Source organism: Gopherus evgoodei, chromosome 24, assembly GCF_007399415.2.
Source record: "Gopherus evgoodei ecotype Sinaloan lineage chromosome 24, rGopEvg1_v1.p, whole genome shotgun sequence".
NCBI lineage: Eukaryota > Metazoa > Chordata > Testudines > Testudinidae > Gopherus > Gopherus evgoodei.
Genome location: NC_044345.1, coordinates 10631906 through 10775187, shown reverse-complemented (window position 1 = coordinate 10775187; position 143282 = coordinate 10631906). Strand labels below are relative to the sequence as shown.

The 143282-nt window shown below is 48.2% G+C and overlaps 3 protein-coding genes and 1 pseudogene across 11 annotated transcripts; 1 reads left to right on the top strand and 3 right to left on the bottom strand.

The window, feature by feature from the left end:
• Positions 1-21625: 21625 nt before the first annotated feature.
• Positions 21626-55655, bottom strand: LOC115639629 (annotated as a pseudogene).
• Positions 55656-64376: 8721 nt separating this feature from the next.
• Positions 64377-96881, bottom strand: LOC115639479 (NACHT, LRR and PYD domains-containing protein 3-like). Of its 5 annotated transcripts, XM_030542311.1 has the most exons (11): positions 83527-83839; positions 80639-80676; positions 78031-78097; positions 77495-77661; positions 76382-76559; positions 75065-75130; positions 72475-74212; positions 70444-70530; positions 69154-69324; positions 67348-67515; positions 64377-65260 (listed from the first exon to the last, which is right to left on the bottom strand). In XM_030542311.1, exons 3-11 carry the CDS (start codon positions 78062-78064, stop codon positions 65179-65181), a joined length of 2691 nt encoding a protein of 896 aa, XP_030398171.1. In that variant the 5' UTR covers positions 78065-78097; positions 80639-80676; positions 83527-83839; the 3' UTR covers positions 64377-65178. The 5 variants fall into 5 exon arrangements, with proteins under 5 accessions (XP_030398171.1, XP_030398173.1, XP_030398169.1 ...); XM_030542313.1 differs by lacking the exons at positions 80639-80676; positions 83527-83839 and adding an exon at positions 96795-96881; XM_030542309.1 differs by lacking the exons at positions 80639-80676; positions 83527-83839 and adding an exon at positions 83855-85710.
• On the top strand, positions 90971-97030 carry CFAP126 (cilia and flagella associated protein 126). Its single transcript, XM_030542614.1, has 5 exons — positions 90971-91251; positions 93175-93237; positions 93790-93870; positions 94768-94944; positions 96350-97030. Exons 1-5 carry the CDS (start codon positions 91225-91227, stop codon positions 97028-97030), a joined length of 1029 nt encoding a protein of 342 aa, XP_030398474.1. The 5' UTR covers positions 90971-91224.
• Positions 96980-123164, bottom strand: SDHC (succinate dehydrogenase complex subunit C). 5 transcript variants are annotated; one of them, XR_003997682.1, is made up of 7 exons: positions 123066-123164; positions 114280-114336; positions 112477-112578; positions 111427-111488; positions 106582-106745; positions 103099-103280; positions 96980-96998 (listed from the first exon to the last, which is right to left on the bottom strand). XR_003997682.1 is itself a non-coding variant. In XM_030542315.1 (6 exons), the coding sequence occupies exons 1-6, from the start codon at positions 123083-123085 to the stop codon at positions 103176-103178; spliced, it is 510 nt and encodes a 169-aa protein (XP_030398175.1). In that variant the 5' UTR covers positions 123086-123164; the 3' UTR covers positions 100333-103175. The 5 variants fall into 5 exon arrangements, 2 of the variants coding, with proteins under 2 accessions (XP_030398175.1, XP_030398177.1); XR_003997680.1 differs by lacking the exon at positions 96980-96998 and adding an exon at positions 97548-99684; XR_003997681.1 differs by lacking the exon at positions 96980-96998 and adding an exon at positions 99937-102950.
• Between the last annotated feature and the right edge of the window lie 20118 nt (positions 123165-143282).

Here is a 143282-nt window from a genome sequence, read left to right as displayed (position 1 = left end):
CAAAGTAAATATCTGCTGTAGACTATTTCTATCACACACACAAGGGATTTTTATTCCCTTTTACAAATGGTTTGTACAAAGGATGGCAGGGACCAGTTTGCTAATGTTAATTTCCTTGAGAAGATTTAATCTCAGCATGAAACCTACTTTTCTTCCGAATAACAGACTGGCAGTTTGGCTTCTAAAGGTTCTGAGCTAGCAATACTTGCTAATAAATGAATGGAAAACCATGCTCTTAAATGTCCCTAGACTGTTTGCCACATGCTGGAAATGGGTGACGGGATGGATCACTTCATGATTATCTGTTCTGCTCACCACCTTTGAAGCACCTGGCATTGCATACTGTTGGGAGACAGGACACTGGGCTAGGTGGACGATTGGTCTGACCCAGTAGGGCTGTTCTTATGTTCTAAAATACTGAGCAGGTAGATAAGGGCACAGTTCAACTGAGTTTATGGATCTAGGCTAACTTACCCTAGCTGAGTATCTGCATCTAACATTGTTACTAGAGCAGGTAGAAACATAACAATTTCCATACTGGATCAGAACAGAGCTCCTTCTAATTGATTGTTCTGTCTGAAATCTTGCCGAGTACCTACTGCTACAGAAATAAGAAGAACACAGAAGTGACCTGCTATGAGAAGAACTGGGGAAGATTCATCCTAACTCCCCTAATTTAGAAGCTGAATATGTAATTATTCTAAGCTACTGATGGAATTTGAACACCTAATTCTTAATGAAAGTAAATGTGAACTCCTGTCCCAAAGGCCTAGGCATCTCTGAAAATTGCAGCCTTTACTTCTAAACCATGAACGCATCAGCATTAACAACTACCGTGTTATTGGCGGAATATGAGACACCCTTTTCCTGAAGATCTTAGTTAGAAAACATATTACACTGTGCAAGTCACTCCTACAATTGATATAATTTATTTTCAGGATTATTACCATGTGTTTTCAACCTCACATGGTCTGACATGCACAAGACAGCCTATAAGTTTCCTTCCTCTGAAAACTTTTATGGAACACATTCATTTTTGGTATAATTCCAGTGACTCTGCAGGAGGTACAACGGGAATGAATGGAAAATATTGTCAGAGCTGTAACAGTTGCAAAATCTGCCATTAAATAGAGGACTCCACTTTCATCCTGGTAAGCCATTTTGGCAGGTGTTGGTGGCATTGCAAAGTTCTCCCTGTAATACGTAGGAGGGAGGGAGCATTTTGCAGAGGCTGAACACCTAAGTTTTTTGATCTTATGCCCATTGAAATTAATGGGGGTCATTACTCTGGGTGGGTTTTGTCTCAAGCCCTGTGACTTGAAATTTCATCCTGGAAAAAGGAGAGGTTAAGGCTTATGAGCCATTTAAGTCCCATTTAAGTTTTCAAAAGAGGTGTTAACAGGGACCTAAGAGCTGAATAGACCTTTGTGCTTGGAGCTCTGTTCAGGGGTGAATTTCCTCTTATGGTGATTAGAAATTCAGTTCTTAATCCACCTCCATTATGTTACCAACACTGTGAGATCAAGGTGATCGTCATGGCAGAAGTTCACGGTGCTGCCTCTGACGAGGTTGCTCTTTGGTTGAGGTGGGGGATGTTGATGGGTGAAAACAAGCCAGGCCATCATATACAAAGGCTTTGAGATAAACTCTGGAACATTGGTGGCATCGCAAACATGTCTCCATCCAACAACTGCCAAGAATGTTGTGGTTTAACAAGAAAATAAAACTGATAAAGCTCCAGATGAAATACAGGAAATATAGAGATTTGGCTTTCTTGGCCAAAGCTATGGGATAAACTCAGATAAATCGAAAATCTGACCAGATTTAAGGCATGCTGCAAGACCATTCGCTTGCAGAAATCTTCCATGATGAGAAAGATGTTGAAAATTTAACATCACTCCATTGAATGTTTCCTCTCACCAGGCAAAGGGGAAGAACCTGTTGTTGATTGAGAAACACTGAACATCTTTGAATTCTATAGAGATGTACTGACTTATGCTGGCTGATCTCCTGCTCTTTAACCTGAAAAAGGAATTTGAATAATAAAAAGAAATACAAAGCTGCTTTTAATGGAAAATTCTGAGCTACAAATCATGATCTGATTAAGGAAATTACACAGATCACCTTGACATGCATTTTTTTAATGTGAGTCTATGACTCAATAGAAGGGTGTCTTCCAGTATCAAACTATTAATATAATAACAATCTACTGCTTTGGATATGAAAAAGCTTAATGTGTATTTGTGACACGCTTTGATACCTGAAGCCCTGAGGAAGTAGAGCATTCTCCATATGTTACGATCCCTGTTTTTATGCAGTGAATCAAAGGGCACATTAACGTGAGGGTCAGAGGGGGGCAAATTCCAGAGTCCAAAATAAAACCCAGTTGTCTTGAGAACACTTGCTACATTTTTACCATTGATCCTGAACTCCCTTGGACCTTCACATTCTTGGCTTCCAAATAAGTCACTAAGAAGAGATGTTATTGTAGCCATATTGGTACCAGGACATTAGAGAGATAAGGCGGATGAGGCAATACATAGTTTATGGGACCAGATTCTCCTGGGGATAGAGACACAGTTTTGAGCTTACACAGAGCTCTTCTTCAAGTCTGGGAAATGTACTTGGAGTGTCAAAGCTAAATAGAAGGTGGAACAGATTGCTCAGCATAAATAGTTAGCATCTATTTCAAGGAACCATTCAAAATGAAGTGGCCAGTTAACAGCTCACCAGTCATATGGAGGAGAGGAGAAGGGGGAAAAACTAGAAGGAGGTGCCATTATTGGGTTATACGTTGTTGTAATAAGTCATAAATCCAGTGTCTCTAATCAGGCCATGATTAGACTCCTTGTGTGACCTTCAGCACAATGGAGCTCTGTTTATTTGCACAGAAAATAAGGAAACAATCTTGTCGGATATTAAATGGTACCTTAGAACTCAAGATACCAAAGCAGTTCATAAACAGCTATTAAAGTTCTATATATGCAAATGTCATATGATTACAATAGTAATAGCTTGTTCATAAAAGATGTCTATGTTTTGAGTAATAGGGTCACTTTAAATATGTATTTCAATTTCTCTCATTTCTAGCCCATAATTAGGTCATGATATGTAGCCTCAGAATTTGTCACTTTTTTATTTTTATTAAATAGCTGGTACGTGGTTCACTTTTGTATAAAATTCCACTGTATAGATTATGGGCCAGATCTTTAGCTGATATAAATTGTTCCAGCTTCATTGACTACAAGGACATCTGAAAATCAAAGAAATGCTCTTCCTTTTTCACGGTTGGAGGAAGCTCTGTTTGGAGTGGATGTAACACTTTTAGTATTGTAGCCAGAACACTTTCTGCAAGAGAAGGATTGGGAAACATGACCACCAGTGATATCACCACTTGTGATATTCTACCTTAACCTAAAACTTATTCCACAGAAGTCTCATGTTTGGTCAATGATGCCTTTTCTTCATCTCTCCTGTGCTTGACTTGGGCTCTCTCAGCCACATTTTCTCATAAACTCTCACTTCTCTTCACTGCTCATGGATGGAGATATGGTTGATGAGACATTATAAGTTCAAGTTTGTAACTCTAAGACTTTATAAAACACTGTGCCACTGACCCTTACCACAAACGGTGAGCAGCCGTGCAATAAATAACGCTGCGTGCTTCTGCCATGATGATCACCCTACTCTGACATCATGAAGGACATAAATAGAGCTCTACTGAGAGCTGTATTTCTAATCCCTATAAATTGAACTTCATCCCAGGGTAGAGGGCAAGTGCAAAAGTCTCTGGGAAGTGCTATTTTTGAAAACTTAAGTGGGTCTTCAGTGGTTTATAGGCCTTGTATTGCATCTGCCAGGAATGAATGCCAAATGGTAGGACCTCCTGAACTTCTCACTGAAGTTGATTTACAAACGACCATTCACTTCAGTGTGTATTGGATCAGATGCATTCTGGGTGGATGTGTAGAACATGCAGAATACAGGCCGCCTGAAACGTCCGTCACGAATGCCAGAATATCCCAAACCAAGACCAGCATGGATTTGAAGGACTAGGCTGGATTCTTGTACAAGCTACTGGTGCTCAGATCCAACTCAATTTCAATGAAGTCAGGAGCATGTTACCAGGAATGTAGCCTGCCCATGAAAATTTTCACATGAAAGGAACCTGCAGGGTGTAGTTTGCATGTGAGGTTAAGATTAGACTAATGAACTAAACACTGCGGAAACAATTACATCAATTGAAAGAGTCACAACAAAATTTGTTTTGTAATTCATGGATAAACGATGTCTCTGATCCTCCAGGCAGTTTCAGAAACTGTATAACAGCTTCTGCCACTCAGGGCTCTTCTAACCACTTCTCTTCACTTACTCTCCTTGGTGACCGGAGTGAGTCTGATTTGAATCCATCTCTTGATAACTATGGAAGTGTCACATTAGTAATGTTTCCAATTCAGGCCCGAATCTTGTATGTTGACTCTGTGATTCTCAGCAATTGTGAGGAGTATTTTCATAACCTTGTGTAGTTGTTAAGTAGTAGGTATTATCGGATATGTGTTTCCAATTCCGAGTTCCTACGACTCCTCATTGGAGATAGGAAATTGGAATCCCTTTGGTAGCTCTGAATAATCTCATAGTGCAGCTTTCATTGGGCCATTTGGGAAAGAAACTCCCCCACTTTCTTCCATAAAGGGCCATTTCAGTGCTGTACTTCATTTGGAAGTGGCTAGTACTCAGACATGAAAAAGGATTCAATAGATCACCGGTCTGATCTAGTCTGACAGTTTCTATGTTCTTATGTGTGCAGGTAGCAATTTTAGATGCAGATCTTAGGCTGGGGTAAATTATCATAGCTCCATTGATGTCAGTGTAACTGAGCCAGTTTAATCCAGTTCACAATCTGGTCCTTAGTATTTTGTACAGAAGAAAGAATATTTATTTGCAATTCATTCATTCCCAAATATTTCCGTCTCACAAGTTTGACAAACGAAAACACCACTATCTGTTTAAGGAGAGATGTGGTCAGACTGCTGAGACAACATCTGCACAAGAAAACTAACATTATGAACTTTCTCCCAGCCATACTTTGTATAAACATTTTGTAAAAGAGAATAAACATCTCATTCATGCAAGGTAGAGATGGTCTGTACTATATGTTTAATTTACGGATGGTATTCTTCAAAGAGAGATTGAGAGGGAATCAAAGGGCTTGATTGAAAGGGAGGTTAAGAAGAGGTGGAAGAAGAGGACTAGGAGGAGGAAATGGGAAGCAACATGTAGCCAGGAACTAAGGGTCTACATCATCATTTCCCTGCTCTCTCGCTCTTTCTCCATGGCCTCCAATACAATAGTAAATGAGCTTTGACCCATTTATTCCACCAACCCCCGGGCATTATACAGTAGAGTCTCAGAGTTGCAGGAATGGACTTTGTTCGTAACTCTGAAATGTTTGTCGTTCTGAACAAGCCATTATGGGATGCTCCTCAGGGCAGACTGCTCGGAGTGAGAGCTCACAGCCCTGCAGTAGTGGTCTGGTGAGTGCGGGTGGAGCAGGAAGCTGGTTCTAGCCGCCTGGAAAGGGTGATGAGTGAGGCACCCTGGGGCACCACAGTGTAGCATGCAGGCAGGAGTCTGGCTCTGACTCCAGCAGCTTTCACTCCAGGCCAAGTTTCAGTAGCCTCTCAGGAAGTTTCTTTCCCATGTTCTGAACTTGCAAGCTAGTTCCCCTCCCAGCCAGGGGCAGGGAGAGAGGAAAACAGCATTCATCATCTCCTACCTGTAAGTAGTTGCCCCACACCATGGCAAGTATGGGGTGGGGTGGGATAGGCAGCCCAGATGTGCCTAACTTTAAGATGCAAGACAGATACAGTATTTCCTTGTTTGTTTGTTTGTTTTTGTCTCCGTTGCTGCCTGATAATTTATGTCTGGTTCGCCATGGTGTCCGGTTAGTCTGTAACTCTGGTGTTCGTATCTTTAAGGTTCTACTATATTGACTCTTTTCTCTTCTGTGTGTTTCAGGTTTACCGCCGACACAGAAAGATGACTTTTGACGAAAACTTTAGTGATGAATTGTTTTATAAGCCCTACCATTATGGGGGCTGGGATGGTAGAGGTTACGGCTACCGTAGGCCATGGTGCTACCAAAGGCCATACAAGTGTTGGGGCTATCCCACACATTGTTGGTACCCTTATCCTTGCCATTGGGGTTCGGGGTACGGCTATGGAAAGGGTTGGCCATGTTTCGCCCAGGAGGAATAGACCCTTAAAATAGTTGCAAACAGGACTTGATTGTCAAACTCTACAGCTGTATTGAGGAACAAGAAACTTCTCCTCTGAAATGCATCACCTTGGAGCCAATGATTCATTGCAGACCTTCTTGAAACCCTTGAAATATATCCTCTCTATGTTGTGCTCTTTCTGTCTCTTGCAGTGCCTCTTCTTACTCACATTAAAGTCATTCTGCATCATAAAACTAGCCTCTTGCTTTTCCTTTCTGCGCCATCCCTTATTTACTGAGATGAAACAAATACCTTTCAATGGTTGCAAACAGGACTTGATTGTCAAACTCTACAGCTGTGATGAAGATAGAAAAAGGTATGAAATACATCACCTTTGAGCCATTGATTCATTGTAGACCTTCTTGAAACCCCTGAAATATATTATTTCTACTTTATATTCTTTCTGTCTCTTGTGGTGTACTCTTCTTTTTTACATTAAAATCATTCTGTATCATAATACCAACCATCTGGCTTTTTTTCTGGTCTATTCCTTATTTACCAACCACTGTGGCCCAGATTCACAGAGTTCCTTAAGCACCTAACTCCTGTTGAAGTCATTGTGAGCATGGCACCAAAATACCTCTGTGAATCTGGGCATGTGTGTAAGCCTACACTCCTGCACGGGGAGCCAGTGCTAGCTCACACATCTTCAAGTTCCCAGATCATGGAAATACCATGAGACGGTCACACCTTGGCTTCATGAATAGCACTACGGGGCAAAGAGAGCCTGTGGATACATCTGCATTGGAGCTGGAGTTGTAATCTGCAGCTCAGACTGAGCTAGCTCCCTAAAACTAGAAAATTGCGATTTTCAATCAAATCTCACAATTTTCAGATTTTCTCGTAATTTTTGAATAATTGGCTTGACTATATTGCAAAGAGTTCAGACTGTAACACAGTGTGCATTGATAGCGTGTCATTGAGTTCAATACTGTTATGTAGAGCTGTGCAGCATTTTTGTCAAATTTTTTAATAAAAATATTGATTTTTATCAAAATGTTTTGTAAAACACTTCAATATTTGATTCATTTAAACCTTTTAAATTAATTTTTACAATATAAATACAGAAAAAAGAAACATAACAAGCTCTACAGTTTGAAAACCTCTGTTAGACCCAGAGGTGATGCATGGCATGGTCACGTGTACCCCCAGAACCTTTAGATTGTGTCCCCCAACTCTCAACAGTTACATGTCGCCTCTGCTAGTTATCATTTCACCTGAAACTGTGAAATATAATTAGTTGGTTTAATTTTCATAGTTGGTGTCATGGTATAATTCCCCACTCTGAACCTTAGTGTCCAAAAGATGGGGTACCAGCATGAATTCCTCTAAGCTCAATTACCAGCTTAGAACCTGTAGCGCTGCCACCAACCAGGAATTCCAGTGCCTGGTACACTCTGGTCCCACCAAAACCTTGCCCGGGGACCCCCAAGACCCAGACCCTCTGGATCTGAACACGAGGAAAGTAAACCCTTTCCCTCATCATTGCCTCTCCCAGGCTTCCCCTCCCTGGGTTACCCTGGAAGATCACTGTGATTCAAATTCCTTGAATCTTAAAACAGAGAGGAAAATTCACCTTCCCCCTCCTTCTCTCTCCCCATCCCAGACTCTCCCTGAGAGAGAAAGTAATCCTAACACAGAGAGAAAATTAACCTTTCTCTCCCCCTTCCCTCCTTTCTCCCCACCAATTCCCTGCTGCATCCAGACCCAGTCCCCTGGGGTCTCACCAGAATAAAAAAACCATCAGGTTCTTAAACAAGAAAAGCTTTTAATTAAAGAAAGAAAAAATAGTAAAAATTATCTTTGTAAATTTAAGATGGAATATGTTACAGGGTCTTTCAGCTATAGACACTGGGAATACTCTCTCAGCCTAAGTGTACAAGTACCAAAGTAAAATCATTTCAGCAAAATACAAATTTGAACTCCTTCCAGTCAAATACACATTTACAAATAAAGAAAACAACCATAAGCCTAACTCGCCTTATCTACCTACTACTTACTATTCTGAGTACATAAGAGCCTGTATCAGAGAGATTGGAGAGAAACCTGGTTGCACGTCTGGTCACTCTCAGAACCCAGAGAGAACAACAACCAAAAAACTAACAGCACACACAAAAACTTCCCTCCCTCAAGATTTGAAAGTATCCGGTCCCCTGATTGGTCCTCTGGTCAGGTGACAGCCAGGCTCTCTGAACTTGTTAACCCTTTACAGGCAAAAGAGACATGAAATACTCCTGTTCTATTAACCCTTAACTATCTGTTTATGACAGTTGGTATGTTTGTTATTCATAAAACAACAGTCTACTTTGACAGTTCATGAAGCAGAAAACATCTCAAATAAGACAGAAGAGAAAGAAAGAAGTGAAATGGAACCCCCTTCAAATAAACAAAAACTGAGAGTACTTGGTTTTATGTGTCCATGTATGTATCAATGGAGAATCAAGACCCTAGTGTGTGATTTGTGGAGAAGATCTTTCTAAAGAAGTACTTGAGCTGGCAAAACTTACAAGACATTTGAGATCTTTGCATATGGAAAGCATTGACAAGCCAGTAGAATATTTTGAAAGAAAGGGAAATTTCCTACTAAAACAAAAAAGGGACTATATACACTGTGTGAATTGGACAAGAGAAGGCTCTCAAAGCATCCTACAATGTTGCAATTAGAATTGCTAAAAGCAGAAAGTCAAATGCAATTGCTAAAACTGTACTGATGTCAGCCGTAATTGATAAGTGCTGTGAAATGTTAGGGGATGAAGCTGCTAATAAATTGAAGAACGTGCTAATATCAAACGACAGCATTAAAAGGCAAATTACAAATGTGGCAGCTAATGCGAAATACCAGTTGTTACACAGGATTCAAGTAAGTGGGAAATAAAGCTTACAACTGGATGAATCTTGGGATGTGTCTGGTGAGGTTCAGCTGTTGGTTTATGTGCAATACATCTGTGATGGGAAAACAGAAGATCTGATGTTTTGCAGATCAGTACCAACAAAAATGACAAGTGATGAGGTTTTTAGGTATCCAGTGTGACGGGGCAAGGCCAGATGGCTGTAGGAAGGTAGTGGGAGACAGATATATTAGCCTCAGACTAAACAAATCCCTGTTTCCAGAGTAAGCAAATGGCAGTTGCTCCAGGTCGATTAAGACATCTGGGGCCAATTAAGATCCTTCCAGAAAGCAGGGAAGAGAGCTAGGTCGATTGGGACACCTGAGGCCAATCAGGAACTGGCTGAAACTAGTTAAAAGCCTCCCAGTTAGTCCAGGTGGTGGGTAGTGGGGGCCTGTGTCAGGAGCTATAGGAGGAAGCCGTGCTGCTGGAGAAACTGGGCAGTACAACCCCTATCAGGCACAAGGAAGGAGACCCTGAGGTAAGGATGAAGTAGATATTGAGGAAGTTGGGGGCTGCTGTGGGGAAGTGGCCCAGGGAATCGTACTTGTCCTGTTTCCACACAGTCAGCTACCAATAGCAGCTACTATTAGGGTCCTTGGGCTAGATTCTCAACCCTCACCAGAATTAAAAACAAACACCGTTCAAGAATAATGTTGACAATGACCTTTGCACTTTTGCCTAACTGAAATTACTCCTCAACTAGACAAGCTGTGTGCTGCCAAACAAGCCCAGGTAAGCTGTCAACCAGGTAAGCTGTCAATATTTTAATTTGCTGTGTTTTTTGTTGATCTATTCAAAGCATAATAATTTCTCTACAGGAATATTCATCGTAACTATTAAAGTAACAGAGAAGAAACAAATTATAAGCAACAAAATAATGAGGAAGGAGCTGCTGGTTTGCAGATTTGTCTATATAACTTTAGGGGACCCTGGGTAAAAAAAAGTTAAGAACCACTGAGTAAGACAGCACGATGTGCAAACTTTGTCAAAACCCCTCTCAGTGGAGACCAGACTGAAAATTTGTTTACACTTGTTTTAACAAAACTGTTCTGTTTGTGTGGCTATTAATTTTAATAATTTAAATTGTAGCTGTATGACAAGTGCTTTCTCCTACCATTACACTGCTCTACAGCCAAAATGCTTCTGAAATAAATGTAGTCCAACTTTACTAATTCTGGGTCACTGAGAACGAAAGTGATGCTTAAAATTGTTGATTGGCTCTAGTTTTCAAGATATGCTATTGGGTCAGTATATACGACCCTTGACTTGGGAATGGCGGAGGATAAGTGAGTTATAAAGGGAAGGGATCTCAATTTAAACCAGAAATAACTAAAATACATCTTTGACTGGATCTATGAATAAATCTATGACTGGATTTGGACAGTACTTGCTTTTTAGGCAAAACAATGAATGATGCAATCTGAAGGTGGCATTGCATCATACATGATATGAATTGCATCATGTTATTCCTAGAAGTCATGGATGATGCAATCATAACGAAGCTTACATCACTCTGCTGAACAAATTGCCCTATATCAGCTCTAGAAATCATACAGTGTCGTGCTCTCTTATTTGTCAGTGTTTGATTTTGCAAAGGGACACATTTCTGTTTAGCCAAAGTGAGCAGTGATGCCTCGTACTTGTGTGAACAGTGCAGATAACTTCTGCTATGTTTGTGGTGAAGTGACTTTTGCATCACAAAAGTGCAGTATAACCACTATGGTTAAGAAAGCCTATCACCTTTATTTTGGCTGCAAAATTGGAGATCAGGACAAGAGGTGGGCCCCACACATATGCTGCAACCCTTGTGCAACAAATCTTCGCCAGTGGTTGAACAGGAAAAGGAAATCTATGCCTTTTGCAGTGCCAATGATTTGGAGAGAGCCAACAGATCATACCAGCAATTGTTACTTCTGCATGGTGCCTCCAGTTGGGAAAGGTGTGTCAAAGAAGAAAAAGTGGACTGTGCATTATCCAAACATTCCATCAGCTATATGCCCAGTACCCCATGGAGAAGGACTCCCGGTTCCTGATGCACCAGAATCATCCTCACTTGAGTCAGACGAGGAAGAGGAAGAGGATGAAACTTCTGGTCCTGAACCATCAATGTCACAGGACCCACATTTTCTCCCATCCTCCTCCTCTGAACCACACCTCCTAACACAAGGTGAACTGAATGACCTTGTCAGGGATTTGGAACTACCCAAGAGTAAGGTAGAGCTCTTGGGCTCCAGACTACAACAGTGGAATCTCCTGGCAGGATATCAGGGCAAATGGAGCCCATCACTGCTTGCAGACTATTGCTGGACAGTGACAAGAGATGCTCCATTTAATGAATACAAGAGACAAAAAGCTAATGCGGTTTTAGGATGCATCAGGTGAGGTATTTCCAGCAAAGATAAGGAGGTGTTAGTATCGTTATACATGGCACTGGTGAGACCTCATCTGGAATACTGTGTGCAGTTCTGGTCTCCCATGTTTAAGAAGGATGAATTCAAACTGGAACAGGTTCAGAGACGGGCTACTAGGATGATCCAAGGAATGGAAAACCTGCCTTATGAAAGGAGACTCAAAGAGCTTGGCTTGTTTAGTCTAGCCAAAAGAAGGCTGAGGGGGGATATGCTTGCTCTTTATAAATATATCAGAGGGATTAATATTAGGGAGGGAGAGGAATTCTTTAAGCTTAGTACCAATGTAGACACAAGAACAAATGGGTATAAACTGGACACTAGGAAGTTTAGACTTGAAATTAGACGAAGGTTTCTAACCATTAGAGGAGTGAAGTTCTGGAACAGCCTTCCAAGAGGAGTAGTGGGGGCAAAAGACATATCTGGCTTTAAGACTAAGCTTGGTAAGTTTATGGAAGGGATGGTATGATAGGATAGCTTAATTTTGGCTATTGATCTTTGATTATCAGCAGATAAGTATGCCCAGTGGTCTGTGATGGGATGTTGGATGGGATGGGATCTGAGTTACTGCAGAGAATTCTTTCCTGAGTGCTGGCTGGTGAGTCTTGCCCACATGCCCAGGGTTTAGCTGATCACCATATTTGGGGTCGGGAAGGAATTTTCCTCTGGGGCAGATTGGCAGAAGCCCTGGAGGTTTTTTGCCTTCCTCTGCAGCGTGGGGCATGGGTCACTTGCTGGTGGATTCTCTGCAGCTTGAGGCCTTCAAACCACAATTTGAAGACTTCAATAACTCGGATATAGGTTAGGCATTTGTTATAGAAGTGGATGGGTAGGATTCTGTGGCCTGCTTTGTGCAGGAGGTCAGACTAGATGATCATATTGGTCCCTTCTGACCCTAAAGTCTATGAATCTATGAGACAAGCCAAGAAGCACCGAGTAAACACTGAATAGGACTAAACTATGTACATAATAGTTTTTGCCTTTTGTTTCATAATTTTATTTATATAACCCTTTTGCTGATTTTTAAAGTGTTACATAAACAGGACAGATGAAATATTATCATGTAAAGCAACCATAAACACATGAAAAGATCTAGGTTTACAATTTATGATTAAAACTCTACTATCTACACAATATACATAGACATAAAATGTAAAAACTTAAATATCTTAGAAACAGAAGCCAATCAGTTGTTTTAATTGTCATATTTGAATTCAGCACATCAAAATACATAATAAATATCACATTTTATCTCTGAAGCAGACGACTTCTCAAAAATTGTAGACCAGTGTTATTGGACAGATATTATGAATATAAAAAAGCATTTTCTTTTTGGCTATAAAGTCAAACATAACTAAGTCCTGGTCTACACTACAAGTTTAGGTCAAATTTAGCAGCGTTAGATCAATTTAACCCTGCACTTGTCCACACGACAAAGCCATTTTTGTCGACTTAAAGGGCTCTTAACATCCCTGAGGGAGTCAAAGTTTGCTTTTCTGAAGTCCAGGCTCTGTATTCTGCTGCTCTCCTTTCTTCCTTGTGTCAGGATCCTGAACTCAACCATCTCATGGTCACTGCCTCCCAGGTTCCCATCTACTTTTGCTTCCCCTACTAACTCTTCTCTGTTTGTGAGCAGCAGGTCAAGAAGAGCTCTGCCCCTAGTTGGTTCCTCCAGCACTTGCACCAGGAAATTGTCCCCTACACTTTCCAAAAACTTCCTGGATTGTCTGTGCACCACTGTATTGCTCTCCCAGCAGATATCAGGGTAATTAAAGTTTCCCATGAGAACCAGGGTCTGCAATCTAGTTATTTCTGCTAGTTGTCGGAAGAAAGCCTCGTCCACCTGATCCCCCTGGTCTGGTGGTCTATAGCAGACTCCCACCATGACATCATGATACTTGCCTCCTTGCCTCCTTCATAAATGCTTTGAGATCTATGGAATAAATATGCTAGATATGGAAGAAATATCCTAGGTGTTCTTCTTCTTATCATCCAGCCCTACCCACCTAGGTGTGCCTCTAAACAGCTCCTTCATTACATCTCACCCAAAACCTCTCCTATCAGGAGCTCATGCTGACCTGGGTCCCCTCCAGGTTCCCACCTAAAACAGTCCCTTGGGTGTCGTGCCTAAACCTCTCCAGCTCAGATCCTCACCTTAAACCACCTGCCTCAACGTGTTGCTCTAAACTTCTTCCCCTCTATCACTCACCCAAAGCCAATCTCATTTGGGTGCTCATCCTAAACCATTCTCCATGGTCATCACCCTAAATAGCTCTTCCCAGGGTGTCATCCTAAACCGCTCACCCAAAAGTACTGCCCATGGAGGTGCTGAAGGTTATTGTTTTAAAAATCTCTTAGACCATTTTGTTTGGGCTTTCATCACAGGGCCTTCATATGGTACTAATTAGTTAAAATCCAAAGCATGGATATTGGAGGTCTCTCTGATGAGTGTACGCTCAACAGCGAACCTTCAGTTCTTTACATTAAAGAACAGAAGGAAAAATACAATCTTTAAAATGAAATCTCACCACTTCCTTAATCCAGTAACCCTGGCATTGAGGAGAGCTCTTTCCACTCAGCTTGTCCCAGCATCAGTCGCACTTGTGGATTCTGCAACTTATCTGTGGGTTCAGTCAATTTTGCTTCATCCTGTGACCCTACCAGAGGGAGAGTTTTTCCTACACTGAGGGTCAGCAAAGCTCTGAGGTCCCCATGTGTCCACAGGTTATATTCCCCATTTCAGGGTCCACTGGAGGTGGCAATCTCTTATTTCCATTGGTACTTGGACATCAGCTCTTGGTTTTCCTGCTGCTTCCATTGGTATCCAGTAGATGGTCTCAGTGAATGGCAAATTTATTTGATGCTTCTGTTAGTCAGAAGGTTTAATTCATTCCATGGATTGTATTTCAGTATTAGCCTGAACTATGAACTGAGCTGTCACTTCTAAGTGCAGCAACTATTTAGAAAGGAAACAAATAACCTCTTATGGTCCTCTAAATCAGTGGACACGTGCCAGACATTCTTTGACTGTATCAAATACCTTTCACTTCCCATCTTCCAGGGCTTATCATAGGACATGAGACATTACAGTGGGGGAACAAGACAGATTATTCACACAGAGAGCTGTACATCTGATAAATCAGGCAAACAAAAGTACAGTTGGGGGTGAAGGCCAGATGGTTTGGATTTTGGGAGGTATCAGGCAGTTTGCTCCATTTGACCTTCAGTTGGTTTAGTCCTACAGTTTCCATCCTCCTCCCTGGCCCTTGGTTCACACATAGGAGACATAGGGCACTCTGCATGGGAAAAGGGGCAGTTATGCCTGTTGGTCACCCAGCAGGGGTTCTTCTTAGCTAGACTGAGAAAAACAGGAATCTTAGCCACAAGTGAATGATGGGAGTCTTTGGTTTCCTCCTGACTCTTGTCCTGGGACTTCCCCAGTCAGATGCTCTGTCCCTCCCAGGCTTAGAGGTGGTTCTCGGCTGCTCTACTACACGAGGATCTGCTACCTGTAGCCTTCTTGTCTGGAGCTACAGACACATACACACACACTCTGTCCTCTCCCTCTATCCATCCTCCTCCCCTGGAATAACCAGCACTTCCTCTGCCTCAGGATGAGATTTTAAAGGAGCCATGCTCTCTAAACCCCAAGGGAATACAGAAGGATCCAAGTTTCATCAAGCTTGCACCTTTTCTCAGCATAATAGATCCTTGGGTAGAGCCAAACCCTACTCCTTTTATTAATTCCATTGTTCTAGCATCGTGTCGGTATTGAATCCACGCACTTCCTCACCTGGAATTCCCTTAAGTCCTCCCTGTAGCTCCTGTAGCAGGAAACTGCCATACCATGAACAGGTTGATACATTAGGATGGTTCATGACTTTTCCTATTTCTTTTATTGCTCTTTTCACTTCCTTAAACAGGTGTCCTGTTATCCTAGCATCCTGAACATCCTTTTAATCCTCCCCTGCATCCTCATTCTGTTGATTAGTTAACTTTATTAATAGGTTTTGTAAGTGAACTCTCGTTTTCTGATTTATCTGCCACAATATTGTGAAAACCATGATTCCATGCTGATGCTTCAACTCTCCATCTCCTAGTACTGGTCCTGTGTCTCTTTTATCTCCCTTACTCTGACTCTTCCTCTTCTCGGGCCACCAAATTTCCTCCAATTCCACCCCCTCCATTGATTGTCTGAAATTTTGCACCATTTTTGCAATCATTTGCATATAGAAGCATACATATTTTGCATGCCATAGCTGCTCTGCTAATGAAAAATTGGCTAAATTCAATATTATGGGTATCATTTGGTACTGTATGTTATTATATATAATCTGATGTTTATAATTTATTTTTAGTCCATTGTCAGGTCCTGCTTCTGTTTCTGGGCCTGGCTCATCATCTTGCTTCAATTCTGGAGTAGGAGGCCTTGTTTCTCCTGTGTATTCAGGAGGGATAGTGCGTGGTGCTCTGCCAGTCCTTAATCACATTCAGAGAAAAGATCAAGGTCTCAGGCACTTTCTTGGCATGGTAGGCTGGATCACGGACAGCAATTCGATGATCTGCTAAAGTAAGTCATATTTCCTATGTGTGTTAACTGCGCATTATGCATGGTTAGGTTAACCATTACCATCCTATTTAAACACAGCACTCCTTCTAGGTCCCCCAGACCAAGACTCTGCAGGTTCCTTATGCTGCAGGTTCCCCCACCTTGGCTGCAGTCCAGTCTGCACCAGAACGCCATAGACTTTCCTGCATGAGTACCCAGAAACCATAAGGCCAGGGTGGCATTCTCCCCCCCCGCCCCCCGAGCACTGTCGCCACCTTGTTTCTCTGCTGTGTCCCCAACTCCATGAATCCTGATATAATTCATTTTATGCCTCTCGTGGTGACCAACACCTGAAAGAGAAAATAAATATTCTCACTTCCCTATTGTTCCACCAGTAGATTCACTTCTGTGCTTCCCTCTGCATGCTTTCAGCTGCAAAGGGTGCAACCATTGATTCACCACCCCTTCTTCATTCTTTACCTGAATCAGATATACTGATGGACTAGCTTATCCTTACATGGTAGGGAGCCTCCCAGCTGGCTGTTGAAAAAGGCTTTTTATCTGAGGCCTGGTCTACACTAGCAAATTAGGCTGGTATAACTACATCGCTCACAGGGGTGGAAAATAGAAAGTGGAAAGTGCTAGGTCAATAGAAGGAGTCTCCCATTAACCCTCCTAGCTACGGTTTTTCAGAGACATGGATTGCCTACACCAGTGGAAGAACCCCTCCTGTTGGTGTACGTAATGTATTCACTACTGCAGCATTTTACATGTAGACCAGCCCTGAGACATACTGCACAAGTCCCTTGGCTATCAAAATACCCTTTTCATTTTTCAGTGGGTCTCCCCTAAATTAAACAACACACGTTTCTAAACTGGCATTTCATTTTTGTATTTCAGCTTTGAATACATTTCTCACTGGTGAGAGAACCTTTATTTGTATTTATTTATTTTCTTGGCCAGGGCTCTGTGAACTGCTGCATTTTAGCAAAGTTCTGTTTTACAGCTGCTTTGATTTCTTTATTCTTTTCTGAGCTCTGCAGTGTTCTTAGACTCTGTGCAAATCTCCTTTTAACTTCACATTCACTCCAAGACGATGGCGGCTGAAAGATTTCCCAAGAACCACATGGCTCGTTGTTCACAAGGGAGCGTGTGTCTGTGGAGGAGCAGAGAAACTGCTGCCTGGCACAGCAGGGGTTAAAGAAAACCTGTGGGTTCAGCTAGCCTTGCCCCATTATACCTGCAGCCAATGCCAGGCCTGGAGAGGGAGAAAAGAAGGGTGCCTGGCTCAGTTAGGGGCTGACTGGTGAAAAGGCAGGAGCATCTGGTTTGCCTGCCTGAAGGCGCGGACCAGACTGGCAACCTGCCAGCCAATGAAGCCACTGGAGGCAAGTAACCGTTCCCCTGCCAACGAGAGCCTGCAGGTACACCCCAACTGTGAGGTAAGGGGACCAGTGAGGCCACACCCCAAACTAAAAGGACTTTCATAGGAAGCAGCCTGGGAAAACAGGTCCAGAACACACACCCTGGCCAGGAGAAAGATCCATCTCCCCTGTTTAGGGGGTTGAGTGACACAGGACTCCTAGGCCAGGACCTGGTGTAGGGGCAGGGGCAGGTCCCCCTCTTGCCCCCCAATCAATGATCCAGCCACTAGGCCACCCAGCCACTGAAGGCCTTATCACAATGTCCTTGTGGGGAAGCGGCAGTGGCTGTGCAGGGATCTGGTGCAGATGGGCCCCAATGAGAGACACTAATTGAGCCTCTTGGAAATCCACAAGCTCCTATTTGCTTAAATAGAGACTGGACCTCAGGCACTAGGGCTGAAAAGACCTGACCCTCAATAGGACTTCCCCAGGGACCCAAACAAGCAATGTTCTTGCTCCCTTTGAATTCTAACTGTAAGCCTCTGTCCCTAGGGGATTTGCAATCTTTCCCTTTCCTGCGAGCCCTAGTAAAATGCCCTTTCCCTCAGCCATGTGTCTGAGTGGTAACTGGGCCCCACTAGGGGTAGCACCTGCAGTGCTTGCTGCTGAATTGTGGTGCATCTCTTTAATCTCACACGTATTCACCTGTGGCTGGGAAAAAACAATTGACATCTGGAGGCATAAGGAGGCTGCAGGGCCATCATATGCCACCTGCTGATATTGAATTGGGAAGCAGCCCTTAAAACATTATAGCTCTGGGAGTTCCTGCTGAACTTTGTACTAGAACCACAAAATCCAGCAATGGGACTCTCTGCAGACGGTAAATGTGCTAGAGAAAGAACATAGTAAAAATGTTCTGAGTGAAAAGAGAGATTTCCTGTTGCAGTGAGGTTGCAAACTTATTTACAGCATTTGGTGTGGCAAACATTACAAATGACATTAGAATTTATGGATAGATAACACAATAGGCAAGGCTTAAAACATACAAATTGCCTGCAAGGCACAGCATGTTCTATACCAGATCATTAACCATGTGAGTGAAATAGATCCAGGAATCTCGTCATTTTAAATCTCAGAGGGTATGTCTATACTACCTGCCAGATCAGCGGGCAGTGATCGAGCCAGTGGGGGTCGATTTATCACGTCTAGCCTAGACCCAATAAATCGACCCCCCGAGCACTCTCCCGTCAACTCCTGTATTCCACCAGCGCAAGAGACGCAGACAGAGTCGACGGGGGAGCAGCAGCAGTCAACTCACCGCAGTGAAGACACCATGGTGAGTAGATCTAAGTACATCGACTTCAGCTACATTATTCACATCACTTTGATCGATTCCCCCCGCCCTCCAGTGTAGACCAGGCCTGAGAGATAACAAAGAAAGAGAGGAATGTGATGCCAGACAGCTGGTGGCCCAAATCCCTCCTGCACCAAGTCCAAGTAGCTGGAGCTGGTGCAGGGGATTCCATGAGCACTGAGGCTTGGGGTACCCCAAGCTGCAATGCTATTAGGAATTACTTTCATTATTAAACAATTTATAAGCCACCAATTTGAATCTAAATTATACAAACACAGACCAGGCATAGAATATAAACCACTTAACATCTAAATTAGACACTTGTATGAACTGAACAGGAAATAAGCATGTCATATCTCAAACCCTTTAAAGAAAACTGTTGGCAAATGTTGTTTCTTTAATGATTTACACTGCACTTGCCAATTCTGCTAACCGGGATCAACCCCAAACCCACCTGCCACGCATCTGTAGACATCCCCAAACACAACTTCCTAAATAATTTCCCCAGTGTCACCCTTCTTCACAGACAGAGTGACAGAAACACATGCAAACTGCTGGCCGCTCATCGTTAGGAAACAGCATCTCAGTACAGTGTCCTAGCCAGAGCTGTGTAGGAGCTGCGATATCCTCTCTGCAAAGCAGAGCCATCCCCTATGCAACCTTCTAAAGGACAGAATGGCACTCAGTGTGCCTGGGATGGACCACACTGAGAATGCTAGAGTCAGGGCAGACTGCAAAAAATAGGGCAGACAATCCCCAGAACTGATGGTTTATTCTATAATTAGATTCACCAAGCCAGTAGCAAAAGAGCCTATGCAGTACCACACTGGTTAACCAGAAGCCAAACACAGTCCCCTTCAGGCACTCCAGCCCTTGGCTCCCATCCAGATGCAGAGGTCTAATATAGTGAGGGGTGACTGAAAACCCAATTCACCGTAAGTGAGATTCTTACTAATCCCAAAGGATCAGACACTTTCCCTCAGATCAATATGTATCTCAGATCTGACCCAAATATCACACTGTCAGCCAATCCTACATGCATCCGACGAAGTGGGTATTCACCCACGAAAGCTCATGCTCCAATACGTCTGTTAGTCTATTAGATGCCACAGGACTCTTTGCTGCTTTTACAGATCCAGACTAACACGGCTACCCCGATACTTGACAGCCAATCCTTAGTAAACAAACTAAAAATTTATTAAGAAAAGATCAGAGTTAAAATAGTTCGTAGATCATATACATATAAGTGACTCCAAAGTCCTTAGATCAGGTTTGTAGCAGTGATGTTACAGACAGTTGGCTTGCAAAAGTCTCTCCGGTAACTTCCAAAAGATTGGACAGTGCTCAGTCCATAGTTCAAAATACTCCTTTTAGTTGTAAATCCACAGTCCAGAGAATTGGAGCAAGAAAGAGGCAAAATGGAGATGTCTCAGGTGCCTTTTATATCTTCTGCCAGGTGCTTGGAAAGTTACTGTCCCAGACAAAGCCCACAGCCCGTGTGTGGAAAGTTACTGGTCCAAGATGGAGTCCAGGGTCACAGGAGCATATCACATACCTATACATGTTTTGCTGAATCACAGGGGGCAGTCACTGGCTTCTTGCTGTCTGAGGCATCCACAGGAAAAACTATCTGGGTGGGATGAGTTTCTCCTATGGCCTGTCTTGAGATGATGTAAATCTATCTGGAGGGTGTCACCCAGAAATACAACCCATGTTTAAGATACAAGTACATAGTCAATATTCATAACTTCAGATACAAATATTATACAAGCATATAAACAGGATGTAATTCATAACTTTTCTATTGATACTCTACATGATATACTTTGTACAAGATTTATGGAAATGTGTAACACTGGTAACAACGGTGATATAAATGGCCACCTTTCTTTATACACAACATTACACTCAGTTTATGGCAATTCTTTTTGCTATAGTTGCCATTCACAGAACAATAAAAATCTGAAGTTTCTATCACAAGAGTGGGTTTGGAATGAATTCACAAGGAAATAAACTATGTTGGGAATGACAGCATATTTAGACCTGATTGAAGCCTGCTGTAAATTTTAGAGTCTTTTCTGATAATATTTAACAATGTAAACATCAGTGGAACGGTGCATGTGTAAGAAATTGCAGCATAATCATGTTTAGTTTGTATACATGTAAAAAACTGAAGAGTGCTCATATTTGTGAGAAAAAGAAAAGATAAAGTAACTAAAAAGCTTATCTTGAACTAACACTACCCTGTACTGACAGAGGAGAGTTCACATGGAAATGAGACACTAATATGTATGCATAAGAAAAACTAACCGAACATCATAAATAAGTCTGTGTAACCAAAGGAGGTTGAAGGTGTTTTGTCCAGCGCTGAAGATGACTGCAATGAGATCATCCAGATTAGCTTTCCATTTGTAAATAATTGATCACTGCTTGCTGAGTGTTTTCCCATGATAAAGATCGATTAGACCCATCTGCTGAGTAAGCGAATCTCAGTCCAACAAATGACAGCTCAGCTAATGGCAGTAAGAAATGAATTAGAAGAGCAGCCCATTGCACCAGTGCTGGGGATGAACATTTTGGCAGGGTTTCCAGGAAGCTATTTCCAGGCATTTTACATGTATCACAATGTGTAGCTGATCCCCCAATTTTGTTACTCCCACACTGAATCATCTCAGTGGTTGTTAAAGCAGGCAGTGCATTCAGTCAGGTGCAATTCCCAGAGTCAAGTGCTGATTTCACAGGATGGAAGAGCACAGCAGCACTGGCAGATTAAAGAGTTCTTTAAATATGAATCTTCAGGCCTTCTCTCTGCAGGCCCCTCAGATGCCCTTCCATGTCTGGAAAGAAGTCATTGAAACTCAATCTAGGAACAAAACGGAAAACACGCAGGGTTATTGTCTGGGAAACCACAACCCAAATGGGTACAACCCCGGTACTGTTACAAAGCAAATTTTGGCCAGTAGTCCTATAGGAATTGGGCGTGGTTACCAGAAACCTGGAATATCTGTCTTCCAGGATCAGTCTGTTTACAGGACTCTATGTCACACCTTACAGCTATCCTGTAAAAACAGCTCCATGACAGACACTAGGGTTTTACTGCAGGATTCATTCAATATTATTTTTATTTGTTAAGCACTGACACGGTGCTTGGAGCTGTACAAGAGATTAAAGAGACCAAGTCCCTATCCCAATGAGCTTTGCAATTTAAAAAAACAGCCAGCAATCAGACATAAAGAACTTGTAATATTTGTAATAAAAGGAGGCAGTGCTGGCTTGATATTGAAGTGGATTTATCCGTAGGCTTTGCGGAAGCAGTGGGATTAAAATGAAAAGAAAGATGAGTGTCTGGCACACTCCAAGAGATCATAGCGGATGGCATGGAAGCAGGCACAAACACAACAGTGGAAGAAAGTAACTGAAGAACAGTGGGGCTGAAACTGCTGGTGAAGTGAAAGGGGTGAGGTGGGATCTGATAAGGTACAAGATCAGGGATGTCGGCCAGAGTAGAGCCTTGAAGGTGAGGATCACAATCTGAAAGTGACTTGATACTGTAGGTCAGAGGAGTCAGTGGAGAGATCTGAATACAGGAGTGGTAGAATCCAACTGGTAAGCAAGGAAGGTGACTTTGGCTGCTGCATTGTGGGTGAATTGGAGGGAAGCAAGGTGGGGAAGATGCTAAAAAGAAACCACACCAGTTAGCATGGTATAAAAATCAGATACATTTGCTGGGGGGAAAAGGAGCCCTGAAAGGAAGAGACTAGAGTAGTCAAGCAGTCAGATCTTGTCCCTCTGATCAATCTTTGTGGATGCAGAAGAGGTCTCTTCAATGGGGTGCCAATGCGGCCCTGTTATATAGTTGAACACCAAGCCAAATTCTTCACTATGTTTGGCCATTGACGTCACTGGTCTCCCGCACTGAGCCACCAAGACAGCCTAAAAACTTTCTAAATCCCAACCACCAGACTCCTATTACCACTGCTCATCTCTTCCCTATATCCCCAGAGTTCCTATATTGACAATCAAATGAGTATGCACACAGGAATCCAATAGCACATCAGATGGGTTGGGCCAACCCTGAACATCTCCTTCCCAGACCGTTCTCTGATCAGGAAAGAATTCCACTGACAATCATTACTCTTTTTCATAAATCTACTGGGGAAGAGTATGGAGGGAACAGGAGTTATGACAGTACAAGGTACTGGATTGCCAGCCCTGAAGACTTAACCCTTTGATTAACCTCAGAACAGACACACCATAGGGAGCCCTCGCACACTCAGGCCCTGCCAGCATGCCCTATCCTTTGTCTGCAGAGATCCCGCCACCTCCAACAGTGAGTGGGGAGTCCCGGATCTATGGCCCATTTAGTCACTGGCTTTTCTGATGAGTTTACCAGCAAAGGGGAAGAATTGATGCCAGTTTGGGTGTTAATTTTTATGGTGTGATAGCTGTGCACCAGGGACTGAATCAAACCTGCCAAGTTATCTCACTCAGATCACCCACCGGCCTGGGATCAAGAGGTGATAGGCTTCATAACCTGGTTCTCATCTCAGGCATCCCCTCTTGCATAACCAGATAATTTAATCAACAGATCTGCATATACATGGGAGACATTAAAAAAAGAGCAAAAGCCACTATGAGTCTGAACTGTGGAAGGAGCCAGAAGGTGCCCTTTTACCTGATGTCGGTGAGACTGGGGCTGGTCAGGATAAGGTGATGCATGTCTTCTGCGCACCGATCAGTGTAAACATTCGCACTCAGGTTCAGATGCCGGAGGATGGAGTTTCTGGAGAGAGCAGAGCAGAGTCTCTCACAGGAGTCATCTGATAAACCATTTTCCTGGAGGCTACATCAGAGCATTGGACAAATCCATTAGAGAAAAGCCTCTGGGCTACATTGACAGTTCATATCTAATCGCCTATGCTCATCTGAGCATCTCCCCACCATCTTCCCTGAATTGTTATTGTTGTTGTTCGTATTATGATAACGCCTAGGAATGTTGATCAGGGATCAGGGTTTCATTGTGCTCGGCATACAGCCAGGGCTGGTCAAAACAGTTCTTCAGTAAAATTTTGAGTTTTATTTTTAAAAAATGGGAAAAAATTGCAAAAAAAGTGTACACTTTCCACAGAAATTAGTGGGAGGGATGGGGGGGAGGGGGACATTTTAACCAAAAAGCTGACGCTCTAGAAGACATTAGTGCCCTAAGGCAGAAGTGTCGCTGTCAGGTTAATACTTACACTAATTTCTGAATCTTGCATTGTGGGGCCTCAAGCACCTGTAACAAGGCATAGAGGCCATGGTTCCGCACTTTGTTTTTGGTCAGATCAAGACTGACGAGGGTCTGGTTCTCCTTGAGGGTGGAGGCCAGGTCGGTACAACATGCTTCTGTGAACATGTTCTTCTCTAGTCTAGAGAGCAGAAAGGAAAAGAGAGAAAAATGTTAAAGGGAGAGGGAGGAAAAGATAAAGAGGAGACGAGGAAAAAGACAATGACAAGGCAGTAAAAGGAATGAAAATAAAACAGTAGAAGAAACAGGAGGATAAAGCAAAAAGAAAAAGTACTCAGAATAATAGACAGTGGGGCAGGAGGGTGGGTGAAAGGAGTCATGGACAATGAGTGAATGAAAGAATAGGAAAGAGGCCCCAGGAATCACCCAGATGTGAAGGAGCAGGCAAATCAGAATGAACAGAAAACAAATGAGGATGGAATGCAAGAGCCACAATGCGGAAAAAGGATGGAAGACGTAGGAGCAGAATGAGGCAGAAACAGGAAAAGGTTATGTTAGCTTTTCACTTACTACATGTTTGACGCTCCAGCACTATACACAGTGTTTTTGAGAGCCAAGCTGGTTGCATGTTGGGATGTGATCATGTCTTTGGGACTCTAGCAGAGGGACCAATACAGTGCAATAACAGGCAGCCCCAAGAAGCCTAATGTTGAATTATGATCCAGTGTTAGACATGAGGCATCTGGTCCATGCCCAGGATGCTTGAGTACAATTGTTCCCCAAACGCCTTGGCCATACTGATTGCAAAGTCTTTCCTCCCTGCTAGGTTTCTCCTTCCAATCAGGTATATCTATTTTGAATGATTTATCTTTGGATGTGTCAGCTTTATTTGTACAAGTTGAACCTGAACTTCCTGTGTCCTGCCCACGGTTTTAATCTCTCTAGGTCCCTTTAGGCTTGACTACAAACAGATCTGCACTGAAATAACTAAACTGATTTTAATTCACATCTTTTGTTAATTTGGTACAAGTCTGTTTGAACACTGATATTTCCAAATAAAAGTATCCTATTTTGATTTAATTTAGATTGTTTTTAAAAGCGTTTGGCTAAACTGAAATAGGATATTTGTATTCTGAGATAAGAGTATCCACACATAGATGTGCTTTGAAATAATTTAATGTGAATTCATAGATTCATATAATTTAGAGCCTGAAGGGACAGCCTTACCCCTTCTGCTTAACAATCTGTCCCAACCTGTATTTAGCTCAGACACTCTGCTTCCTTCCCCAGACCTGAAGAAGAGCTCTGTGGAGCTCTAAAGCTTGTGCCTTCCACCAACAGAAGTTGATCTAATCAAAGATACTACCTCACCTACCATGTTTTCTGTGTAGTTACTTATAGACGGTGATCAGTAATCCCTTCACCTTCTCTTCGTTAAACTAGCAGATGGAGCTTCATGAATTTCTTTTCCAATCCTTTAAGCATTCTCATGACTCTTCTCTGCCCCATCAGCCATTCCAGTATTTTGCCCAGAAACCAAGTTACGCTGACAAACCTATAATTATTTGAGTCATCCCTCTTTTAAAAATTGGCACAACATTAGCTTTCTTCCTATCCTTTGGAACTTCCCTAGTGTTCCAGGATATATTGAAATTCAACCTTAACAGTCCAGCAATCTGCTCAGCCAGTCTTTTAAAACTCTCAGGGGCAAGTTATGGATGATTTAATAATGTCTGACTTTAGTAGCTATTAAAACTGATTCAGTTTTTCCAGTGAGAATTTGTGTAGACAAACTCTTTGTATCATTTCTGTTCTCAAAGCTGTTTGCAGGTTCTCCCAAAGTACAGTGATCTCTGAATGTAATTAACATGGCCTTTACTTCCTGTTCCAAGCAATTCATTAAAATATTAAATAAAATTCCAGTCCACAGAGTAAACCACAAAGTGCCTCCTCATAACTTTATAATTGGCCATTTATCATTACCCTTCCACCCACTTTCATGCTATATACTGTCATTTGCAATACACTGTATCAAATGCTTTACTAAAATCCTGGTTCATTATATCTACTGCATTCCTTTCATATTGATATTTGTTCAACTAATTTTGAGGGTATAGGGAAAATCCAGTATGTTATTGCAAATCTGTGAAAAATTATGCTTCTCAGCTTATGAGTGACATGCCCCTCAATGTTTTATAAGACAAGAGGAGTTTGTATCTTAACTATTCTGAATTTGGACATTCAGAATTAACAAATTGTAGAATTACTTACAGCAATCATTTATCTCAGTACTGAAATGCAATCACCTCTGCAGTGGAGTACAGAAGCTGTATAACAGCGCACAGCAACATCACATTACAGTTTAGAGCCATTAGTGAAGACTTTTCTAACAAACTAAAACAACAGAGTATCAGAGGGTAGCCGTGTTAGTCTGGATCTGTAAAAGCAGCAAAGAATCCTGTGGCACCTTATAGACTAACAGACGTTTTGGAGCATGAGCTTTCGTGGGTGAATACCCACTTCCTCAGATGCATGTAATGGAAATATCCAGGGGCAGGTATATATATGTGTGCTAGCAAGCAAGCTAGAGATAACGAAGTCAGTTCAATCAGGGAGGATGAGGCCCTGTTCTAGCAGTTGAGGTGTGAAAACCAAGAGAGGAGAGACTGGTTCTGTAATTGGCAAGCCATTCACAGTCTTTGTTCAATCCTGAGCTGATGGTGTCAAATTTGCAGATGAACTGAAGCTCAGCAGTTTCTCTTTGAAGTCTGGTCCTGAAGTTTTTTTGCTGCAGGATGGCCACCTTAAGGTCTGCTATAGTGTGGCCAGGGAGGTTGAAGTGCTCTCCTACAGGTTTTTGTATATTGCCATTCCTAATGTCTGATTTGTGTCCATTTATCCTTTTCCGTAGAGACTGTCCAGTTTGGCCGATGTACATAGCAGAGGGGCATTGCTGGCATATGATGGCGTATATTACATTGGTGGATGTGCAGGTGAATGAACCAGTGATGGTGTGGCTGATCTGGTTAGGTCCTGTGATGGTGTCGCTGGTGTAGATATGTGGGCAGAGTTGGCATCGAGGTTTGTTGCATGGATTGGTTCCTGAGCTAGAGTTATTATGGTGTGGTGTGCAGTTACTGGTGAGAATATGTTTCAGGTTGGCAGGTTGTCTGTGGGCAAGGATTGGCCTGCCACCCAAGGCCTGTGAAAGTGTGGGATCATTGTCCAGGATGGGTTGTAGATCCTTGATGATGCGTTGGAGGGGTTTTAGCTGGGGGCTGTATGTGATGGCCAGTGGAGTCCTGTTGGTTTCTCTCTTGGGTTTGTCTTGCAGTAGGAGGCTTCTGGGTACACGTCTGGCTCTGTTGATCTGTTTCCTTATTTCCTCATGCGGGTATTGTAGTTTTGAGAATGCTTGGTGGAGATTTTGTAGGTGTTGGTCTCTGTCTGAGGGGTTAGAGCAGATGCGGTTGTACCTCAGTGCTTGGCTGTAGACAATGGATCGTGTGATGTGCCCGGGATGGAAGCTGGAGGCATGAAGGTAGGCATAGCGGTCGGTGGGTTTTCGATATAGGGTGGTGGTAATGTGACCATCACTTATTTGCACCGTGGTGTCAAGAAAGTGGACCTCCCGTGTAGATTGGTCCAGGTTGAGGTTGATGGTGGGGTGGAAGCTGTTGAAATCATGGTGGAATTTTTCCAGAGTCTCCTTCCCATGGGTCCAGATGATGAAGATGTCATCAATGTAGCGTAGATAGAGAAGGGGTGTGAGTGGACGAGAGCTGAGGAAGCGTTGTTCCAGGTCGGCCATGAAGATATTGGCATATTGTGGGGCCATGCGGGTGCCCATAGCAGTGCCACTGATCTGGAGATATATATTGTCATCAAATTTGAAATAGTTGTGTGTAAGTATAAAGGCACAGAGCTCAGCAGCCAGTTGTGCTGTGGCATCATCATGGATAGTGTTCCTGACAGCTTGTATTCCATCTGTGTGTGGGATGTTTGTGTAGAGAGCCTCTACATCCATGGTGGCTAGGATGGTGTTTTCTGGGAGGTCACCAATGCATTGTAGTTTCCTCAGGAAATCAGTGGTGTCACGGAGATAGCTGGGAGTGTTGGTGGCATAGGGTCTGAGTAGAGAGTCCATATATCCAGACAGTCCTTCAGTGAGAGTGCCAATGCCCGAGATGATGGGGCGTCCAGGATTTCCGGGTTTGTGGATCTTGGGTAGTAGATAGAATAACCCTGGTCGGGGCTCTAGGGGTATGTTGATTTCTTCTGGTGTTAGTGTAGGGAGTGTCCTGAGTAGATGCTGTAGTTTCTTAGTGTATTCCTCAGTGGGATCTGAGGGAAGTGGCCTGTAGAATTTGGTATTGGAGAGTTGTCTGGCTGCCTCCTTTTGATAGTCAGACCTGTTCATGATGACAACGGCACCTCCTTTATCAGCCTCTTTGATGATAATGTCAGGGTGGTTTCTGAGGCTGTGGATGGCATTGCGTTCTGCACGACTTAGGTTGTGAGGCAAGCGATGTTGTTGTTCCACGATTTCTGCCTGTCGTGACTGTGAATGGCTTGCCAATTACAGAACCAGTTTCTCCTCTCTTGGTTTTCACACCTCAACTGCTAGAACAGGGCCTCATCCTCCCTGATTGAACTGACCTCGTTATCTCTAGCTTGCTTGCTAGCACACATATATATACCTGCCCCTGGGTATTTCCATTACATGCATCTGAGGAAGTGGGTATTCACCCACGAAAGCTCATGCTCCAAAACGTCTGTTAGTCTATAAGGTGCCACAGGATTCTTTGCTGCTAAAACAACAGAGGGAATTTATGGAAACAGAGTTCAATAAATCCAATTAGAATTTTGACCAGGTCATGAGATTTGATACTTCTAATCTTGTGAAGGTTGCCATGGGAACTTTAATGGTCACAAGCACTCAGGAGGGACCTGAGTTTTGTCTGTTAGTAGCATTGCCCTTGCTGGGATATTGGTTGAGCAGTGACTGAAAGGGAAGAGTGCCATGCCACACAGAACGTGATCATCCCTACTTCATGCAGCATGCCAGCTTTACCTGGGAAGTCACTCATCAGGTCCAACGCTACTTAGCTTTTTGAAGATAGGACAAGGCCCCAGAACAAGACAGTACAACTGCAGGCATATCTCTTATTTGGAAATTAAAGACACTGAATTACTATGAGGACGGACAGAAAACAAGCATGAAGTTACCTCAGGTCTTCTAGCCTACAGTTTGGATGCTTTAGTACAGAGCAAATATTCTTCATTGCCTCATCCTTCAAATCGTTGTCTGAAAGGCTTAGGGGGAAATGAACAGAGAGAATTACAAGCTTGGACACAGAGACACATTGTGTTAGCTTCAAAGCTGAAATCCTGGGCTGAGCTTTCTCTTCAGTCCCTTGGAGCTGTACTGTTTACTAAGACAGCATGGAGCTATGGATAAGGCACGAGACTGACAAGCAGGACTTCTGGGATCCACCCTAGCTCTGTTACAAATGAAAAAGTGCAATTCGCACATGCTTAGTAGGGACTGGTAGAGCTTAACAGCTAAAATCTCCCAAGCTCCCATCCTCACTGAGCATGCTCCAGCCTCTCACCGCTCCTAGTGCTGCCCAGACAGCTCATACACCATCCCCTCAGAGCAAAACGGAGCATGTTTTCAGCTGCTCCAGGCTGGAGTGGAGCAAAAACCCAGAACTCAGAGCAAGGAACCACCCCTCAATGTCCCCCTTGTCTCCTCTGCTGGGGCTCAGGCTGCACAGAGGAGGAGGGTGCCTGATTTGAATGCAGAAAAGACAAGAACCAGACCAGGGTGAAGGAAAGAAGCAGACGGGGACAAGGAGTATGGTGAGACTGGGACTGGAGTGGGGAGAGGAACTGGCACTGGGAGTTGTCGGGGAGACTGGCACTGGCTGAGCAAGGAGACTGGGAGCTGGTGGGGGATAGGATAGATTGGGACTGATTGCTGGGCAAAGAAACTAGACAAGGAGCTGGGGACATCTGGGGCAGGACAGTAACTGAGTTTGAATGAGGAGCCTATAGAGGGAAACTGGAACTGGAAACCAGTGTGGGCAGAGACAGCTCAGACAAGGAGCTGGGCATCGGGAACTGGGACTGGCTGGACAAGGAGACTGGGACTGGGAAGTAAAGCCTGAGTAGTGGCGCCTGGGACTGGGGAGGCAAGGAGAATGGAACTGGAACAAGAACCACGGATAGAGTAGAGACCTGACCTGACTCTGACAGGTTGGAGGAAAACGGCAAAAGAGTCTGTGCCCACTAGAGCACACTCCCCTCCAAAGTCTGGAATGGACCACAAGATTCCCGCGTCTAACCATTCCTCGGTTGTCAGCAAATAGCCGTAAAATCCAGTGGCAAGGTGTCTCATCCTCCTGAGAAGCCACACAGAGGGTGACAACCTACTACTGCTATCAGTTACTCAGTTAGGTCAAGTGGCAGAGGTCTGCGCAGTGGATCGAGATCTTGCTAATAGCCTATGTGGTCGTCAGTAAGAGGCCACACAATGGGATTTCGGGGGGGGGGGCAGTCTGTTTGCTTTTTCTAAAACCTAGGAAATTACACGCACACAAAACACAAACCTAAGTTAAAAGAACATTATTAAGGTTGCAAAGTCAAGCACTCAAAAGTTAGGAAATGCCAGAATTCAAGGTTGACTGTGTAATCATAATTAGCCCTGTATGCATATTCATTATGCTAGCCTGGGTTTGGTTGTATGTTACCTAATGGTGTAACCTCTGTATCAGTAACACTGTTGTCTACCTGACAGCCCTGCTGAGGCCACTGACACGTCAAGTCCCTGATATTTTAAACTCTACACATGACTTCTTTTCCTACCTCAGTTCTCTGACTTTGTGCAGCTCAGCTCTGAGTCGTTCCAGGCCCTCGTTCTGGATGAAGCAGGAATCTAGGGTTAGGCGCTGTATTTCTTCACAGCATCTCAGAACATAAGAAAGGACCGTGCAATCCACCGGCATGAGGTATAACTCTGAGAAGTCCAGGTGGGTATCTTTCCCCCCACATCACACACAAGTTGTTTGTTCCGGGATTCAAACAGCAAATTCAATACATTCATCAGTCTCCTCTTCCCTTCAGGATCGTCTCTGCTCTGCAGCTCCTCACAGTTCATCTCACCGAGCCACCCAATAACTCTGTGAGTTGCCTCGGCAGAGAACTTCCCCACGTATTCCTCTAGGGACCTCCTGGTTGCAGGATGGGAGAGCCCAGCCAGGAAGCGAGAGAAGATCTCATAGTCACCTTCCCTACAGGACCTGGATTTAGCCATTGTGTTTCTGAACTTGTCCTTGTAATCTAGGTAATGCACGAGGGCAGCAAAGAACTCCTGGATGGTGAGGTGAAGGAAGGAGTAGGTCACCTGGGAAGTGCCCTCAGCTTGAGGGTTCTCCACCAAGAAGCCAGTGAGGAATGGAGAAAACTCCACATTGGCAACCTGTAAGTGATGCGGCTGAAAGACAAGTGTGCAATCTGTGACGCCATATTCAGCCAACCATCCGACACTTATCAATGTATCTCGCATCCTCTGAGGCTCTGGCCACTCCTGCGTGTGATTGGCCATAATATGGGTGACGTAGCTGACAAAGAGCTGGGTCACTGTTTTGGGTGCAGGCTGTTGTCTCCCTGCCTTGGCAGTGAAGCAGGGTTTCAGGGCCGTGCATGTGATCCAGCAGTAAGACGGGTTGTAGCACAACGTGTACAGAACCTGACTGTCCCTCACATACGCAAAGGCCTCTCTGGAGACTCGCTCATCTCCAAAGAACATGGAAAAGTATTTTTCCCTTTCCTTGGAGAGGAAGCCCACGATACTGGCCACTCTATGGAAGACTCCAGCCTCAACTTGCTGGGGCGGCTGGTGAGCAGCACAGAACATCCCTTCAGCAGAGTCTGTTTCAGCAGGCTGGCGATAATCACAGTAATTGGCTTCACATCCCCTGGAGTCATACACAGCTCATGGGCTTCTCCGCTCCTTAATTTCAAATCTGTTTTGCTCTCATCCAAGCCATCAAAGATGAAAAGCAGCTTTTCAGGGTCTTCCAGGACTCTAGAAAGCTTGTCCCGGAGGTGTGGATATGTTTGACTGAGCAGAAATTCTAGACTCATCTTTTCCTCATTCACATCCCGGAACTTGAAGAAGAAAACAAAGGCAAATTTCTGGTAGTGCTTCCCCGTTGCCCAGTCAAAGATAAACTTCTGCACCAGGGTTGTCTTGCCCACGCCGGCTACTCCGCTCACTATCACAGACAGGGGGAGACGGTGGGATCGAAAGCACCAGCGGAAGAGTTGGTTAGGGGTGATGCACTCCAGCTCAGCCTTTATTCTCCTCTGGAGGCGATATTCATTCAGCTCCCCAGCTGCTGCTAGGGCCTCGTACTCCTGGTGTGTCTGCTTCTTGAACTGATGGGCTGAGATGACCTTGAGCTCCACATAGCGGTTAGTGATGGGGAAAGTCTGCCCTTCAGATTGCCCTGGGGTCTTGTTTTCCTTCATCCTCTCTGTGAGATCATGGAATTTGGCTTTGTGCTCTACCTGACAAGCTGAAAGGGAGAAATACAGTTATTTTCCCTCTTCCTCATCTCATCACTGTTTATTTTATGGGTTAGTAAATGGAGGTTTGATAGAAAAACTTCTCCTCTAATTGTACTCTGATCAGACAATATGGTGAGGGGATTAGGTGGATGGATGCTCTGGACTCACTTGTTTGTTTCATCTCCTCTCTCCTCTGCTGGGCCTGATCATGAATAGTTCTGCTGGAACTCACCCTGAGTATGACAGGGCACTGCTACACTACCTGGTCTGGCTCATGTAATCCAGTAGGGAACAGAAACTTACCAGGATCCTTGCACTTGAGCAGAGGGACAGAGGCAAAGCAGAGATTCCCCAGAGACAATTTGGATACCCAGAAAAGAGTTTAAATTCTCAATAATTCTCACTTCCTTTTCTTAGCTAATAAAGCTTTAGTTTACTACAGAACTGGCTATCACTGTTGTCTCTGGCCTAAGATCTAGGTATCAGTTGATCTGGGGTAAGTGACTGGTGTCTTGGAACTGGCAGTAACCTGATGTGGTGTGATTTCTGGTTTAAGTGACCTTTTATCACAAAGTTCAGCTTGTCTGGGTGGAGAGTCTAAGGGGACTGCCTGTGACTGTGGTAAGACTGGGATAGTGATCCAGGAGTTCACATTTGTCACTGACTTGGTGAAATCTAATAATAAAACACACCATCAGTGTGGGGTCTCTGCCCTGTTTTCTGACAGTCTGCCCTGAGGTGCACACTCACAGTTATGAGCCACTTCAGACAGCATGACAGGGTTTGCCCCGTCCTAGTGCTTCCTGGGACACAAAACCCAAGGGAGCAGGCAGGAGGTAGGGCTATGGTCTATACTGCACATCAGAGCTGGTTGGGCACACGGGTATACACTGCATCCCTTGGAGAGGAGAAGCAGAAGACATGCTCCTCCCGCAGGGTGTGGAACTCCAAGAGGAACTGTGCCTCACTGAAGCACAACACCTCTCAGAGCTCTCACTGGGGCCAGCAGTCTCCACACTGCCCCCAAAGCAGGCCTGTGCTGAAGCCCTTCTTGGCTTGACAAGAGACAGCGTTGGCAGAGTTAAGTGCTGTTCAGTTCCCTCACGGTACCTTTCAGTTCTGGGTCGAGGGTGTGTCCCGATTCATTCAGGAGAATTTCCTGTAACAGATTGTGACCTAAACAGAGAGACAGAGACAGACTGCGCTGTTAGCTGGCATGGAAGAGTGTACCCAATGCTTCGTATGTTAACAGCTTGAATAGATCCAGTCCATCTCTGAATTCCCCCTGTGGGGCTCCATGTTTTGAATATCAGGACCTGTAGGCTAATGAGGTCTCAGCAACATCACACCCAAAGAACCATTGTGTTGCCTTCCCCTACTACTGGCTGCTCTATCTGGTACCTCATATTCCCCTGTATTCCCCCATCCATCTCCTTCCTGCTCCCCACATTCCTCTGCCTCTGTGATGGAGTGCTGGGCAGCAGCAGATGGACCAGAATTTCAATCACTGGATCGCCAATCCAATCACCCCAGACTAAACCTGGGGGGCAAAGCTGTGCATAACTGATAGATTGGAGATGGGCTGGATTAGCCCAGAAGTAAAAAAGGCCCAGGAAGGGAGTGCTCGAGGGGCAAAGGGGGAAGAGGGTAACTAGCCTGTGGATAGAGGGGAAGCGGTGGATATGGTATATTTTGACTTTACTAAGGCTTTTAATATTGTCTTACATGACCTCAAAAACAAACTAAGGAAATACAACCTAGTTGGTGCTACTATAAAGTGGGTGCATAACTGGTTGGAAAACCATTCCCAGAGAGTAGTTATTGGTGGTTCACAGTCATGCAGGAAGGACATAGCAAGTGGGGTCCCACAGGGATCAGTTCTGGATCTGGTTCTGTTCAATATCTTCATCAATGATTTAGATAAAGGCATAGAGTACACATAAAGTTTGTGGATGATGCTAAGCTGGGAGGGGTTGCAAGTGCTTTGGAGGATAGAATTAAAATTCATACTGATCTGGACAAAGTGGAGAAATGGTCTGAAGTAAATAGGATTAAATTCAATAAGGACAAATGCAAAGTGCTCCACTTAGGAAGGAACAATCAGTTGCACAGATACAAAATGGGGAATGGCTGCCTAGGAAGGAGTAGGGCAGAAAGGATCAGGGGTCATAGTATATCACAAGCTTAATATGAGCCAAAAGAGTAACATTGTTGCAAAAAAAGTAAACATCGTTCTTGGATGTATTAGCAGGAGTGTTGTAAGTAAGACACAAGTAGTAATTCTTCCATTCTACTCTGCGCTGATTAAGCCTCAGCTGGAGTATTAGGAAAGATGTGGACACATTGGAGGAAGTCCAGAGAAGAGCAACAAAAATTATTAAAGGTCTAGAAAACATGACCTATGACGAAAGATTGAAAAAATTGAGTGTGTTTAGTCTGGAGAACTAAACAGGGGACATGATAACAGTTTTCAGGTACATAAAAGGTTGTTACAAGGTGGAGGGAAAAGAATTGTTCTTCTTAATCTCTGAGGATATGTCAAGAAGCAATGGGCTTAAATTACAGCAAGGGTGGTTTAGGTTGGACATTAGGAAAAACTTCCTGTCAAGGTGTATAAGCACTGGAATAAATTACCTTGGGAGGCTGTGGAATCTCCATCACTGGAGATTTTTATGAGCAGGTTAGAGAAATACCTTTCAGGGATGGTCTAGATTATACCTAGTCCTGCTTTGAGTGCAGGGGACTGGACTAGAAGATTTCTCGAGATCCCTTCCAGTTCTACGATTCTATGATTCTATTAATTGAGAGCTACTCTGAAAATATGTTCCTAAAGTCTATATCAAGGCAGAGTTGACAAACAGGTTTTCTGTCAGATCACAGATGTTTATTCACCTGTCCACATATAAATTAAACATTGTAAGCCAAGACAATAGAAGCTCCATTTACATATGAAGTCAACAGGGTGGCAGCTCACCAAAGAATAAATTATGGGGGTTGTCCTGACTCTAGGGACAAACAATAAACTTTGGGAGATATAAGAAGTCAAGCAAGTAATTGGGCAGTGTGATTGCTGTGATGTGTTATTCCATATTCTTTATGAAAATATGCTTATGATAGGAATATGACGATAACTGAGATATACTCTATGCTGTTCCTTGGGGACAGCAGACCTGGCATCACTGAGAGTGCTCAGTGGAGGACAGTCTGGACACTCCAGAAGGATGCTTCAAAGAGACTCAGGAACTGGGGTGCACCTAGTGTTAGCCTGCAAGGCAATGTAAGGGCTGGCATAGCCTAGAGGCGATTGCTAGGGTGGCAACAGGCTGGTGGTGTCAGGGAGCTGACACCCAGCTAAGCACAAGCAAGACTCCCTCACGCTGGAGGCAGGGGGGTGATTACAGTCCTGGGTACCTCAAGAGCCATCACATATGGATCTTGGCATACATGCCCAGATAGCTGTGTCACAGCCAGCTTTGGCACCAGTGCGGACACAGGGCATGACAGCATCGTAATGTGGTCACACTAACTGGGATTGTTTAGTCTGCAGAAGAGAAGAATGAGGGGGGGATTTGATAGCTGCTTTCAACTACCTAAAAGGGGGTTCCACACAGGATGGATCTAAACTGTTCTCAGTGGTACCTGATGACAGAACAAGGAGTAATGGTCTCAAGTTGCAGTGGGGGAGGTTTAGATTGGATATTAGGAAACACTATTTCACTAGGAGGGAAGTGAAGCACTGGAATGGGTTACCTAGGGAAGTGGTGGAATCTCCTTCCTTAGGGTTTTTTTTTAAGGTCAGGCTTGACAAAGCCCTGGCTGGGATGATTTAGTTGGGAATTGGTCCTGCTTTGAGCAGGGGGTTGGACTAGATGACCTTCTGAGGTCCCTTCCAACCCTGATATTCTGTGATTCTATGTCAGTGATTTTCAAACTTCTGTACTGGTGACCTCTTTCAAATAGCAAGCCTCTGAGTCTGACCCCTACTTATAAATTAAAAACAAACTTTTATACATTTAACACCATATTAAATGCTGGATACAAAGCAGGGTTTGGGGCGGAAGCTGACAGCTCGTGACCCCCCAACGTAATGGAGTCAGGACCATCTGAGGGGTCCCGACCCCCAATTTGAGAACCCCTGCAGGGTGAGTTGGGCTACCACAGGTTAAATTTCCCCATGCTTAGCGTGCAGTGAAGACATAGCTTAGGATTAATTCACTAACCCCACAGAACTCAGCCCTGATCTGAGGGCTTGACAAGGAAGAGCTTGTGAAGAACATAGATTCCCATGGATTTCCCCAGTTGACTTGTTCCCCACTCTGTGCAATGGGTACGTTACCATTCTGAATTATTTCATCCAGCATCCCATGGAGATTGGGGTGAGCCCACCTGCTCTGCAGAGCAAACAGACACTCCCAGAGACCCAGCCTCGTGGCAGAGCTCACAGTGAAAATATCACGCACTAGCTTCTCTGCGGCACTAGTTGAGTCATGGTTCTTCTCCCAGTCACTGTAATCCTAAAACACAGAGGGACACAAGGATGGAAAAATCAGGAACAGCCTGCAGTGGCAATGAGGATGGGGAAGCTTCTATAAAGTAATCAGAAGAGTGACATAGAATCAAGGTTATGGAGGACAGAAAGGGACTTAGATAGATCATCTAGTACAATCTTTGGCACTGACACAGGGATCAGTATTATCTAAACCATCCCTAAGAGGTGTTTGTCTAACCTGTTCTTAAACACCTCCAATGATGAAGATTCCACAACCTCCCTAGGTAATTTGTTCCAGTGCTTAACCACTCTGACAGTTAGGAAGTTTTTCCTAATGTCCAACCTAAACTGCCCTTGCTGCAGTTTAAGCCCCTGTTTCTTGTCCTATCCTCAGTGGTTAAGGAGAACAGTTTGTCACCTTCCTCTTTACAACAACCTTTTACATACTTGAAGACTGTTATCATGTTCCCCCGCAGTCTTCTCTTCTCCAGACTAAACAAACCCTTTTTAAAAAATCTTTCCGAGTAGGTCATACTTTCTAGACCTTTAATTATTTTTGTTGCTCTCCTCTTGACTGTCTCCAATTTGTCCACATCTTTCCCAACGAGTGGTAGCCAGAACTGGACCCAGTATTCCACTTGAGGCCTTATCAGGGGTCCATAACATCCTTTGGCCAAGGGCTACTTCCTTAAAGTGACCATCTGGACAGTTGGGCCATGATTATAAGAGCAACAAAAGGCTCTGTCATAGCAGAGCGACTTGGTGGTGGAGTAAAGGCTGCATGTGGCACTGATAGACCATCCCCAGCTCTCATTCCCCAAATCAACCGAGACTGGGGACACTGAAGCATTTCCATTGCTAGGAGAGGTGTGAGGCAGGGGTCCTACTCTTACAGAGCCCCCTAGTGGCCTCCTCAGGAATTATAATTAATGGAACAGAATTAATGGATTGTTTCTCTTTCAGAAAACACTCTTGCATGCAGAGACAGAGCCGACCCATTCCTGCTGTAGTTGAAAGGGAGCTTGAGACACAAGGCCTTGTATCAGAGCTCAGTATAAGGCCTGAGGCCTGAACTAAAGTTGTGGTCAAGCCTTCCTAATATAAAGCAAAGTTAGCAAGATACAGGCTGAGCGCAGAAGTTAGGCTCTGCCTGCGCACAGGCTCATGTTAGGATATACATATTCAGGCCTGTCTGCAAAGGCCTATACTTTAAGAATTTAGGTGTATTTTTATCACTTAGTTAGTTATAGAGGTATAAAAGAAAGAATCAAAATCACAGTCTGCCGGTGTAATGGCCTTTTCTCACTGTGACAATCTAAGGCCCTGTTCTTAGGCCTTTGGCTAAGCAGCAGAGGCAGCCATAAGCTGGGAAGTGAACGGTCACATCCTCACATTCCAAACTAGTCACATTGAAATCTGGGGCTGTTAGAAAGGTGATCTGATTTATCACCTCTAGAGAAAGGGAAGAGGCTAAAAGATTTAAGGCAAACTTAGTTTGACAGCATCCTGTCTGGCAAGAACTCACTTCTCAATAGCTGGGGTGTAAAATCCTCATTTCTGTATTGTTCTATCACTGTAGTCTCCACTTGCCTATTGTTTGTCTGTATAATTTCTGTCTGGTTCTGTGATTATTCCTGTCTGCTGTATAATTAATTTTGTTGGGCGTAAACCAATTAAGATGGTAGGATATAATTGGTTAAATAATCATGTTACAATATGTTAGTGTAAGCAGAGTCAGGATCAGCTCTACCCTGACATCTGGTGGTGAATTATGGGAACTGTGGAAAGAATTTCAGGAAGTGTGAAATCTCAGGTATTTGCATGGGCACACCCAGCATAGCCCAATGCAGCCTGGGATGGTTATTTTGACAGCTCTGGGATCCCCAATTTCTTTATTATTGGGGCAGGATAAATAAAGTGTTGCCACCTGATTATGTGAATGAGGAACTAGGAGACTGCTTTATGACAGAGATGTCTCAATATAAATTAAGTGACACTTGCTAGACAAGGGACATGGGTTCCAAAACCCAGTGAATTGAGAGAGGGTGGGGACTGGTGTGTGTGTGTGTGCGCCTGCCTGCCTGGGCCCCTTTTGAGGGCCTGGAACACCAATTGCACATCCTTCTCTCTCCACTGTAAAAGAGTAGCGCTAATTTTGATTCTATTAGGAGTCCATCTAGAGACTGCTGAGCTGAATTCATGTTCGGCCAGTGGTGCACCAGCACCAAGGCTCCCCTACTAATAGCTGAAATCGCTGAAAGAGCTGAGCTGAGATCACTGAGTGCTGTGTTAACTAGTGGGGGAGCCTGAAGACCTATTGTTAAGCGGCTGGCAGAGTGGAGCAGTTTGCAGTGTGTTGGAGCAGCCCATGGCATAATGAGTGGAGTGAAGCGGTTTGCAGGGACGGCTGGAGGAGCGGCACAGCTGATGTAGTGGAGCTGGTTGTGGTGAAGGCTGCAGCAGAACTCCATGGAGAGGCGGAGCAGTTGGCCCTGGCCCACGTAAGGTGCTCCTTAACACCTTGTGTGGACTCCCCCCCCCTCCATTTCCACCCAGGCTGGGGGAGAAAAACTCTGCAGATAAACTTTTGAATTCTGGGGTGGCACTGACCAGAGACTTTCGGGTTGTTGGACTTTGGGGTGATTGGACTTAAGACCCTAAGGGGGAAACGACATTGCCAAACATACTTGGAGGTGGGTTTTTGCTTATGGTTTGTGTTATAATCCTGTTTGTGGTATTTCTCCAATGGGATGCCACATTGTTTCCTTCCTTTATTAAAAGAATTTTGCTAAACTCAGACTCTGTGCTTGCGAGAGGGGAAGTATTGCCTCCTAGAGGCGCCCAGGAGGGTGTGGTATGTAAGTGTCCCAGGTCACTGGCTGGGGGCTCGAGCCGGTTATGCATTGTGTTATTGAAACGGAACCCCTGGATACTGAACCCGGCCCTTGTTGCTGCCAACTCAGAGGGGCAGAAGGGTTACATTAGGATTGGTTAATTAAATTTAAAAAATGATTGGTTAATATATAGCTAAGCAGAACTCAAGTTTTACTATATAGTCTGCAGTCAATCAGGGAGTAAGGGGGGGAATGGGAACAGGGAATGGGAACAGGGACACAGGCAAGGCTCTGTGGTGTCAGGGCTGGGAAGGGAGACTCTGAGGAAGGAAACTGGAATCATGCTTGCTGGAATTGTTTGCACCTTCGGACTTCGGGTATTGTTGCTCTCTGTTCATGCAAGAAGGACCAGGGAAGTGAGAGGGTAAAGGAATAAGCCCTCTAACAGCTCACAGAATCTGGCAAGAACAGGGCTGGTTTTCCTGAGCAGTGCTAGGCACAGGACACTCACGCAAACACAGTCCAGAAGGGTGGCACCAGAACACCCTGATACGAAGGATGATACAAATACTCCTCAAAGCTGATACAAGGAAACACTGAATCCCAGTGTGATGGACAGAAATGTTTTGATCAAACCAACAAGTACAAGGTAATGGGTGGTAATAAACCACCTTAGGGGGCAGTAACTAACTTTGTGAGAGGGATAATATGCAGCTTGTTTGTATCGGTGTGTAAAGAGGTATCTCAGAGGCAGGGGCGGCTCCAGGTACCAGCGCAGCCAGCACGTGCCTAGGACGGCAAGCCGCAGGGGGGCAGCCTACCAGTTGCTCTGAGGGCGCCAGTCAGGCAGTCAGGCAGACTTTCTGCGGGAGGTCCACCGGTCCCGCGATTTCGGCGGCAATTCAGCAGTGAGTAGGCCGAAGGCGCAGAACCAGCAGATTACCCGCAGAACTACCATTGAATCCGCGTGATCGGCGGACCTCCAGCAGAAACGCCACCGAAGGCTGTCTGACTGCCGTGCTTGGGGCGGCAAAAAATATAGAGCCGCCCCTGTTCAGAGGGAGTGTCTTTGGCTGGCCTGGGGGAGTGTCACAGGCACACATGTCGTAAGTATACCTGTAGCAAGTATAGGGCAGCAGTGCTATGCTTTGTCGGCAATAAACCTGGCCAGGTGCCTTCACTTCTAACGGGTCTGTGCTTATTGGGCCATTCAATTGGAGCCTGCTGTATGGTCTAGCTGGCCAGGGCCATTGCAGCACGCAGAGAGAGCACACACACAGCCAACATCTGACCACAGCTGCCAATAGTAGGGGGTGGGGGAAGGAGTAGAGTGAGGGCAGCTGGCTTCAGCAGTGTTACTGAGCATGCTTAGTCCGTATGAGCATGCTCAGAACAAGTCAAGCAGAAGTTCCTGAAGCCTGTTATTATCATAGAATATCAGGGTTGGAAGGGACCTCAGGAGGTCATCTAGTCCAACTCTCTGCTCAAAGCAGGACCAATCCCCAACTAAATCATCCCAGCCAGGGCTTTGTCAAACCTGACCTTAAAACCTTTAAGGAAGGAGCTTCTACCACCTTCTTAACCCATTCCGTAACCCATTCCAGTACTTCACCACTCTCCTAGGGAAAAAGTTTTTCCTAATATCCAACCTAAACCTCCCCCACTGCAATTTGAGACTGTACTCCTTGTTTTGTCATCTACTACCACTGAGGACAGCCAAGCTCCATCCTTTTTGGAACCCCACTGCAGGTAGTTGAAGGCTGCTATCAAATCCCCCCTTGTTCTTCTTTTCTGCAGACTAAATAATCCCAGTTCCCTCAGCCTCTTCTCATAAGTCATGTGCTCCAGCCTTCTAATCATTTCTGTTGCCCTCCGCTGGACTCTTCCCAATTTTTCCACATCCTTCTTGTAGAGTGGGGCCCAAAACTGGACACAGTACTCCAGATGGCACCTCAGCAATGCCGAATAGAGGGGAATGATCACGTCCCTCAATCTGCTGGCAATGCTCCTACTTATATAGCCCAAAATGCCTACTTAGCAATGAGGGCACACCATTGACTCATATCCAGCTTCTCGTCCACTGTAATCCCTAGGTCCTTTTCTGCAGAATGCATATATGGCTAGGGTGACCAGATGTCCCGATTTTATAGGGATAGTCCTGATTTTTGGGTCTTTTTCTTATATAGGCTCCTATTATCCCCCACCTCGTCCTGATTTTTCACATTTGCTATCTGGTCACCCTATATATGGCTAGCAGCAGCCCTAGACTCTCTCCTGTCCTGAAAAAGACGACTCTCTGTTTGCAAACCCTATCTTCCCTGATATCCAAGGACAAGGATTTTCTAGGGAAATGAGAATGTCAGCTTGGGCAGCTTTAGCAAGGGGTCCATTGTTATATGGAGGTCGCAGTACCTGGGCCTGCTGAGCAGTGATGATGCGTCTGCTGGTGAGTTCCTGCAGCACAATGGGAATGTTGTTCTCTATGACATAGACCATATCGGGTCGGAAGTGCTCACTCAGCTTCCTCAGCTGCCAAGGGCTATAGTGATCCATGTGTTTCCTGAAGGCTTTGACTTCACCTGTGGAGAAGACCAGCACTTAGACACCGTGGCGCATACTGACTGGCATGGACCCATGCCCATTCTATGATCTCTAATCCCAGAGCTCAGGTCCTCTGGCTGTGGGGGCTGAGCTCTACTGCTTGGTCCATAATGAGATGTCACAGTGGGTGATTCAGTAGGGGAGCTACACAGATACTCTCCTCCCAGCTTTTGCCCATATTAGACTATCTGATGTATAAAAAAGCTTAGAAGTGGCTCGTAGCTAAGGCTGTAGTTTGTACAGCACCTAGCACAATGGTCTGGGGATCCATGACTGGGGCTCCTAGGTGCTGCAGTAATACAGATAACGAATAAGGCTAATATTTTGTCACGGAGGTCACAGAAGTCATGGAATCTATGACTTCCAAAGACTTCTGTGACTTCAGCCCCAGAGCTGCAGGGTCCCGCTGCCTCCTGCCCTATGGTAGCGGCCGGGAGCTGAGAGGTACCCCCACCCCCTGAGGCAGCAGTGCCCCCAAGCCAGGGTTATCCTGCAGCTCACTGCCCGCTACGGCAGCAGGGGTCCCTGGAAGCTCCCGGCCGCTACCATAGGGCAGGAGGATGCCAGCAGCTCCCCTCCACCGCCGTGCTGCCATGGGGCAGGGGCATCCCAGAACCACCATAGGGCAAAGGCATCCCGGCAGCTCCCCACTGCCGCCGTGGGACAGGGGGGATTCCCACAGCTCCCCACCACTGGGGAAGGGACAGGGAGACCCTGAAGCTCCCTTCAACCACAGGGGAACCCTCGATCTCTGAGCCCCAGCAGGTGGTGGGAGCCTCAGAGTTCCCAGCCACCCCACAGCTGCTCAGTCCCTTCTCATTTTATCATGGATATTGTTAGTAAAAGTCATTGACAAGTCACAGGCTTTCGTGAATTCTTCTTTATTGCCTGTGACCTGTCCGTGACTTTTACCAATAATATCCATGACAAAATCTTAGCCTTAATAATAAATAATACTCATAGTTGCCCCAACCAGATATTCTGAAATCAACATGAGATCAGCTACTGAGCACCAAACTCCCTTCTGCCCCCTGGTTTTTCACAAAGGCATCCCTCCCCCATGCCCCACGTAAAAAGATGTGTCTTGCAGTGGAGGGCCCCTCACAGGGAGTGTTCAGCTGCCAGCCTCCTCTCTTTTAAACCAAGGGGGACCAGCTCAGGTGTCTCTGCCTATAACCGCTCTGCCAATCTGGTACAAGGAGAAAGGGGGTCCCTCAAGCAGCAAGGTCCCAATCCCACCTAGGAGTTCACACATCAGATCCAGCACCTTCCATTATTCAACCACAAACCAATCAGTAGCCAGAACAGATCAGACCACGAATAAAACATGCTGCCACCGAGGAGCATCACCTAAGAGATGGACTGCTGCATTCTGCACCCTTCGGCATAGTTCCTTAGGAGGAAGCGCTGTAAGGAATGGGGCAGGGCAGGGCTATGGCAGTAGGGCTGAGCTCTACTGCAGAAGCAGCACCACTTCGTTCATGATTCATAGATTCCAAGGCCAGACGGGACCACTGTGATGATCCAGTCTGCCCTCCGGTACGATGCAGGCCACAGAATTCCCCCAAGTAATTCTTAGGGCAGAAAAACATCCAGTCTTCATTTACAAACTGTCAGTGGTGGAGAATCCACCACAGCTCATGGTAAGTTGTTCCAGTGGGTAATTACTCTCACTGTTAAAATGCTCATCTTATTACCAGTCTGAATGTGTCCAGCTTCAACTTACAGCCATTGGATCCTGTTAGACCTTTCTGTGCTAGACTGAAGAGCCCATTATTAAATATCTGCTCCCCATGTAGATACTTATAGACTGTGATGAAGTCACCCCTTCACCTTCCTTTTGTTAAACTAAATACACCTCTACCCCAATATAACGCTGTCCTCGGGAGCCAAAAAATCTTATATTATAGATGAAACTGCGTTATATCGAACTTGCTTTGATCCGCCTGAGTGCGCAGCCCCGCCCCCCCGGAGCACTGTTTTACTGTGTTATATCTGAATTTGTGTTAAATCGGGTCACGTTATATCAGGGTAGAGGTGTAAATTAAGCTCCTTGAGTAAATCACTCTCAGACCTACAAATCAATTTTCCCTCTCTTGGGATTGACACCTCCTCAATTATTGGGAGTGGACCACATCTACCCTGACTGAATTGGCGTTCAACACTGGTTCTCCACTTGTAAGGTAACTCCCTTCTCTTCATGTGCCAATATATATTTATGCCTCTATCTGTAATTTTCACTGCATGCATCTGAAGAAGTGGGGTTTTTTACCCACGAAACTTATGCCCAAATAAATCTGTTAGTCTTTAAGGTGCCACCAGACTCCTCGTTGTTTTTGTGGATACAGACTAACAAGGCTACCCCTCTGATACTTTACTATCAGACCTGTTTTCTAATCCTGTAATCATTCTCATGACTCTTCTCTGAATCCTCTCAAATTTATCAACATCCTTCCTGAATTGTGGACAGCAGACCTGGACACAGGAATCCAGCACTGGTCATGCCAATACCATCTACAGAGATAAAATAACCTCTCTCCTCCTACTCGAGATTCTCCTGTTTATGCATCCCAGGATCGCATTAGCCCTTTGTGCCACACCATCACGCTGAGAGCTCGTGTTCAGCTGATTATCTGCCATAATCCTCCAAATCATTTTCAGAGTCACTGCTTCCCCGGGAATAGTCCCTCACCCTGTAAGTACAACCTACATTCTTTGTTCCTATATGTATTCATTTAGCCATGTTAAAAGGCATATTGTTTGCTTGCACCAAGCCTACCATGCTGTGTCCTCTTCATTATTTACCACTCCCCCAGGTTTTGTGTCATCTACAAACTTTATCAATGATAATTTTATATTTTCTTCCAGGTCATTGATAAAACTGTCAGCGTAGGGCCAAGAACTGATCCCTGAGGGACCCCACTAGAAACACAGCAGCTGGATGATTACCCACTTACAACCGCATGCTGAGACCTGTAAGTTAGCCAGCTTTTAAGCCATTAACTGTGTGCCATGTTAATTTTCTATCTTTCTAGTTTTTTAATCAAAATATCATGAGGTAGCAAGTCAAACCCTTACAGAAGTCTAATTATATTACATCACCACTATTACCTTTATCAACCAAACTTGTAATCTCATCAAAAAAGGTATCAATTTAGGTTGACAGGATCTCTTTCGCATAAACCCATGTTGATTGATATTAATTATATTACTTTCCTTTAATTCTTGATTAATAAAGAGATAGGCCCATCAGTTACACTCACCTTCAGTCACCCCAGGCCTTTGTTTGGAAGCCATTTTATTCCCTCTGCGCCGTTGTCTCTCTGGAAAGTTTACAGAGAGGAAAACGTATATCAGACAGAGGCAGGGAGATCATTTCGCTCTACAGCTGAGACAGTCTCACATATTGTTCTTAGTGTTTTACGTCTTTGGAGAAATCTATGAAGACAGTTGATGCCCTCCATAAAGGGCTCCTGTCTCTGAATAAATACCCCTAAGCATCTATCTCGGGATTCTCCTTCACAAACCTCAGAGAGCTCTATGAAGCTCTACAAATCACAGTATTGCTAACCCCAAATGTTCAAAACCTATAAGATTGGCTCAGACGTGATGGAATTAAAAAAAGATAACATCATGGGGTTTGGTCTGCCTGTGGGTTGCTGACCGTCTCCCACCATCCCCACCGGGTGTGACAGGCAACTCTCACACTTAGGCAGTTTCAGCCGCAGAGGTGATGGAGCTGGAATGTGCCAGAACAGCATTCTGGCACTTTTGCCGCATGGAGGCTGCCATTTTGCTTGCACAGTGGCATCCTCCGCACAACATGTCCTTGCACTCAACACACATGCAAGGTCACGCTGCATGGAGGGTGCCATTTTGTGGAGGAAAATAGCACCTTCCACACAGCGTGACCTCACACCTGCATGTGGGGTCACCCCGGTGGGGACATTCTGGTGCCATACAGTCCATTCGGGATACAGCACTAGCTTTCAGCTGCTGCTGCAGGAGCTCTCGTTAAAGGATCCACCCACAACTGAGACTCCATTGTGCTGGGCACTGCACAAACACATGGTACGAAACAGGGTACGTCTGCACTGCAGCAGGAGGTGTAATGTCCAGCTTAGATAGACCTACATGTGCTAGCCCTGAGCGAGCTAGTGCACTAAAACTAGAAGTGCAACCAGTGAGTGGTAACACAGGTTGGCCATCTGAGTACATCCTGTCTGAGCCCTGCGGTATGTTCCTGGGTAGCTCGCCTGTGCCCCTGCAGCTACACTGCTGTTTTTAGCATGCTAGCTCAATCAAAGCTAGTGGAGGTACTTCTCACAATCCAGTGCTAAGCACCGTGATGTGGGAGCCGGAATTTAGACCCACCAGACTCGTCTCCAGGCCCCCAGACAGCCATTAGATGGGAATAACTTTTAATCCTAGTTGTGCAGGGTAGGAATCAAACCGGAAACCTGCAGGTGAAAGGCTCCATAGTGTTTGACCAATGAGTCAACCAGTACCTGTTGGGGCCAATGTGTTTGCCACCTTCTGGCAAAATAACTTTGTTAAATCAATGTGGGTTCTGACTGCACTGGGGTTTGAGTGGAGAACTGTGGCCTACAGAATGCTTTACATTAAATGGTCCATCCTAAATAGAACGTTTCCATTCCCTGTCATTCCCTTTCATTTGCTCTAAATCAATGGTCAAATCTATCCAAGTGTCACCCCATGCACTTCCCTGGGCTCATGTAACCCAGTGATGAGTGTGTATCTCATGTTCCCACTGTGCTGATCTGCAAAGGATACGAGGTGTTACAGGCCCCAGCTGCAACACTTTGGACCTGTACTTGGTCATGCTTTTAGCTCTGGATGTCCCTGGTTCAGTCCTTGGTGTGTTGGCTAACATAGCGACCATCACGCTTACACCAGGGGAGGACGAAGTTCCTGGTACCTGTGATCATCTCTGTTGTGAACAAGTGAAAACTGGGCCTGGTTTCCCCTGCCACAGCTGTGTACACGTGTATAGTGTGTGCAAATACTTCCCAGGTGTATGTGTCATAAGACAACTCTGAGTTGATAGGATTTGCAGTCATTGTGCACGGGTGTTAGAGATATACACAGAAAAAGGCAAAGGAGAAATAGGTTTATTGTTGCCCTGCAGCCCAGGAGCAGGAAGCCCCAGCACAAGGGATGCTCCAGGGCAGGCTGGGGCAGAATGGCATGTGGGACGTATGTGGAGAAAAAAGCACACAGGGGCCATTGCAACCATGGTGCAACTTAAAGCAGCACCTCAGGGCTACCTTAACCTATCCTGGGGACCCAACCTGCTCTTGTTAGCCTGAAAACCACCTCCACTCTGTCCTGGTGCCAATGCTGGCAGCAGCCCTGGGCTAAATGCTCCTTGTTATCCTAAATTCCTTTCTAGCCCACATGGCTGGTGTCATCTCTCACCCTGGCTTTGCCCCAGTTTAACTCTGTTCTCTCCAGTGATGTTACCCCTGATTTACATCAGTGGGGAAGCAAGCCCAGTAGTTTGCTCTTTTCCCACCATTTCTCCTTTTCCTGCAGTTTCTCACTCTGCACTTGGACCTTCTGCTTCCCCTTTGCCATCTCCTCCTGCAGTGCATCTGCACAGTTCTAGGGGTGAATCTCTCTGTCTCTGAGAAAACGCCCAGAGCTCAGGACTTTGGGGGGAATCATGTTTTGTTTTCCAAATGGTAAAGAAAAACCCCGGGGGCTAGATCGTCCCAGTTTGTGCCATAGGGCATGGAAAGATGATTTGCATGGGGGGTTGCCCGTTGTAACCTGCTCTCCCCACACAGATTTTCTCTGCCCTTCAGGAGCCAGGCCCTGTGTGCATGTGAACTGGCTCAGCAGGTGACAGTCTGGGGGGCCAACTCAGAGCAACCAAAATGAAAAACACTCTCAGGGTTGTTCAGATCACTCTGCAGACTCTTCAGACTTCATGGGACACGGGCAAAGTGAGCCCTGGCATCAACAGGTGCAATTCACCTGGATTTCAGTGCAGCTCCACCTGTGTACATCAGGGCTGGGTATAGTCCTGGTCCCGTCCCCTTCAGAGAGCCCTCAGGGGGCTGACTCAGGCCTGTTTTCTGACCTCTTTTGCTGAGTTCATGTAAATATTTCAGACTTCTTGGCAGAGATTGGGAAAGCCCTGCTGCAGCCTCACAGACTGCACTGCCTCCTCCCACCCAGCCTCTCACATTCACTTTCAATCTGCCTCCCACCCGGAAAGCTGTGCTTCAGGGAGATTCTTCCCTCTCACCCACCCACCCCCCGCCAAATCTCAGCTCCCCAGCTCTCCTCTGTGGAGGAGGGAGATGGAAAGATCCCAGGGAAAGCCTGTCACTTACCTTGCAGGCTATGGGAAGAAGCACCATCTGCAGCCCCCTCCCAGACGTGTCCCCCGGTTCTGCATGTGTCAGGGCAGCTCAGTGCCGAAGTGAAGCCCTGCTTCTGATTTCTTATCTGCATGCCGCTCCCTGGGTCCAAGGGTCACTGTACTGTATTCATGGTTTTAAACATGGTTCAGGGTTCCAAGTACATAGACCTCAGCCTGCCTAGTCCCCTGGCAAACCCACCATTAAAAATCTTAATAACCTTTTATTAAGGATATAGAACAAGAAGGAAAACAATTAGCATTCGCAATGTAAAGTATTAAATCAGTTTTTCATTTTAACACTAACCCTTGATTCCTTATCTGGAGAAAGTCTTTAACAGGAACCCTCCCTTCCTTTCCCTTCCTACCCACCCCCCTATGTAGCTGGCTCTTAGATAGTATGAAAAATTGTATTTACTGTCCTTTGGGGGAAAATGCGGGGAAATTGGTTGAGATGGGCTGCAGCTGTCAGTGTTGCTGCTGTTGTTACAGTCTAATCCCATTCCTCAGAGTACAAGACAAACACACACAAGCACACACAGGCGATGGATCACTCGATGATCACCTATTCTGTGCATTCCTCTGGGGCACCTGGCATTGGTCACTGCCAGAAGACAGGGTACTGGGCGAGATGGACCTGTGGTCTGACCCAGTATGGCCGTTCTTATGTTCTAAAAGAAGAAAGAAGAGAACAGCAAAGCTAGAAAGGGCAGCGTCTGTTTCTGGAGTTGACTGTCACTTGCAGCCTCACTGTTGGAGAAACACAGGCCCAGCCCATGGTCCAATCAGCCACCCTGAGACCTGCCAAACTTGTGCCAGAATCAGGCTGTTTAGGGCAGTGCTTTTAGTTGCCTCTCTAGTCACGGACTTACACAATAGTTGCAAAATATAGTCTTGGACAGCTAAGCCAGCCGCTTATTAGATTGAAGGCAATAGGAGAGTACAGGTCTGTCTCATCTTACGTGCATTTAACATGCACGAATTCAGCTTTGTGCGGTCAGCAAAAACAAAACAAAAAAAAAGAGAAAAATAACAATTTAATACTGTACCTGTAGAGCGGGCGATTCCGCCCACCATTACACTCAATGAAATTTTGACAATACGCGATTTTCACTTTACGCGCTGACTGCGGAACGTAACCCCAACATAAGATGCGACAGACCTGCATGATGCAGTGTTTATCCCACACTGGCATAAAAGGGGTTAATAGAGCCCTAAGGAGGCTGTGTGGGAAGCAGCCAATAGAAGAGAGGCTGCGAGGAGCGGCCAATCAGGGCCCAGCAGGCTCACATAAAAAGGGCTGCAGGGCAAGAGGTAGTCAGTTGCTGCTGGGAGTGAAAACTGTGTCCCTGGAGGGCTGAGAGACCTGTAACTACCTTGGACAGTGCAGTTGCTAGCAGGGACCAGGAGAGTGGGAGGGAGCTCTTGGCCGGCTGCTGGGACCGAGCAGCTGAGGGATCTAAGGTAAGTGAAAAGAAGGTGCTGATGAAGTGGCTCAGGGAAATAGAGAAGTTAAAGAGGTGTAGCAGGAGGCTGCTATTTACAGGGTCCCTGAGCTGGGACTTGGTGTAGTGGTCCCCCGGTCCTCACCACTGGGGAAGTGGCTCGACAGTAGGGCTGTGATATGCACACCTCCCCTGGAAGGGGGGAACATGGAGGGCGAGCTAGCGAGAGGGCTGAGTTGAGAAGAGGGTGCTGTGATTCCAGAAGCCAAGAGAGAGGCCACAGGCAGAAGCAGAAACAGAGTGATGGTGTGCAGACCATGGAGGGCAGTATTGGCCTTGAGCTAATCCCCAGAGGGCCAGAAGAAGGCACCAGTCCAGCGGCGAGGGCTGCACCCCATGACAGAGAGTGGTAGAAAAAAATAAGGTGGGAAAGACACATGGAGAAGGATGGGCAGGTGTCTGAGTGTAAGAGACAAAAATCTCACCTCCCAAGGGGTATTTGGGATTTAGCCAAGCTGATGAAAGTGGCAATGTCATTTGGGTCCCTCTCTCTGGCTTGATCCAACCAGAACATCTCTCAGGGGCAGGATGACAAAGACCCAGTGGTGTCACAGTGGATCCGAAGAAGGGTTAGTGTGGCAGCCATAATGATGAAGCTCTCTCCTTCTAGTCTACCCATCTCCTGGTCAGCAATTGCAGTGAGAGAGCCTGCAGCCATTTTCCCCCCACACAGCCATGGTTTTGTCTTTTAAAGACCCCAGAAGAGAGCTTTGGGTGAAATAGCCCATCTCTTCATTATTTTATCCACCAATTAGACCTAATTTACAACACATCAATTTTGGTCCATTGATTTGCATTCCCCCTCATCTCTTGTTTGCCAAGCATGATCTCAACACAGGCCTTGAGTTATAACAGGAGGCCTTTTTGGTTTGGACTAATTCAGTCCTTCTGTCTCCTTTTTTACCTTTTTCCATCAATATTAATTGTTACAGATTTCTGTGACCATTTTATGAACTTTCACTCGCTTCTCACAACTTGGGTAAAGGTGTAGGCTCAGTCACTACAACACCACTCCCCCAATCTTTGTGTCACCAACAAATTTTATCAGCGATGGTTTTATATTTTCTTCCTGGTCATTGATAACATTGTTAAGTAGCTAGGGCCAGGAACCAACCCCTGGGAGAGCCGACTAGAAACACATCAACTTGATTATGATTCCCCATGTAAAATTAAATGTTGAGATCTGTCAGTTAGCCAGTTTTTAATCCATATAATGTGTGCCATATCAATTTTGTGTCATTCTAGTTTCTTAATCAAAATGTTGCATGATACCAAGTCAAATGCTATACAGAAGTCTAAGTATATTACTTCAATACTATTACTTTTATCAACCAAACTTGTAATATTATCAAAAAAGATATCAAGTTAGTTTGCAAGATCTATTTTGCATAGACCCATGTTGATTGACATTAATTATATTGACCTCCTTTAATTCTTTATTAATCAAGTCCTAGATCAGCTGCTTCCTTATCTTGCCCAGGCCTGTAAGTACCCACATTGTCCTGTTTACTCTTTTTAGACATTAACACAGTTAATCACATAACACCATGACAAACTAACAGTAGTAAAATTGATTAAAACAGTTCAAACCACAGCTGAATTACAGACCTTCAGGAAAAGGAGACATGATGGGGAGGAGCCAGACAAACTTTCATGTCCCAGGTTGTGTTTGGGATTTAGCCTGAGCCAGTGGAGGTGGTGATGTCATCTGGTTCCCTGTCTCTGGCCCGCTCTGGTGAGGACATCTCTCAGGATTTTGATGAAGGTTCAGGGTCCCAGGAGACAGTTGTGGCCACAGCCATGATGGTGAATCTCACTTCAGTAGCCAATTTTTCTCTTTAAAGACAAAGCTTTTGGACTCCAAAAGGGAATGATGGGTGGAATAGTCCAGCCTGTCATTATTTTGTCTACCATTTAGGCCTACTTTCCAACACATCCATTTTGGTTCATTGATTTTTTTTTGGTTCACAGTTAGGGTAAATGTGTAGGCCCAGTTATCACTACCTAATTGACACCCCTTTGAGAACAGTGTCATTAGGAGGGAATAAGGTCCCTGCTTGTCCCAGCCGGTAAACACCCAGTCTCCTCAGCACCCAGGCATCAGGCACCTTTTCTGGACATCCCAGGGGTGTTCGTGAACATGCCTCTGTGGTTGGCCAGAGCCTGCAGAGTGAGGATAGAGAACCCTTTGCAGTCAACATATTCACTTGCTTCTTCTTTGCGTCCCACTCAGCTTTCACAGCAGGGTTAAGCACCATTACATTGATTACAGTGGTCTTTAAAATGAACCTTCAGACCTTCTCTGTTTCAAGGTTTTTCAAATGTTTTTCCATCACTGGAGAAACATTGTTCTAAGCCAGGTTTACTCTCTGGTAACTGCTATCCCCCATGGACATGACTCTGCTATTAGTCTGGTGCTCCACCATATTACTAAAGGACCTTGACCACAGAGACAGGGACTATCTGTCTTCTACAAACAGTCTCTGCATACAGAACTATCAGATTTCTGTCAGATTCATTTCTGAGTCACCCTGTGTGGCTGCTGTGGGAGAACGGCTCCACCGCAGACACTTGTGTTTCATTACAGGATTCATCATTAATTATTACTTGGTAAGCACTGACAGTGCCTTACAAACCACAGAGAACCAGTTCCTGCCACGAGAAGCTAACAATCTATAGTAGGAAGCAGTGCTGGCCTACTAGTGACCAAATTCCTGTCCTTGCAGAACAAACGGGTATTGAGGAGGAATTTAAATAAGTGATATTTAGAATCAGAGGGTAGCCGTGTTAGTCTGGATCTGTAAAAGCAGCAAAGAATCCTGTGGCACCTTATAGACTAACAGACGTTTTGGAGCATGAGCTTTCGTGGGTGAATACCCACTTCCTCAGATGCATCTGAGGAAGTGGGTATTCACCCACGAAAGCTCATGCTCCAAAACGTCTGTTAGTCTATAAGGTGCCACAGGATTCTTTGCTGATATTTAGAAGGTGACATCTGTCCACTAGGGCTGGCCCAAGAGCTCCCACTCTTGTCAGACAGGTCCCCAACCTCCTGTTCAATTTACTTCAGCTAGGGTGGATGAAGGGCTGGAAGTCTCCCCATCCCATTCCCAGTGCCTTCACACACCTCCTCATCACACCTCCTCCCCAAACAAGGAAGAGAAATTGACCCACAGGTTTGCATAGACACAGGGGATGTTTAGAACGGGCAAAAGAACAGAGTGTGTGTGTGTGTGTGTGTGTGTGTGTGTGTGTGTGTGTGTGTGTGTGTGTGTGTGTGTGTGTGTGTGTGTGTGTGTGTGGGCATTTTAGAATCATAGAATATCAGGGTTGGAAAAGACCTCAAGACATCATCTACTCCAACCCCCTGCTCAAAGCAGGACCATTCCCCTGCTAAACCATCTCAGCCAGGGCTTTGTCAAGCCTGACCTTAAACACCTCTGAGGAAGGAGATTCCACCACCTCCCTAGGTAACCCATTCCAGTGCTTCCCCACCCTCCTAGGGAAAACGTTTTTCCCAATATCCAAGCTAAACCTCCCTCCTGGAATTGACACCTCCTCATCTATTGTTGGCAGTGGACTACATCCACTCTGATCGAATTGGCCCCGTCACCACTGGTTCTCCACTTGTGAGTTACTCCCTTCTCTTCATGTGTCAGTATATAGTGCCTGCATCCATAACTTTCACTCCATACATCTGAAGAAGTGGGGGTTTTTACCCACAAAAGCTTATGCCCAAATAAATCTGTTAGTCTTTAAGGTGCCACCGGTCTCCTTGTTGTTTCCGTTCACTGTCTCCTACCTGTCACATTCTCTCTCTCTCTCTCTCTCTCTCCCCCCCTTTATTTCTCTGCACCCCTTTGTTTCCACATGGCCAGGACTCGACAGATTCCCTCCTGTTCCCAGTAGTCTCCTCCCTAGGTTGCCATTTGTCTCAGTTTTCTCCTTTGAGGTAACTGTCCTCAGAAATCTGGCTGGGCACTCAGTATACAGAGCCAGCTGTCTGGTGTGATGGGACATCCCAGCTGTGCTGGATTTGTGTACCGTAGAGATGGCAGCCCTACCCCTTCCTCTAGGTCTCTCTCCTGAATCTCTTTTCTCCTCACCCCTCCCAATTCCCTGCTTCCCCTCAAGTTTCATCTCCAGTTTCCTAGCCACAGAGCCAGGGTACAACCATCTTCCCTGAAGGAGGCCTGGCTTCACTCCCTTTGAAACAATGGGTAGCAGTGGCCATCTTCACTAAGGACAACCTCATTGCCCCAGGCAAAACCTGGAACACCTAACACCTAGGGGATCCTGTGGCTTCAGACTCACTGAAAGTAATGGGAGAGTGTGGCCATTTTGAATTAGTGCAAAAATCCACAACCAATCTGCAGGAGACAGTCAGAAGCTCAATCACCAAATATCATCAGCTGTGAAACTCTGCCTGCCTCATCCTCTTTGTTGGGTGTGATTTGTTATCATCTTAATGGTTTATTAAGATATGTGTGATGTTTCCTAATAATTAGTTTGTAAGGATATGGCAGCAATCCAAGATGGAGTCTGTATTGACATCTTGTAAACTCCATCTTATGACCCTTTTGTGCCCTGTCATCCTGGTTTAGTTATGACTGGATTAAACTCTTTTTTTCCCCACCATTGGGCAATCTCAAGAACATTTTGCCTCTGACTTTTTCCCGCCTTTCCCCATCTTTTACAGGGGGAGGGATAGCTCAGTGGTTTGAGCATTGGCCTGCTAAACCCAAGATTGTGAGATCAATCCTTGAGGAGGCCATTTAGGGAATGGGGGTAAAAATCTGTCTGGGGATTGGTCCTGCTTTGAGCAGCAGGTTAGACTAGATGACCTTCTGAGGTCCCTTCCAATCCTAATCTTCTACGACCATACCATGTTTTCCTGCCACAGACTGCATAAAAACTGTAACCACAGACAAGTGGCGCAGTCCATCCTAGTGGCTGTGGATGTGTGGTTCAGGTATTTGAGGCATCAGTGCATCATCGGAGAACACCACCCTTTCCTGAAGTGAAGAGAAGGCAGAAGTATTCCACCTTACCTGAAGACGCCAGCACCAGAGGGTTCTCGGTCTGCTTCCTCCATCCCTGATCGACTTCGAGGGACTCTAGTGTTCCTCCTCCACGGGTTCCAATTACCCAAAGAGTGCAGGTCCTGGACTTCACTGCTGCCACAGACATGCTGGGATATAGTGAGGTACAATCAGGGTTCTCTTAGTTGGGGTTTTATACATTTAATTGCCATGGTGGATTATGTATTTGGGCCTGAGCTTTATGCTGCTTGGTAAAGCTGCTGTATTACTGGTTTGTGTTTTCTATAGTTACAGTTGTTCACATTTACCCCTTCCCTTATTCGTAATGTATCCCTCAATACACTTACCTGCTTCTGCTCTTCTGAGTAAAAGGGACTTGTTTGACATCCTGATACCTACACCATTATACATACAGCGTTATCTTGGCTCCCGTTTGAGATAACACCTTCCCCCACCCGGACCGCAGATCTGGTCACCCTGGAGCGGGGAGCAGAGCTGCAGTTGCTTTTCCAGGAAGGCAGAGGAAGCTGGGAGGACCCCTCCTTGGAGAGGGGGAAGGAAGTTGGGAGAAGAGGGCTGCCCTTGCTCTTCCTAGAGATGTGCGGCTGGCCTGGCTGGATCAGCTGTGCTTCACTGTGCGAAGAACCATGCCCATCAGCCCCTGGCTCAGGGCCACACCCCTCTCGCTGGATGTCCTGCCAACTCTGTTCTGCCCCCATGAGTGGCTCTCTGCTGCCAGATCTCTGAGGAAAATCCCTTTCCAAATCCCTGCTTCTCCAATGCCCAGCAGAGTTGTGCTGGGAGGCACGGGGACCCCTGTGCTGCCCTGGGAGCACCAAGGACACCAGACGCTCCCTCCCCTGGGCTATGGAGATGAGCCTGCCTGGCCTACTGGAAGGAAGGCACATACATGGACAGCTACCACCCTCTACAGTCATGAAGAGCAGCCTGCAAAGAGGTACAGGCAGGACCGGCTCTAGAGTTCTCGCCGCCCCAAGCAGCGCACCGAATTGCCGCTATGGACGGCGGGGGCAGTTCTTGTGCCCTTAGGGTGGCAGGCGCATTTCCGCGGCAGCAGCAATTCGGCAGCAGCTTCTATGTTTAGCTGAAGCCACCTTGGACAGCTAAATATAGAAGCTGCTGCCGAATTGCCACCACCATGGAAACACACGTGCCGCCCTAAGGACACCCAAACTGCTCCCGCCGTCCCCGGCAGCAATTCGGCTCGCTGCTTGGGGGCAAAACAACAGGGACTGCCGCCCCTTGCAGAATGCTGCCCCAAGCACCAGCTTGAAATACTGGTGCCTAGAGCCGGCCCTGGGTACAGGACCAGGCATCAAATGGTCATCCTGAGGACCTTCTGGCTCAGGGATTTTCCACCCAGGCTATTCTGAGGGGGAATTTTCTGGTCATTGTGTGAGGGTTACAGGCTAGATCTCATCACTGCCTCCCACACGAAAAGAGAAGGAATGAGTGTGCTGGGCAAGTGTCCAGAGATGCTGAGCATTTGCCACTCCCTTGGGAGGGAAGGGGAGCACTGGGTGCTCGGGACATCAGGCCCTAAGTGACCTGTTAGCTCATTTTCAGGCAGAGGGCATGCAAGAAAATGCTGTTTTGCAACCAGCTAGGTTGTTTGGGGATTGAAAATGCTTATGGGCTGCTTGGTTTTGCCCCACCCCTGGACCCAGGGGAAACTGCTTTTGTAGTTGACTAGCCATTCACAGCCTTTGTTTAATCCTGAGCTGATGACACCTCAGCTGCTAGAACAGGGCCTCATCCTCCCTGATTGAACTAACCACGTTATCTCCAGACTGATTCTGGCCTGCATATTTATACCTGCCTCTGGAAATTTCCATTCCATGCATCTGACGAAGTGAGGATTCACCCATGAAAGCTTATGCTCCAATACATCTGTTCGTCTTTAAGGTGCCACAGGACTCTTTGTTGCTTTTTACAGATCCAGACTAACACGGCTCCCCCTCTGATAAAAGATATCAAGTTAGCTTGACAAGATCCGTTTTCCAGAAAACCATATTGATTGCCATTGATTCATTACCCTCCTTCAATTCTTTATTAATCAAGTCCTATATCCGTTCCATTTTTATTTCAAACAGATCCAAAAGTTAGTGACTCACTGTGATGTTTCCTGGGGTATTCAGGTTGTGAGGCACCTCACTACCACCTGCCCTTCGCCTGAGCAGTCCTGGTCTCTGCCTCCCGTGGGTCAGCTCTCCAAAGCCAATGGCCATGGACAACAGAAGCACTGCCCTGCTGTGGCTGTACAGGTTAGCGATACATAGGTTCTGCTGTGGCTCTACAGGTTAGCAAAAGGCACACTCCATCCCCAGAGCCTATCAAGCATCTTCCTGGAGCACCCAGCTCCTAATCAACACAGATTCAATTAACAGCAAGGAGAGGCATTAGAAACAAATGGCTACAAACAAAATAAAACCATAACATATGATGAGGGGAAATGTGGATTGAAAGCAGATTACTGGTTGGTCAGCCTCTAGCATTTGGCTTGAGGACTGTGCAAAATTATGCTCGCAGGGAGATAGAATGCCTAGCCATTGTGTTGACATGAACCAAGTTTGAGCGGTATCCCTGCATATTCACTGTCACTACAGAAAGTCACTGGCCAGAGCCTGGATTATGAGACTCTCAGCATATGCCAAGATGACACAAAGGAGAGGAGTTAAACCAGGCATTCCCTTAGCTAACAGATAAGCAGATTCTGCAGATCTTCCCAAACTGACACTGCTCTTCAGATACTCAGAAATCATGTCAGGATTGCCAGACAGGAAGGATGTAGTGTCTCATGAGCACAGAACAAAGAAAGAACTGACAGTACAACATGGTATTCTCTATGAAGGCAATAAGGTCATAATACATAACGACATGCATGCTGAACTGCATACACTCTGGCTATATTGATGTTGAAACATTGTATTAGAGCAGGGGTTGGCAACTTACGGCACTTGTGGCAAAGGTGGCATGCGAGCCAATTTTTGATGGCACATGGGGTGCCCACCGCTTTCGGGTTCCCACCGCTGGTCCCACTCAGTATCTGCTGCTGGCCTGGGGGAAGGAACCCCAGGCTGGCAGCAGGCTGAGACCCCAGCTGGCAGGAGCAAGCAGCCAAAACCCCAGAGCAGGCTGGGCTGAGTGCTGCTCTGGGGTGTCCACTGCCAGCTCCTGCCAGCCGGGGTCCTAGCGCCTGTCCCACTCAGAGACCGCTGCTGGCCTGGGATTCCTTCCCCAGGCTGGCAGGAGCCAGCAGCCAAAACCCCAAAGCGGCGGCGGGCTGAGCTGCTCAGCCCACCACCACTCTGGGGTTCTCGCTGCTGGCCCCTTGCCAGTTGGGGTCCTGCTGCTGGTCCCACTCAGTACCCGCTGCTGGCCTGGGGGAAGGAACCCCAGGCTGGCAGCAGTTTGAGACCCCAGCTGGCAGGAGCCAGGGGCCGAAACCCCAGAGCGGGCTGGGCTGAGTGCCGCTCTGGGGTTCCCGCTGCTGGTCCCTTGGCAGCCAGGGTCCCCCTGCTGGTCCCACTCAGCGCCTGCTGCTGGCCTGGGTGGAGGAACCCCAGGCTGGCAGTGGGCTGAGACCCTGGCTGGCAGGAGCCAGGGGCCGAAACCCCAGAGCAGGGACGGGCGGAGACACCTAGCCCACCCCTGAAACCCCAGAGCTAGGCGGGCTGACCCACTCAGCCCACCGCCGCTCTGGGGTTCTGGCTGCTGGCCCCTTGCCAGCCGGGGTCCCCGCCACAGCCCCACTCACCTTGCTTCCAGTTGGAGTTCCAGCTCAGGTCCTCTGCCAGACAGGGTCCAGGCCTCCAGCCCTGCTCAGCCCTACCAGCCACCAGCTCCACTCACCTCAGCTGCTGATCTGGGGTTCCAGCCAGCTAACAACTGATCACTCAGAAGCCTGTGTGCAGTTTAAACTATCCAAATATGTGCCACCAGACACTGGAAAATATAACAAGGAAAAGCAAGGGCAAGGATCACACTAAACTAATAAGATCTGCATTTTAAATAAAGCTTCTGAAACATTTTGAAAACCTTGTTTACTTTACATATAACAGTAGTTTGGTTATATATTATAGATTTACAGAGACCTTCTAAAAACTTTAAAATGTATTACCGGCATGCAAAGCCTTAAATTAGAGTGTATAAATGAAGACTCGGCACACCACTGATGAAAGGTTGCCGACCCCTGTGTTAGAGGACTTGGTACCTGGCTGTAATGTGTATTTAATACAGTCATAGAGCTGGTAAGTAGAATTAGAATGTCTATCTCTTTAAGAGTCCAATAAATAAAACAGGTACAAATAGGCTTAGCACATAGAATCACAGATATGTAGGGCTGGAAGGGACCTGGAGAGGTCATCTAGTCAAGTGACGCTCAATCTTTCCAGGCCACTGTGTATCCCTTTCAGAAGTCTGATTTGTTTATATACTCCAAGTTTCATCTCACTTACAAACTACTTGCTTACAAAATCAGACACAGAAATACAGAAGTGTCACAGCACACTACTACTGCTAAATGGTTGACTCTCATTTTTACCATATACTTATAAAATAAATCAACTGTAATGTAAATATTGTACTTAAATTTCAGTTTAGATTTAAAATATACAGAGCAGTACAAACAAGACATCATCCTTATGAAATTTTAGTCTGTATTGACTTTGCTAGTGCTTTTTATGTAGCCTGTTGTAAAAGTAGGCAAATACCTAGACGAGTTGATGTACCTCCTGGAAGACCTCTACATACCCCCAGGGGTACATGTACCCTTGGTTGAGAACCATTAATCTAGTCCATGCCTCCATTCTGAGGCATCCCATGTATACCTAGATCATCACTGACAGATGTCTTACTTGTTCTTAAAAATGATGGGGATTACATAACCTCCCTTGTGCCAGCATTTAATTTTCCTTAAAGATTTCCTAATATCTACTCTGCAGCTTTTGTAAATGTAAGCAGTCTGAATGAGCTCTCCCCTAACATCTAGTGGTGAGCTGTGGAAAAAGACTTCAGGAACTGAGCTTGTTTGCATGGACACACCCACCCTGCCTAGGTGCTCAGCATGACGGGATTGCTTGCCCAAATGATCACTTGTGGCTGGTGCTGGATGCGCAGTCTCCTTGTTATCGGGGCAGGAGTAATGAAATGTTGTTGTTCTTGTTGTGTGAGATGAGGGCAGCAGAACTGTACCTGGCCTAACCCAATGGAGGAATCACCATCAACTCAACCGCATTTGCTAGGGAATATGGGTTCCACAGCCCCATGAGTTGAGAGTGGGTGTGGATGAGTACTTGTATGCGGTGCTGTTTAAGGGTTTTAGATGGTATTTGACCTTTGTGCTTTCCCTATGATGTAAAAAAGAAGAGTTAAGAGTACAGTTCTGTCACATCTTGCGTGCATTTAACATGCGCAAATTTAGCTTTACACGGTTGGCAAAAACAAAAAAAAGAGAAAAACAACAATTTAAATACTGTTCCTGTAGTGCGGGCCATTCCAGCCATCATTACATTCAATGTAATTTTGACTATACGCGGTTTTCGCTTTACGCACTGACCGTGGAACGTAACCCCAGCGTAAAATGAGACAGACCTGTATTGTTACATGCTGCAGAGCTACAATCACTGATGTCTAAGTATTAGACCTACTTTGAGACAGTATCTTTATTACAAGAGAGTGCCCAGCACTGAGATTCCCCGCACTAATAGCTGAAATCAGAGCTGTTTTAAGTGGGGGCCTGAAGACATCTTGGTGTGAGCAGCTGGTGGAGGGGGGTGGCCAGCAGGGTGGCTATTGAAGAGGCATGGCAAGTGGCCAGAAGGGTGGCTAGTGGAGAGAGCCAGAACAGAGCCCAACAGAGAGGCACAGCAATTGGCTGTTGGGGCGATGAGCGAGTGCCCAAACAGCGGAGTGTGTAAGGTGCCTCCTTACCGCCCCCCCTGCCTCCACACAGAGTGGGAAGTGAACTCTGCAGATGAATATCTGAAGTCTGAGGCTGCACTGGCCAAGGAAAACAACTGTGAGTGGGATGCAAAAAAGGGATGGGCATGTTAAAGGGACTTTTGGGTTACAGGACTTAAGAACTTGAGGGGAAAAGGACACTGCCCAACTTACTTGGGGGTGGGTCTTTTGCTCATGGTTTATGTTTGTGAACCTTAGTTGCAGTGTTTTCCCAAATGAATGCTGAGTTACTTCCCTCCTTTTATTAAAAGTTTTTGCTACACTCCGACTCTGTGCTTGTGCGAGAGGAAGTATCGCCTCTTCGAGCAGGGGTGGGCAGCCTTTTACGCCTCAGGGCCACATCTGGGTATGGAAATTGTATGGTAGGCAATGAACGCTCACAAAATTAACAATTCAGAGACATTCAAAGAAACTCTATTTAATAAAGATACATTTTAGTGAAAACAAACATAAAACCTTACTTACTATTATAAATATATCATCATAACAATATATTACACCAAACTTAACCCCTTTCCACACCCTCTTTGATTAATGTGAACAATGCAGCTGGTCACCCTGTCATAAACAGATAGCTAAGGGTTAATGTCTCTTTCACCTGAAGCACCTGACCAGAGGACCAATCAGGAAACCGGATTTTTTCAACTCTGGGTGGAGGGAAGTTTGTGTCTGAGTCTTTGTTTTCTGCCTGCCTGCTTTCTCTGAGCTTTGGAGAAGTAGTTTCTGCTTTCTAATCTTCTGTTTCTAAGTGTAAGGACAAAGAGATCAGATAGTAAGTTATATGGTTTCTTTTCTTTGGTATTTGCATGAATATAAGTGCTGGAGTGCTTTGATTTGTATTCTTTTTGAATAAGGCTGTTTATTCAATATTCTTTTAAGCAATTGACCCTGTATTTTGTCACCTTAATACAGAGAGACCATTTGTATGTATTTTTTCTTTCTTTTTTATATAAAGCTTTTTTTTTGAGACCTGTTGGAGTTTTCTTTTCTGGGAAATTTCAGGGAAATTGAGTCTGTACTCACCAGGGAATTGGTGGGAGGAAGAAATCAGGGGGAGATCTGTGTGTGTTCGATTTGCTAGCCTGATTTTGCACTCCCTCTGGGTGAAGAGGAAAGTGCTTTTGTTTCCAGGACTGGGAACGGAGAGGGGGAGTCACTCTGTTTGGATTCACAGAGCTTGTGTCTGTGTCTCTCTCCAGGAGCACCTGGAGGGGGGAAGGGAAAAAGGATTATTTCCCTTTGTTGTGAGACTCAAGGGATTTGGGTCTTGGGGTCCCCAGGGAAGGTTTTTCAGGGGGACCAGAGTGCCCCAAAACACTCTAATTTTTTGGGTGGTGGCAGCAAGTACCAGGTCCAAGCTGGTAACTAAGCTTGGAGGTTTTTCATGCTAACCCCCATATTTTGGACACTAAGGTCCAAATCTGGGACTAAGGTTTACAAGGGCATCAAAGTCCGGTGTCATTCTTGTTGTGGAAATCCGGAACACTGAGCTGAGATGCTCGTCAGTTAACTGGGATCAGGAGGGAGATTTGTTGTAGTTCAGCAGGAAAAATGTTTGTTCGTACACATAGGTGGAGCCGAACAAAACAAAGATTTTCTGTGCCACCTTGCAGATATTTGGGAGCTCTGTTTCATTCAAAGAGTCATAAAACCTTTCTAGTTTTTCTGAATTGTACTGTTCCTTCAAGGTGGAATCACACTGGATATTAATGAGCTCTAGCTGTAATTCTTGCGGGGCTTTCTTGTAGTCAAATGACAATGGGCATGACACCAGCTCCAGTATCTTCTCTTTTTTCGCAAAGATAGAGAGTTGATGAGAAAATTCTCCGTGCAAGTCACTCAAAATTTTGCTGTAATAAACACTTTGTCTTTAATTTGTTTTGAAAGCTGTCACACTAGAATACAATTTGTGTACAAACACATTATTTCCTTGCAGCTTTACATTGTTAATTTAAATGTGCCAAGATATCCACATCAAAAGCGAGGTCGCATACCCGGTTTGAATTCTTTAATTCAGGAAAATTATTTTCTTTTCCAGAAAAGTGCAAATTTCATCTCAGAGCTCCCACGCTCGCTGCAATACCTTTCATAGGCTGAGCCAGAGGACATTTGTACAATAAAGTCAGCCTTGGTTTTCGGTGTCAGTGTCTTCAAGAAGGGAAATGAATTGCCGATGACTAAATCCTCTTGCTCTTATGTAGTTCACTATTTTCACTACTGTGTGAATAATATGATCAATGTCCAGGACATTTTTGCAGAGGACCTCCTGCTGTATAATACAATCCACAAAAATCATCTCTTAGAATCATAGAAGAGACAGAAGAGACCTCAGGAAGTCAACTAGTCCAATCCCCTGCTCAAAGCAGGACCAACACCAACTAAATCATCCAGGCCAGGGCTTTGTCAAGCCGGGCTTTAAAAAAACTCTAAGGATGGAGAGTCCACCACCTCCCAAGGTAACTCATTCCAGTGCTTCACCACACTCCTAGTGAAATAGTGTTTCCTAATATCCAGCCTAGATCTCCCCCACTGCAACTTGAGACCATTGCTTCTCGTTCTGTCATCTGCCACCACTGAGAACAGCCTAGCTCCAGCCTCTTTGGAACCCCACTTCAGGTAGTTGAAGGCTGCTATCAAGTCCTGCCTCACTCTTCTCTTCTGCAGACTAAATGACCCCAGTTCCCTCAGCCTCTCCTCATAAGTCATGTGCTCCAGCCCCCTAATCATTTTTGTTGTTCTCTGCTGGACTCTCTCCAATTTGTCCACATCTCTTCTGTACTTGGGGGACCAAAACTGGACACAATTGTCCAGATGTGGCCTGACCAGTGCCAAATACAGGGGAATAATCACTTCCCTTGATCTGCTGGCAATGCTCCTACTAATACAGCCCAATATGCCATTAGCCTTCTTGGCAACAAGGGCACACTGTTGACTCATATCCAGCTTCTTGTCCACTGTAACCCCCTAGGGCCTTTTCTGCACAACTTCTGCTTAGCCAGAGGGGACAATAATTTTCATATCAAGAACAGAAATGCTTTAGAAATGCCAGCAGCAAAGGAAAGGTGGAGATACTGTAGATACAGAGGCTTAAACAATTACAGTTCAAACAGAGCGATAGCAGTAAATGTTTGGGCCCCTAGGGCAGTCCAGTCGAGAGTCAGGGCTTGTCCTGCCTTGTGCTTGGGGTGCCCTGTCCCGTCCAGTCTCTATTCCAAGCAAATAGGAACCTGTAGGTTTCCAGGCCAGGCTCAGTTACTGTCTGGCATTGGGGCCTCTCAGTGCTGGGTTCCTGCCCAGCGCAGCTGCTCCCCCATAAGTCCCACATGGCTCTGTTCCACACATATGGTTCCTGGGAACTCCATTCTGAATTCAGCTTCTCTCCAACTCCCTGCTTGCCATGCGGTTGCTGTTTCAGTTTCCCTGGAGCCACTTACTTGCCATGTGGCTGCCGCTTCCTTACCTGGCCAGGAGGAAGGGATGTGTGGAGGGGACTGATGGGAGTTGTAGTCCCCAGCTCAGCAGATCCATCATAGGAGTTTGGCCCAAGTTTCATTGCAATGTGCCCCTATATGTCTTATGCAGTGTGCTTTAATCTCCAGCTATCACCCCTCGCACCCCTCACCCCCTCGCTAGTGCATCACTAGCATCCAGTGCTGTTTTCACAGCATGGAACAGAACAGCCCCGTTCTTTAAAAACGAATGTCCAGCCCTTCTCTCTGCACGTTCTTCAGCTGCTTTTCCACCTCTGGAGAGAAGTCATTCAAACCTAGCCTAGAAGACAAACAGAAAATATCCAGGGTTACCCTCGGGTAACTCATATCACAGATGAACAGGACTCTGCTGTTCCTCTCTCTGTTAGGTATTTATATGGCTCTGTTCTCAGTCTTAGCATATTTATCCGTGCAGCCCCCTTAGGAGGGGGTGTGATCTACAGTGCTTTAGCCCGCTGTGCACAGACTAGCCGTGTGAACCTTGCTACTGCATGCTGACCTACACCCATTTCAAAGCAGAGCAAGTCAATGTGCACTAAGGAACTCTTAGCATGCAGTAATAGGGTCCGCACAGACACTTAGTGTGTGGCACCCTGGTGCACTGTAGGTATATACGCCAGCATTCACTGTTCTTCTAGACAAGTCCTATGAGTAAAATTTGCAAAAGCATCCAAGTGACTAAGGATCCCAAATCCCATTTTTAAACATGGCTCAGGGGCCTAAGTCTCCATGGAAGTCAACAAAACCTTAATAGCATTTAAAGTCAGTTTTGGAAATGGAACTTGAGGGGCTTTTGAAGAGTTTATCCTAAGTGACTTGCCCACAGAAAGTCTGTGCCAGAGCAAGGAACTGAATGTTGGTCTCTCAAGCCAGTTCCTAACCACTGCATAATCTTTCCACTTGTCACCCAGCAACCCTGGTCTCACCTGGCACGTCAAAGTCTGGGAACCACGCTGCCAAGTAACAAGAACAGAGCTTTAGGCCGGAGCAGCACTGGGGAGAGATGTGAAGTGAGACTCTGAGATGTGATTGGGTTAAACAGGAGGGGAGTGATGGAGTCCAACTGGCAGGCCAGCCGGGTGACTTTGGCTGCATTCTGAATAGACCAGGGAGGGGCAGGACTGGGAAAGCACCACAGGGGTGGGTGTGGTATAAAAATCTGGAAAGCTGAGAAGGCAGAAAGCAGGAGGGTGGAATAGTCAGAAGTATGTCAGCTCAAGTCCCTGTGATCAATCTTTGTAGAGACAGAAAAGGTCCCTTCAATGCGATGTCCACACAGCCCTGTAAAGCTGCCACACTCCGCACCATAAGGCCTTCAGGGTGTTTGGCCACTGAGTCACTAGTCTCTGGCACTGAACCACTGAGGCCATGGCTACACTGGCGCTTTACAGCGCTGCAACTTTCGCGCTCAGGGGTGTGAAAAAAAAAACCCTGAGCGCTGCAAGATATAGTGCTGTAAAGCCTCAGCGTAATCAGTGCTGGGAGCCGGGCTCCCAGTGCGCAAGCTACACCCGTAAGGGATGTGGTTTACGTGCAGCGCTGGGAGAGCTCTCTCCCAGCACTGACGCTCCGACTACACTCACACAGCCATACCCTAAGACAGCTTAAAAACTCTCTAAAGCCTGACCAACAGACTCCCATCACCCCTTATCCACAGAGCTCTCTGCATTGTTCATTACATGATTCTGCCCACGGATGTGCAACGCCAACTCAGCTGGGCGAGGCCCACTCTGAATAGCTCCTGTCCAGACTGCTCCTCCATTCGGAAAAACAACACACAAATGGCAATCATTTCTTTAAATCATTATTTGGGGGGCAGGGGACTTTCGGACCGTGACAAGTGCTGAACAGACATCACTGGAGTCTGATTCCTCAGCAGATTCCCAGAACAAGCACAGCACAGGAAGCCCTCGTGCCCCTGCCATGTGCACTGGCAGCAGCCGGTGCCTCACCCCTTACCCGGCAGGACCCTTCGAGTGCTGAGAGAACCGGCAGGGCTCAGCACCGCATGTCTTCCTTGATTTCTCTGCTGAGATTGCCATCAGACCGGGGTAAGTGATGCCAGTTTGGATATTGACTATTGTGATGTGATACTTGTTCGCTAGGGAGCGGTTAAAAGCACCAAAGTTTGTGACATGGCTCATCAACCAGCCATGGGACAGCAGTGACCTTTGGTCCCCACCAACCAGGACTGGATCCATACCCAGTCCCCTGAGGCATCTCTCCCCAGTCAACTTCTCCATAATCAAGAATAAAGAAATTATGCAACAGGCTTGCACAGGCAAAGGGGGTGTGCATAATGAGAGGAGACAAGAAAACAAATTCGCTGTGTCTGCCCTGCAGGACGAGCCAGGGTTGCCGCCTTACCTGATCTCAGTGAGGCTGGGGCACGTCAGGATAAGGAGATGCACTTCTTCAGCACAGCGATCGGTGAACATATTCGCACTCAGGTTTAGATGACGGAGGCTGGAGTTTTTGGAGAGAGCAGAGCAGAGGCTCCCGCAGGATTCATCTGACAAACCAGTTCCCTGGAGGCTGCAGCAGAACATTGGACACATACCTTAGAGAAAGGCTACAGACAGCATTGACAGGGCTTCCTGCATTGTCTGCCTGCCTATGTCCATCTCCCCGCTATCCTCACTTTACTGGTCCATGTCACTTTGCCTCCCTCTGCCTCACTCCCCTTCTCTGCTAATCACACAGGTTTAACAAATCTAAAGCTGGCACGGGGGCTGCATCCATATTCTTCACCATGCTAATTCCTAATTCCAATCCACTAGATGCATAGATTCTCAGACCAGAAGGGACCATTAAGATCATCTGGTTTGACCACCTGCACAACTCAGCCCAGGGGTTTTCAAACTTTTTTTCTGGGGACCCAGTTGAAGAAAATTGTTGATGCCCGCGACCCAACAGAGCTGAGGATGAGGGGTTTGGGGTGTAGGAGGGGGCTCTGGGATGGTGCAGGGTATTGGTGGTCAGGGTTCTGGGCTGGGGATGCAGGCTCTGGGGTGGGGCCAGGGATGAGGGGTTTGGGGTGCAGGAGGGGCTCCAGGTTTGGGGGGGCTCAGGGCTAGGGCAGGGGGTTGGGGTGCAAGGGGGGTCAGGGCTCTGGGCTGGGGGTGCAGGCTCTAGGGTTGGGCCAAGGGTGAGGGGTTTGGGGTGCAGGAAGGGGTTCTGGGCTTTGGGGTGGCCTCAGGGCTGGGGCAGGGTTTGGGGCACGGACTTACCTCAGGCGGCTGCCGGTCAGCGGTGCAGCAGGGGAGCTAAGGCATGCTTCCGGCCTGTCCTGGCCACGCGGACGGCTCTGTGCCTGAAGCGGCCAGCAGCAGGTCTGGCTCCTAGGCGGAGGTGCGTGGCTCTCACCTGCAGGCACTGCCCCCTCCCCCTAGATCCCATTGGCCATGCGGAGCTGGTGCTTGGGGCAGGGACAGCACACGGAGCCCTGTGCCCCCACCACCTAGAAGCCAGACCTGCTGCTGGCCATTTCCGGGGCGCAGCACGGTGTCAGAACAGGTAGGCACTAGCCTGCCTTAGCTGGGCAGCACCGTCGATGGGACTTTTAGCATCCCGGTCAGCGGTGATGACCAGAGCGACCCAGTGCCTTACATGCCATGACCCATGCAAAATGCTGACATAGCCCACAGAACTTCCCAGAAATAATTCCTCCTAGTGCTATAGCTGACCAGTGATTTGAGCCCGTAGAAACCCCTCCATTTCCACTCCCTGCTGTGCTCACACCAGCACAAGATCAGAACAGCCCCAACCGCTCTTTTCTGGAAAGCATTTTGCTTCTGGAGCCCAGGCATGATCGGGATCTTGAGATCCTTTGGGCTGGGATTTCAGAGCAGTGCTGGCTGATCAAGGCGGGCTGACCATTCCTGCCAAGGACGTGGAGTGGGAGGAATGTTTCACCTCCCGTTCCCCTGGGCGGTTTGCTCCACAGGAGATGGGACCAGCATACCTTGTGAACCTGACAAGATTTTTTGTACCCCTGGGAATCCTTGTTTCTGTGTCACACTCTCTGACATGATCTGAAATGATGCTTATGCCAGGAAAGGGGTGAAGGGCTTTGACAGGCAGACAAACACAGGTGTCTAGAGGGGAAGAGCAAACACCTTGAAAACCTTTGGTGCCCTAGAGCAGAAGCGTCACTGTTAGACTGATACTTACCCTAATTTCCGAATCTTGCACTCTGGGGACTCAAACACCCTTAACAGGTAAGAAAGGCCCATTGTCCGCAGTTTATTCTTCTTGAGTTCGAGACTCAGGAGGGTCCGGTTTTCCGCAAGGGCAGATGCCAGTTCTTCACAGCACTGTTCAGTGAACGCGTTCCTCCCTAGGCTAGAGAGCAGGCAGGGAGAGAAGGAGCCAAATGAATGAGAGAGAAAACCAGAAAAGGGTAAAGAGGAGAGTGAGATAAACTGTCAAAGTCAGGAGGAGGAATGCGAACAAACAAGAGAACAGAACAACGTGCTGACAAATCAGAACTGAGGTAGGAAGGAAATGAGTGAGAGACACAATGGGAGAGAGGCCCAGAGAACAATCAGACAGCCAGGAGAGAGGAGACCCGTCAGAACCAATGGCACACAGATGGGGATAGGATACAGAGGCCACATGCACAGAGAGGGCAGGAGCCCTAGGGAAGAATGAGGCTGAAGTAGGAGACGGTTACATTTCACTTAACACGTGCTCTGCACTGCAGCACTACAGACTGCTACTGGGAGCCGAAGAGTTTACATGCTGGGATGTGATTCTACCTTTGGGACTCTAGCAGAGTGACCTGCTGAAATACACTCTCCTGGGGCTGTGTGTGATTGTAACATTGCACTATAATGCACGTCACAGCCAGGGAGGAGGAGTGGGGGACAGGTCTGGTGAACTGGGGTCTGAGCTGCATGCAGCCAAGTAGGAGACCCAGGTTTAGTTCTCAAACTCACCCTGTCACTCCCTGGCCCTGCAGGATCTGAGAGCCCTGTAGGAGCAGCACACCTGGCCCCAGGAGGTGGAGGGGGATAAAGCACAAACCACACTACTGCACTGAGGAGCCAGCCTGGCAGGAAGGAGACCCAGACAGGCCTCTAAGCCAGAAGGATTTCAAGGGGGATGGGTTACAGCTGGCAGAGTGAGCGGCCAAAGGATCACAAGTGACCACAAGCACTCAGGAGGAGCTGGATTTCACAGGTCCCTAGCATGGCCGTTGCTGGGACGTTGGTTCCGTGTAACTCCAAGGGAAAAGAGCCATGTTCCAAATGACCACCACAACTTCCTGCACATCCTGGATTTTTCCTTGCCATCCCCCATCCATGTACTGAACAAAAAAGCAGACAATGGCCCAGGTCAAAATGGCAGAGCCCCAAGCTTATCATTATGCCTTATCTCCCATCCCCATGCACACAGGCTGCAAGCCCCATGACACTTCAGAACATGAAATACGTTTGAAAATGAGCGATACTGAATTACCTCAGAGCCTCTAGCCGACAGTTCTGGTGCTCTAGGGCCTTGCAAATATCCTTCATTGTAGGATCCTTCAGATCGTTATCCAGGAGACTGGTGAGAAATGAAAGAACAAATCAGGCTGGATACGGAGACAAATCTGCCAAGGCTGTGGGTTTGGAAAGCTGGATGTGCTATGCAAATTATGCAATGGAGGATTTGCATGTTTGTTCAATATGCATTACCTCATTTACATCAACTCCAGACCCATCAAATCCTTCCACAGCTCGCTTCTCCTCCCTCTCCAGTCCATAAATCCTCCCTATGCCTCACAATCCTCTCTTTGAGCTTCCTCCCTGTCTCACGGCTCTCTCTGGTACCCCAATGGCATTTCCCCTATTCGCCCTGGTTGGCTCCCCACTCTCCTCTTGCGCACTGCCCTGCCCCCGTTCACACTACACTGCGCTCAGAGGGGTGACTGCAGCGCGTGCTGACGTGATCCAGCCGGCTCAGATAACAGCAGCACAGACTGTGCACACGTAGCTCATGTTGCTGCGGCTTCACCGCTGTTGTCAATTGAGCTAGCTCAAAGCTAGCCCGGCTGCAGTCACACCTCTGAGCACAGTGTAGACAGACCCTTGCCATGCTCTGAAACCTGCTCTGACTCCCACCATGCCTAGCGCCTCCTCAAGTCCCCCATCCACACCCAGTGTCCCCCACCCTGAGCCACCTCTGCCTAAAGCAGGGCCCCCAACACGCCCACAGCAACAGCCGCAGTGACACCCTACAACACACGGTGACGGCACAGTGTCGCTCTAGCCATAGCTCTGTGGCTGCAGGCAAGGTGGGGGCTGTGCACCTTAACCTTCGCTTGCACTGCAGCTACCGTGAGAGGACTTTTCATGCCGCAGGCTCCCAAAGTGCAAGGCCTGATCCTGCCCACCCAAAGCTCCTGTGAATTCAGTGAGAGCGCTGGGTGCACAAGACAAACAGAACTGGGTCCCATGGACATAGACTAGCACTGACATGCAACCTGCTCTGCAGTGACAGGCAGGAGCTGCAGCGCACTACACCTCAGTGAGGAAGAGGAATTTGTCTGTCTCAGGACACCGGGCAAAAGCAACAAGGACATTCAGAAGACTGAAGACTCCAGCAGAAGAGACTGGCCCAGATTTAAGGGACAAACCTGTATACTAAGGACTGCAGTACCCAGTGGGGTGAGAAAAACTGCTTCATCTAGATGTTGCCCAGTATAATAGCTCAGACGCTCACAGCATGGTTTTGCATCCCTGCCCATCCTGGCTAATAGCTATTGATGGACCTTGCTTCCAAGCACACACATCCAGTAACACCCTGGAACTCAGCGTTTCTCTTTGCTAAGCGGGTCCCCCTGGGATTTGAATCTCTGGTGCCAAGAGGGCCAGCTTGTCTTTTTCAGGAAGCTCTCATTCCCACTAAGTGATCATAACACAGTAGCTTTTCTGCCCTACGGATGCCATGGCACGGACATGCCTTCTACCAACCCCCGCCCCACCAAAGAGAGAAACTTAATAAAAGCTCAAAAAATCTAAAAACAAAAACCCTTCTCCAAGCAGAGTTTTGACTCTGAAAATAAAGAAGAGCTGGAGCTTCATTACGTCCAGACTAAGGACTTCACTACTGCTATAGATTTCACCCTGAAGGTGCTCACATACTGTGATGATGGGTGCCAGTATAAAATCCTGAGCTAGATAGACAGTTCCACTTGTGGGTCTGTGGACCACCAGTGATCCATGGAGCCCTTCCTTGGAGGTCTGCAGAATTAAGTATTTGGGAAGCAAGACTTAGGGAGGTGAGATGTTTGATCCATGAAATGACGTTTCTCTTGCAAAATGGGCCACAAGTGAAATAGACAGAGGCTGACTATAACATGGACATGGATCTTGTATGTTACAGAATGGTGTAATGTCCGTATCTGTAACACTCTTGGGAATCACCAACTACCTGACAGTCCTGCTGAGGCCACTGACACATCAAGTCCCTGATATTTTAAACTTTACACATGACTTCTTTTCCTACCTCAGTTCTCTGACTTTGTGCAGCTCAGCTCTGAGTCGCTCCAGACCCTCGCTCTGGATGAAGCAGGAATCTAGGGTTAGGCGCTGTATTTCTTCACAGCAACTCAACACATAAGCAAGGACTGTGCAATCCACTGGCATGAGGTATAAGTCAGAGAAGTCCATATGGGCAGCTTTACCCACCACATCATGCACAAGTTGGCTGTTCTGGGATTCAAAAAACAAATTGAATATGTTCATCAGCCTCCTCTTCCCCTCGGGCTCTTCTGGGCTTTGCAGCTCTTCATAGTTCATCTCACTGAGCCACCCAATAACCTTGCGAGTTGTCTCTGCAGAGAACTTCCCCACATATCTCTCCAGGGGCATCTTGGTTGCAGGATGGGAGAGCCCAGCCCGGAAGCGAGAGAAGATCTCATAGTCACCTTCCTTACATGACCTGGATTTAGCCATTGTGTCTCTGAACTTGTCCTCCTTGTAATCTAGGTAATGCACGAGGGCAGCAAAGAACTCCTGGATGGTGAGGTGAAGGAAGGAGTAGGTCACCTGGGAAGAGTCATCGGTTTGAGGGTTCTCCACCAAGAAGCCAGTGAGGAATGGAGAAAACTCCACATTGAAATCCTGTAAATACTTCAGATCAAAGACTAGAATGTGGTTTGTGATGCCGTATTCAGCCAACCATCCGACACTTATCAATGTATCTCGCATCCTCTGAGGCTCAGGCCGCTCCTGTGTATGATTGGTCATAATATGGGTGACGTAGCTGACAAAGAGCTGGGTCACTGTTTTGGGTGCAGGCTGTGGTCTCCCTGCCTTGGCAGTGAAGCAGGGTTTCAGGGCCGTGCATGTGATCCAGCAATAAGACGGGTTGTAGCACAACGTGTACAGAACCTGACTGTCCCTCACATATGTGAAGGCCTCCCTGGAGACTCGCTCATCTCCAAAGAACATGGAAAAGTATCTTTCCCTTTCCTTGGAGAGGAAGCCCACAATACTGGCCACTCTATGGAAGACTCCAGCCTCCAAACTGCTTAACTTACTGGGGCGGCTGGTGAGCAGCACAGAACATCCCTTCAGCAGAGTCTGTTTCAGCAGGCTGGTGACAATCACAGTAACTGGCTTCACATCCTCTGGATTCCTACACAGCTCCTGGGATCCACCTCTGTTTAATTTCAAATCAGTCTTGCTCTCATCCAAGCCATCAAAGATGAAGAGCAACTTCTCAGGGTCTTCCAGGACTCTAGGGAGCTTGTCCCGGAGGTGTGGATATGTTTGACAGATCAGAGATTCTAGGCTCCTCTTCTCAATAATAGCGTTCAGGTCTCGGAACTTGAAGAAGAAAACAAAGGCAAATTTCTGGTAGTGCTTCCCCGTTGCCCAGTCAAAGATGAACTTCTGCACCAGGGTTGTCTTGCCCACGCCGGCTACTCCGCTCACCATCACAGACAGGGGGACATGGCGGGTTCGAAAGCACCAGCGGAAAAGCCTGTCAGGGGTGATGCGCTCCAGCTCACTCTTCATTCTCCTCTGGAGATGATATTCATTCAGCTCCCCAGCCGCTGCCAGGGCCTCATGCTCCTGGTGTGTCTGCTGCCTGAAGTGACAATCTGAGACAACCTTCAGCTCCACATAGTGGCTAGAGATGGAGGGAGGCTGAGGTCCCTGCGATGTCTCTGAGCTCCTGTTTTCCTTCATCATCCATGTCAGGTCACAGAGATTATCTTTGTGCTTTTTTTGGTAAACTGGAATGAAGAAATGTGTTGAGACAGACATGGCGCCCCCCAGTCATATTTCTCTTTGTCTTTCCCATTTCGGACCTCCCCCCTTACTGCCCACAACCAAACAGATACCAAGCAGAGGCCTGGACAGATAAGTAATTGCTCTGATCTCAAGTCTTTGTCTTCCTTCTGCCCTTTCCTCTGCTGAGTCAGATCGCGAATACTTTCTGCTTTACCCTGGAGCTTGCACTGAGATCCAACAGGATCACATCAGGTTTCCTGTTCCAGCTTGTGTGATTCAATGCCAGCAAACCCAGCAACTCTGATAGGTCTAATTTTGACCACAGCTGGTTCCGTGTGCCTACAAAATAAGGATCCTCGGAAGTGCAGCTGCAGGTGTAGCTGACGGAGAGCAGAGAAGCCCCGGCACTCATGCGGAGCTGCCCAGTGGATGCCACTGCAGTTCAACACATACAGAGCCAGTTTGAGCCCAGCTGTTCTGCGCTTGCACAAGGGGGAAAGGCTGTAAGAAGCCTTCCTACGTCAACACAAACTGGACACAATTGTAATGGCACAATTATCCTGCTTCCTCCTCCTAGCACCTTCTGGGACACATGAGACCCCTATGGGGGCTGAGGAGGAGGCAGGGCCATGGCCCTATTCTGGGTGCCCTGGCTAGTGGAGATGACTGGGCTCACAGTGGGGGTAAGCTGCACACTCTACAGGGGTGTTTCCTTGGACCACTGGGGAGTTGTGCCCCACTGAAGCTGACCCTGAGTCGAGAGGTTCTGTCCCAGCCCCAGTACAGATCAGTGCCTATAAGGCATGACTGAGCCCTTTATTGGCATGAACAGGGATGAAATTCCATCACGGTACCTTTCAGTTCAGCATCAAGAGCGTGCCCATTTTCATTCAGGAGATTTTCCTTTAACAGATTTTGACCTAGAAAGAGAGAGAGAGAAGGCCCAGACTATGCAATTCTGTGACATAGGTTATGGTTACAAATCTGGTACATTTCATTGTTCTGGGCTCTTAGTTTTACCTCTTTATTTAACATCAGCAACGCCACGCTGAGTTTCCCTTTTATATTTATTACAACTGAATCTTGTTTCCTCTCTACTATGAGAGAGAGCGCACAGGTACACTGGGCTCATCTCCACATGGCTGGTAAAACCAGCTCCCACCCTTGTGCAGACATGAAGCCGTCCATGCCTGAGCTCAGGATACAGTCCTCTGTCTCCTGACCAGCTATTTGCTGTTCTCTTTTCATGCTCATCACTTCACTGTAGGAGCTGCTCTCTGCCCAGCAATCTCTCTACAGGCCCCTTATGCAGCCAATAGGGGTCCCCTCTTCTGCACAGATCCTTCTTTCTCTCCGCTTGTGCCCAGCTCTGGTACACTTGCTTTTCCCCAGCTCTCTGGTCACTTGTTCATATGATTCCTGTGGATTCCCCCCCACATAGCCCTCGGGGAGGCTAGCCCCCCCCAGCCCCACCCTTTCCGCATGAGGGTCCCCCCCCCGGCTGGAACCCCAAGTCTCCCACACTCCCGCACCAGACAGCCGACCCAAGCCCCAGGCCAGTCCCAGCCGGTCCAGCACAAGCAGCCCCAGCCATTCCAGCTGGCTGGCCTGAGCCCCGGGCTGGGCCCAGCCACCCCAGCTCCAGCCCAGCCTCACCGGGATGGCCCCAGACGGTCCAGTCCAAGCAACCCAAGCCACACTGGTCGGCCGACCTGAGCACCAGGCCAGCCCCAGCCCCAAGCCAACCCTAGCCGCCCCAAGCCAGCCCAAGTCGTGCTGGCCAGCTGCCCCAGCCCCGAGTTGGCCTGGGCCATCCCCAACTGCCCCAGCTGTGCCGGCCAGAGAATGAGAAATGTGACACGCCCCCAGTCCTGAGACCCTGTGCCACCCGGCGGAAGAACACTGAGCTTTTTATATGCGTCATGCAGGTTCCGGGGCAGCTGAGGGTTCATCAGTAATCAGTAATCTCTCTGGAGTCCAAGGAGATGACTGATGAATCCAGGAAGCTGAATAGCAGATACTGCCTCCTCAGCCACCTCAGAGCCTGCATGGCACATAATAATAAGCAAAAACCTGCAACCCAGCATCCCGCGGTAGCTAGCTGCCTATTATACCCACGGCCTATGCACCCCACTTCATGTGTCCCCCATTCTGTGTGATGAGTACATTACCATTCTGAATGATTTCCTCCAGCATCCCATGGAGATTGGGGTGAGCCCACCTGCTTTGCAGAGCAAACAGACACTCCCAGAGACCCAGCCCTGCAGCCTGGTTCATAGCCAAAATGTCATCTGCCAGCTTCTCTGCAGCACGGGCTGAGTCGTGGTTCCTCTCCAAGTCACAGTAATCCTAAACCACAGCGGGATACCAGACGAGAAGGAGTCAGAAGCTGCCTGCCACGACAGGGTGGAATGTAGCTGCTAGAATGGAATCAGGAGAGTGACATAATGCCACACAGCCAAGGGCCACTTCTGAAAAGTGACCAACCCAGTACCTGGCCCCTGGGTAGAAGGGCAGTGAAAGGCTCTGCCAGGGCAGCGTGGGCTGGTGGGGAAGTAAAAATGGTGGCATTTTGTTGTTGTGGCAGAGATCTGGGTTCATGTCTGACTCCCCGTTGCATTTAGTCCCCAGATCAATGCAGATTGGGGGCTGTGCTGCATTTTCATTCCCAGAAGAGGTCAGGGGCAAATATCGTTCTTAACAATGCCTTTTCCTTGCCAGCTCCAAGTGTAATTAAGAGTTATCTTTGTTCCCTGCACACCTGGATCTAGAGACGTCTGACAGGTGGATGCAGAGGGGCCTAGAACAGAGGGACAGGCTGAGCGCCCTCCAGAGTCCAAAATCTCAGTGGGGAACATTGGCACTTCCTCACGCCTGGAGGTATTTGAAAGCTGAAAAGTGCTGGACAATGCAGAGTCCCACCAGCCAGGGAACAGTCCAGAACAAGAGAGCTCAAAAAAGGCAATATGAAGTGTGTGCCGGGGGGGGGGGGGTGTGATTAAAATTAACAATGAATTATAATAATGATGAACTAGGGGGCAGATCTCTGTCACTCAGCTTGGGTGCTCACTTCTACACTGTATTTACCTTTCCCACGGTTTCTGGTATCTGTTGTTATATCTCCCTGGACCTCATGACCAGCATTAGCTTCTTTCTGTCACTAGCAAGGGACCAGGTCTCCATGGGGAGAGCTCTAAGGTCCTAGAATGCCTGAGGCCTTTAGAATTCAGCTCCAGCAGCATGAGCCTGGCTTTCTGCAGGTCAATGAGTGGTGCCGTCCGTACCTGGGCCTGCTGAGCAGTGATGATGTGTCTGCTGGTGAGTTCCTGCAGCACAGTGAAAATGTCGTTCTCAAGGACGTAGACCAGGTCAGGGCGGAAGTGCTCGCTCAGCCTCTTCAGCTCCCCAGATGTATAATTATCCATGTGTTTTCTGAAGGCTACAATATTATCTGTGGAGACCAGCATTTAGACAGTATGGCACTTATAGCTTGGCGTGGCCTCATATCACTCACTGATAACTGGCACCCTTATCTGAGACATCACAGCTACTCCAGATGCAGCCTGTACCAGAAGGTTGCATTTTAAGGAATCGTATAGGAGCACAGACCATGAGGGAGTTCACAGCAACTCCAGTGCCAGCCTCTCCCTGCAGGAGGCGCTGTAGGGAATGGAGCAGGAGCAGGGCTGTTATAATGTCAGCACTGTTCTAGTCCCCCCCTCTCCCAGGCATGGGGCAGGCTCTAGCTGCGGCATTGAGCTTTACTGCAGGAGCAGTGCTGCTTTGCTCATGAAGCAAGGAGCCCATAGATCACACTCACCTTTGCTCACCACAGCCCATTGGTTGGAAGCCATTTTATTCACTCTGCTCTTGCGTTGTTGAGAAGTCTAGGGAGAGGGGAAAGTACATCACACAGAGGCAGGGAATGACACTTCCATCTCCAGTTTAACAGCTCAGCATGAGGGGGGAGCAGCCATATCTACAGCTGGGTCATTTTGCACTTAAATCTGGAGGAGGGGAAGAATAGCTTAGTGGTTTGAGCATTAGCTTGCTAAACCCAGAGTTATGAGTTCAGTTATTGAGGGGGCCCCTTAGGTATCTAAAGCAAAAATCAGTACTTGGTCCTGCTAGCGAAGGCAGGGGGCTGGACTCAATGACCTTCCAGTTCTAGGAGATAGGTATAGCTCCAATTATTATTAATTTAGCCTCTGTTTTGTATGAAAATGTGTATCTACTTCAGCCTTTCAGTTCCTAGTCTCAGAATAAAGCTTGGATTGTCTGAGGACTTTCAAGGAAATCTGTTAATTAGTTTCTGAGTTCTATTCAGTTTTTTAAAAGTCTGCAGATAAGGCCTGGTTTTCTTTCACATTAAGGCCCCTGCACATCACTCTGGCACACATTACAGTTTATACCTAACCTCTGTAAGGTGTTTGACTTGGTACCACACAACATTTTGATTAAAAACTAGAATGATATAAAATTAAATGGATTAAAAGCTGGCTAACTGATAAGTCTCAAAATATAACATTAAACAGGGGGAGAGATAGCTTGGTGGTTTGAGCATTGGCCTGCTTAAACCCAGAGTTATGAGTTCAGTCCTTGAGAGGGGCCATTTAGGGATCTGGGGCAAAAATCTTTCCAGGTTGGTATACAGTCCTATTGTGATGGCAGGGGACTGGACTCCATGACCTTTCAAGGTCCCTTCCAGGTCTATAAAATAGGTATATATCTCCATAAATTAAATTATTATTATTAGGAGATAATCAAGTCAGCGGTTCCAGTAGGATCCCACAGGGATCAGTTCTTGGCCCTACAATATTTCATATTTTTATCAATGACCTGAAAGAAACCATAAAATCATCCAGTTCTAGTGCCCACAATTCAAGTAGGATGTTGATAAATTGGAGGGGGTTCAGAGAAAAGTCACAAAAATGATTAAAGGATTCAAAAACTTGCCTTACAGTGATAGACTCAAAGAGCTCAATGTATTCAGCATAACACAGAGAATGCTTATGGGAGATTGATCACAGTCTATAAGTGTCTACATGGGGGACAAATATTTAATAACAGACTCTCAGTCTAGCAGAGAAAGGTCGAGCACAGGGATTCTCAAACTTCCTTGCACTGCAACGCCCTTCTGACAACAAAATTACTACATGACCCCAGGAGGGGGAACCCAAGTCTGAGCTTGCCTGAGCCACGCTGCACAAGGTGGGTGGGCCAAAGCCAAAGCCCAAGTGCTTCAGCCCCGGGCAGGGGGCCTGTAATCTGAGCCGGTCTCAGGCCTCAGCGCCAGGTGGCATGGCTCGGGCTTCGGCCCGGCCAGCGGGTCCCAACAAGGCTAACACTAGCCCCGGTTACCCCACTAAAATGGAGTCATGACCCACTTTGGGGTCCCAACCCACAGTTTGGGAACCTCTGGCTAACACAGTCCGACGGCTGGAAGTTGAAGCTGGACATCTTCAGGCTGGATATAAGGTGTACATTTTTAAGAGTGCGGGTAATTAACTCCTGGAACGATTTACCCAAGGTCATGGTGGATTCTCCATCACTGGCCATTTTTAAATCAAGATTGGATGTTTTTCTCAAAGCTCTAGGAGGTCTCTGGCCTGTGTCATCCAGGAAGTCAGACTAGATGACAATGGTGCCCTCTGGCCTCGGAATCTATGCCTGAGTCCCAGAGTTTTACTGCTGTTGTGTAACCCTCTGGCAAACTGTGAGTTGTTTTCCTGTCTAGTGACTACTAGGATAAACGCCTACTTTATGGCTCCCATCCCAAGGACTGGAGATCTCCCAGAGGGGCTGGAGGCCACAGAAAGTGAGCTACAGATGGCTTGCCAAGAGAAATAACAACTGGCTGCAGGAGAAATAGAAGTTGGCCACCCAGGAGACAAAAGGCCTCCTGATCCTGATGCTCAGGGAGCGTGAGGGAGAAATAGAGACTCTGAGCGCGGAGCCCTCGCCAACGCTGAGAGAAAGAGGGGGTTCCCCAGACTGTGCTGGTGACGGTCAGAATTGTGAAACTGGCATTCAGAACTGTGGAGAACCCTCTCCGTTATATGTGAATTTAGATGGAGTGTGTTTGCGTAATGTACTGGGGGAATGTTTTGTTTTGGAAAGGAGGGAAATCAGTGTTGCCAACTCCACGAACCAGGAAGTCACCAGACAAACCCTGAAAAATTCTTAGATGTAGCTGTCAAAAATGTTACTGAACAAAGTTTACAGAGAATTATATCCAGAGAATGCAACAGAGAATTTTATATATATATATATATATATATATATATATATATATATATATATATATATATATACACGCGCACACACCACGCACATAGATACCAGGCGAGTATAGTCACAAAAATCATTCACAAGCATCTCAATAGTGTTAATAAAATCCATTCCATGCTTTTCTAAAGTATTCCAACCTTCTTGTGTACTCAGGTACTGACCAGCTGCTTCAGGCCTTGGGAGAGAACACGACAAACCATCACAGCTTTGTGCATGACAAACTGGAGGACTACCAACAAAAGGTCGACACGGCAACCCGAGATCTCTTATATCACCGAAACTAGCAGACTGCGTGGCCTGACGGGGCTGGAGTCCAAGGGCAGCTCCAGGCCCCAGCATGCCAAGCACGTGCTTGGGGCGGCATGCCACGGGGGGCACTTTGTCGGTCACCGGGAGGGCAGCAGACAGGCAGCCTTTGGCGGCATGCCTGCGGAGGGTCTGCTGGTTCCGTGGCTTCGGTGGACCTCCCGCAGGCATGCCTGCGGAGGGTCCGCTGGTCCCGCGGCTTTGGTGGAGCTGCGGGACCAGCGGACCTTCCGCATGCACGCCTGCGGGAGGTCCACCGGAGCCGCGGGGCTGGCGACCGGCAGAGTGGCCCCTGTGGCATGATGCCGTGCTTGGGGTGGTGAAATGTCTACAGCCACCCCTGCTGGAGTCCCAGCACCCGGGAGAGCCTGCAATGTTCTAAAATCATTGACAAGCAGCTCGATAGCGTTATTAAAATTCATTCCATGGTCTTCTTACTACATTCTGCTGCACACCAGCAGCAACTGCACCAGGACACTGTTATCATCAGGAGGGCGCCCTCTGCTAATTGGGAAGGAAACTGCAGCCCTCTGCGTATTGAAAAGGGTGCTCTGTACACTGCAACCCAGGCAAGTTGGAGTTGGTTAATTTCAGCCGGCTCTTGCCAGCCTGGATTCAGGGCCGGCTCCAGGGGTTTTACCGTCCCAAGCAGCCAAAACAAAAAAAAAAGCCGCAATTGCAATCTGCAGCAATTCAGCGGGAGGTCCTTCGCTTCCAGCGAGAGTGAGGGACCCTCCGCCAAATTGCAGCCGAATACCCGAATGTGCCGCCCTGCTCCGGAGTGGCCGCCCCAAGCACCTGCTTGCTAAGCTGGTGGCTGGAGCCGGCCCTGCCTGGATTTGAGCCAACAGGTTAGTGAAAGGGAGAGTCCAGAGCCAGGGGGAGGAGGGCATTCGCCTGGCCTGAGCTCAGCGCTGCAGGGAGCAAAGAAAGTAGATTTAAAAACAAAAATCCACTAGCCAGACCCCTTCCGCCCGCTTCCAGGGTTTCATTTCTGAAAACAGCTGGGCAGCTAACCCCAGGCCAAGCCAGGGGAAGGAGTAACGGGGAACTGAAATCAAGCTAGCTCCACCTTTGATCCTGTAGTAAGGGCTTCGTTCCTGGAGGAACAGTGTCCCCTGCCCCATTAGGGCACATAGCCCTGTCTCATCCCACCACACCTTCCATCCGTGCGGCTCTCCTCGCTGGCTAATCTGCCTCCCCTGGCCAGCCTGCTGTATTAGCTGGGCTTTCCCTGCATGACAGGGTGTGCTACCTACTACAGAGCAGAGAAAAAAAACATTTGGGTAAAAACAAGCCCAGGCTAATGTGCTGCTCTCTCCAAAGTGTGCCTGGCTTTAGCAAAGTATTTAATTAGCCTCCATGAACTTCTTTTCCTCGCCTGCAAATTATAGTGATCTCGGCCCAAGAAGCCCTGGAATTCGATTCCTTCCAAGGACATGCTCAATTGAGACGTAATAACATTGACTTAGTGTGCAGCAGAATGTAGTAAGAAGAGCACAGAATGGATTTTGTTAACACTATTGAGCTGCTTGTGAATGATTCTGTGACTATACATATTGGTGATTTCTTTCTCTGAATGTCACTGTAATTGGCAGTGAAAGTTGCTAGATTTGTCACTGGTCACTTTGACACTTATTTTCTCGCTAGGAAAACCAAAAAGGTCACTAAATCTAGTGACAAAGTAGCAAAATTGGAAACACTACGGGGCTGCGCTGCCCACCCAATGCTCAGACCATGCCACCCGGCTGCCCGGTGCTTCGGGGCTGGGGGCACTGCAGCCACACCACCCGGCCACCTAGCACTCTGGGGCTGGCTGGCTGGTGCACCGGGGTGGGGGCACTGCTGCCACACCACCTGTCCACCTGGAGCTGGGGCCAGGGGCAGTAGTGGGGGTGCTCTAGGCTCCTGCGGGATAGAGGGGGAAGAAGGGGAGGGGGCCTTGGGCAGAAGGAGAGGGGCCAGGGACTAGCCTCCCCCCAATGGGCAGGTCACAGGCCACCCATGACCTGAGGGGCCAGCCAGCTCCAGTTAAAAGCACCATTACACTGGAATGAAGGGTTTCTGTGTGTGGACTGGGCTCAGATTAGGGGCAGCACTTGAGTTATAGCTCACGTGAACTCCGCACCACAGCCAAACCCTGAGGCTGAGCACAGCAGGTGGGAGATTTAGTCAGTGTGCAGAAAGAAGACCCAGCCTACATCAGCCCCCAAAGCTGCAGGGCTTATCTTTCAAGAAAGCAGCTTCATGCATGAGCACGTGAACCAGCTCAACAGGCCACAGCCTCTGGCAGCGAAAACTGAGCTGCTCACTTCCAGGGGTCATTGGATCAGCTGTGCAGAAACTGCAGCCTTCCTGTTACGAGACCAAAGTCAGCCCTGGTACAAGCAGGTGACTTCAGCGGGCTCCAGCTGTTTACCACGGGGCTGGATGTAGGTCTGAGCCCCTGTGGAGAACCCTGAGGCACGTCCTGGGGAACAGGCTCCTTGGCTGAGCTCTTGCCAAGATCTCTGACCCCTCGTGGAATGGAAAAGCCAAAGACACGCACACACCAGGAGCTGCCCTCTGCAGAGCCTCCTCCTGATCCCTCACTTTCATTTTCATTCTGCTTCATACCCAGAAAGCTGCAGTTTGGGGAGATTCTGCCTCTCTCCTCTGATCCCAGCGCTCCCGCTTGGGCAGGGTGGTGGGAAGAGCCCTAGGAAATCCTGTCACTTACTTTACAGGTGCAGCATCATCTGCAGCAGATGCCTCTGGCCCTGCACCGTCTGGGTTGCCGGTGTAGTGTATTAAAGTGCTCTCCGGACTCCTGTCTCTAGCAGGAAGGAAGGCCTGGAGGAGGAAAGCCCCGCCTCTATGCACACACACACTGCACGATTTTTGAGTCATGTGGAGTCAAACAGGGCTCCTAAAGTGAGGGGGCGGCTGCCAGCCAGGCTGGAGGAGACTGGGCTCAATCACATCTTTAGGGTGAAAGGACAAAGCCAACCCACTAGGACTGGAAAGATCCCATTGTGACCACGGTGGGATAGAGGGGACAGTGATACCTCCTGGACACCGCAACCTGGCCATCTCACTGCAGAATGAGTACAGCAGGGGCACCAACAGGGCAAGCTGCCCCACCGCACGCACGCTGCCCCAAGAGGGGTCATCCTCTTTGATCCTTTCAGGCTGCTAATGCTGCCAGCCAAGGGTGCCAACTGCTTCCAGTCGCAGGGTGGTTTGAGTCAAGTGGGTCCCCTAGGAACTGGACTGAGAACCACAAACTCATTGCACTCAGGACGACTCAGAGACCCATTGTGTAGGCATCCCTAAGAGAAGGAGAACAGGTGTCAGAGGCTGCATTTATCAAACAGCCCAGAACCGCCATGTCCGCACTGCTAGCAGCAAGGAGAGGAGGTAGCAGCCAGATGGAAGCTGACAAGGGATTCCTTGGTGCACTGTGGTCACTTTCTGCTGGCATGGATGGAAATGCAAAGAAAATCTACAGGAAACCTACAGGCTTCCTCAGGCAGTGCAATTGACATAGCAGTGCTGCAGCCCTCCCATCCTGCAGGTGTCCCCAGGATGGAGGCAGGAAGGTGGTGGTCAGGGTATCCCTGGGGGGCTCTTGCAGCCAGGTCACAAGCTAGGAAAGCTGGTAGTGCTGCTCTATTCTGTGCTGGGGGCCAAATGGACTCCTGGCAGCACCAGGAGACACAAGCCATCCCTCCTCTATCCCTGAGCAGAGCTCAGCACCTACCCAGGGGTTCATACATCCCTGCCTCCCAGATACATGTAGGCACCTCGCATGCGATCTGCAAAAGCATTCAGCTCCAGATCCACAAAGGCATCTAACACCCATTGATTTCTATGGAAGTTAGGAATCTAAATACCTTCATCGACCTGGTGCTCTCGCTTGACCTAACTCTCTGCTCCCAGGGAAATAGTAAAACTTGCATTGACTTAAACTGGAACAGAGTCAAGCCAATACTGAGCACTTTTGGAAATCCTGTCCCTTTGCGTATTCCCACAGGACTTCCCCGGATACCTCAGTTGATTATGGGGCGGATGCCCAGCTCCTCCTGTCAGCACTTTGGCCATAGCAAATGTTCTCTGCCACCAGCATTTGCACTATTTCCTCACAAATCTCCTCTGTTTGGAGTTTGTTTTAGTTATTGAATTAAGAAAAAAAAAGTGGGTTTGTACCCTTTTTTGCTTCTTTCTGGTGCCTGAAGAAGGCCTGTTGGGGTGAAGGGGGCAGCTCTGTCTGGTGTTTACCATGGAATGCCCAAAATATCAAATCTGAGCTTCCCTGGTTTTGCTGGAGGACTCCTTGGAGGACCCAGAAATGTGTGTTGGGAGCTTTCATAGAACGCATGTTGACCCTTTAGGACTCTGCCAACTGTTCATCAGGTGTTTGCGTCCATGCTCTGGGAAGCTGTGCTGATGCCCACAATGCAACGATCCAACAGCGGATGAAAGGAGCCCTGTGCAGGGATACGGCATAGGTGTTCCCCTGCTAAACGATCTGCAGTGATTTGCACCATTACAAGGGCATATGGAGCAACCAACATATACATACAACTGAAGTGCCTGTGTAACCCACACATCTTCTGGGTGTGGCGTTCTGTCCCAGCCAGTGGTTTCGCCAGGAACTGAAATGTGGGGAGGGGGTCGAATTTAGAGGTGGGTGTCAGGACCAATGAGATATATAAAAGAGATATGAATAAAGTAAATGTTTTGTTCGGATAATGCAAATATAACATAAGGCTAATGTTAGTTACACAAAACACATAACAGATCTAGATTTCTAAAAACATATAAAAAAATTTAAAATGTATATAATTTAAATTGACTTTCAAAAGTTTTGAAAAGTATTGACTTTAGTCTATAAGGTGCCACAGGACTCTTTTTTGAAAAGTAAGCCCTCATGGGATAAGAGGGAAGTCCTCTCATGGATCAGTAACAGGTTAAAAGATGGGAAACAAAGGCTAGGAATAAATGATCAGTTTTCAGAATGGAGAGAGAGAAATAGTGGTAACCTGAGGTGTCGGTACTGGGACCAGTACTGTTCAACATACTCATAAATGATCTGGAAAAATGGGTAAACAGTGAGGTAACAAAATTTGCAGATGATACAAAACTATTCAAGCTAGTTCAGTCCCAGGCAGAAAGCGAAATGCTACAAAGGGATCTGGGTGACTGGGCAACAAAAATGACAGATGAAATTCAATGTTGATAAATGCAAAGTAATGCACATTGGAAAACAATCTCAACTATACATACAAAATGAATGAGTCTGAATTAGCTAATACTCAAGAAAGACCTTGTGGATAGTTCTCTGAAAACATCCACTCAATGTGCAGCGGCAGTGAATGATTCCCAATATTCTGTTTGCTTTTTTAAAAAGAACAGGAGGACTTATGGCACCTTAGAGACTAACACATTTATTTGAGCATAAGCTTTTGTGGGCTCCAGCCCCCTTCATCGGATGCAGCCCACAAAAGCTTTTGCTCAAATAAATGTTAGTCTCTAAGGTGCTACAAGTACTCCCGTTCTTTTTGCAGATACAGACTAACACGGCTGCTACTCTGAAACCTTTGCTTTTTTAAGAAAGGGATAGAAAATAAGACAGAAAATATTATATTGCCTCTATATAAATCCATGGTACGTGTACACCTTGAATACTGTGTGCAGATCTGGTCACCCCATCCCAAAAAAGATATATTGGAAATGGAAAAGGTACAGAGATGGGCAACTAAAATGGTCAGGGGTATGAAACAGGTGGAGAAATTAAAATGACTGGGAATTTTCAGCTTAGAAAAGGGACGACTAAGGGGGGATATGATAGAGGTCTATAAAATCTTGACTGGCGTGAAGAAAGTGAATAAGGAAATGTTCTTTAATCCTTCACATAACACAAGAACTAGCAGTCACACAATGAAATTAATAGGCAGCAGGTTTTTAAAAACCAAAAGGAAGTGCTTCTTCACACATCATAAAGTCAACCCGTGGAACTCTTTGCCAGGGGATGCTGTGAAGACCAAAACTATAACAGGATTATAAAAAGAACTAGATAAATTCCTGGAGAACAGGTCCATCAGTGGCTATGAGCCAGGATGGGGATGGATGCAATACCATGCTCTGAGTGTCCTTAGCCTGTTTGCCAGAAGCTGGGAATGGGCAACAGGGGACGAATCACTTGATGATTACCTGTTCTGTTCATTCCCTCTGAAGCACCTAGCCTTGACCACTGTTGGAAGACAAGATACTGGGCTATATGACCATTGATCCGACCCAGTATGACCATTCTTATGTAAAAATTAATTATAAACATAAAAATGTTTAGTACAGAAACTCCCCAACATAATGACCTCCCAAGATAGCAACAATGTGAGATAACAACCTTGGCAAATAATGCATTTAAAAATCTTGGCCTGCTAGGAAACATAAAAGTTTCCATTCCCAGTCACAAATCTAGCATTCTGGAGCAAAGTCACTAAAATATAGTCCAACAAACAAATGTTTATTTAATGTGCCCCTCACTTTTCCCTCCACCGCACCCCACTCCCCAGTGTTGTCTTTGGTCAGTGAAAACTCAGAGTTCAGAGGTGCATTCACGTGAGTACACCTCCCACGTGGGAGGCAAGAAGGCACCTTGCTCGTTCCTCCAGCTGCTCATTGTTCGCTCTGGCCATGGCTGTTCGTTGTGCCACCATTCACTCCACCACTCTATTGCCAATGGCCTTGTGCAGTCTCCTGCTGCCACCTGCCACTGTGATCTCTGTGAGTTGGTCTCTTGAGGTTCCACCCAGCAACCAGTGATTTCAGCTGAGCTCTCAGTGGGGGAACCTCGCTGCTAGCGCAGTCTGGGCTGTCTTTTACACAAAAACACTGTACCCACAGGAACACTGTCCCCTGGCAGGACTAAGCACTTAGACCTGATTATCAGTGATTTCAGCTGCAATGGTCACTTAACAGAACAAAAGACTATCTATGGAGCCTAATCAGCTCTGTCTTTAAACAGTGGAGAGGGACAGGTCCCCACACTCTCTTTTGATGCCCTCAATCAGAACAGGCTAAATACAGTTCTACTGCCCTTTACTCATACAATAAGAACAACAACATTTCATTCCCCCCAACCCCCGCATTCAAGTGATTTGTAACCCAACCCCAGCCAAAATCTATCACTTGGGCAACACAGCTCTGTTTGCTGGATACCTAGGTAGATTAGGCGTGAATGTAAATATAATCTGGTCCTGAAGCCTTTTCCCCCAGTCCCCAGCTCATCACTAGCTGTCAGGGAGAGCTCATTTAGACTTTGCTTACAAATCATCATTTGAAATTATTAGGTTGGCCAACATCACTGAAATGAATGCACTGATATTGTCATAAAAAACAACAGCTGTATAAGGGAGGTAGTCTATGTTCATACTTTTCAAATCTATGATACTTTCAGACACACATATTTTATCATACACTGTATAGGCTTTTAAAGTGTGTATTAATGTTTCAATTTCAATTGAAATTTCCAAACAGTCACTAAATTGGCATGTTTTAGAGTAGCAGCCATGTTAGTCTGTATCCGCAAAAAGAACAGGAGTACTTGTGGCACCTTAGAGACTAACAAATGTATTTGAGCATAAGCTTTCGTGGGCCTACTTCATTGGATGCATAGAATGGAACATATAGTGAGGAGATATATATACATACAGAGAACATGAAAAGGTGGGAGTTGTCCAACCAACTCTAAGAGGCTAATTAATTAAGAAGCATTATTGTCAGCAGGAGAAAAAAAAAACTTTTGTAGTTATAATCAAGATAGCCCATTTAAGGTAGTTTGACAAGAAGGTGTGAGGATACTTAACATGGGGAAATCGATTCAATGAGTGTAATGGCTCAGCCATTCCCAGTCTCTGTTCAAGCCTAAATTGACTGTATCTAGTTTGCATATTAATTCAAGTTCAGCAGTTTCTAGTTGGAGTCTGTTTTTGAAGCTTTTCTGTTGCAAAATTGCCACAATGGCCAGAGAGGCTGAAGTGTTCTCCTACTGGTTTTTGAATGTTATGATTCCTGATGTCAGATTTGTGTCCATTTATTCTTTTGCGTAGAGACTGTCCAGTCTGGCCAATGTACATGGCAGAGGGGCATTGCTGGCACATGATGGCATATATCACATTGGTAGATGCACAGGTGGACGAGCCCCTGATGGCGTGGCTGATGTGATTAGATCCTATTATGGTGTCACTTGAATAGATATGTGCACAGAGTTGGCATCTGGCTTTGTTGCAAGGATAGGTTCCTGGGTTACTGTTTTTGTTGTGTTGTGTGTGGTTGCTGGTGAATATTTGCTTCAGGTTGGGAGGCTGTCTGTAAGCAAGGACAGGCCTGTCTCCCAAGATCTGGGAGAGTGAGGGATCATCTTTCAGGATAGGTTGTAGATCTTTGATGATGCAGTGGTGAGGTTTTAGTTTGAGGATGAAGGTAACGGCTAGTGGCGTTCTGTTATTTTCTCTGTTGGGCCTGTCTTGCAGTAGGTGACTTCTGGGCACTCTTCTGGCTCTGTCAATCTGTTTTTTCACTTCAGCAGATGGGTATTGTAGTTTTAAGAATGCTTGATAGAGATCTTGTAGGTGTTTGTCTCTGTCTGAGGGATTGGAGCACATGCGGTTGTATCTTAGAGCTTGGCTGTAGACAATGGATAGTGTGGTATGTCCTGGATGGAAGCTGGAGGCATATAGGTAGGTATAGCGGTCAGTAGTTTTCCGGTATAGGGTGGTGTTTATGTGACCATCACTTATTAGCACAATAATGTCAAGGAAATGGACCACTTGTGTGGATTGGTCTAGGCTGAGGTTGATGATGGGATGGAAATTGTTGAAATCATGGTGGAATTCCTCAAGAGCTTCTTTTCCATGGGTCCAGATGTTGAAGATGTCATCAATGTAGCACAAGTAGAGTAGGGGCATTGGGGATGAGAGCTAAGAAAGCATTGTTCTAAGTCAGCCATAAAAATGTTGGCATACTGTGGGGCCATGCGGGTACCCAGAGCAGTGCCACTGACTTGAGGGTATATATTGTCCCCAAATGTGAAATAGTTGAGGGTGAGGACAAAGTCACAAAGTTCAGCCACCAGGTTGGGCATGTAACTAGTTCACAAAACTGGGGGGGGGGTGTTGGGGAAATTCAGGGGGGAGGGAAATCACTGGTCTCAGCTAGTGGCACTGAGACCACTTAAAGAGAGAGTTAAATGAGTCTGCGCTACTGCCATAGAGGCTCATGCGCTAAGCTCCAAAGGTCCCAGATTTGATCCTGCCTGCCAACAACATCTGTCAGTGCTACACCTACAACTGTAATAACACAGCTGCAGTGACATGGGCTGCGCTGAGCCCAGTGATAATCTAGGAAGTTCAGCTTCAGACATCAGAACTCCTGGAAGCCAGTCCTGCTGCTCTGGAACATGCCCTGCAGTCCCGCACAGCTGGGACTGGGGAGGCAGAAATCCAGCAGCTGTGGTTAGCTCAAATGAGCCACAGGGTGTCAGTCTTGCTCTGCATCGGAAAATGCTGCTCTCCTGCAGTGACTCTTTTGTATGTATGTCCTGCCCCTTGCCCCTGGCCTGCTGCTGTTTGGCTTGTGGGGGCAGCTGCTGCAGGGCTTGACTCCAGCCCTTCTCTGATGGATACTGCCAGCCGGCCATGACACCAGCCACACAAGGTGTAATGAGCACAGGGCAGGTGCTGTGCACCTCTGGTAGCAGCCTGGCAGGTCCACCGGCCTGAGCCTGTGCTTTTGCCCACCGACAGGGCCACGATTTCAGGAACAGCCAGACCGTCGCTGTTAACCCAGCCGGTGCAGTGGGATGGCTGCAGGGCACAGCAGCGGGCATGCAGTTCTCTGCCACAGGGCCCAGCGGGGGCAGGCTCAGGCCTGGGCCCGCTGCTGTTTGCCGTCCAGACGTAGGGTGACCAGAGAACTAGTGTGAAAAGGGGGCGGGGCCGGGGGCGGGAACATGCACCGCTACAGGCCAAGGGCCCTGCCCCTCTAACGGGCCATCTGCTCGCCCCGCCAGCGGCACTAGGGGGCTACGCCCACCCCCGCTATTCACAGCGGCTTTAACAGCCCCCCTTCCCCTGCGCACCCCCCCCCGGAGCAGCGCAGCCCCGCCCGCGTGCCACGTGCCCGGGGAGAAGCAGCCCCGCCCCCGCGGCTCACGCCAGGACCGGGCAGCACCCGGAGGCGGAGTCAGCCAATCAGACGAGTGGGCGGGGTCTCGCGGGGGCGGATGCCGCGGGGCTCAGCTCTCGGACAGTTGCGCGAGACTTGGTGAGATTGGGGGAGGGAACCAGGGCGCTGTTTCCCCATTGGTTGGTGTCTGCCCCGCGTGGTTGCTAGGAGACAGGTGTAAACAGAGCGGAAAGCTGCCGGAGGCGGCATGGCAACGAACTACAAAGCGGGGCAGGTGAGGGCCGGGGGGCGGGCACCTCCCTGGGACCCCCAATGACCCCCGCCCCACCGACCCCCCCTGCTGGCCCCACCGACCCCTCCCCCTCCCCGCGTTCCCCCCCGACCCCGGCCCTTCTCCCCCCGCCGGCCCCCAATGACCCCGGCCCTACCCCCCTGCCCCCTGCACCGATCCCAGCCCTACCTCCCCCACCGGCCCCCACTGACCCCAGCCCTACCCCCCCGCCGGCCCCCATCGACCCCGGCACTACCCCCCCCACCCGCCGGCCCCCACTGACCCCGGCCCTACTCCCGCCACCAGCCCCCATCGACCCCGGCCCTACCCCCCCCCTCCGGCTCCACCGACCCCCCTCTGCTGGCCCACACCGACCCCGACACTACCCCCCCCGCCGGCCCCCAATGATCCTGGCCCCCCCAGCTGACCCCTCCGATCCCCCTGCGGTCCTCCACCAACTTCTACTCCCCCCACCAGCCCCCATCGACCCCGGCCCTACCCCCCCTCCGCCGGCCCCCAATGATCCTGGCCCCTCCAGCTGACCCCTCCGATCCCCCCGCGGTCCCCAATCAACCCCTGTCAACCCCACCGACCCCTGCCCCTCCCTGTGGTCCCCCAGCAACCCCGGCCCTACTCCCCCCACCGGCGCTCCCTGCCCCCCCAGCTGATCCCTCTGAGTCCCCGCAGTCCCCCACCAACCCTGGCCCTACACCCCCCCAGCGGGTCCCACCGACCCCTGCCCCCCCACAGTCCCATTCCAACCTACCCTGGCCCTCCGACCCCAGCTCTTACCCCCCCACGAGGCCCCACCAATCCGTCCCCCCCATGGGCCTCACCAACCCCAGTCCTACCCCGCCACAAAACCCCCCCAACCCCAGCCCTACCCCCCTCACACACAGGCCCACACCGACCCTGGCCCCACTCCCCCATGGGATTCCACCAACCCCAGTCCTACCCCCCATGGTACTGCCCATCTCCCATGGGCCCCCCAGAGAACTCCCCCTAGTCTTGCCCCCCACCCTACCTCTCCCAAACTATCTCCCACAGGCACCACCTTGGGGCCCCTAACCCCCTAGTCCAACCCCTCTAGGTCCCCCTGACACTCCCTTGGGTCCCCCACCAACACCCCCCCAGACCAACCTCTCCCCCAAACCTTCATGAGACAGATCCCTACATCGAACCCCTCCCCCGAGAAACAATCTCCTCCCACTGCCTCCCACACAGCCCCACCCAACACCTTCAGCTTTTGCCCTCAGACTGCTCTTTGATGGCATGTCAGCCTGGGCCCCGCCACCCCAGCTGCGGGAGGCTCATGGCCAGGAATTTGGAATCATGCCCACCCCCTTTACAACAGAGGAAACTGAGACTCAGGGGGAGGGAACTTGTCTAAGGTCACAGTGCAGGTATATCTAGGGTCCCTGGCTCCAAGCTAACCCATGTCTCGCTCCCAGCTGGAATTCCTTCCCCCAGGCCAGGCTGCCTGGCCTCAGGGCCGTGCTGGAAGCTCATGATCTTGGTGTTTCTGGGTTGCTTCACAGGGCCCAGGGGTAGCTTGCATGCATCCCAAGCAGGAATAGGGTTTTGTGAGCCGTCCTGATCACTGCCCCCTGCTGTTAAGGGCACAAGGGTGTCAGTGTAACAGGATGGGCTGGAGAGATCTCTGACAGGGGAGATGGTAGGTTTGGGGAATGGGCCATCCCAGACTATTTAAGAATACCCTGAGTATCTGCAGTGGGCATTGGGTGACTAGATGTCCTGATTTTATAGGGACAGTTCTGATATTTGGTGTTTTTTTTATATGGGATCCTATTACCCCCCTGCCCCCATCCAGATTTTTCACACTCGCTATCTGGTCACTCTAAGTGGGCGGTGGAGCTCTCTGGCTCTGCTACCTGTTTAATGGCCTGCCCCCTCTCTCTTTTGCAGTATGAGGATGCCTTCATTGCACAGAATTTGCAAAACTGGACCCTGCCCAAGCTCTACAAGGAGGTAGGATGCCTCTGCTCTCACCCAGCATTGCCTGTGCTCCGCTTTCATGGGATGTGTCCCAGAGCTCTCTGCAGGCCTCACTGTGCTGCATCTATACCTCACCTGTGCAGGAAGGGTGGCTGCACCATCTCACAACACAGCATGTACCCAGGAACCTCTTAGCCCAACGGCCTCCTCTGCTGTTCTTCCTGGCTGCTCCCAGCCAGGAGCTGTTAGCGTCTAACATGAGTTGGAACCTAGTGGAGGGACGTGGCAATAAGATACTGTCAATGGAGCCAGAGTAATCTGGAACCAGACCCTGCCCCCCACTTGCCTCTGTGCTGGGATCAGACCAGGGTGGGCCAGGTGGCCAGTTTGGGGACCTACAAGTTTGGATCAAATGCAGCTGGGAAGCCCTGTTTGCCCAGGGCCCCAACGCTGACAGCCACGCTGATGGACTCCTGCTGCCCTCCAAGTCTCTCTCTCATAGCCCAGCCCAAGTGGCTGTGTCCGTCTATTTCTGTTCTACCTCCACATCGGCAGTTTAACCCGTTGTTTTCCTTCTGCCCTCAGCACCCCTCTGCCCGGGAAGGCTATACCCAATTTATAGCCAATGACCGAGGACACCTGCTCCCCACCGTGCCTCGTTCAAAGGTGAGTGGGCTGCTTTGGCTCCTGTTTGCTAAGCAGTTTTCAGGGTTTGGAGGTGGGAGCACAGTAAGTGGGCAAGTAACTATCTGCCTTGTCTCTGGTGGCCATCACCATGGTATCTAAGCCCTGCCAGGTACATCAGACCTACACTGTGAAGGCTATAGGGAAACTAAACTGAGCAGCAGCGTCCAAGCCCTGGGTGATCAGATGGTGATGAGTCCTCTTCCTCATGTCCAGTTGTTGAATCACATTGAAAAGTTAACCCTGAAGGCCCCTGCCCATTAGCACTCAGAGCTGGTGCTGGCCCAGGGAGGGGTGTGATCACGAACAGGAGGGGATATGCCCATGAGCCCCCACCAGAAAGGGTACTGCATTTTGCTTTCCTGGCCTGGGTTTGAAGGAGTTCTGTGTGGGGAAGGTATTTTCTAACCATGAGTTGGGAAACCAGCTGGCTTTATACAGCATCCATCATTTCCATGGCACTCAACCCACTGTGCAGAGCCTTCTCCTGGTAACACTAGCTCTGCCTGGTGAGGTGAAAGCCCAGGCTGTGCCTCCCTTACAGAGTGCAGCTAGCCAGGGCCAGCATTTAGTCAGCCCAGGAAGCTGGTGTGGAGGAGCCAGGGGCAGCAGCTGGATTCCTGGGTTGTTCCTGCCCCCCTCAGAACTAGAGCTAGGGAAGTACAATTGCACGTGAACCTGGTTGTTGCTGGCTGGGTTTCCCTTGGGGGCAGGAAGCTTTGGGTAGCGGGGGCTCACTGCCAGCTGACAGGGTTCAGCCCCCTTCAGACATGGCTGTAGCAAGGCTTTGATACCAGTGCAGATAGGGCTGCTCTGTCTCTGAGAGAAGTTCTCAGGGCTCTGCCACCCAAGACCAAAGCCATCTCCCCTGCCCTGCAGGCTTCCCCCTGGGGCACATTTATGGGAACCTGGGAGATGCCACTGAAGATTCCCCCAGCCAAACTGAACCTGACCTCCCGCTCGGCTGCCGCAGCCTCGCGCCTCACCGACTGGATCCACAAGTCCACTGCACTGACCAGTGCCTGCAACGGCCTCCGCCCACAGATCACCGGCAAGGTAGGGAGCCCTGTGTGCAGGGGCCGCACCTTCCTACAGGGAGCAGATGGCATGTTTGCTGAGGCTTGGCTTGAACCCTTGCAGAGCAGAGTGGGGGAGGCCAGCCTGGGGGCCTCCTTGGTGGGCACTAGGAAATGGCACATGTATGTAACTGTTGGCACTAATCTGTGCCGCCCTGACTGACATGAGGGTGTCTGGGTCTCTGAGCCGGGCGAGTGAGCTGAGAGTAGCTGTGCCCCAAAATACCAAGGCCAGGGTTGGTGAAGCCAGCTGGAGGTGTCCCAAGGGCAGATTTCAGACACATTCTCCTAGCCTCTTGTCCATCCTTTCAGAGCGTATTTAATCTCCTTAACATGACAGCCTATGCCATGCTGGGGAGGGGCTGACTCAGCTGCATGGCAAAGGCACCTCGATGGGCTGCCACACATCCCCATCAGCAACCCCTACTCTCAACTCAAACCCTAATCTCTGTACTCTGCATAGCAGACGCTGAAGGTGAGTGTTCCTTCTCATCTCACAGCTCTGGAAACTGACAGCCCCTGGTATTTGGGGAGGTGCTGGAGGTTTTTCTCTGCTGGCTTGCAGGGCTGCATTGGCCAGTGACGGAGCTGCTAGGTTCAGCATAGCATTGGTTGTGCACTCTGCCATGGCAGCTTGGGGCGCGTGCTCACGCAGTGCTGCAGCTGTGCCAGCAGGGGGAGCTCACAAACCACAGCTCTGACTACTGCCACTCTCCAGGTACTGAGTGGGAGCTGCCCCGAATGCAGAAATGCCCCTGCCCCAGCTGCTCCTCATACTGCTGAGTGACATCTCTTTTCTTACCTGACAAGCTCGCTCTTGCAGAGAAGCCCATGCCCCAAGCAGGTAGGGACCTTTGACCTCTGCTCACTGCCCTCCCAAGAGAGGGGCTGGGAACCCATAGACGTATGGGTGGCAAGTTTTCCCAGTGGCCAGAAGCCCTTGAACTCACAGGACACTGGCCAGCCCATTTCTAAAGGGTTAACTTTGCAGCACTGACAGGAAGGCCCTCAATCCCACTAGGGTCCATGTTGGGGGCAGATAGGCCCTGAGTGGTGCTTGAGTGGCACCAGCTCATCCTCAGGTGTCAGTGGAACCAGCCCACTGCAGCAGCACTGCAGAAGGGAAGGGGTTACATCCAGCTTGGGGATGGACCTACTAGGAATGCTGAGACCCAGGCAGGAGAAGAACTGCAGCAAGCCCTCTCTACATGGGGGCCCAGGTGCAGAGCCCAACTGGCAGTAAAGAGCTTGTCTATAGTGCCAGCTCTGCCTTTCACATTCCTCTCCCCCTCTGGCTTCGCTGTGCTCCTCCATGGCACTGATGGCCTCTGTGCAGCACCCCAGCAGGGTTCAAACCACCATTCCGCTTCTTCCTCCCTAAACAGCCTCGAGAGCCTGAATCACACACGCAGCCCACAAAGGAGCTTTCCAGTAAGAACAGCCGGGCATCTAACAGAAGCTCCCAGGGCCCCAAGTCCTCAGCCAAAATGCCCCCTGAAGAGGAGGCTTATCACAAAGGATCCACCCCCCCCAAGGTCCCACTGTCACGCCAGCCTGGCTGCATGGATGTTCGAATCAAAGGAGCTACTTCCCAAGAGATCTCAGGTTCGCGCAAGCCAGGCTCAAAGGAGGCTTGGCACAGAGGAAGCATATCATCTGAGGTCCCATTGTCACGCCAGCCCGGCTGCATGGATGTTCGAATCAAAGAGATCCCAGCTTCCAACCGCCCTCCTTCAAGGGAAGCTAATCCCAGGCGAGCCATCTCCGCTGAAGTGCCAGCTGCAAGTCGACCTGGGTCAATGGAGGCTAAAGCCAAAGGAGTCAGCTCACCTGAGCTCATGGTTTCATGTTGTCCTGGGTCAATGGAGGCCAATCCCAGGGGAGCCATCTCACTTGAGTCCTTGGCATCAGGACGCCCCAGTTCAAAGGCTAGCGAAGCAGCTGAGACCCAGAAGAGGATGTCAAGGAGGGCAGCAGAGGGGAACAAGAGCATGTCACCCAAGATGGAAGGGTCAGCAAGACCCCAGTCCTGCCCTGAAGAAAGATTTGAGCAAACATTCAACTGAAGGTCAAATCAAATTCTATGCCCGAGACACAAACGCTAATGAGACCAAGGACAAACATCTTGCTCAGCATTTCAAGTCTTTTGGCCCTTTACTTTCTTCAGTTCTAGTCACCTCCATCTCCAGGCTGGAGGTGTTTCCTTTCCCTCCATCTAGTTGTAAATCTCAACTTTTAATCCTGTTTGTGAGCTAGTTTCTTTGCGAGTAGGAACTTCCCTCCAGATAAGAGTGAGCCCAACTGACCCAGCAGTGACACAATCGACATCCCAGCCTGTTGAGCCCCAAGGTCAGGGCTCTCAGACCAAGACGCTGCCTCACAGGGACTTTCAGCCATATGCACAAATTGCTTTTCAACCTGCGCATGGGAACAAAACCAGCCAGGGCTGATGCCCAGGTTGGCAAGAGGGTGGTTGGTTCTGAAGGATTCCAAGTGATGCTGATGATTTAACAGTACCATGTGGCCAGTGTGTGTGTTCATGGTAATCAACACAAAAATAAAACTAAAACTAAAACAATCTCCCATCAGTTTTCATTTACTAACATTAGCATCAGTGGTGGGTAATGGGCTGGCACTCACCATCCACTCCCACAAGCATTAGCGCCATGGGCCAGCACGCAGCCTCCACTCCCACAAGCATTAATGCCAAGGGCCTTGAGCTGGCACTCGCCCTCCACTGCTTGCCACCCACCCACCCACCATGGCTCCTGACAGCCTGCTCGGTGCTGCAGCATCAGATCACGCTAGAACACAGTCTGCTGGGCCTCTTGCTCTCCATGGGTCACGTCTGTGTTCTAATTGCAGCGGGGGCGGCAATCGTCTCCATTTCAGGCTGATTAGATGCAGCCCTGGGGCTCCTGGTGAAATGCCCTTGCAGCCCTCAGCCACTCGTGGTCTCACCGAGTTTGATATGGTGAGCGCTTTCCTGCAGGGCTGGCTCTTCTTCTAGTCCAGCTAAGAGCTTCACTCACCCCAGTAACAACAGCCAGTGGGGGCAGTGTAGAGTCGTGGAGCAAACACAAAGCCAGTCCCCAGGGGGGCTCAGTGCTGTTCTGACTCCGTCCCAAGGGGATGCAGGCTGCAATGCCTCAGTATTGCATCATCTCTAGCATCACATTTTCAGGCTGGCTCTTCTCTTCACAGCATGGGGGAGGGGGAGCCAGGCCTGGCGCACTCAGCGCTGGCAGAAGAATCATCTTTGCGAAGCCCGGGGGATGTTTTCACTGCACTGGAGGTCCCCTGTGCTCATCTAAAATGCAGTGATGAGCAGTTGGCAAGGGGGGGGGGGGGGCTGGCTGGCAGGGGCTAGGGAACCCAACACCTCTCAGCAGCTGGTTTGAACCTAGCCCAGGATCCGAGTGAGCCAGAGAGGATGCAGTGCACAGAACAGCTATCAGATTGTGTGAGCAGGGGGCATTCTGCAATTCCTAACGGGCATCATTGAGCTCCCTAATGGAGACAGAGAGGCCACAGCTTGAATGGAGATAGAGGCTGGGTGGAGCTCTCCAGGGCAAGGTCTGTCGGCCAAGGGAAGCAGGCCCTGCAGCACTTTATTAGCATCAATTTGCATTAAAAGAAAAATAACTTAAGAAAAGTCAGGCTGGAGGGCAACAGGCCTCAGCTGTAACATGCATCACTTGACCAAGGCCCTCAGTGCACCTGATCCTGACTGGCCACCACTTACAGCTAGCACACACTCCCAGCTAGACAGTGCCACCACCGGGGCCCAGCATTAGGCTCCTCCATGCTCATCCTGCCCTCCCACTCTGACTCACCTCCCTTTGCCGGGCCCAGCCTGAAGAAGTTGGATCAGCAGCAGCTGAGGAACATGGGTGGGCAAGGGCACACAGGACTGGATCCTCCCAATCCCACCCTGGCATGCCTTCCATCAAATAGAAGCCATGCCCAGTGCCTCCTAGCAAGCCCAGAATAACCCCCAGGAAGTTAACCAGTTGGCCAGTGACAGCCACCCCCCTCTCTTCAGATGAGACACAAGCCTAGGTTCAGATTTTACAAGGCAGGCTTCAAATGGACAGAAAAATTGTAGACAAAACATCAGAAAGGGCATGATGGGAACATGGCTGCCTCACTTTCTGCAACTGTAAAACCAGTGCCTGCCTCTGCTGCTCCTCCCCGAGTTACCAGGGTCCTGGGCTGCCCTGATTCCCCAGAACTCAGAGCATGGCTTCCCATCTCCCTGTCTGTATTGAAGCCAACTCGGTGCCAGGAGCATTTGTGAGAGGGTAATTAGGACTGGCAAAGTCCAAACTTAACAGTTGGCATGTGTCAAATAACTGATTAGAAATCAAGAGGACTCCAACTGAAAGTCATTTTGGCAATTGCAGCATGTAATTGGTTTAAGAGCTAAAATACAACAATTTTCACTCTTTGGGAGAAGGTAACTCCTGCTGAGTGGCCATCAGTGGATACCTGAAGAATAGTGATCTACAAAGGGGTGGGATTAAGTCTGTGTGTCCCCCAACACACACACACTTTCTGATGGGGGGGGGAGGGCTGGAGGTTTTTTTAAGATATTTGTCCCCGCTTGATTTTTTAATTTGGAGATTCAGGTCTTCTCTGGGCTCGGAGACCTCTGTGGTGATTGAAGAACCAGTGAGAATGACATCTATCACAGAAGCCAGCAGTGAAAGCTGAACACCTGGCAGGGGGAAGGGTTTATTCAGACTGTTATACTCCTGTGTTTGCTTTTGCTGTTTAGTGTTTTGCAATTTGTAATTCTAAACTGGGAATCATCAAGCAGATATTTCCAGTGGGATCCCGCAGGGACGGGTTCTCCACCCTATGCTATTTAACATTTGTTTCAATAACCTTGAAGAAAACAAAATCACTGATAAAGTTTGCAGATGATACCACTCCCCAATTTTTGTAAGTAATGAAGATGACAGGTCACTGACACAGCAATCTGGATATTTGGTAAACCGGGCAGAAGCAAACAATATGCATTTTAACATGGCTAAATGTAAACATATACATCTAAGAACAATGAATGTCAGTCACATGCACAACGGGGGACTCTTTTCCTGGGAAGCACTGACTGTGAAAAAGACTGGAGGATCATGGTGGATAATCAGCTCAATCTCTGGATGCATAAGCTGGAATCTCGAGTAGAAGTAGAGGGGTTATTTTACCTCTATACTTGGCACTGATACGACTGCTGCTGGAATCCTGTGTCCAGTTCTGATGTCCAGAATTCAAGGAGGATATTGATAAATTGGGGAGGGTTTGGAAAGCCATGAGAACGATTAAAGGATTAGAAAACATGCCTTACAGTGATGGACTCAAGGTGGTCAATCTACTTAGTTTAATAAAAAGAGGGTTAAGGGGTGATTTGATCAAAGTCTGTAAGTATCTACATGGGGAACAAACATTTAATAATGAGCTCTTCCGTGTATCAGAGAAAAGTATAACATGACTGAGGGCGTGGAAGTTGAAGCAAGAAAAAGTCAGACTGAAAATAAAGTGTAAATTTTTAACTATGAGAGTAATTAAACACTGGAACAATTTACCAAGGGTAAGGGTGGATTCTCCCTTGTGACAATTTTTAGATCAAGTTTGGACATTTTTCTAAAAGTTCTGCTCTACGAATTATGTTGAGGCGTCTCTCTCCTGTGTTATCCCAGGGGTCAGACAAGATGATCACAGTCGTCCTTTCTGGCCTTGGAATTTATGAATCTAATGTCAGTGACTAACCCTTTGGATAAAGGAAGCCTTTGCCAAAGCCTCCGCCCCTTCCCGTTTAACTAGGGCTTTTAGTGCTCCCTTCATAGATATCCTGAAACCCCCGGACAGACATCCCCCAGCAAAACCAGGACAAGCAGACTGGACGTTGCTAATATTTCTAAAAGCAAAATACCCTTTCAGCCCCTGCCAGGCCTCCTGATCCAGCACAGACATGGTGCCCTCACCCCATCTTGCATAAATGCTTTTCAGGGCACTTTAAGCAGACACTCCTCTGTCCATGGTCACCACTTGCATCAGGCCCTGACCTTACCACTGGGGCTTCCAGATCAGTCCATGCTTCTGTTTGGTCACTACTCACTGGCTCACTTGGGGTGGGGAAATTACCAGTGAAAGACTAAAACTGGTAGCCACCAAAAGGCAGCGCTGTTTGCTGGCTCCATGACTTTGGAAGGGAAGGGGGATCATCTCTCTGCCTCCTCTGAGAGAGGTGCCCATGCACCACTGCCTCTCTGGGTCTGCACCTTCACTGACAGTTATAGGGCACCCCACACACACACTGCTCTGCCACCAGCACAGGCTCGAGTGGTTATAGCCACAGGCATCTTAACCCCATGACAACCCAGTGGTAAATGCATCTGCAGGTAGTACACACTAGGGCCTAGCGCTGTCAGGGGAGTTATAACCTCACTGTTACTCTCCGAGGCTGAACCCTCACGAGGCATTGGACACCAAAGCACCCAGAGCTGAAGAACTGTGTGGGAGAAACCTTGTGCTGCTATTGCTGGTCCTAGAGCCACTCTGGAGACAGCGGAATTCATGTTTCAGAACAGTCCATGCTGGCTCCACAGCATCAACAGGAGGGGGAGGAAAACCCCTCCTACAGACAGAGTCAACAGCTCCAACTGCTCCACAGAGGAGGCAGAGCCCCTAAATAGGAAGGGGCCATTTTTACAGTCACTTGTTAGAGCAGAACCAAGTCTCCAAGTGTAAATGCAACTACTGGAGCACATTGGATTTTAGCAGCAATCTCTAGCCCCCTGGGCGGGCTCTTCAGCAGCCTGCACCTGGGGCACTAGCACAAAGTGAGCACAGACTGGGTCTAAAATGCCACCACACTGAGCCGGGAGCATTTCACATCAGTGTAAATGACCATGGGGTGCAGGCCCACAGTGTCAGGCTTCTCAGCTGCATACCCAAGGGGTAGCCAGTCACTATGGGCTCCATAACATGAGATCAGAGGGCCCCGACTCCCATGTCATACCACACACCTCTGCACTGCTTCTCTGAAGAGAACACGACATTCTCCATTCACTCAGGGTAAATTCTCCATGTGTCTCTGTTCAGATTTCAGATGTGTCATTAGAATCTATCGAAAATCCAAAATGGCAGCTCATTTGAAAATCTGTAACATGAACTCAGCTGCCAGCATGCAGTGTGAAAGAGCAAGCCTGCTTTACTGGGGAGGGTGGGTCTGTTACAAACACATGGGCCGGAGTGACAGTACACAGTGGGGGGAGACCGTGGCATTGGCAGTCATCCAAAAGGTTCAAAGAACAGATTTTCAGAGGGAAAAAAAAAAGATAAGATTTGATTGAAGACTCAAAAAATATACGGGTGCTTATCCTTGATCTGCTGGAAGAGTTGTGAGCTGCTGCACAGAGCACTTTGAACTCAACATACCCAGCTCCCAAGCACTAGAGGCTGCCCCTCTCCCCACTGTAAAGCTCACAGGATGCTGACTGCAGCAGAAAGCCAGATTCCAGCAGTTAGGCATTGTACCCAGGACAGCATCAAATTCCTTATTCCTCTTACTAGCATCACGGGCGCTGGCGTCGGCGGCTCAGTCAGTGCTTGCCCTAGAACCAGCACCAGCATCAATGGGGACAGTTGTCTTTTACGTGAGCCTACACACAGACGCTAGGCTAGAGGCACTCGCGTCTCCTCCCCCAACCCTGCTCAGGCCCAGTGAGGGGGCACACAGTGCCAGTATTGTCTCAAGCTTCAGGGCAGAGCAGAAAGCAAGTGAACCAGAGTTAGTCTGAGAACAGCAATGAATTAAGGAAGGCAGCTCCTTAGCATGCTCTAGGTGGATTGGAATCAACTGCTAATCAGCTGTCAGTTACCAGCTGCTTGAGGCTACCTAGAGTCTTGAACATCCTGGACTGGGACTCCTGCCCGTGGCATTCTGGAAGGGTGTTCTGGGAACTCGCTGGCCTAGGATAGCTGGAGACAACACATCACTCAGGACTAGTAATAAGCAAACTCTGATTAGTCACATGTTTTACAAAGAGGGGAAAGCACCATCTTTCCCCAACAATTCCGTTATCTAGGAGTCTCTAGTCCCTCCTGCCCTCCCCACATACACACATACTGAGCTCTGTCTGGACCAGATCACCAGATGAATCAAATCCTTGTAGGAGAAGGGAGGGCTTCACGAGGAAGATGCCGTCACATGGCTGCGAGTCCAGCAGAGGAAAGCAGCGTCAAGACCAGGACCAGGACTCCAGACTGGTAGACTTGGGGAATCTTAAATCCTTTTCCCATGTCCCACATCTAGAGACAGAGAACAGAGACAGAGACACACTCAGCAAGGAATCAGGGCGTCCCACTGGGGCACTCACACAGTCTGCAACTGAACCCCAAGCATGCCAGGCCTCCAGAGCCCAGGGCCATCAGTGCATTGCAGAAAATAGGCGAAGAACAAGCCAGAGAAGGGAACAGCCCCTCTGGCTATGGAGCTGTTGAGATCCCGCTTGGGAGCAGTGTATTCTGAGGACCTGACTGCAAATGGGAGGGAGTGCAGAGAACTGCCCAAGTGAGAGAGGGACAGTTGGACCTATCACAAGTTCTGTAGGAGTCTCTAGGGTGAGGGGTGCAGGCTGTGCGCAGGGGCAGTGAGAGCCCCAGCACTTAGATTGGACAGAGCACTAGAGATGCTGCTGCCAGGGATCATCCTGGGAATGGCCTAGATGACCCAACAGAAATGAGCAATCTTTGCTAATGCCCTGTAGAGTTAGCTACAGTGACTCCTGTTCATCACACAAACGACAAACCCTGTCCCAGCGAAGCTGGTTCCATCCGGTTTCTAACTGGCTATCAGTAAGGCTGGGAGTTTGTCACAGAGGTCACGGATTCCGTGACTTTCCAGACCTTCATGACTTCTGCAGCCCCTGCGCCAGTCGCACCAGCCGCTGCTGGGACAGTCTCGGGCCACCGCCCTCCCGCAGCAGCGGAAGAGTTTGGGTGTGGGACAGGGCAGGGGGCTGGGGCATGGAACAGGCTCTGGGCGGTGCTTACCTGGGGAGCTCCCCAGAAGCAGCGATATCCCCCTTGCTCAGTTGCTAGGTGGAAGTGGGGCCTGGCAGCTCTGCACACAGCCTCCGCCCAGAGCACTGGCTTTACAGTTCCCACTGGCTGGAAACCGTGGCCAATGGGAGCTGCAGGGACAGCAGAGGCAGCACACAGACTGCCTGACCATGCCTCCACTTAGCAGCTGAGCTAGGGGGGCGCAGAGCCAGGTAGGGAGCCCCCCCTCCCCCATGCCAGCAGGTGTCCTGGGCCACGTACTGCCACCTGCACTCCCCCAACACCCACTGGGCCCCTGGGCAGCCCCCTCCCCATGCAAGTTTTAGTCACGGGTATTTTTAGTAAAAGTTATGGACAGGTCACGGACTGTGAATTTTTGTTTACTGCCCCTGACCTGTCCGTGACTTTAAAATACCCCTGACTAAAACTTAGCCTTTGCCATCCGTAATGCACTGAGGTGGCAGGCAGCAACAGACAAGGCAGACAGTCTTGTCTGTTCCCAGTTCTGCCACTGGACTACCTGTATGACTTTGTGCCAGTTACTTAGGCCTAAACTTTCTAAGTATCCACTGGTGCTGGGTGAGCAACCTGAGACAATGTCCTGGTTTTCAAAGGTGCGAGGCAGCCTCAGCTCTAAACAAAAATCTAATGGAGACACCACTGGAAAATCAGGTCCCAGATGTCTCAGAGTGGGCACCCATAGTTAGTCCACACTCCAGATAACTCTGGATGTATTGGTCACTCTGTTCCTCAGCTCTCCCTCTGTCCATGGGGACTTACTGATCCCATTCAGTATTACACCAAGGAGCTCCTCAGGAGAGCCAAAATCAGTCACAGGAGGTATCTCCCCTTCTCCAGTGGGGAATCTTACCAGAGAGCAGCACTGCACCTAACCCTGCCACCCATGCAGTCATCCCCATCCCCTCAAAGACAGGGAACGCAGCATTCAGGAGTCATTTTCCTCACAGTTTGAACTTCTCTCTGACTGTGCCTCTGTATATGGGGTCTGAGTCAATCACCATGGTGTCAGACATGGACCTAGTTGGTCATTCAGTCTGCTGCTAGCCCTGGCCAATGTAAGACTGCTCCATGTCACATACAGGTGCTATCAGGTGATCAGAATACGTACCAGTGCACTAAAAATCTAAGTTAAGGGTGGAGAGAGCTGGGAATTTCAGCCTAAGCTGGTAGTGCCTTTGGTTTACGTGGCTAGTGCTGTGATAATAGGTCTGATTTTGGACACCTAACTGAATTTAGGCCTAGGCACAACAGTGACCAGCTCTCCAGCAGTGGAGCGACCGGAGCGCATGCACACGCACATCACCACCACCACCACCACAGCACTGCAGTTTATTCAAGGAAATGAAACACCTAACAATGTAAGCATTAACCGTTCCCTGACCCACATTTCTGCGATGCAGCCATCCGCCTGGCCAGCTGTCAGCACTGCTGGTTATTTTAACATAGATTTGGAGGCAGTTGCATTGCCTTTTTAATGTAAATACGCAGTTACAGTCTTTCAACTCGCATTTGACTCACAAGGCCCTAATGAGAGGACTGTTAAGACTTTTTCTATTTGCCTGACAACAACTCCGTGAGCAAACAGGGCTCAGCCAGCTGGATCAATGCTGGAGCCCTGGGCCAGGCCTCATGTTCGCAGATCTCATCTGGAATTCTTGGTGGGCTGCAAAATGAACAATGTTTGCAGCAGTGCCAGCCATACCAGGGTCAACCAGTCACCCCAGCTGAGGGATTTACAAAGCCTCCTCACCTCACTTCTCAGGGTGCCACTGATCCCTACGGGGACAGCTCTGCCAGGTGCATGATGGGTTTCTTTCATCATAAGCATCTGGTAATACCAGAAGCAAGATACAAACTCTGGGGATCAATACTTTATTAGAGAAACAATACTTATGCCACCAAGACGAAAACAGCGGGCACACAACGTGTGCAGCACAAATCCATGTTTCAAGGGCAGCACCCCTGAGCCACACTCCCCCTAAAGCAGAAGGGATCAGGTCACACAGAGCCAGCTGCCTCTGCAATTTTGATTTTATAAAAGTAAATGCATTTGAAGTTATAGAAACACAAGACATCATTATCTGCAGCAAAAGCAGCACATCTTGTTCCCACATTGGGGAGCCAATATTCTCTTCAGCTGTTTTTTAAATCCGCAAAGTTCTCCTACGCTGAGATACTGTCTCCCAAGTTTCAACCCAGGGCAAATATTAAGGGCTAGTTTCTATAAAGGGACTATGGTAGACCACAGACAGATGTAATATAATATTAATATATAACATAACATGGCTATTGTGAGCTGATATTAACACTGAAAAACAGTCATTTTGGAAGGTCTCACATTGTCACAGGACAATGACATTACAAGCTGGGGATATTAAACAAGAGGTTACACTTTCAGAAGTGCCAAAGTGACAAGTCACGTTGGAAGATGAGACTTAGGCACTTCTGAAAGTATTACCCCAGATGCCCACCCAACTCCCTGCACCTTAGACAGACACATACATGCAGCTCCATCAAGGCTACTCACAAGGTGTCGGATTCCGTTCCAGGTGTGATACGTAAGGGGGAAAGCCAAAGCAAACTTAGCAGAGTAGATAAGAGCAGGCCCCAGGCTAAGCGATTTCACAAATGCCAGGTAATAGGGGAACTGTTCTGGGAGAATCAAGGCAGCCAGGCCAAAGAGAGAGACTCCTGGAAAAGAAAGAACCCACAAGTCAAATCAGCTGCAAAGTTAGCCAGCAGCTTACTCAGCAGGAAAGAGAGAGCCCTGCAAGATAATCAGCACTCCCCAGCTGGAAGCCAGGGGCTCCTACTCCCTCCCATTCTCCTGGTTCCTCTGCATCAGTACAGCACAGCTCTCACAGGGAGCGGCCTTCAATTCTGCAGGTCATAGTGAGTAAACGGAAGGAGAGTTACTTTTAGGTGATTAGTGCAGGAGAGGTCACTTTTTGTTCTGACACACTTATGCCTTTAAGAACAATTCCAGTCACAGTCTCAGCTTGGCTAAATAAACAAATAGCAACAGAATAGAAGGTGTGAGGTCACTTTGTTACCACAGTGTTACCCCCTGAAGTCAACAAGACTATTAAGTACCTTACTGTTGGCCCCAGTCCAGCCAACACTGAGGTATGGAAGTATCTAGAGTCATGCGAGTAGCCCCCAGTGACTATTCCTGAGAGTACAGTGACACACACTCAAGCCTTTGCAGAATCAAGGCCTCAGTGCATAAGCCAAACTACCTGGGAATGCAAGTTTCAGAGGATCCCCTCAATGTCTGAAATGTAAAAGAGAAGCTCCACCAAAAGTCCCCTAGAGTCCAGAAGAGTAGGAAAAATTGTCTACTCGCCAATCACTAACCAGACAGACAATTTAGGAGCCAAGCCCCGCGGCCCAATGGCACGTGCAGACATCAGTGAAGAAGCTGGCACACAAAAAGAGACGGCTTAACATAAGTGAGCATGCTAGCTGGAGAAGTGGTGGCAGCCTCTCTGTCATTTCTAGGCCAAGAGGCTTTTTACAGATGGTGCTGCCAAAAGAATAGGAGTGATCAAAGAGAGAAGAGCTAGCCAAGCCGTGATTAACCCTCCGGTCAGTGGAGCCCGATTGCTCTCCTCTGGTACATGGGCTTAAGCAGCTCTATCCGCAGCGGTGCCAGCGCCTTCAAGCCAACTAGCTGCTTCCCAGCTCAGCCGCTTGTGGTTTCAATGGCCTCTGTGTTTGCCTTGAGAAAGTGCAGGAAACAAGTGCTCATGTAATTGCTGGCCTGGCCAGTGAAAGCAGAGCTCCCTGCTCTGGTTCCATTTTGTTGGCTGCACAGCTGTCTAGTGAGACAGTGCAGTCAGTGTGGGGTTACCCTTTGGATTCTAAAGGTCTGGGGAGGAGGCCTCTTGCTGTTCCCATGGCAGAGGTCAACAAAGGGCTTGTTTTGTGAGTAATAAATCCTCTTTTACAGGCAATGGCAACCCTGTGAGCTTGAACAACAACTAGCACAAAGGTTGCTGACCCCTCAGAAGTGGTGTGCCAAGTCTTCATTTATTCACTCTATTTTAAGGTTCTGCGTGCCGGTAATACATTTTAACATTTTTAGAAGATCTCTTTCTATAAGTCTGTAATATAAAACTAAACTATTGTTGTATGTAAAGTAAATAAGGTCTTTTAAATGTTAAAGAAGCTTCATTTAAAATTAAAACAAAACACAGAGCCCGCCAGACTGGTGGCCAGGACTCGGGCAGTGAGAGTGCCACTGAAAATCAGCTTGCCATAGGTTGCCTACCCCTGAACCAGCAGGTTCAGACAGCACACTGGCTGCTGGCCAACCACCCCCCGCTCCCCCCCCCCCCCCCCCCCCCCCGCACAGAAAAGCAGGCATTTCCCAGCCCACTGGGGAATGAGTAGCTTTGGGCTGGGGAGAATGACCAGCAGGACCACAAGGCTTGGACCATGTTGACAAACCACCTCTCTGCCTGGAACAGTGGGTGTCACTCTTCCTAGTATGGTATTACGGAGAAGGGCACATGGGCTAACTCAAAGGGCATTAGGGAATAAACCTGCTGGGCTCCTAAGATCCAGCAAGGAGATAAATTGTGCTGATGTAACAGAGTGATCTGCAGCAAGCACCCACGTTGGGTTAAAACACTGCTGTGCTCATTGTAGTTCATTTCTGTAATTGAATTCAAATGCTACTGACATTTGGCACCTTGGCTGGACCTTCAGCTTTTCTACCGTGTGACAATAATGCCTAGCTGCACAGATTAGCAATTCTGGGGTTTAACTGAGTGAAAGCCAAGAGGGAGGCAGGAAGCACATGGTCAGTTCAAGCCTTAAGGCCCAGCCTACACTAGACCCCCTTCAAAGAAGCAACTCTGTCTAATAAGTCCATCTGGAAACAGCACCAAGGTTTCTAGTGCCATTTTTATCTAATCTTTAGTTAAATTCCCCCACTGGCAGAAGCAGAAGTTTTCTGGTCCTGAGATACAAGCTTTGCTGTGCATTTCATTTCCGATTCCACCCACCTTGTGGAAAGCAAGTGGGGGGGGGGGAAATGGGGGGGGAAGTCACCTCTCCTCAAAGACATTCCCCACATTCCAGGTCCAGCTTTAGGAGTTGATGGAGAGGGAGGGCTGGTGAAGTTATTCTTAGCAGCCCCTCACTCTCTCCCTTTCCTTCCTGATCATTTTGCTCTAACAGCAGCACAACACACAGACCTGAGTTAAATTTGGTACAAAGTCACAACTGGGGGGCTGTGAGGGCAGCACAGGTTCTAAAACCCACCCCCCTCCCTAGGCTTCAGAGTCTGAGCTGCAGCATCTACATAGCTCTTTTTAGCAAGGTAGCCCAAGCCCCACAAACCTCAGTCTGTCGACCTGAGCTCTGAGACTTGCTGCCATGGGCTGTGTAGACAAATCCCGTGCAGCTGGAGCACAGGAGAGTAGAGCTCCAGCCATAGCTCTGCACTGGCTCTTGTCACTTGGGCCTATGGCTACATTTTCAAGTGGCCTCTCCCTTTGGGCGCCCAACTTCCAAACCCTGGGGCCAAATCCTCAGAGATGCTGAGCACCCACAGCTCCCATTGACTTCAACTGTGGCTGCAGGTCCTCACGGCTTTCCAGAAGTTGGAAATCAGGCACCTAAAGGGAAGGTCCAGTTTGGAAAACATAGGCCTGGGCCTCAGCACCTGTTCCCACCTGTATTGCTGCCTGGCTCTCGGGACGCGAGGGGAAGAACACTAAGGGTGAAGTGCCTTCTGCTCAGACACCCCTCGCAGCCCTCCCCCTACAAAACACAGCTCCACCTCTTCCCAGCAGGATGAGCAGTAGCACAAACACTTTAAAGACCCAGACTCTTTACACAGCCGGAGAAGAGGGAAGGGCCTTAGGAGAATGAGGGTCAGAAAGACTGTTAAGGTTTCAACATTAGTGTTTTGGTTAAATGGTACAAGATCAAATTATCTGTTTGGACATGGTTTAGCGGCCCCAATCCTGGTGCCACCTACTCCCCCACCCAGTGTGCACTATCAGTGTCTCTGTAGGGGGCCCTAACTGGGAAGGCAGCAGCTGTGTCTGTATGAGACCTACACCAATGAGACCTTGATCCATGACTAAGGTTCCTAGGCACTACAGTAATACAAATAATGAATACCTGCAGAAAGCTTCAAAAACCCATTTGAATCTGAACTTGCTCTTTCGATTCATACCTGATGAGTGGCTTCCCCACACTGGGGTTCTTGCTTGGGGCAGCAGCCCTTTAACGGGAAGCCACGGCAAAGCAAAAGCGAACCCCACTTTGCATTTATACTGCGGCACCCCATGTGAGAGCCAGTCCCCACCAAACAAAAATGAAGCCCTGGGAGGGTAAGTGACTTGCTGTGCGATTTCAAGCAAGGGAGTGGCAGATTTCAGACCAGAATGCAGGTTTTCTGACTCCCAGGCTCTAACCAATAGAAAATGCTGCCTCCTTGACTTTCCCAGGAAGGGTACCACTTACATATGGCACACATGCAGGGCACCGGGTCTGACAAGGTACAGGACTCTGGACAGTAGTGCACAGAGCCCTGCACGGATACACTTTATATCTGCGGATATAAAGTGGATATCCAAGGAGCTGCAGGGCCAGTGACCAGGCCCTGTACCGCAGCAGTGAAAGCAGCAGCATGTCAGGCCACCACTTGCAGGAGTTGGCACCCAACCTGGACAGGTCAGAGGATCAGACTGTACCACCCCAGCCCTGCCCACTGCTCACCAGCAGCTATCCCTCATCCCACTAGTGTGGAAGCCTGTTTCCAGACAGGAGACACACACTGCTGTAAGGATGGGACAGAAGCATGCAAGCCACTTGCATACACTAGGGACCAGGGACAGCTGCCAGTTAGCTTGGTGCCCACCCCAATGATCAGGATTGGGGGCAGTACAGCCACACCAGAGGAGCTGCCCGGGCTGGGTACTGGCTCCTGAGAGCAGTGGCCCAACATGCTGCTGCTTTCGCCACTGCGGTTCCTGGCCCAGTCTCTGGCCATGGCCCTGCTTGTCTCACTCATTGTCACTAGAGCCCTGCAGCTCCACAGATATCCATGGATATAAATTGCGTATCCATGCAGGGCTCTACCAGTGTATGTGGCAAGACACAGCTTGCAGAAGGAAAAGAATGAGATTAGGAGCAATGGGTATTTATTTGTGCAGTCAGTACAGCCCATTACAGATCCCAGCTGTAGCAACTACAGCAGAGACACTCCAACTCCTTGCCTTGAGGACGAGGTAATCAACAGAACGAAAGGCAAGTTGTCTCAGGATTAGTGACTGCAAATGGAAGCTCTCTATACTGATGCTGACCAAGGCCCATCTACTCCCGAAGGTACCTGAGGCAGAGAATCACACACCTGCACTCATTGCAACACCAGTGCCACGGTGGCCGATGGACATCATCATAGGCAGAGACCACCTGCAAAATAACAGACCTTGTCAAAAAGATGAGTCACTCATGGAGTGTGGGGATATGCAAACAGAACATCTGGGGTGTCTGAAGCATGCTAGAGGCGAGATAGTCAAGGGAGAAGCCTGAGGTAATGTGAGGGTGAAGGACAGGCTGGAAGCCTTCCAGACAAACTGGGAACTCACATAAAATTGTTGAGAAGGGGCGCAGAGGCATGACCAATCTATTCCCAGATCGCTCTGTGCTGCTGGCTGTGTATTTCTGCACTCAGAATTATTCAAGGAATCTAGCCAGAAGGAAAATGGGCAGGGAATTTGCAGGGGTGGCTCAGGAATGACAAACCCCACTGGCAGGAATCCTGGGAGGGAGAAAGCCCATGTTTGCTGGGAGGATTGGGGGAGAGTGCAAGGCTGCTGCTGATTCAGAGGGGTAAGGCAGGATTCAGGCTCCCAGACACACATACAGAAATGAGAAAAATCCCAACACAACAGGAAATTCACCATAAGAGAATCAGATCATGGAAACAGCCCAATGCAGAGACACTGAAGAGGTGTGCTCTGGTGGCCTCACATGATCCCCTTCCTGTGCCTCAGGTCACCCTAACACCCTTTGGACTTGGGTTTTTGGGGGAAATAATCCTTTGATCCAGTCTAGAGCCTTCCATCACAGACATTAGAGGGCTCTGAAGACATTAACTAGGGCTCACAACCCCTTGAGGTGGGTCAGTTTCATTATTGCCATTGCAGAAATGAAGAAACTGTCACCGATGGGAAAGTAACACTCCATCGCTCAAAGTCTCCGAATGTCTATGACAGAGCTAGAAATACAAGCCAGGTCTCCCACTTCTCTGCCTCAACCACAAAGCAGGTGCTCCCTGACGACTAAAGGGAACATACAGAGTTCTTTCCACATGAAGGGGAGGATGCAGAGGGTTAAGTCCTCTGCCAGACTCTGGGATGTAACCCCACAGAGATGCAGACGCCTCTGGAGTTCTTACTTGTAGATGGTGATATGAGGGGACATGGGACGGTTCGACTGGGTATTTTTATCCCAAAATTGAGCCATCTCCTCCTTTGCTGCTGTTCCCATGGGGACCACGCTGGAACAAAAGGAGAGGTAGGAAGTCAGAGGAGTAAAAGGAAGAGCAAGAGAATTAAGTGACTCAGATTTACCCTGTGCCTGCAGAACATCACTGTCTGAGCAGGGCTGTTCCAGGTCCACAGGGCAACACCAGAGGGGCATTTCACCTTGCATAACTGTACATCCCATGAGAGACAGCTCATCCATCTCCACATCAGCACAAGTCAAACTGACCACACACAATGCCCCTCCCACTGAGCAGCTTTTCGCTCCTTGCAGTTTTATCCTGAAACAGGAAAACTACCTGAACCATGGGCACAGTTCTGAAAATGGGGCCAGCTCATAGCTGCCCTGCAAGACAGCACCTAGAAAAAGAACTAAAGGGCAGAATAAACATGACATCAGGTCTGCATGAAGCCCAAGGAAGATGCAGTGAGGCCATGAGTAAGAATGGAGATGCCAGGGAAGCAGGCTTCTGACATGAATTCATCTCCTCCATTCCCAGCTCATCGAGGAGTTTTTATTTATTAAAATTGTTAAATCCATTATAGGTGCCATCCAGTGGTCTGGGCACCAAGCCCACAACTTCAAAATTACAACTTTAACAAGGACTGCCCATAAATATATCCACATCAACCCACCCTCCTCAACCAAAAGGAGAAAGATAGGCTTCACAGCAGGTTTGGTAGGGTAATAAAACTGGGCCTTGGTGGACTTGTGGGTGGAGGGAGAGTTCCAAACTAGAACCCCTAACAAAAGCTGCCAGCTCAAGTACCTCTGCTGGTCTCAACTGCAGTAATGCAGCACGGAGCTCTTGAAAAACAGGAGGTGACACAGTCAGGGGCAGCTCTCAGCATTTCATAATAAAACTAGGATGGTGAGACAGTGCTGTGCTCAGTTCCATACTGATTTCCCTAGTTCTCCCAACCTGAAAAGCACCATCCACAGCCGAGTCAGACTATTAGCTGTCTGATAACATGTTATGCAAGGCTGATACCATGCAACCTGCTCTTTACTGCCACAGTAATTGCACATTGTACCAAAGAAAGACCTTGTAATTTCATGTTCCTGAGATAACTCAGCAATTACTCTTACAGCTTGATTTAGCCAAAAAAAAAAACAAAAAGCAACAGCTTCCCTCGCCCCCCATTGAGCCCAGCTGCGCAGCTTGCATGGAGGATTTCTGTTGTTCATACCTTTGTTAGGTATAAAGTTACTGTGTACACTGCACTGCAGCTTACGCAGAATGACAGCAGTGACGGGCAAAGCATAGGGATGCAACATAGTGGCTGATGCACCTGTACGGCACGCAAATCCCAATCAATGCTGACCCCATAAGAGGCGCTCTCAAAGTGAGCCTGCTTTTATTCCGGTTACACTATTCTAATCCAACTGCGTTTGCACATATTCATCACTGACACCTTCAACAACAGCCAGGGCCAGGATTAACACACACCCCAGCCTCCAGCCAGGAGTTTATTTTATCCCAAGATACAATTATTCCCTCACAAAAGAAACAGCTGCAGGTTATTTAACTAGTCACATATTTATCATGTAATGACATAGTAAATACCCTGCCAACACATGGCACCTGCCAGATATCTGAATGGTTAGAATTAATAAGCAGGTAGAACATGCACAGGCAGTGAAGTCTTAGAAGGGATCCTTTAGGGAGAAAGGAATTAATCCCTTTACTCTCAATAAAGCCTCAAAAACTCACTGTCGCACAGAAAGGCTGGGGCCGAGCCGAGTCCACAGGCAACGCTGACCCACATGTCTGCAAAAAAAGAAGACGGAAAGAGCTCTGTGAATGTCGGCTAGACACTGAAAGGGGTAAATGCACACAATACAGGGGCATTTTTATAACCAGGAGCAGAGGAGACCACAGTTTAATGCCTGATGTTTTAAGAGTGAGCCTGGGGGATGAGGAATTATTTTTAACACCACTTGTAACGCTGAGCCTAGCTGTTAGACTCTCCAGACTCTGCCCAAGAGTTCTCTCTTTATGATACCCTGTAATTACCATACTGAGCTGTAATACCCTGCTAATAAGACAGGCATAAACAGTACTCTGCACTAACAGCGAGGCTAATGCAGGCCATTCTTCACCCTCAGGAGAAGCAATTATCAGGACTGGGTGGTAAATGTCCCAGAAAGGCGTGCCTGCCAAGCACTATGAAAAGATTTAGTTCAGTCTACAGCTCTTCAAGCCTCTGAAATAAAGAAATCACCAGCTTTCCTCTTAAAAGCTCTTTTTCATTATATTGTTTCACCCCTGCCATTCATTATTCTCTGAGTGTTAGTGAGAAGGCAGGTCAATGTCATGGCCCAATGCACACAGTATTTCAGGCACATCAACACTGGAGGTGGGAGATAAATAAGGTTTTTATGGTCCCCAAAGCAGTGGGAGCCATTCTCTACAGATCAATTGCAGTAATTGTGACTCTGACATTCAAGGGCATTTCTCCAGCAAGAGGCGCAGAGCCAGGCCTCCAATCCAGCCACAGCTCAAGAGTTTGCAGATGTGGGTTGGAATCTACAGCATCCGCTCTCTCTCCCAAGTTACTGTCAAGGACAAGGCACAAAAGACAGCACTTCATTTCCTGGTGACATGATTAGAATTAAGTGTATAACAACACTCCACATTTTCATCTACACCACACTGACAAACATTAATTAACCCTCAGATGCATGCAGACTGCATCTGCTCCAGCATGTCAGGAAATCTCCCACTGTTTCATTAACACCAGTCCGTAAACACAGTGCTGGTATTTTTAACCTTCCCCCAACAGATCTGGAGGACACAGTGGTAAAAACATCTGGGTACCAGACCCTCAATAGGGCGTCATAGCTTCACTGACCTCAACTAAACTATAAACATTTACATAAATCGAAGCTCTGACTCCTGGACACCATCTACATAGATGGCAGAAGACAAGATTTTCAAAAAAAATGACAGCATACACAAAATGACAGGGCTGATGGCTCTGCCTTGTTTTACAATTTACTTTAGTGCAGGGACCTTCTTTTTATTGTTTGTACAGCACCTAGCACAACAGGGCCATGGTCCACGCCTGGGGCCCTTAGGCTCTACTGCAATTCAAAACAAAACAACAAAGAAGGGAAAAGAACACACAGTTGTTCAATGACTTGATCAAGGTCACACTGTGAGTTAGAGGGCAGAGCCCGCATTAGCAATTCAGAACCTCCTGTCTCCTGAGATCAATTCACCGCCCCTATTAAGATAAGCACTGTCTGGGTTAATCTAGTTTATGGTGCTCGGTTCACAATGCAGTTCTCTGCAGTGTCTTTCATTATGGAGTTATGGTAATTACTACGACAAAACACGTTCAGGATGAGGGCTTCCAACGTGGCCAGATTCCTCCCCTAATCTCTCTCCAACTTCTGTCAGTGGAAGATTTTTCTAGAAGCTGGAGGCAAACTGAACAAGAAACACAGCTAAACAAATCTGGCATTTCTGCAATGAGGGGAGGAAGGAGGATCCAGAGGCTAGGAAGCAAGCAGGGATTCAGGATTCCCTGCTCTGCCACAGACTCCTTGTATGACCTTGGGCAAGTCACACAGTCTCTGTGCCTCGGTTCCCACCTGAATAAAGGAGATAATAGCCTTACCCTGCCTCACAGGAGGTTGTGAGAATAAACACATTAAAGATTGTGAAGTGCTCAGATATTACAGTAATTGGGGTCATATATGTACCTTGGATAAAAAAAATTAGGAGTGCATTTGGCAGTTTTGGAGATGCAGACAGAAAGCTAGTTAGAAATGTATTTATCAGCAGGGGAAGAGGGTATTAATGTTTGCATCAGCATATGTGCAGAGATTGTGATCAGAGAGCACATTAAAATGCACCCATGTAATCCAACGCAAATGTCACACTACATGCACGGGCAAGTTGCTTCTATTTTAATGTCTGGGCTTAGTCTATGCACATCCAGAGCCCAATTTACCATTGTCCTACATTTTGTGGAGTTGTTTCAAAGTGCTGCACAGTGAGTTTAGAATGCCACCAAAAAACATCAGATTGATAGGAGTGTAATATACTATGCAAAGTGCAGGGAAATGATGAATCAGACCCTTGCTGCTCACTTAGAGCTGCCCGTGGATTCTGTGACAGGAACTGAGTCTATGCACACCTCGGAAAGCTTTCCACCCAAGCCATGTTTCTTTCCATCCATACCACACCAAGCCTAAAACTGTCTTTTAAAACAAAAAAGGTAAGAAAATAACTAGGAAAAAACACCACCTTTGTTAACCTTGATTCCAGTGAGAAAAGGTGTATAAGTAACTCAAGAGGGAGTGGGGGGGGGGGCAGGGACATTAAGACTTCATTTGGTCAAATATTGGGAAGCTGGGAAAATTGAAATTAAAGCTCAAAATTGAAGAGACACTTATTACACAACTAGTGGTAATTCTCCTCCCATATCATTGCCCACCCAACATGCAGTAGATCAGGGAACAGTCTTATGCCTGACACCAACAATACATGCCACAGACTTTCTGTACTGAACCCATAACTGACATATTCATAGATTCCAAGGCCAGAAGAGACGATTACGGTCATCTAGTCTGAACTTTTGTATAACAGGCCAGAGAACATCATCCAGCAATTCCTGCATCAAATCCAACAGCTCTTAGTAAAGCATCCAGGCCTCGATTCTCCACTCAGGAATTACTCCAATGGAGGACTGGTGGTAACAGAGCCACACCTTCTGTCCTTCCCTAGCCCTCTCCTCTACCCTCACACTGGTGTGGAGGAGAGAGAGCCAGCACAGAGAGAATTCCCCACTGGCTGTCTCCTGATAGTGTGGGAGCACTCTGCAGTGTTTATATGGAGCAAAGTGGCCTAGGTAGACCAGAGAATCAGTCTCCCATTCTGATTTAAATACACCAAGCGATAGAGAATCTACCACACCCCTTACAAAGCTGTGCAAATGGCTAATTATCCTCACTTTAAAAAATGCACCTATTTCCCATTTGAATTTTTCTACTTGCAACTTCCAGCCACTGGTTCTTGTATATTTAACTGGACCCATGTGTCCGCTAGAATAAAGAACCCTCTAATAGTACATCTTCTCCCTGCGCTGGCAGTTATAGACTTCAGAAGATGGGGGATCAGCAAGGGATTCCATTGCTGTGTGTTGTGGAATGAACTCAGTGGTGTCTTCAGAGACTATGGATTCAGTTTAGTAGGCTCTCAAAGTGCTCCTTCCAGCACTGTTTTAATGGCTACATTGTCCTTGAGAACGGTGGAGCCATCCTGGGAATGTAAGGGGGTTGGGCCTTTTGAGCTTGGCCCATCTAGAACTTTTGTTGCTTGAAAGAAGCTTCTCATGTCATCCTGGTCTATGAAACCCTGGATCTCAGAGGATCTTCTCTTGCCACCACTTGTTTTTGTTGTCATGTAGCCTACTTTGAACTTTGGCTTTGAGCAGATGTTAGACCTCATGTTCTTGTCCGTCAGAGAAATCATTTTGCCAGTTACAGAATGCTTTTCTCTTCTTTTGAATTAATACTAGGATTTCCTCATTGTTTTTAATCAAGCCAGTCTTGCCGATGAGCGGAATATCCTATGGTTTCAGCATATGCACTGTGAATAGTATTTTTAAGTTGATCCCAGTGCTCTTGAATGTCAATGATGTTGTCAGGCAAGTCAGAGAGTTTCCTATCTTCTGAGGAAGTTCAGTGTGCCATCACCCAGATAAAAATAATCACCAGGCCTAGACGGCATCCCAGCTGAGGTTTTTAAAGCTGGTGGAACAGTGCCCCAGCACAAACTTTGCCAATTCCTTGACAAAATCTGGACCTGTGAATAAATTCCACCTGACTTTAAGAAGGCCAACATTGTTACAATATTCAAGATGGGACAAATCTTTGTGCGGGAACTACAGAGGTATTGCCCTCCTCTCCGTCGTAGAGCAGATCCTTGCCTGGATCCTATTAAACCACCACCTCCCTCTTGCTGAGGAACTCCTCCCCGAATCAGTGTGGCTTCAGAACACCCTGAGCACAACTAACATGATCTTCATGGCACAACAGATTCAGGAGAAGTGCAGACAGCAACACCAGGAACTGCTCATGGCATTCATCGACCTAACCAAGGCCTTTGACTCTATCAATCGTGATGCCCTATGGATGGTCCTGGATAGGTTTCATTGTCCACAGAAATGTATTTCCATCATCAAACTACTCTATGATGGGATGACTGCGCCACCATTTTGTGCAACGGCTCAGAGATCGAACCATTCATCATTCATACAGGTGTCAAGCAGGGCGGTGTCACTGCTCCAACACTGTTCTCCATTTACCTTGATGTGATCCTGATTCTCATCTGCGACAGCCCTCCGGACGGAATCACGATTATCTTATCATATGGATGGCCAACTTCTCAATCTCCTACGTCTCCAAACAAAATTTAAGATCACAAGAACTGGCATCACGGATTCAGTGTGCAGATGATTGTGTCATCTTTGCGTACACAGAGGCCGACCTGCAAAGCACCCTAAATCTTTTTGCAGATCCTATCACAGCTTGGGTTTCTCTCTCAATATCAGGAAAACCAAGGTATTCTACTAGTCCTCACCTGCATAAATTACTCTTCATACTTCACAAATCACCATCAGCAGAGAACCCCTGGAAAATGTGGACCATTTCCCATATCTTATCAGCCACCTCTCCCAAACAGCTGGCACTGACACAGAAATCAAACACAGGATCCACTGGGTTGGTGGATTCTTTGGAAGACTACTCAAATGAGTCTTCAATGATAGGGATCTACAAACAGGTACTAAGATCTTGGTTTACAAGGCAGTTGTCATCCCCACCCTTCTCTATAGGTGAGAGACCTGGGTAACCCACAAACAACATCTCAAGCAGCTGGAGTGGTTCCAGCAGTACTGCCCCAGGAGGATTCTCAGGATCAGGTGGAAAGACAGACGCACTAACATCAGCGTTCTCTCTGCAGCCAACATCAGCAGTGTAGAAGCGCAGATCATGAAACATCAACTCTACTGGGCTGGTCACTGTGTAAGTATGCCTGACATTTGCCTCTCAAATCAAGTACTCGTCTCTCAGTTAAGCCAGGGAAGAAGGGATTGTGGAGGGCAGCAGAAGCACTTCAAGGACATAATGAAAGTACACCTTAAAAAGGGAGGCATCGATCCATCAAACTGGGAGGACTTGAACACAGAGGCATCACACTAAACATCAAGCCATAGCCCACTTTGAGGAGAACAGATGTGCTCATGAGACAGAAGCAACAACGGAGTAAAGAAAGGGCACAACGCTAGCTAACAACTATGTCTCCTCCAAGATTACACCTGTCACTTCTGTGGGAAAATCAGCAGGGCAAAAACTGGGCTCCTCAGCCACTTAAAAACCCATCGATAAATCCCTTTGGCAGACATCATCCTCACACTGAGGGATAGCCAAAGAAGAAGAGTTAGAGACCATGCTCAAGTCACCTCTTAACCTTCTCATCAAATAAACTAAACAGATTCAAATCCTTTAGTCTTCCACTGTAAGGCAAGCTTTCCAGCACTCAGATCACTCTTGAGGCTCTTCTTTGAACTTTTTCCCAAATATTCAACAGCCTTTCTAAAGCAGGGACAACAAAATTGGACACAGTAGTACTTTAGTTACCAGCAACATATTGACATACCACCACAGACTACAGTGAGATCAACCTTCATCTGTTAAAGGAAACCAGAACTCCTGTCTACCAGAGCCAATGTTCATCCATTCCTAGGGCCCTACCAAATGCACGGCCATGAAAAACGTGTCACAGACTGTGAAATCTGGTCTTTTGTGTACTTTTACCCTATACTATAGAGATTTCACGAGCAAGACCAGCATGTCTCAAACTGAGGGTCCCAATCCAAAAGGGGACTGCAGGGGGAGGGGGATGTTGTGGTATTGCCACCCTTATTTCTGTGCTGCTGCCTTCACAGCTGGGCAGCCAGAAAGTGGCGGCTGCTGGCCGAGTGCCCAACTCTAAAGGCAGCAGTGCAGAAGTAAGAGTGGCTATACCATACCATGCCACCCTTACTTCCACTCCTAGCCAGCAGCTGTCACTCTCCAACCACCCAGCTCCGAAGGCAGCACCAATGCCAGTAGCTGCGCAAAAGTAAGGGTGGCAATACCATGACCCCCCAATAACTTTTGAAGAAAAAACACACACACACAATATACCCTTTTGGGGCAGGACTCCTACAGTTACAACACCATGAAATTTCAGATTTAAATATATGGAATCATGAAATTTACAATTTTTAAGATCCTATGACCATACAATTGACCAAAATGAACCATGAATTTGATAGTGTCCATATGACACTGGCAAAGGTACATCATCATTCTGCCACACAGTCACTGCAGCAGTGGCAATAAATGAGAACTCAGTCACAGATATATTTGTTGCTCAGCGACTTACCCTGTGTTGGTTAGTACTATGTTGTGATACCTTTAAAGACGATCTGAATGCGGAAAAGTGCTTGTCTTTTGCAGGGACTGTGGGGTATTTGGTTTTTTTCCTAATTTATGACCAACGAGAAAGGCCAAAATAATTATACTAGTCCAACCATAAGAATATAAGAACGGCCGTACTGGGTCAGACCAAAGGTCCATCTAGCCCAGTATCTGTCTACCGACAGTGGACAATGCCAGGTGCCCCAAAGGGAGTGAATCTAACAGGCAATGATCAAGTGATCTCTCTCCTGCCATCCATTTCCATCCTCTGACAAACAGAGGCTAGGGACACCATTCCTTACCCATCCTGGCTAATAGCCATTTATGGACTTCACCACCATGAATTTATCCAGTTCTCTTTTAAACGCTGTTATAGTCCTAGCCTTCACAACCTCCTCAGGCAAGGAGTTCCACAAGTTGACTGTGCGCTGCATGAAGAACTTCCTTTTATTTGTTTTAAACCTGCTGCCTATTAATTTCATTTGGTGACCCCTAGTTCTTGTATTATGGGAATAGGTAAATAACTTCTCCTTATCCACTTTCTCCACATCACTCATGATTTTATATACCTCTATCATATTCTCCCCACCCCTTAGTCTCCTCTTTTCCAAGCTGAAGAGTCCTAGCCTCTTTAATCTTTCCTCATTTGGGACCCTCTCCAAACCCTTAATCATTTTAGTTGCCCTTTACTGAAAGCTAGTGCCAGTATATCTTTTTTGAGGTGAGGAGACCACAACTCTACATAGTATTCGAGATGTGGGCGTACCATGGATTTATACAAGGGCAATAAGATATTCTCAGTCTTATTCTCTATCCCCTTTTTAATGATTCCTAACACCCTGTTTGCTTTTTTGACCACCTCTGCACACTGCATGGACATCTTCAGAGAACTATCCACCATGACTCCAAGATCTTTTTCCTGACCCATTGTAGTCAAATTAGCCCCCATCATATTGTGGGTATAGGTGTCTTATACTGGGTTATTGTAGCTGTGTTACCTAATATCCTGGGACCAAGGTGGGTGAGATCTGAAAGAGAGCTCTTCTTACACTCCAAAGGTCCTCTCTCTATCACCAGCAAAACTGATCCAGGGAAAGATATCATCTCACCCACCTCATCTCTCTTATATGGAGACATGTTATTCCCTTTCCTATATGGGGATAAGTTACACAGGTATAAATGTATCCACACTGGGATGGTTTACACCACATTGCTAAACTAGTACAGTTAAAGCTGTACAATGTTTGTGTCAACACAAGCCTGCACTCACAGTTCTAAGATACAGGGTCAGGCTACACAGGCATCTGCCAGCTTAGTTTAGACAGTGCAAGGTGACCATAAATGTCTAACTTCGCTCTCCCCACATGCCACATGAGAGTGAGGGGAACCGACGATGCTGTTTAGGGCCTTAAGGATCTTTTGCTTATTAACACCGCAGAATTTCCTGCCCTTACAGTGCTTTGTGTTTCAGACAAGCCTGTTACGGCCTCGCCCCGGCAGCGGGAGTCGGTCAGGCTTCACTGCAGGTCACCGAGGATGTTGCCTTGGCCTAGTTCCGCGCCCCTGGAGGCAGGAGCAGCTCCGCTGCAGGTGACCGGGGGAAGCCAGGGGCAGGGTCCCAGCGCTGCCCCGAGCCCTCCAACGCTTCCACCCTGTCCAGAAGCGCAACCACATCACAGGCCGTCACCGGCCCGCCCGCCACGGGGCTCTCTACTGCACGGCCGCCATCCCCCTGCCGGGCCTCTCCTTCCTCCGCCCGCCCCGCCACCCGCCCCGCCGGGACCCCTCCCGGCCCGTCCCGCTACCCGCCCCTGCCCCGCCGGCCCGCCCCGTCCCGCTACCCGCCCCTGCTCCTGCTCCGCCGGGCCGCCCCGCCGGGACCCCTTCCGGCCAGTCCCGCTACCCGCCCCTGCTCCGCCGGCCCGCCCCGTCCCGCTACCCGCCCCCGCCTCCTCCTGGCCCGTCCCGCTACCCGAGCGCCCCACAGTCGCCAAATCTCCAGGCTACCCCCCCCCACGTCACCTCAGCAAAGCAGCCGCCATTTTGAAACGCTCCGACGTCCGGAAGTGACCTCAGACGTACAATTTACGTCCGCCGGCCCTACTTCCGCTCCCGGCGGGGGGAGAGGCGGTTCCTTGTCTCCTAGCCGGGATTCGCCCCCAGCCCCGGGACCCCGGCACGCGCACGGGTGGTGAGCGCTGCGCATGGCCCTGGAGCGGGGCTGGGAGCCGGGGCGCCCGGGCTCCGTTAGGGACTCGCTCTCCGGCCCAGGGCAAGGCACCGGCTCGGAGCCGGCTCTTGTTAACGTCAGTAGGCGCATGGTCCAGCCCCTCGCTCCGTCTCTCCGGGTCCCCAGCCCTACGGGGCGTTAGCACTGTTTGCCCACCCCACGTGGGCGGGGGCAGTACAGCCCCACCACGTATTTTCAATGGAAGCAGAAATGTCGTGGTCGGGTGCTCTGAGGATATAATGTGCCCTCGAAATGCTTAACATTAATGTAACAAACGTGCCAGACACTCCTGGCTCGAGCCCCAGAGGGAGGCTCCAGAGAGAAGTTTTCTTAGATTATTAAAGTTTAAAAATAAGTTTTTTAGTTTTGAGAGCAAAGCGTTCATCACCCAAAGATATTTCTATTGGGCTTTTACCAGCTAAGCACCAATCATGGGCATAGAAGAAGAATTGGCTAAGTAACTTTGGCTCATCTTGATCTGCTCTGCGGATCTCAAAATGCTCCTTTCAAGCTGTGCTCCAGTGGCTCAAGCATGAGTACCATCTTCAGGGCTAACAGTTGAGAAGCAGGCCACAAACCCCAAACTGGCTGGGAGTTCTATACGTAGGGCACGTCTTCACTGCCAAGGTTAAAGTGCTGCTGCAGCAACACTTCAACGTGGCTGTGTAGTCGCAACACCAGCACTGGGAGAAAGCGGAAAAAAACCATCCCCACAAGGGGAGTAGCTGCCAGCACTAGTGCACTGCCACTTTACGGCGCTGAAACTTTCATAGCTCGGGGGCGTTTTTTCACACCCCTGAACGAGAATGTTTCAGCGCTGTAAAGTGGCAGTGTAGACAAGACCTTAGATTTCACCAACCATATATCAAGTGTGAACTCAAACATTAGAGTTGTGAATTCAGCTGTCGGAAAGAATTCAGTTCCACATCTTCTCTTCATGGGGGTGGGAGGGGAGAAGCAATGCACAAAGCTTCTTGTCTTCAGCAGCGGTTTCCCTAGTGTTGATGGGCCTTCTTTTGTTGGGCAAGAGATAACACTTCATGTTGAAAACAAGTATTTCGCACTTGGTAATGCTTCTCTCCTCTCTGGTGATTTACAGTTATGGCGCAAACACTTAAATTTTACTTTACAACATGGCCTACAGGTGTTATAAAAGCGAGATTAATGCACGCAGCAATTTACAATTATTCCGTAAAGGCTAAACGCTAAGCATGTTTTTATAACTCTAATACCTATTTTAACCATTCCAGCACACAGGTGAGCCAGACTGGCTCCAGCTATGACACCGGCAATGCTAAAGCACTGCTGTGGCAGCACTTTAAAGTGGCTTGTGTCGTTTAAAGTGGCTTGTGTGGCAGAAAAAAAAAAAACACTTCCACAAGAGGTGTAGCTACTAGCACTGGCGGCGCAGCTCCCAGCGCTGGTGCACGGTTTACACTGGCAATTTACAGCACAGAAACTTGCTGCACTCAGGAAGGTGTTTTTTCCACACTCCTAAGCAAGAAAGTTGCAGCGCTGTAAATTGCCAGTGTAGACAAGCCGTCAGTGTTCAGTTGAGACCTAGAGGCCATAGCGTGAACTGGCACCTCCTCTGCCATCACAGCTTCATAAACGTTACTGAATTCTCACAACCCTCCAACGAGGCAGATCAACAATATCTCCATTGCACAGATGCGAAGGTGACTTATCCAATTGAAGGACAGAGCTCAGTACAGACCCAGGTATGCTGACTCCTTGTTTCCCACTGTATCCTTCCTCTCATACAATGCCCCCTGCCATTTAAAATAGGCCCTACAATAAGTGAAATAACAACAGTGGTCAGTAATTTACATAGGTATGTTGAAAGTCACACAGAAGTCAAATTATTATACTTTGCATTCCACACAAATCTTCTCTCTCCCCATACCTTCCCCATTCCTGCTACCAAAAGAGCTAAAGTAGCTCCTGGCAAAATTATGTTTGTATTTAAAAGAAATATTTGCAGACAAGGAGCATAGAAACTGTAGGATTAGGGGTCTGTCTCGTCTGCCTCTAATTGTAGCCGGTGCCAGATGTTTCATAGAAACATGAAGTGGGAAAGTATGACATGACCTGCCTACTGGATAAGTTGCTTCCTGACCCGCATTAGTTAGAGGCTGGTGTGTGCCCTGAAGCAGGAGGGTTTATAGTTCTTCTCAATTTTTTTGTTCTTTCTTTAATCATGGCTAGTATCAAATCCAGATATTCCTGTTGTCCGTATCAACATTTGATCTTTCTCTGAATCCTGCTAAGCACTTGGCCTCAGTAATATCTTGTAGCAATGAGTTCCACAGACTAATTGTACAGAGTATAGAAAAAGACTATGGGTATGTCGACACTGCAATAGGGACAGCACAGGGAGGCATACTCAAGCTACCTTTGATTGAGCTAGCTTGCTAAAAATAGTATAGCCCTAGCAGCACAGGGTAGCCACCCAAGTACATACCTTGGGTCATGAAATGTTGACCTGAGACCTGATCAACCCCTCCCCCACCCTCCATTAAATCAGCCGTGGATGAAATGCTGGGAGTTCACCACTAAAATTGAGAAGAAAAAAAAGTTCTACCGCTGATAAAGCATTCCCACCTCAGGAATGTCCTAACGAGACATATAACCACCAAGGTTATAAACTAGACACCCAGGCACTGGGAAATTAGGAAGAATACAGAAAGAGACTCAACAAATGGTAAGATAAGCTCTGACCAGTGTTTTATGCTCACCAGCTGCACAAACAGAAAAGGACATAACTAAGTTACAATTTGGGCATGAAAGATAAAATGTAAAAAACTTGGGCAGGAAGGAGGACACAGAGGTGCCAAGGTGTAATTGGTTAAAATGGTTGTTATTTAGGCGTGGTGGGTTTAGTGAAGTGAAAGGGGGCAGCTAGTTTTACTTAGAGAATGAAAATGGAAAGCAATGCTCTTTGGGAACCATTTCTGGACTATAGTTCAACATCAAGCTGCTGGGGAACTCCAGCCCCTCTGCATGACCATGATATGCAGAGGCATCGCCAGGAACCCTCAGACTAGTGGCTCCGGACTGGCCATCAGGTGAAATTTGTCTGTACCTTGGGAGCGGTGAGCATAAGAGATTTGCTTGGTATATGTATTCTGTATGCGTTGCTAATAAATAGATGTTTAGAACACAGCTGTCTATGGTTCTTTCACTAGGAAAAGGTCATGCAGACCTGTACAGCCCTGAGCCCCATGGATAGGGGCAGGTAGTTAACTGACCGGGTCTCTCCCTGAGCTCCATGAGATAGGATGCGTGCCTTACACCCCAAGCTCTCTGTAGGGAAAGGGTGGAAGTGCCTAAATTGACTGGATCTTGCCTTGAGCCCTCAATAGGCTGTAGGCAGGGTGCCCTAGATTGTGGGGTAACGGGGGGATAGTATCTGAGTGGCTAGATCTTGATGCTGGATATTCTACAGTGGCTACACTACTACTTTTAACAACCTGACTCAATCAAAGCTAGCTCGGGTACACCTGGACATGCTGCAGTCTTACCTCCCAGCTGCAGTGTAGATCGAACCTAAGGGAAAGCTCCCAGGCCCTGCCAGCACAGGGTCATAACCAGGATCTACAAATAATTGCTTGAAAGAGGCATAGAAAAAGAGAGCACCCTGGAGTTTCGACCTCATTTTTCAGACTGGGACAAATCAGCTGCTCATCTGGCGTAGCCTGGAGGCCCGCAGGACTATAGTACTCATTACCTAGAAACACAGCCTTGAATTCTCCAGCTGTGACACAATAAATAGGGCTTCGTGTACCCAGTCGTTTTCAAGCAGGGATACTGTGCAATTACATAAAGGTTCCAACTGACTAATTCTTACAGAATTCAGCTCAACGAGCATTGGCAGGGACATAGGAGCAAAGAAAACCATTTCTCAGGGTGCTTTCCTCAGAGCTGAGCTTCTTCAAATCCAATAATGAGCCTGCCTGCCCTGAAAACCTCACCAGCTGGTGATTTGTCCTGCTGCAGCTTGGACTGACTGTCGTTTGATCTGTAAAGCTGCTCAGGGGAGCTGTAGTTGGAGGAATACACCACAGCTCTTGCAATAAGCACAGCAGACTGAACAGAGCAACATCACACAAACATGCTACTCTGGTCACCTGACTAGCCTAAAGTCCAAATAAAAGACCTGATCCTCCCCTACAAAGCCTCTGCTAGGCCTGGACTTGGCTGTCCCAGTGACTGTCTCTCTCTGGGTGACCAATAGGAACCTTTATGCGTAAATTATAAAGCCCAAAGGGTCGACTGTGATCATCTCATCTGACCCCCCCGCAAAACACTTTTCATAGGCCTGGTCTACACTACGCGTTTAAACTGAGAGGAGTAGTGCTAAAATTGGTATTACCATATTGGATTAGAGTTAGTGTGGCCGCAAATCAACGGTATTGGCCTCCGGGCGGTATCCCACAGTGCACCACTGTGACCGCTCTGGACAGCAATCTGAACTCGGATCCAGTGGCTAGGTAAACAGGAAAAGCCCCACGAAATTTTGATTTTCATTTCCTGTTTGCCCAGCGTGGAGCTCTGATCAGCACGGGTGGCGATGCAGTCCCAAATCCAAAAAGAGCTCCAGCATGGACCGTGTGGGAGATACTGGATCTGATCGCTGTATGGGGAAATAAATCTGTTCTATCCGAGCTCCGTTACAGAAGACGAAATGCCAAAGCGTTTGAAAAAAAAATCTACAGGCTACACAGTGCTGCGTGACAAGCGTAACGGGAAGCCAGAGACTCAAAAGGACGCTCATGGAGGGAGGGAGGGGGTACTGAGGACTCCAGCTATCCCACAGTCCCCAGCAGTCTCCGAAAAGTATTTGCATTCTTGGCTGAGCTCCCAATGCCTGTAGGTTCAAACACATTGTCCAGCGTGGTTCAGGGAATAGCTCGTCAATTTACTCCCTCCCCCCACCACGTGAAAGAAAAGGGGAAGGAATCATTTCTTGACTTCTTTCAATGTCACCCTACGTCTACCGAATGCTGCTGGTAGACGCGATGCTGCAGCAGTGAAGAGCCGTATCTGCTCCTCTCCCCTCCCCGATGGCAAACGGTACAATATGACTGATATCCGTCGTCACCATCAGCCTGTGCTTGATAACTGCTGAATACCCCTGGCTGGCCTCAGGGGCGCCTGGGTAAAAATAGGAATGATTCCTGGTCTTCCCCAGTAGATGGGACAGAACAGCTGGTAACCGTCCTCATCATAGCAACTGGGGGCTGAGCTCCATCAGCCCCCTCCCTTTCCTTTGTAAAGAAAATATTCTGTACTGCCTGGACTATCATAGCAGCGGCATGCTTGGCTCCTCTCCCCCGCACCGCTTAATGTCCTGCCTGGACTGTCATAGCACCGGGAGGCTGCCTCCCCCTCATTTTATCTCACTAACAAGTCACTGTTTGTTATTCCTGCATTCTTTATAACTTCATGACACAAATGGGGGGGGACACTGCCACAGTAGCCCAGGAAGGTTGGGGGAGGAGGGAAGCAATGGGTGCGATTGTTGAAGGGGCATCCCCCATGAATGGCATGTAGCTCATCATTTCTGCGGGATCTGACACGGAGCGGCTGTGCTCTCTGATACACTGGTTCTCTAGTACACTTGCCCCATATTCTAGGCAGGACTGACTATTTTTAGAAACCATAAAGGAGGAATTGACTTGGGGAGTCATTCCCAGTTTTGCTTTTGCGCTCCCGGCCGATCTCAGCCAGCGGTACCCATGATAGCAGCAGACAGTACAGAAGGACAGATAACCATCATCTCATTGCCAGATTACACTGGCAGCAGGCAGTACAGAACAACTAGCAACCATCTCTGCTATCATGCAAAAGCAAATGAATGCTGCTGTGTAGTGCTGGAGTATCGCCTCTGTCCGCGACATCCAGTACACATATGGTGACTGTAAAAAAAAAAGCTGAACAGGCTCCATGGTTGCCATGCTATGGTGTCTGCCAGGGCAATCCAGGGAAAAAGGGCGCGAAATGATTGTCTGCCGTTGCTTTCCCAGAGGAAGGAATGACTGACAACATTTACCCAGAACCACCCGCGACAATGATTTTTGCCCCGTCAGCCACTGGGCTCTCAATCCAGAATTCTAAGGGGCGGGAGAGACTGCGGGAACTATGGGATAGCTACAGAATAGCTACCCACAGTGCAACGCTCCGGAAATCGAGGCTAGCCTTGGACCATGGACGCACACCGCTGAATTAATGTGCTTAGTGTGGCCACGTGCACTCGACTTTAAACAATCTGTTTTATAAAACTGGTTTATGTAAAATCTGAATTATCCCGTAGTGTAGACGTACCCCTACTGTCAGTCCTCCTCTTGAAAAACATTTCCAGCTGAGTACTGGCAGACAAAGAGTAGATGTAGAAGGATGTTCCCTACTGGCTTTTTTCCACCTGTTTGAGCTTCCTTTGTTTTCCCTGCCTGCTTGATGACTCTGTTTACTGCTTAAATGAAAACGTTATTGATATAAATTGGGACTATATAGAACATGGTTTGCAACCAAGATTCTGTAGTGGCACCAAATCTTATGTAAAGGGGGTCATATAAGGTGTCTAAGACCAGGTTACGGATTACTGGTTATGATTATGCTGTCTGTATCATTTTAGTAGTTGAAGTTATGAATATTGGCTGTATGCTGTCTATATTTCAAACTTGTGTTACTGGGAAAGATCCCAGACAAGTTGCTGTCAGCTCTGTTTAGCCTGCTTGATAGCCCATTAAGGACCATATATTGTCCCATCGAGAGAAGGCAGTTACGCCCTGTGACTCAGCAGGGTGTGCAGAAACTGGCCCATGTGACTGCAAACTCCATTTTGCTGTAACTTTCCACAGCAGGAACAAAGGAGTGTTCTTACACCTGGAAAAGCCTATATAAGGCGGAGGCCTCATCTCCATTTTGTCTTCAATCCTGCTTCTTACCTCTGGAGGGATTTTGCTACAAGCTGAAGCACAAAGGACTGAATGACCCATCCCAGTGGGGGATGTTCTCCAGAGACTTGATTTAAACCTGCAGTTTGCTCCATCACTGCTACAAGCTTGAACTAAGAACTTTGCCATTACTGTATGTAATTGATTCCATTTAACCAATTCTAGCTCTCATCTCTATCTTTTTCCCTTTATGAATAAACCTTTAGATTTTAGATTCTAAAGGATTGGCAACAGCGTGATTTGTGTGTAAGATCTAATGTGTATATTGACCTGGGTCTGGGGCTTGGTCCTTTGGGATCGAGAGAACCTTTTTCTTTGACTGGGGTGTTGGTTTTCATAACCATTCATCCCAGGACGGGTGGCACTGGTGGTGATACTGGGAGACTGGTGTGTCTAAGGAAATTGCTTGTGTGACTTGTGGTTAGCCAGTGGGGTAAAACCAAAGTCCTTTTTGTCTGGCTGGTTTGGTTTGCCTTAGAGGTGGAAAAACCCCAGCCTTGGGCTGTGACTGCCCTGTTTGAGCAATTGGTCCTGAATTGGCAATCTCAGTTGGGTCCCGCCAGAACCGCAACGTCACACCCTGCCTGCTTGATGACTCTGTTTACTGCTTAAATGAAAATTAAGACAAGCACACATTCCTTTGTCTGGGACAGTCCTGTTAGCCAACATCGTTTAGCCAGGCCTGTGGGATTTGGAACATGTGTTAATAACATCATACAGGGGAATCTTATAACTGTACACGCAATGTTGCCACACATTTTATCAAGACAATACTGACCAGCAAATTAAGAGTTTTCAAATGATACCTCATGAGGCATATCTTGTGCAAAGATTATTACAATAGCGTGTATGGTGTGAAATGAACACAGGGGTGTATTCCATCACAACCCCCAAATCCTTTGAATAGTTACTGCTTCCCAGGATAGAATCCGTCATCCTATAAACATGGCTTAAATTCTTTGTTTCTAAATGTAGAAGTTTACATTTGGCCATAATAATCGCACACTGTACAGTTACCTCCAGTTTACCAAGCAATCCAGATCACTCCATATCAATGATCTGACACTATTTACTGCTCTCCCAATCTTTGTCATCTGCAGACTTTATCAGTGATGATTTTATGTTGTCTACCAGATCATTGACAAAAGTGTTAACTAGTGTAGGGCCAAGAACTCATGCCTCCAGGACCCCAATGGAAACACAGCCACATGATCATTCCCCATTTACGGTTACCATTTGAGACCCATCAGACAGTTTTTAATCCATTTAATGTTCACTGTGCTGATTTTGTATCATTCAATTTTCTTAATCAAAATGTCATGCAGTGCCAACCCAAGCACCTTACAATAATCAAAGTACAGCATAGGACATTTACACTCGTGCTGTTATCAACCAAACCTTTCATCTCATCAGAAAAGATAACAAGTTAGTCTGACAAAATCTATTTTCCATAAATCCATGTTAATTAGCATTGATTATATTACTCCAATTTAGTTCTTTAATAACTGAATGCTGTTTCAGCTGTTCCATTATTTTACCTGGGATTGATGTCAAGCTGACAGGCCTATAATTATATAGGTCACCCTCTTTACCCATTTTAAATAATGTCACAGCCCTAACTTTCTTCCAGTCTTCTGGAACTTCCCTAGTGTTCCAAGAGTTACTTGTGATGGGTTGGGTCACAGAAATTCCCTCAAGACTGTCACTAGATGTGCTGGGATACCAGTGAGAACAAACCCCCCTGCCAGAAAAGGCTTCCCTCCACTCCTGTCTAGCTGAGCTAAGACACACCAGTTGACTATAGCACAGATGAAGAGGTTGGGCTACGCCCTCCTGCAGTTCACAGAAACTAAGATTCACTTAGCCCAGGGGCTTCTCAGTTAACAGGGACTTTCCCAGCACCCAGTACTCAGTCTTCCTAGGAGCCTAAACCCCAAAGGATTCCATTTTACTCTGTATAAAGCTTATACAGGGTAAATTCATAAATTGTCCACCCTCTATAACACTGATAGAGAGATATGCACAGCTGTTTGCTCCCCCAGGTATTAATTACTTACTCTGGGTTAATTAATAAGCAAAAGGGATTTTATTAAGTATGAAAAGTAGGATTCAAGTGGTTCCAAATAATAGACAGAACAAAGTAAGTTACCAAGCAAAATAAAACAAAACATGCAAGTCTAAGCCTGATACATTAGGAAACTGAATACAGGTAAATTTCACCCTCAGAGATGTTCCAAAAAGCTTCTTTTACAGACTAGACTCCTTCCTAGTCTGGGCCCAGTCCTTTTCAGACCAACAATGTGGTTTATGGCCTGGGTCCAGCAATCACTCACACCCCTGTAGTTACTGTCCTTTGTTCCAGTTTCTTTCAGGAATCTCCTTAGTGTGGAGAGGCCATTTCTTGAGGCAGTTGAAGACAAAAATGGAGAGGCTTCCAGGGCCTTTTATAGTCTCTCTCTTATGGGCGGAAACCTCTTTGTTCTTCTGTGCAAAATCACAGCAACAAGATCGAGTTTGTAGCCACCTGGGCAAGTCACATGTATGATTCAGCTTTTTGCAGGCCGACAGCATTGCTTACATGTTAGTTTGAATGTTCCCAGGAAAGCTCAGATGTGGATTGGTGTCTCCCAAAGTCCATTATCAGTTAAGTGTTTCTTAATTGGGCACTTACTCAGAATAATCCTTTCTCAAGAAGTTGACCAAATGCTTCACTGAGGCTACTTAGAATCAAACACACAAGTACATAGCTAATATTCATAACATCAGATACAAAAATGATACACACATACAGACAGCATAATCATAACCAGCAAATTACAACCTTCCCATAGACACCTCACTTGACCTCCTTTGTACAAGACCTGGTGCAACTATAGGACCTTGGTTGCAACAATGATCTATACAGTCACAGTTCATGTCAAAAACATCACAGAGGGGATGGATGAGAAGGCAATGAGAGGAAGGAGGATGGGTAGGGAGCCCGGGGAGACAGCAGGGGACAGGGGCACCAAAATAACGCTCCTGATGTATCTGTATCAATGGGATCTGCTTTGCTCCAATAACTGATTCAGTCCAGTATGTTCTGGGCCATGGAGCAGCCAGCCTTATGTCTCTCTATTTTTCAGCACTAACAGTCCAGCCATATTCACTTGTTGGGGATGCTGGGCCTTTTGCTGTTCTCTCAGGCGCTAGGGAAATCAGGCAAGTGACACTGGACTCAGTGAGCATAGGACTGAAAGGTCTCTGTCACTGAAGGTTTTTTAGAGCAGGTTAGAAAAACACCCATCAGGGATGGTCTAGATAATACTTAATCCTTCCATGAGTGCAGGGGACTGGACTAGATGACCTCTGGAGGTCCCTTCCAGTCCTGCATGTCTATGATTCTAGAAAATCTCTGAGATCAAAGGAAGTCCATGGATGGTATTTCTATGATTGTCGTGATGGGATATGCCCCTTGGGAAGCCACCGGATGGGCTGAGATACCACTGAGTCTACCTGTTCTGCCAGCATGGGCCCACTTTAGCCTGTTTTGCTGAGCCAGGACAGTAAAGCCTCCTCTAACACACACACACACAGGCAGGGCCACACCCAGCTGCAGATCAGCTCTGGGAAGACTCAGCTTTAGGGACTTGCTTCAGCACTCAGGTATCCACCTCCCTTGGAATGCAGACCCAAAGGTATATTATGAAATTCGCCTCCTCCCTCAATTTGGAGGAAGTTATGCACAACTTCTCGCTCCTCCTCCGCCATTAGAAATTACAGAAACTGGGTTATATTATAAACAAAACAAATTTTATTAACTACAAAAGGCAGATTTTAAGTTGTAAAAGGGGTAGCAAACAAAACAAAGCAGATTACCAAGCAAATGAAACTAATCACTCAAACTAAGCTAGTTTCAATAAAAAAATTAGTTACAAATAGTATTTCTCATCCTGAATATTGTTGCAGGCAGAAAGGCTACTGCACTGGTATCCCTCTTGAGACCTCAGGTACTATTACTCACAAGCTAGAGGCCCTTCCATCTTGAGCTCAATCCTTCTCCTCCCCCTCATCCCCTGTTCAGTTCTTGCTTTCATGTCTTTTTCCATGTCTCTTAGGGTGGGGAGGCAGAGGAAACCTTGATGATGTCACTTCCCCACCTTATATAGCTCTTCTATAAAGTAGGAACCCTTTGTCTTCTAGTGGAAAAACCACTGGCATTCCAAAGGGGAGTAGGAGTATCCAGCACCAGGTGACTCGGACCCATGTCTCTGCAGGGCTGTGGCAGCCATTGCTAATAGGCTGTCTCCAGCATCCACAGGAAGTCTAAGCTCTTTCACAGTCCATTGTTTCTGCTAATGGCCCATTAGCCCTGTCTGCTTTTCCATTGTTGCACCTGAAGGGCTGGTTGGGGGTGACACCCAAAGTAACATTTGAAATACAGATACATATTAATATGCCTAACTTCAGATACAGAAATGATACAGGCATACAAACTGGATAATCACATTCAGTAACTCATACCTTTCCAATTATATCTTACAAGATCCTCTGGGGCTGGAGCACCCATGGAAAAAAAATAGTGGGTGCCCAGCACCACCAGCCACCTGCCCATCAGCTGTTCTGTGGGCCCCACCCATCAGCTCCTTCCCCATTCCCCTCCCCCCAGTGCCTCCTACCAATCAGATGTTACCTGGTGACTGGGAGGCACTTGGGGCGGGGAGAATGGGCAGGAGCAGAGGCAGGAAAAGGCCAGTCGTTCTCGGGGTAGCGGGCACGAGGCAGGCTCGGTTGGCCGCAGACATCTGGTCCCAGTGGTGGCTGGGCTCCTACTGAGCTCTGCAGTTCTGCTTTTATACTCCCGGGTCTGCACCGTGACCTCTGAGGGGCGGGTGCAGGACCCAGCAGCTCCACCCACAGTGGGGTTGGGGAAGGGCTGTCCCTCAGCGGAGCTGTGGGAGATCCCACCACCTCGCTACACAGCCCCAGAATCAGATGAACACACACATTAACAAAGCCCTTCTGAGAGGACCAGCACTCCCAAGCTGACTCCTTATATGACTCAACAGACCGGGTTGAGCAGCACTTCCAATGCCCTTCTGCACCACAGGCACCACACGTCCCTATCCCCTCTTTCACATTACAATTGTTCTGGTCGTAACCCACTAGATGAGCAAACCCCACAGGATTTTTGGGCGCTGCCTGGAGCGTTAGCTTTGGTAAGAGTGTTGCTGCAGAACAAATGGGGAAGCCAAAAACACCAAGGAAAGACTATAACTATAAAGGGAAACTATAACTGATCACACAAGTTGGGGTTAGAAAGCTATACTTAGAGTGGGCAGGGGGGACAGAGAGAGAGAGAGAGAGCTGGGTTCTCAACACTCCGTGAAGCTTGTATGATCGGGGTTCCCAGGTGATGGTGGTAGCTCAGGGTCCTGAGTGCTGGAGACAGGCAGAGTCCCCAGCACCATCAGTCAGGAGAAGATGAAGTCCCAGTGGAATTGATGCAGAATTTGGATCCAGGTATCAGAGCACTTATTTGAGCATAGGGGGATTTTGTAGGGTTTTTTGTTTTGAAACAATGGTTCAAGGGAGAACACTAGATTTGTTTATGGGTAAACTGATAACTCAGGGGAGAATACCAAAATTGTTTTGTTCAGGCTAGACAATAGGAACTGCTCATTCCTGGCGATGGGTGGTGTTCCTTCCAGAGAGCTTACAATGCAGTTAGGCAGCTTCACTATTTTGGATCGCAATAAAGGATTTATTACCATAATTGGTCTGATAACTGTTGAGCTGGGTGTGTGCAGGCGGGTTCATTAACAGCTGGAGCAGAGATCCCCCATCATGCACTGCTTCCCTGCTGTTCTGGTCCCAGAGTTCAGTGCAGTTCTTGCCTTGGAATCTCTGCTCTCCATTCTGTAGGCTAATGGAGATGTCTCCCTGTCCTGTCTTCCATGCAAATGAGGCTAGGGGAGTTTCTTTAATCCTGTCACTCTTGTCTGGAGGGGTTTAGGTGTTTCTCCCAATGCCTTTTCATTGCCTTTTGTAAGTGTTTCTTCTGATCTGTTTTGGTTCAAGCAGAGCCTGAGGGTGGAGGATGGTCCTTCGTGAGTCACACAGGTTGGATACTGTGCCCTGGTTCCCCAAGAAGCAAGAACACAGAGCTGATAGGTAACGCTTTCAGTGAGACTTTTGTACAGCACACAGTGTGCATTCAGGAGTTTAAGGGATTTAACCAAAGGCCAAAATGTAGTATGCAAGCAAGTCCTCACCCCAGCAGGGGGCAGGAGTTAATCATGGTCTATCCTGCCTCCTTACCTGGAGCTGGAACATTTGCCATCCTCTGGGAAGGGCTCCCTCTCTGGACACAGGGCCCCCCGAGGTCAGACCACTGCAGCTCTTCCCTGGATCCCTCTGTGATCCTCTGGCTATTGCCTGGAAAGATCCTTTTGTTGGGTCTCCCTAAGGCTTCACACTCATAAGCTTTCCCTTTCCAGGACCTCTCCCCTCCAGGGGCAGCATTTGTGGGGAGCTTCCTGACCACCTCCCCAGAGACCAACCTCTGAGTTCTGGGCTTCTTGATGGAGTCCTCATAACCTTTTATTAGACTCACGTGTTCCTCAGCTAATTAGCTGCTACCCTTGGCAGTTAACTACCCACAGGTGCATCTGGGTTGGCTTGTTCTCCTTAGCAGAACCTATCACCCTATCTCATAGTACAAAACCAGGCAGGCAAGGTGTGTAAAGGCAATGCCCGCTGCTCCGGAGAAGAGCTGCAGAGATTTGACCTTAGGGGGGACCTGAGTCCAGGTGACAGGCAGGGATTGTACTTACTCTGTGTTTGTACAGAACCCAGCACCAGTGGGCCCAGCCTGGTTGGCTTGTAGGTGCCATAGCAACATAAAGGTTAAATAATAGTAATAAGGAAGTACTTTTTAATACAAAGCACAATCAGCCTGTGAAACCCGCTGCCACTAGACACCATGGAGGCCAAGAGTTTAGTAGGATTCAAAAAATGCTTCAACATCTAAGTGGACGATGAGACTATCCACTGTTCCACCCGGCAGGTCAGGGTTTGGGCCCCTTGGGTGCTACTGTAATACAAACAACCAGAAATCCACTCAAGAGATGCAAGGAGTCACCTCTCACTGGCTGGGGCTCCCCTGCTGGGCAGGCTATTCCATCATGAGCCATTACAGAGTTTCCTCTCCTTGCCATAGAGCAGCTGGCCCTGAGCACTGTGGGAGAGAGGAGATCAAACAGCCCATTGATCTGATCTGGCAATTTCTAGAAATCCCACCAAAGCCTAGAGGCTGCAGGCTCCTACCTAACCTAGAGCTCCATGCTGTAGGGAACTCCCACCCCGTTGAAATCCCCTGCATCTATGCAGATTCCCCTGCACTCCAATATCCCCTGGTGCAGCTGCTGGCTCCATCCCCCCGTTCTGCACTAGATAGCGTCTGTGCTGGTGCACTCCATGAGGTTCAGCCCAGCTGGGGACAAGGTTTTCTTTGTCAATCAAAACTGCACATCCCTCAGCCTGCAGAATGCTCCCATTTGTGCCCACACGCAGGAGCAGCCACAGCTCAGTGCAGGGCAGACCGAGCCCCCCTGACTGCTGCAGAAACCCTCCTTTACAGGTGGTGCTCACGAGTCACCTTCCACGCAGGGGTAGGGAAAAGGGACTCCATGAAGAATCTCTTGCTCTTGTCCAGCACTCTCTCTCCCCCCTGCATTCAGCTGGCCTTATGCACACCCATCTCTCTCTCTCTACTAGCCATGTTGGGCTGGTTGTCCTGCCTTGTCTCATGCACTCAGTTTATTAGCAGCCTGCAGGGCTACTTGCAGAGCTAGGCAATACGAGTGGCTGCCCAGTGGGCCAAACAACGGGGGCACCATTGGAATGAGAAGATACTAACACATCTGCAGTGGCTTATTTTGGAGAGGCAACAAATGGAGCTTGGCCAGGAGGGTGGGCTGGGGGGAGGCGGGCAGTTGGACTGGTGGCTCTGAAGATGTTGCCTGCTGCATGGCTTGGGTTTCACGCTGAATTTAGGGGATTTAGTTGCAGAGACAGAAAGACCATGTGTGACGCGGCACAGCCGCGGTTTGTCCCGCAGCGGGGCGGTGGGATATCCCACCACCTCGCTGTTAGTAGCCTTAAGCCCGGGCCCTGGTCAGGGCGGGGCAACAACCATCCTGAGTCACTACGCTCGGGCCGGTAGGCAGGGCTGAGCAATACCAGTTCTAGGCCCGGCCCTTAGTTCAGGGCAGGGCAGCAAACACAGCAAGTCAGTAGGCTCAGGCCCTTAGGCAGGGCTGAGCAGTAACAGTTCTAGGCCCGGTGTCAGGGCGGGGCAGCAAACACTGAGTCTGTGTGCTCAGGCCCTCAGGCAGGGCTGAGCAGCAATAGCAGCTTTCGGCCTACTCAGGCCAGGGAAGGGGGGAGTCTGCCACCCTTGGAAGGGTGGCAGGGGGGACGCAGGCCCTCCCACTCCACTGCGTCCCAGCCCGGGGCCCTAGCAGCGGCAGGGAGTCGCTGCTGTCAGTGGGGATCCTGACCACAACACACTGACATGGGCGCTGGCAGTGCTGCAGCCAGACTGGGGTCGGCTACCCCCGGGCCACTTCCACACTCCCCCTCGTCGAATACCTGAGTCGTCGTGGTGTCAGCAGAGGGGCCCACCACCATCGGCTCCTGGGGGTAAGCGTTCACGGGTGGGCTCAGCGGGTCCTCGGCGTCGCTGGCGAAAGGTAGGCTCAGCTCCTCCTCAGGGTCGCTGGCGCGGGTGGTCCCGGCCAGTCCTCCTCGGGGTCGCTGGCGCGGGGCAGACTCGGCTCTTCCTCGGGGTCGCTGGCGCGGAGTGGTCCCGGCCAGTCCTCCTCGGGGTCGCTGGCGCGGGGCAGACTCGGCTCTTCCTCGGGGTCGCTGGCGCGGAGTGGTCCCGGCCAGTCCTCCTCGGGGTCGCTGGCGCGGGGCAGACTCGGCTCTTCCTCCGGGTAGCTGGCGCGGGGTGGTCCCGGCCAGTCCTCCTCAGGGTAGCGAGCGCGAGGCAGGCTCAGTCGGTGGGGCGTGAGCGTCGGCGAGCAGGGGCCGCAGCCCTCTGACCGCTGCGGGAGCTGGCACTCCACTGAGTTCTGCGGCTCAGCTTTTGTACTTTGGGTCTGCGCCGTGCCCTCTGAGGGGCGGGCGCAGGCCCCAGTGGCCCCGTCCATGGCGGGTTTGGGAAAGGTTCGTCCCGCAGCGGGGCTGTGGGATATCCCACCATCTCGCTACACTATGATTTGCACAAGTGAGAGCCCAGCGGTGGACTCCTGAGTCCACAGCCAAGCACAGCTGAGAGCAAGCAGCCGGAGGGTCTGAGCCAGGCACCCAAGAGCCTCCTGGAGAGATCAGCACCTTGGGAGATCAGGCAGAGCACTGGACCAGCTTAACATTACATGTGTGAGTGTCTGCCCTGAACTCAGTGGCATGGCTCCAGTGCTCCACGTTCAGCCCATGCTTTGCTGGGACAGAGCCAAGCCTGGGATCTAACCATGGACCGAGGTTTTCTTTTACCCTGGGCCCACTGACTATCAGTACTCAGCTAAGGGTGACCCGGCTACTCCTGCTGTGTGGAGCCAATTCCTGACAATGTCCTATGGCTGCTCCTGCAGACCGCAAATCCTGCAGCACGATGGTGCTGGCTGGCAGGCGTGGCACCCCCACTCTTCACCACCCTGTTTCCGAATGGCTGGCAGACACGGGGGCTGCAGCTGCTGCTGAACTTGTGATGGCCTCAGCCTCTGACTCAGAGCCTGGTTCTGGGCCAGAGGATCCTATCCCCAGTGCAAGCCCTGTGCTGTTCCCGGGTGTGAGGAGCCATTGTTAGGGGACATGAGGGTGAGGGTGGGACCTGGCTGAGCCTGAACTGGGCTAGGGGACAGTCACAAACCCAAACCCAGCGATGACAGGAGAAGCCACGTCCTTGAGCCCAGTGCCCCAACCACTTCCCAGATCAGGCATGGGAGATTTCACCCCTCAATCTCATCTCCAGGCTGCCCAGCCAGCCTGTAGGGCAATCAGTGGCTGGCACAGGCTGGGGACAAGACAGATTGTCTTCTACCAGGTTCCAGCAGTTCTGGGAAGCGCTGGAGGTAGGGTTGCCAGGTGTCCAGTTTTTGACTGGAACACCCAGTCAGCACCGCTGATCAGGCCGTTAAAAGTAAAGTGACCAGATGTCCCGATTTTATAGGGACAGTCCTGATTTTGGGGTCTTTTTCTTATATAGGCTCCTATTATCCCCCACCTCCATCCCAATTTTCACACTTGCTGTCTGGTCACCCTAGTTAAAAGTCTGGTTGGTGGCAGAGGGGGGCTGGCAGGCTCCCTGCCTGGCTCTGCGCAGCTGTCAGAAGCAGCAACATGTCCCTCCAGCTCCACGGAAGGGCAGCCATGAGGGCTCCGTGCGCTGCTCACACTTTGTGCGCCGGCTCTGCAGCTCCCATTGGCTGGGAGCATTGGCCACTTGTCTAAAGGGGCCATGCTCCCTGGTGAGTGTGAAGGGTAAAACCCCCAAGGGAGTGGGCCTAGTGTGCAGGCCTGGGGAGGGACTAGGACTAGTAGAAGGCTCCAGGCTGGGAAACAGCCTACTCAAGTTCCATCACTGCAGACATTTAATCCTGGCCTAACGAACCCACTTCCTGGCTCTTCTCCCTCGTTCGCCTGGGGACTGGGAGGAACTTTCTGAAAACACCAGGAATTCCCCCCAGTTCCGCATTGGCAACAAAATGCTGCAGACAATCTGCCTTTGGCAGCAAATGCTTCACAAATGCCAGCTCCAGAGCTTCCCCTTCACGGACCACATGAACCAATGGGGAGGCACCGAGCCTCAGAACCATGGCAACAGCCCCTGGAGGACACAGCTGTCCTCAGGGCCGGCGCTACCATTTAGGCAGCCTAGGCAATCGCCTAGGGCGCCAGAATAATTGGTGGGCTCCGTTTTGCCGGAGGGGGCGGCAGGCGGCTCCGATGGAGCTGCCGCAGTGGTGCCTGCGGAGGGTCCGGTGCTCCACGGCTCCGGTGGAGCTGCCGCAGTCGTGCCTGCGGACGGTCGGCTGCTCGCGTGGCTCCAGTGGACCACTCGCAGGCACCACTGCGGCAACTCCAGCGGAGCCGCGGGACCAGCGCGCGGCGTGGCGAAATTGCCATCCGCCTAGGGCGCTCAAACCCCTAGCGCCGGTCCTGGCTGTCCTAGCCCTCATCAGGCAGGGGGTCCTATCCAAGGCAGCTCCCGACAAACTGTGTCTGGGCTTCATCATCAACCTGCATTCCAGTGACTCTGTGAAATCCGGCAGTGCCATTAGCCTCATTTTGCAGATGGGGAAACTGAGGCAAACAGTAACCCACAGTCACTCGGGAAGTCAATGTCGCAGCTGAGAATAGAACCCAGGAGTCCAGGCCCCTGGTGCTGTGCTCAGACCATGTCTGTCTAATACAGATCCATTTGTACTGGCTTCTCATGCCCTCAGGTTTTGCCTCTTCTTCCCTCCTCTCCCATCTCCAAGTTGAACGCTTCCCAGTTCTGTTTCCTACCTGGAATGAACCATCCTTCAGAGGGGCCTTTCTTCCTAGCTAAGGACAAGCACTGACATGAGAAAGACCCAAAGCAGGGTCTCCCCGCAAGAGCCCCATGTGTCTGTCTCCTCTGCAGCCTGCTGCTTCTGAACAGAACACAAAATGGCAGCTCTCCAAGCAGTATAACCGGGTGTCAGCACAGAAACCAGAGACCACACTCCCAGCAATATAGGGGCACCAACCCCCATTGCTGTGCTGGCATCACACGCTCTGCCCTGACTGTGGCAGCTTGGCAGGCTCTGGTGCCTGTGAGTGGCATTACCACAGGTCTGCCCCTGCCAGCCAGAGCCCTGCCTGCGCTAAAGAGTGATTCCTGGCTGGGTGAAATGGGGCTTGGATGAACCATTCTCACCTGCTGTGTCAGGGCCCTGCTGCATCCACAGAGCGCTGGGGGACACAGTGCCTAGTGGAGACTCCCCACTCTGCCACTGCCCTGCTGTGGGACTGTAGCCAGGTCACCTCCCCTCTCTGGGCCTCGGTTTCCCCTCCCCTCTGTGGCTATCAAGACTGAGCTCTCTAGGGCAGGGACTGCCTCTCAGGTGTGTTTGTATAGGGCCTAGCACAGTGGGGCCCTGAGCTGGGCTGGGGCTTCTCAGTGGCACTGGGATGTAAACAATGACACAAAGTTTGGCTGCCAGGGAGTCTTTCTGGCAACATTTGTCTTCACTTGTTTTTGGTCCCTGCGGGGGCTGGTTGGGTTTGGGATTGGTGGATCCCATTCTAGTTACCACATCACCCCTGGTGTCAGACTGACACCACATGTCAGCTCTCGTGGCCAAAGCATCCCACCGCTAGCACCACATGCCTCACTCCAACCTCGACTCCCACCCAGTATTTATAATGGGAACTGCAGCAGCAGTGCTTGGTCCCCCAGGCTCCTCCTCGGACTGAGCCAGGCACCTTCCAGCTCCCACCCCCCTGAGAAGCCTCACAGTATAACTGGAGGGAACCCAGCTACCCATCTGTCCAGGGTTTTTCCCCACTTTGAACTTTAGCGTCCAAAAAGTGGGGACCTGCATGATCACTTTTAAGCTTAATTACTTGCTTAAATTTGGTACGCTGTAACCAGCCAGAAATATAGTGTTTGGCGCACTTCCTGTTCCCCCAAAACCTTGCCTGGGGAACTCAAGACCCAAACCCCTTGGGTCTTAAAACAAGGAGAAATAAACCATCCTCCCTCCTTTCCCCTCCCAGACTTTCCCCTCCCTGGGTTGCCTTGGGAAGCTACACAGATCCAAACTCCTTCGATCTTAAAACAAAGAGGAATTAACCATTCCCTTTATTTTCCCCCCACCAATCCCTGGTGAGTTTAGACTCAATCCCTTGGATTCCAAAACAAGGAAAAATCAATCAGGTTCTTAAAAAGAAAGCTTTTAATGAAAGGAATAAAAGGTAAAAATTATCTCTGTAAAATCAGGATGGAAAATGCTTTACAGGGTTCTCAGATTTATA

What these genes read in the sequence shown, in the direction of transcription:
- LOC115639479 (XM_030542309.1), bottom strand. Translation starts at nt 83,959, where the DNA reads ATGACCCCTCTTGGGGCAGCGTGCGTGCGGTGGGGCAGCTTGCCCTGT. An exon ending in TGTCGGCTAGAGGCTCTGAG is followed by an intron (nt 69,325 to 70,443) that starts GTAATTCAGTAT and finishes CCTGCTCTCTAG; the next exon opens with CCTAGGGAGGAACGCGTTCA. An exon ending in TGCAAGATTCGGAAATTAGG is followed by an intron (nt 67,516 to 69,153) that starts GTAAGTATCAGT and finishes GTTCTGCTGCAG; the next exon opens with CCTCCAGGGAACTGGTTTGT.
- CFAP126 (XM_030542614.1), top strand. Translation starts at nt 91,225, where the DNA reads ATGGCAACGAACTACAAAGCGGGGCAG. An exon ending in CCACCGTGCCTCGTTCAAAG is followed by an intron (nt 93,871 to 94,767) that starts GTGAGTGGGCTG and finishes CCTGCCCTGCAG; the next exon opens with GCTTCCCCCTGGGGCACATT. An exon ending in GCCCACAGATCACCGGCAAG is followed by an intron (nt 94,945 to 96,349) that starts GTAGGGAGCCCT and finishes CTCCCTAAACAG; the next exon opens with CCTCGAGAGCCTGAATCACA.
- SDHC (XM_030542315.1), bottom strand. Translation starts at nt 123,085, where the DNA reads ATGGCGGCTGCTTTGCTGAG. An exon ending in CCTCATATCACCATCTACAA is followed by an intron (nt 111,489 to 112,476) that starts GTAAGAACTCCA and finishes GTTATTTTGCAG; the next exon opens with GTGGTCTCTGCCTATGATGA. An exon ending in GGAACGGAATCCGACACCTT is followed by an intron (nt 103,281 to 106,581) that starts GTGAGTAGCCTT and finishes CTCTGTCTCTAG; the next exon opens with ATGTGGGACATGGGAAAAGG.